At 41.8% G+C, this 143,288-nt stretch overlaps 5 protein-coding genes and 1 non-coding gene across 18 annotated transcripts in view; 3 read left to right on the forward strand and 3 right to left on the reverse strand.

The window, feature by feature from the left end:
* The window catches only part of LOC114041193 (zinc finger protein 665-like), a 17,170-nt gene extending 10,443 nt beyond the window's left edge, over window positions 1–6,727 (forward strand). Inside the window, exons 4-5 of the mRNA XM_027859515.1 lie at window positions 1–92; window positions 3,051–6,727. The exon at window positions 1–92 is cut by the window's left edge and continues 4 nt beyond it. Of these exons, the coding sequence (XP_027715316.1) occupies window positions 1–92; window positions 3,051–5,290 (2,332 nt within the window). The 3' untranslated portion in view covers window positions 5,291–6,727. The remainder of the gene's footprint in view (window positions 93–3,050) is intronic.
* A 17,173-nt stretch (window positions 6,728–23,900) lies between these two features.
* Window positions 23,901–42,848, reverse strand: LOC114041194 (zinc finger protein 260-like). Of its 5 annotated transcripts, none has more exons than XM_027859520.1 (6): window positions 42,816–42,848; window positions 37,625–37,879; window positions 36,610–36,692; window positions 33,652–33,775; window positions 28,931–29,026; window positions 23,901–26,306 (listed from the first exon to the last, which is right to left on the reverse strand). In XM_027859520.1, exons 2-6 carry the CDS (start codon window positions 37,653–37,655, stop codon window positions 24,313–24,315), a joined length of 2,328 nt encoding a protein of 775 aa, XP_027715321.1. In that variant the 5' UTR covers window positions 37,656–37,879; window positions 42,816–42,848; the 3' UTR covers window positions 23,901–24,312. The 5 variants fall into 5 exon arrangements, with proteins under 5 accessions (XP_027715321.1, XP_027715317.1, XP_027715318.1 ...); XM_027859516.1 differs by having other exon boundaries at window positions 33,652–33,778; XM_027859517.1 differs by having other exon boundaries at window positions 33,652–33,778; window positions 37,625–37,886; window positions 42,816–42,828.
* Window positions 42,849–48,224: 5,376 nt separating this feature from the next.
* On the reverse strand, window positions 48,225–62,974 carry LOC114041199 (zinc finger protein OZF-like). 2 transcript variants are annotated; one of them, XM_027859541.1, is made up of 5 exons: window positions 62,678–62,974; window positions 61,591–61,679; window positions 57,201–57,327; window positions 56,584–56,679; window positions 48,225–51,110 (listed from the first exon to the last, which is right to left on the reverse strand). In XM_027859541.1, the coding sequence occupies exons 2-5, from the start codon at window positions 61,636–61,638 to the stop codon at window positions 49,777–49,779; spliced, it is 1,605 nt and encodes a 534-aa protein (XP_027715342.1). In that variant the 5' UTR covers window positions 61,639–61,679; window positions 62,678–62,974; the 3' UTR covers window positions 48,225–49,776. The 2 variants fall into 2 exon arrangements, with proteins under 2 accessions (XP_027715342.1, XP_027715343.1); XM_027859542.1 differs by lacking the exons at window positions 56,584–56,679; window positions 57,201–57,327; window positions 61,591–61,679; window positions 62,678–62,974 and adding an exon at window positions 53,568–53,692.
* Window positions 62,975–64,695: 1,721 nt separating this feature from the next.
* Window positions 64,696–79,548, forward strand: LOC114041201 (zinc finger protein 184-like). 2 transcript variants are annotated; one of them, XM_027859546.1, is made up of 5 exons: window positions 64,696–64,753; window positions 66,111–66,199; window positions 71,957–72,199; window positions 74,548–74,643; window positions 78,111–79,548. In XM_027859546.1, exons 3-5 carry the CDS (start codon window positions 72,166–72,168, stop codon window positions 79,247–79,249), a joined length of 1,269 nt encoding a protein of 422 aa, XP_027715347.1. In that variant the 5' UTR covers window positions 64,696–64,753; window positions 66,111–66,199; window positions 71,957–72,165; the 3' UTR covers window positions 79,250–79,548. The 2 variants fall into 2 exon arrangements, with proteins under 2 accessions (XP_027715347.1, XP_027715348.1); XM_027859547.1 differs by lacking the exon at window positions 66,111–66,199 and having other exon boundaries at window positions 64,703–64,753.
* Window positions 73,893–73,999, reverse strand: LOC114041247. Its single transcript, XR_003568896.1, has one exon. It is a non-coding gene; the product is annotated as a U6 spliceosomal RNA (small nuclear RNA).
* Window positions 79,549–87,931: 8,383 nt separating the features above from the next.
* LOC114041189 (zinc finger protein 420-like) lies at window positions 87,932–119,386 on the forward strand. 7 transcript variants are annotated; one of them, XM_027859506.1, is made up of 6 exons: window positions 87,950–87,988; window positions 88,975–89,205; window positions 89,454–89,524; window positions 98,242–98,368; window positions 99,954–100,049; window positions 116,402–119,386. In XM_027859506.1, the coding sequence occupies exons 3-6, from the start codon at window positions 89,492–89,494 to the stop codon at window positions 118,708–118,710; spliced, it is 2,565 nt and encodes an 854-aa protein (XP_027715307.1). In that variant the 5' UTR covers window positions 87,950–87,988; window positions 88,975–89,205; window positions 89,454–89,491; the 3' UTR covers window positions 118,711–119,386. The 7 variants fall into 7 exon arrangements, with proteins under 7 accessions (XP_027715310.1, XP_027715307.1, XP_027715305.1 ...); XM_027859508.1 differs by lacking the exon at window positions 87,950–87,988 and adding an exon at window positions 88,685–88,762; XM_027859511.1 differs by lacking the exon at window positions 87,950–87,988 and adding an exon at window positions 88,685–88,762 and having other exon boundaries at window positions 88,975–89,033.
* Window positions 119,387–143,288: the final 23,902 nt, after the last annotated feature.

The following is a 143,288-nucleotide window of genomic DNA, read 5'->3' on the forward strand; positions in this document are numbered from 1 at the left end:
GCCAGTTTTTAAACCCCATGTGATATGTCAGCTGGAGCGAGGGGAAGGACCCTGGATATCAGAGACAGACGTCCCACAAGTCATTTGTCCAGGTATGTAACTGAAGACCAGACTGAGATACATTCCCAACAGTAATTGAGCTACTCAGTTGAACACCTTTGAAATGGAAAGGATCTCTTCTCAAAGCAACCTCAGTTGGAAAGCCTGAGGAAACAAAACAAAAGAGAAAAACCATGAAAAAAGCTTTGATCGATCTGCATTCAGATTCCATGGTTCTTTCTCTGGATATGGATAGCCTTTCCCATCATAAGTCTTTTGGAACTCTCTTGTATTGTGTTGCAGGGAAGAGATAAGTCGATCAAAGTTGATTATTATACAACTTTGCTGTTACTGTGTACAGTGTTCTCCTGGTTCTGCTCACTTCACTCAGCATCAGTCCATACAAGTCTTTCCAGGTTTTTCTGAAGTCTGTCTGCTCCTCATTTCTCATAGCATAGTAGTATTCCATTACATTCATATATCACAATTTGTTCAGCCATTCCCCAGTTGATGGGCATTCCCTCAATTACCAACTTTTTTTGTGAAGCATCTCTTAAACGCCTCACTTTGTGCTCCCCAAACAGCAGGGGCATCTATTCTTTTTCCTATTAACAGCCAGATAGTGCAACATTGTCCCTACCTCCAGAGAAGAAGAAATGTTTCAGAGGGCCATAGGGAGATCAGCCCATTATTCAATGGGCAGTGAGGCAGTAAAAGTTGTGAGGGAAGGAAAGATAGAGGGCTAATTAAGCTCGTTGTCTTTCATTTCATTGCTCTTATATGCCTCTCAAATAATGCTGTGATGTACATAAAAGACTTAAAATCATAGTCTCAAGGCCTTAGAATTGTCTAGTACAACCTCCTATCCAGGGCAGAAGTTTTTTATTGTTGTTGTTTGTTTTTGTTTTTTTTAAACATCCCCATCTACCCTCTCGGGATACTTACTTCAAGAGGTGGCAGGGTCATTATTTTGTGAAATAATTCCATTTGGAGACAACACCAATAATAGTATGTTCTTTCTTTATATTGAGCCTAAAGCTGCTTCTGCATAGCTGCAGGGAATAGCCTATCCTCCGTTTGACAGTCATTCAAATAGTCAAAAATAGCCATTGTGTTTTTTCTGTAGTTTTTTCTTCCTTAGCCTAAAACTCCCCATTTGTTTCTCTTGTTATCCATATAGTATCATTTCAAATTTCTTACCATGCTAGTATCATTCCTGTGACTCCACAGCAGTTTATTAATGTCCCCCTCAAAATGTTGTGCCCAGAACTGAATACTGAACTCCAGATGTATTCTGATAGGTGTGTTGTATACTGAGAGCATCTTTTTTTAGTCTGGTCACTTTTCGTCTACAAATTGAGCTCCAAACGATGGTAGATATTTTTTAGTGGCCGCAGAATAACTGTTGGTTTGTATTGACCTTGTATACAATTGAAACCTCCAGATGTTTTGAGTAAGCACAGCTATCCAACTCACTCTGTCCAATCTTATCCTCATACAGTTGATATTTTGAACAATTATATTTATTATTCTATTTTGCCATCTTGTGTTTTCTTCCTCTTCTGTAATGATATTTCAGAAAATGTTGACTCAGACATCTACTATCTACTATAAAACTGTCACCCATACCTTTGAGTCATCAGCCACATTGATGTTCCTTCCATGTTTTCATTCAAAGTTTTGAATACCAAGGTAAACAGGACAGGTGAGAATATGGAACCCTGAGGTACAACAATAGGGAATTTCCTAACAATTGACATCGATCTGTTAACTGAAACACTTTGGATTAAGTCACTGAGACATTTTTGAAGTCACTCTGTGGAATCTAAATTATGAGCCTTTATCTTGTCCTCAGTGATAGTTTGAGAGACTGTCCATTTCCTTTTGGAATTCAAGGTACTTGATGCATGCAGCTTCCTTAGAGAGACATGCAAGGCATAGTGCTTAGACTGTTGGCCTTGGAGTAGGAAAATCTGGGCTCAAATCCCTACTCTCACATTTATGAGATGTGTTGTTATGGCCAAGTCACTCAGTCTCTGTGACCCTCAGTTGCCTCTTCTTAAAGTGGTTAATAATACCTGTAGCACCCATCTAATATGGTGGCTCTGAGGCTTAGATTAAAGAATTTAAGTAATGTACTTTATAAATGTTAAGCTATCAGAGCTTAAAATGGCACTAAGACTTTTTGCTATGCCCTTTAGTAGTGTCAGCTGCTATACACGTTTATTCCTCATCCATTTTAGAAGTTTTATTTAAAAAAGAGCATGTTTGATCTCTCAGTATGCCCTTCAAACCTACTGGATGGGTGACTGGGCAAGTCAGTTTACCTCATAGTGCTTTGTATTATCTTTTTTTTTTTTTTTTAAAGTGAGGCAGTTGGGGTTAAGTGACTTGCCCTAAGTCACACAGCTAGGAAGTATTATGTGTCTGAGGCCGGATTTGAACTCAGGTCTGCCTGACTCCAGGGCCAGTGCTCTATCCACTGCACCACCTAGCTACCCCCTTCATAGTGCTTTGAGTTCTCCACGACTATAATTTGTAGAGAATGGGCCAACTTGAAATAGTAGCCATTTCTTCACACTGGAGCTCACTTTGCCAATCAAATCACAGTTCACATTCCTGTCCAATTGATATCCTAAGAAATTTGTTCATATTTAACTCTTGCTCAGTCTTAGGAACCAACCCTATTTTCTTTTCTTAGCTCTCCCAAAGTGTTTATTAATAGATTCCTGAATTTTCACACAGATGGGCATCAGGCTTAATAATCTAGAGTTTCCAGAATCTGCTTGTATCTCTTTTTGAACATTTAAGTATTTTCCCCAAAATTACTAACAGTTTTTCTCTGAATGGTCTATAAATACTATGAGCGTTGTCAAATCTTTTCCTATCTCCTCACATTTCTTAAACTTTAAGTCCCTCTTAACAGTGTTTATTCTTTGATCATTTTTGTTCACGAGGGGCAGAATTAGAGAAAAGTGAATTTTGATTGCTTTTTTTTTTTTCCTCTCCAGATTCCATTATGCTGAAGACAAGGTGTGAAAACTTGGAGTGGACTTCAAATCTGGTCGGTTCTCTAGGAGAGTCTGCTAAGGAGATAAGCAGCAAGAATAATCCCTTTACTTCCAAGTTGGAAGGAACGTGGGAGTCTGACGTCAGGTCAGAGAAGCAGAAGGGGCACTGGAGCAGACAATCCAAGGAAGTACCAAGAATTCAGAGAAAAACTAATGATGAGTTAAATGTTCACGAATGTAATACGCTTGGGAGGACTTTCAATCGAGTGCCACTCATTTTTCCGCCACAGAGAGTTCCAACGGGAAAAATTCTCCAGAAATATGATACACTTGATAAGAACTTCGAAGAGTTTTCAGACCTAAATAAAGATACTAGAATTCCCTCTTCTATTTGTAAGTATAGTAAATGCAGGAGGCCCTTCACTTACCACTCAGATCTTATTCAGAATCATAGAATGCCTACTACACAGAGATCACATGAATGTCATGAATGTGGGAAATCCTTCACTAACAACTCAGTCCTTAAAAAGCACCTGAAAATCCACACAAGAGAGAAGCCCTGTAAGTGCAATGAATGTGGCAAAGCCTTTAAGCAGAGGCGCTCTGTTTATGAACATCAGAAAATTCATTCTCAGAGGAGAGAGAAACCCTATATGTGTCATGATTGTGGGAAATCCTTCAGTTGTAAGTCTATACTCTGGATTCATCAGGGAATTCATAGCAGAGAGAAACCCTACAAATGTAATGAATGTGGGAAAACCTTCAAGCACAAGTACTTGCTTACTGATCATTTGAGAATTCATTCTGGAGAGAAGCCTTATAATTGTGCTGACTGTGGGAAAACATTTACCCATAGGACATCACTATTTATGCATCAAAAAATTCATGCTGGAGAAAAACCATATAAATGTACTGACTGTGGGAAAGCCTTTGCCTACCGGGCAACACTTATTGATCATCAGAGAATTCACACTGGAGAGAAGCCTTTTAAATGTACTAAATGTGGGAAAACATTCAGCCGGAGATCATCATTTAGTGCTCATCAGAAAATTCATACTGGTGAAAAACCATACAAATGTACTGAATGTGGGAAAGCCTTTGTCCACAAAGGAACATTTACAGAACATCAGATTATTCATACTGCAGAGAAACCTTACAAATGTAATGAATGTGGGAAAACTTTTAGTCGGAAAGGCTATCTTACTGACCATCAGAGAATTCATAGTGGAGAGAAGGTTTTTAAATGTACTGAATGTGGGAAAGCTTTCAGCCTGAGGCCCTCACTTATTATGCATCGAAAGATTCATACTGGAGAAAAACCATACAAATGTACTGACTGTGGGAAAGCCTTTTTCTACAGGGGAGCATTTAATGAACATCAGAGAATTCATAGTGGAGAGAAGCCTTTTAAATGTTCTGAATGTGGGAAAGCCTTTGCCAGCAGGGGAATACTTAGCAAACACCAGAGAATTCATAGTAGAGTAAAACCCTTTATCTGTCATGAATGTGGAAAAAGCTTTAATAAGCAGTGCCATCTTAATAGCCATGAGAAAATTCATATTAGAAAGAAACCTTTTGAACATCCCAAATGTGGGGAAACATTCCGCTATAAGAAATTGCTTACTCTACATGAGAGAAATGATACTGATGAAAAAGATTTAGAGTGTAAGGAGTGTGGCAAAATCTTCAAACAGAGAAGTTATCTTGCTGTTCATCAGATGATTCATACTGGAGAGAAACCTTTTGAATGTACTCAGTGTAAGAAAGCTTTCAGCCATAAGGCAGCTTTTAGTCGGCATAAAAAAATTCATACTGGAGAGAAATCTTTTAAATGTGCACAATGTGGGAAAGCTTTCAGCCTAAGTTCATCTCTTATTCGACATCAGACAGTTCATACTGGAGAGAAGCCTTTTGAATGTACTCAATGTGGGAAAACCTTTGCCCTCAAAAGATACCTTGTTGTACATCAGAGAATTCATACTGGAGAGAAACCTTTTGAATGTACTCAGTGTGGGAAAGCTTTCTGCCACCGTTCAAATCTTGTTATACATGAGGGAATTCATACTGGAAAGAAGCCTTTTAAATGTACTGATTGTGGGAAAACATTCCGCCAAAGCAGGTCTCTTACTATACATCAGAGAATTCATACTGGAGAGAAGCCTTTTGAATGTACTCAATGTGGGAAAGCCTATACTGTCAGAGGAAACCTTACTGTACATCAGAAAACTCATACTGGGTAGAAACTCTATATGTTACGAATTTGGGAAAGCCTTCAGCACTACCTTACTACATTGGAGACATCAGAGAATTCATAATGAAGAGAAACCCTTCAAATGTGCTGAATGTGGAAAATGTCCAACCAGATGAGAACTTAACATCAGAAAATTCGTAGAGGAGAGAAACCTTTTGTGTGTCCTGAATGTGGGAAAGCTTTCAATCATAAGATGTACTTTGCTCTACATACAGCAGCAAAATCCTATAAAAACCATCAGGCAGAGGGAATATCATCCTCTAAGGCAGAGAGCTCACATTGCATTCACATCTACATGGTAATGAACATGGTATATCCATCAGCAACAGCTCAGTCCTTAAGAAACACCAGCTAATTCACAGAGGGGAACCCTGTAATTGTAATAGATGTGGGAAAAGTCTTCCCTTAGTTTTGTCTCAGTCCTTGGGAAGCATCAGAAAATTCATAATTGAGAGCACCCTCCAAAATGAATGTGGGAAAGCCCTCAACTGGAGCTGCCATCTTATTTCTTTATTCTTTCTAGGTGGATTGTCATACATTAAGATAATAATTTGTTTTACCTTCCACTCCACTGTACCGAAATATTGAACATATTTATCATTCTACTTTGAGGGAAGTTAATAATTTGAATAACCAGTATTTCTATGTGATCCATTCTTCTGCCTCTGACAGACCCCATTTCTCAAGGACAGGCAGTTTCTGAAGGATTTGATTGAATGAGAACATTCCCAGCCTCCAAGGCATCTGCTCATGAGCCAATCACGTCCGACTCCACATGACTTCATTTGTGGTTTTCTTGGCAAAGTTGGTGGAGTGGTTTTACCTTTTCCTTCTCTAGCTTATTTTGAAGTGACTTATGCAGGGTCACATGACTAGATGAGCCTTCCTGACTCGAGGCCTAGCATGGTATCCACTACACCGCATAGCTACCCTAAACCTTGCTTTTGTTTACCCCTTAAACAGAAACCAGCTTGAGCTATGGCTGCCCCCAGGGGATGACGCATGCTCTTGGTTTTCCAAATCGAAATTTTGGGTGACCTGGTCTCCTACAGCAAAGGCAATACAGGAGAGAACCTGATTGAGATAGCTTATATTTTTCTAGCCAGGATTACTAGAGGCAACTGGGTCACATAACGAACATTCCTTAAGTTCCTAAGAGGTGTGTAATCAGCCACATCTGAAAGCCATCCCATTTTCCCTAGCTGCAAACTGTTCCTTTCACCTAAAGATTGGTCCTGTCCTCAATTCTCCTCCCCCCTCCATTAATGAAGTAATTGGGAGGAGCTGAGAACTATTAACCCACCTCCTTATTTAAATATCCAGAAGTGATTGCACTGCCTTTACTAGGGAGGTCCAAATGATGTTCAGTCTTTTTTCAGTCATGTCTGACCCTTCATGACTTCATTTGTGGTTTTCTTGGCAAAGAAGCTGGAGTGGTTTTACCATTTCCTACTCTAGCTCATTTTACAGAGGAGGAAACTGAGGCAAGAATGGTTAGGTGACTTTCCCTGGGTCACGCAGCTGTTAAGTATCAGAGGCCAGAGTTGAACTCAAGATGAGCCTTCCTGACTCTGGGCCCAGCACTGTATCCACTCCACCACAGTTACCCTAAGGATGCCCAAATGATGCAGTGTCAGGGCCAATGAGAAGAAAGATGCACCTAGGTTTAAAAGGCCCTGTCTACCTTCACTTTGGGTCTTTAGTCACTGACAGGGGCCACTGACTTAACTTACTGGTTACTGCTAGCCTGACTAGTAAGTTGATCACTCCAGGGCTTTTGACACAGATGGAGAAGGCTAGAGACCTCTTTATTGTTAAGTTCAGAGCCATATTAATAAATGAGATCTTGCTTGGAAGTGGCCTCTGTTTACCCTTTTGTGAAATTACAATTGAGACAAATTCCTGAATTTACGTACGTAAACATTTGTTTTTTTAATATACAGTACTACCCTACCAGCCTTCTTTTACCCATTTGCTAATTTTTTTAAAATAAAGTATAGCCATCCAAAAATGTATTACACTTATCGATTTTATACCAGATACTGGAGAATAATTGGTAGCCAAGAGATTACTTGGCTGAGGAAGAAGGGGCTATAGCACATTTAATGCTTCAGGTCAAGGTGACTCACTCAGAGAAATCTCCAGTCTCAGGTAAAAGTTGATAAGAGCCAGGTGAAAGTATCTTTGGTAAGAAGCACATAGAAACAGTGACAATCCAAAAGGGGAACCCCCCCCCCCCACCAGGTACGCAAGGTACCTTAATATTCCTTTCTAGGTCCTTGGCCTTCTCTTATATATACTGGGCCTAGGCATTTTAAGTTCACTTTATATTACTAATCTCTCAGTTTAAAATCTCTCTTGCGTATAAACTTTAGTTGGCTTAGAAGTACTATCTTGATGTACTTCCAATGCAGGCATGACCTCCACTAGAAGCCATGGCCTACTCCATCCTTCCCTGTGCCGTATCCTGAAGTGGGATGTGTTTCTACCCACATGCACGCTGTTTTCTCTCCTCCCCAGCAGCCTTCTCACACTGGAGGTGCCTCCATCTCTGAAACTCCCTCATCTGATTGGTTAGGTTCTGCCTAGAGCCATTATTTGGGGAGGTGACCAGGATAAACATGCGCATTTCTCTCTTCTACTTTTCACACACCTGACTACTCTACCTTGTGCTTGGGAGCTACCTCATCCTTTCCAACTCTATCTTATCTATTATCTTTCTACATTAGAATTTAAGTTCCTAGAGGATAGGATCTTGGCTTAATAAAAAAATGTATTAGTATTCCCAGTTCTTGGCATAGTTCCTGAATTATAGGAAACACTAAATGCTTCATCTATTTCTGTTTATTATATTTAGCAGTTAAATAACAAAAAGCAAAAAGGGAGGGAGAGAGCTCATTGGATATAAAACAGCCTGGCTGACTACTGTCTTCAGGAGTAGAAATCACTCTTCTGCTTTAAATTCACGGGAATGAGGAAGAAACAACTTTGGAGGAGTCAGGCAGTGAGAGGGTTGCTTACTTCCATAACTAGGAGGCACAGAAGAGGGGAATCCTCTTTCCAAGAGGAAAATTAGGGTACCTCCCCAATTGCAGTTTTCCATTCTTGTTAATATCCCTTTGTGTCTGTCTGTCATTCCCTTCTTTCCCACCACTCACCTCACCCATCATTCTGTTAGACCAATGAAGCAACACTCCCACTGTTGGGGGCAGTAGCAGAGTTGATGGTTTCAGGTACTCCAGAGGGAAAAGCTGGGGACTCAGTGAGACAGCTAGCTTCTACTCTGATAGTGCCAAGATGGTGTACTCCCCACTTCCACAGGTACTCAGCAGCAAATTGCAACTACTGCCTGGAAGTCTTGACTTCTTTCTTCCAAAGATCCTCAGAAAGCTATCCCAGATGTCCAAGTTTCCAAAATATCACTAATTACCAGTCAATGGGATTGCATCTGCTTAAACATCTCTCATCTCCATTGCAGTGCAGGCATTATACAAGCCGCAGTCATCCAAGATCTGAATTCTGGTTTCCATCCATAGCTTCTTCCTTCTTTGGCTTCCTCTTTGTGTTCTGAAGAGGAGCTTTTTTAAATTTTATTTTTAAATCTGACCATTCCTTTTCTATTTATTAACCTCAGATTGGCTGGGAGGAGGGATTGGAGAAAAAGGAGATATCAACCCAGCCTGTAATACTATTGCATTTTTTAAAAATTTTAAACATAAAATAAGAAAAGAAAAAAGAAACAACTTAAATGCTAAAACTAAAATAATACAAAGTAAGAAAAGAATCAAAAAGCATTGCCATGTGCATAGCAGAACATGAGAGAGGATTCAACATATACAGTAATACATTTCCATTTCAAGAAAGCCTCTATAATAAATCCTACCCATTGTGGTAAGAGCTGTCCATCCTTTCTTTGCTTCCTTGTAAGTTTTCTTGTGTTCTCTGCTGGGCACATTTTACTTTGTTCTTTTCCCCCCTTCCTCCCCACCTCCTGAGAAGGCTACAATTAAGCATTGAGATAGATACACACACACACCCCCCCATATAAATACACATATATACTCGCATATATATGTATGTACATATGCACACGCATGCATATATAGACAGACATACACATACATATATAGACATACACACAAAGATATACAGATACACACATATACCCATACAGAGGTACACTTACACACATACTTGGATATAAATAATCATAGTCTTCGACATATACATTCATATGCACATATGTAAGACCGTACTATATTTATTCATCCTCTGTTTCTCTGAGGGTGGATAACTTCTTCCTTCATAAGTTCAAGTCTTTCCATATTTTTCCAAGTCTACCAACTCATTTCCTATACCATAGCAATATTCTCACCTTATACTGTCTAGTTGGTTTTTTTGTTTGTTTGTTTTGCCTTTTGGTGAGGCAATGGGGGTTAAGTGACTTGCCCAGAGTCACACAGCTAGGAAGTGTCATGTGTCTAAGGTTGGATGTCTAGTTGTTTTAGAAGGTGCAAAACAACATTGATAAATATGGCTGACACGTAGTGTAGTTTCCCTATTTTTCTCTTTTGATTAAATCTCTTTTAGCTTTAACTTTGAGGTCATGATTACTACCCCTGTTCCTTTTTCTCTAATAAATTCTGCTCCTGATCTTTATTTTATGTTTGTGCATATCTCTTATTTCCTATCCCTCCTAACTCCTCTACTTCTACCTGCTACCTTGCCCTCCTGTTACTTAACCCACCCTCTTCCAAGGATCCCTCACTTATTCTTCCATTCCCATTAATCTAAACCCCTTTCTATACTCGCCTTTAACCTGTTCCCTCTCCCCTAAAGATCTCTCTCTTATCCTGTCCCCACTCCCTATCCTCTTAGCATTTTGTTCCTTTCTGAATTTAGAAGACTTGTATGTTCTTCTCGATATATGTGTATTGTTCCTTCTGGAACCCATTCCTGATGAAAGTAGGGTTCCAGAACTACCAGCCCTCCTCTTCCCCCATCTAATTCCTCTGTGTTGTTCTTCCTCTGGCACCTCATTTGTATAAGATAATTACTCTTTTTGCCTTTTCCTGAACGGTTTTACTTTTTAAAGTCATATCATACTCAGGTCTACCCCAATCTTTCTTATGAACTACCCAATTACTAATAACAATCTTAGACATACATTTTACATTTTGCATGTATTTTTTTAAAAGCCCAGTTTACTCATTGCCTTCATTATCTGAGTGTGTTAATAAATCACATGATCATGAAGAACAAATTGTCAAATCCTGTGAGTTTAGGGAGTCATAATTGAAGGTGGAACTCTAGCCCCTAGGAAAAAAGGGAGCTTGAGGTATTTGTAGACAAAGGGTTTTTGGTGTAATTTCTAAGGCTGTACTCACACTATCAGGCAATCTCAGGGTTGGCAGTCACCACAAATGCTCTTGCAATGGGGTCATTCATAGGTAGTGAGAGCACCATCCAGTAGCTAAACATGCTACTCATTTACTTACCTGGCTGAGTAATGAAACAGATCTCAAAGCAATGGTTGTTCTTTTTATCAACATGGAGCAAGGGAAAAATAGCTAGGAGTGAGCCGTTAAGGTTGCTACTTAACTGATCTAGTACCAGCCTGTACTGTTTGTTCACTGACCACAGTCTGTACATATGCAAGCTGTTTTAGTCCTCTAGCTTAATTTCATGCTCTTTTGATTTGATTCGTAAACTTGTGGAGTCCAGAGCATTCTAGCCAGCTTTTGTGAGATGAACTCTGTTTCTGGGTTGTCGGGAGCCAAATAACTAAGGACTTTAAACACCCATCAGAGGGGTTTGTTTGATCGTAGAGGGCAGTGGCTTGAGTAGAGGAGTAACGAGGTCAGATCTGTGCTTTCGGAATAGCACGATGGCTGCTGTGTGGAGAATGGATCAGAATGAAGAGAGTGGATGGAGAGGGACCAGTTAGGAGGCTCCTGTAATATTCCAAGTGAGAGGCGATGAGGGCCTGAAGTAGGCTGCTGGCCACATGGGTAGAAGGGAGGGTATCACAGTGGAGTGCGCTGCTGGAGACAACCGGAAACGGCTTGATCAATTTTTAGTGCCAGCATTCTGGCGTCAGAATTTGGCAAATGCTACAAATCAGGGCTTGACTTATTGCTTTGTTAATTATCCAGACCAGGGATCAGCAAAGTACTGCCAAGGGCCCAACCTAGTTGCATAGCGGATTTTATATGGTGCTTAATAACCGTATTTACATTTTAAAATACAATAAAACTTTAAGAACATAAAAATAATCCTCAGCTCACTGGACACACAAAAACAAGGAGTGGTAGGTTGACTCCTGATCTAAACTTAAGAAAGCCATGGCGAAGATGTTAATAATGCAGATTAAATGTGTGTTTTGAGTATTTTTCCCCCACTTGGAGAGCAGTTGTTGACCATTTAACACTCCCGAGGGTATGGATGTAAGTAAGGATTTTAGCCAGGACTTGAAGGAAGCCAGGGAGGCCAGAAGACAGAAGTGAGGAGGGAAAGAATTTGAGGCCTGGGGAGGTGCAACCATGGCAGCCATTGTCACTAGAACCAGAAGTACAGGGGAGGGGATGAGAAGCCTGAAAAAGGATGAGTGGAGGGGTCTAGGTTATGAAGGGCTTTGAACATCACAAAGGATATTCTGTTTGGTTCTCGAGGGGAGAGGGAGCCATTGGAGCTTCTTGGATGGAGGTTGGGGGAGTGACATAGTCAGACTTGCACTGGAGGAGGACCACTTTGAGAGCTGAGTGGGGGATGGACCAGACAGGGCAGAGACTTAAGGCAGGCAGCCCCACCAGTGGGCTGTTGCAAGTGTCCATTTGTGAAGTGACGAGGGTCTGTTCCAGGGTGGTGGCAGTGTCAGAGGAGAGAAGGGGGCGTATTTGAGAGCCGGTACAAAGGTATCAGAGACACGTTGGACAGCTGGTTGCATATGAGTGGGGTAGTGAGAGCGAGTAGGCAATTGAGGCTGACATGTAGTTGGTGAGCCTGGGTGACTGGAAAAATGGTGGTGCCCTTGACAGTAATAGAGAATTTAGGAAGAAGGGAGATTTGGGAAGGAACAATGTGGTTCAGTTGTTTGTGACTTAAGATGCCCTTCAATAAATCTTACTCTTTGGGTATTGAAGGTCTATGCCTCGACTATCTTTCAGTTTTCTCATGTGACCAATGGATTATCACAAAAAAATCAACCCATTTCTAAAGTATTTGATGCTAAATGGTAGGGGAAAGGGAGAAGAAGATTTCTATTACCTCTACTGTTTCTAATAATTCCCTGCATGACACTAAATTTTTTTTAAAAGAAAAAGAAATTTTGCCTATGTTGGTTGATTTTTGTACCTTGCTTCAGTAAAATGTTCTGATAATACTTCTGTACTCATTTTATTTATTTAAAATTATATACTAACCCGACCTCAGACACACAACACTTACTAGTTGTGTGACCCTGGGCAAGTCAGTCACTTAACTCCATTGCCTAACCAAAAAAAAAGAATTACACGCTAGCTTGAATAAGAATTGAACATTTAATTAATAATCATCTTGTTTGGTGCCTTCCAATTTTTATAAACATGTATCCCCCAATCCTTTTTAAATGTGAGAATTTTTTTCCTATATGCTAAGCAGGTACCCGTCTCATAAGGAGAGAGGGAAAGTAATAATAGATAAAAACTTTGAAACGGAGGTTTGAAAATACTCCCTCATTTAAAAATAGGCTTATAATTGAGGAACTTCTTGGGAAAGCAGACATGTATTAACACACTAATGTATCTGTTTTGAGAATTAACTGATAGTAGTAATATTTTTAAAGGATTTTCTCCATTTCCATGCAAAGTTCCAGCTATGGAAATAAAGGCTTCTTCAAAGCAGGTTAGGCCATGGAAATTTAGCAAACAAAACTTACAAAGAACGTCCTTACTCTTGAGGAGTTCATATTCTAATGGGAGAGACAACATGTAAATAATGAGGTACACAGAAAATATATACTGAGTAGATGGGAGGGAAGACACCAACAGCCAAGGTTTCGCTAGACAAGGCCTTCTGCAGAACATGAAATTGGAAAGGAATCTTGAAGGAAGTCAGGGAAGCTACAAGGCAGAGGGGAGGGGGGAGGGCAAGCTTTCTAGATGTGGGGGGCAGCCAGTTCAAAGCCAGTTGAGAGATGGAATAGCATGCCTGTGTGCCTCGCAAGCATGAGCTGAACCATAGAGTGCATGGAGAAGAGGAGGGTGCTTCTTCAGCATTCTGTATGCCTACTTTCTCATCCGTTTCAAATCCATCTGGGAATGATATATGTATACATTGAGGATATCCTTGATGATAATTTGAAAAGAGAACTGGCAGAATTTCACTGACGATATTCTAGAATTGACTGCATAGTCATTTAGTATTTGCTTTGGTAGACCAAAATTCAGCCTTAAAGGTTCCCTTCCAACAAGGTTGCAGATCCTGAGCCTAGCCTATCAGTACCTAAGTACTGAAAGGAAAAGCTCATCAAATTACTCGGAGAAATAGAAAGGAAAGTTTTAATAATTGGGGAACTCCTTGCGCCTCTTTCAGACCTAAACAAGACTAACAAAAAGGAAGTCTAGCCAAAGAAGAAAGTAAGGAGCTGAATAAAATTTTAGAAAAGTTAGCTATAATTCATCTCCAGCATGAGATTAAAAAGGAATATATGTCTTTCTCATCTGTGTACAACACTTTGTCACAAATTGACCTGCTAAAGCAGGAAAAAACTCTTATGAATATGCAAAAAATATAGAAGTATTAATACATCATTTATTGAAGATAGCACAATAGGAAATATATTAAATAAACAGCATTTGGAGAAAGGATTCAAACTGAAAGGTTTGAACTTAAAGGAGGTTAAATAATTTAATCTTAAGGAATTGATGGGCCAGAAAATAAATGAGAGTAACAATAGATAAATTCATCAAAGCAAATAACTATGAGATGACGTACCAAAACTTTTTGAATGTTGCCAAAGCAATCCTTCGGAGGAAATGTTATACTTCTAAACATTTTTCATAAGTCACAAAAAAAAAAAAGAACAGGTCAACGAATTAGGCATACAGCTTTTAAGAAATACAAAAATGCCAAACTCAAGAAGTTAAGAGGGAAAAAAACCTTCCTAGTAAACATAATAATTTTGAAAATTAATGAGAAAGAAAATTGAGATCTGTTGTAAACTCTGTCAGCTAGCATAATGTCATTCCAGAAATTATATTGTGTCTAGCTGCTTTTGTACAATTAGAGGAAATTTGTTATCTACAGTTAGTTATTCCAGCAAGATCTAGGTGGACAATATCAATCAACATGGTCGAGATGGAAGGAGGGGTTGTTACCAGCCCACATTCCAGACTTTCAACTCATCATTTCGTCTCACTGCCATGATGCTGTCAGTCCCTTAACCAGTCACATGATTTTCCCCACCTACCAACTTCTGTTGTTTGTTCCATGCTTATAAAAAGGGGTTGCCACTTCTCTTCGAGGTCTTTGGGCTTCATGAGGAATCCATTGACCCTCTTTATTAGTAAATTCACACTTTACTAATAAACTGATAGTACTTGGAACTTTGTGCTTCAGGAACTTTGTACCCCAATCGACCTTAATTTTATTTGTGACCAGATCCCATCACGGTGTCTTTCTACTGGATATGCCCCATGCCTGCAGTGCATTCGCTCCTTACTTCTACCTCAGAGAGTTGGAAGATATTTTCCTTTACAGAGCAGCTCAAGTACTATCAAGCACGAAACCTTTCCTGATCACCCCAAAGTCAGATGTCCTCCCTAATGATCTTGTATTTAATTACTTTGCATTTACTTACCTTATGATCATGCTGTATGTATTTTTCATGTGCTTGTTGCTTCCCTGATTTGAATATAAGTTCACTGCAAACAGGAATAATTTCATTCTATGTACTTGTGCACTATCCTCAAGATCTTCAGACCTGGATTGGACCACCCAAAGCTACCATAAATAACAATCTTATCTCTTCAAGTAAGGTTAGTGTCCATCCATTCTGAAGAGCAAGGGTTCTGAACATTTTTTGTGAAATGGATCCTTCTAACAGTCTGTTGAAATCATGAACTATGCAGGACAATATTTTTAAATGCATAAGATAGGGGCAGCTAGGTGGCACAGTGGATAGAACACTGGCCCTGGATTCTAAGAGGACTTCAGTTCAAATCCAGCCTCAGACACTTAACACTTACTAGCTGTGTGACCTTGGGCAAGTCACTTAACCCCATTGCCTAGCCAAAAAAAAAAAAGAAGAAAAGAAATGCATAAGATAAATTCATAGGATTACAAAGGAAACCAATTATGTTGAAATAGTTATAGTTGTTTTTTTTTCTTTTAATCACAAGTTCATAGACCCCAGGTTAAGAATTCCTGCTCTAGAGAGCCTGATTCTTTCCTGGCTTAAATGATGAAATGGAGTCTCTGAACTGGGACAGCTGAAGGCTGGGTCCTGGATAGTGGTTTCTTTAAGGTTCAGCCACCCGTAGCCTACCTGAGACAGTTGCAAAGGTGACTCACAGCTAACTATATATACGTATACACACATATATGTATACATATGCATATAGATACGTATTTATGTATGAGACTCAGGATAATGCCCAAGCATTAATTCAGGTGATCCAGAAGGTTGTCTCTCCTTTTTGCCCCATTTCAGTAGAGTGAAACGCTGCCTTTCTTTCTTCCATCCATCTGCCAATTTATAAGCATTTATGCCATGCACTGTACTAGGTGCTAGCCAGAAATATAAAAGCAAAAATTCCTGTCCTCAAAGAGTTTACATTCTATTGGATGGAACAACATATATACATATGAGGTGAATGAAAAGCCTGAAAGACAGAGTTTCTGGGTAATTAATAATCAATTAATTAGGCTAGCAAATAGTCAATAAATTGATAATCAGTGGTTTCTCCTGGTAACCAAAGACAAAACCACAGACATCATCGAATGCTTAAACACCTTTGGAAAAGTGGGTGCCCCTGAAAGGTGAAAATCAACCCTGATTGATGAAAAATTAATGAGGGGATGAACAGATTAATGAGAAGGTGGCCCAAAAGTCTTCAGCTCCTCCTGCTGAGAATGTGACTTGATCTTGAGGGCTTGTAGAAAATCATGGCAAAATTTGATTGCCCAGAAAAGTTCGTCAGTATTGTATGTCAGTTTCATGACGGCATGCTTGCACTCGTTGTGGATAATGGATGATGCTCTCCCTTTTTTCCAGACACCAATGGAATGAAGCAGGACTGTGTGCTTGCTCCCATGCTTTTTAACTTGATGTTTGCCACAGTGTTGTCACATGCTTTTAATGAGGACAAAAATAGCATAAGGGCAGATGCCTCACTGATGGTAAATGATTTAACCTGAAAGGGCTACAAGGCAAGACCAAAGTGGAGGGAGATTGGTGCATGTTTATTGTTGTTGTTGTTTTGTTTTGATGAGGTTGATGCACACAATGCCAGAGCTGGCTCAGTGTTTCGGAGGCTCCAAAAGAAAGTGTGGGAAAGAAGAGGTATTAGACTGCTTACTAAACTGAAGGTCTACAGAGCCATTGGGCTGACCTCATTGTTTTATGCCTATGAAACCTAGACAGTCTACCAGCAACATGCCAGGAAAGAATTGCTTCCACATGAATTGTCCTAGGACGATTCTGAAGATCACCTGGCAAGATAAGGTACTGGACACTGGGGTTTTTCTCAAGCTAAACTGCCAAGCATTCAAACTCACTGCAAGGAGTGCAACTCTGATGGGCTGGCCACATACGTGCATTTGCCTAAAAGACTATTTTACCGAGAACTCACACAAGGCAAGTGCTCCCATGAAGATGAGAAGAAACGACACAAAGACACTCTCAAGATCTCTTTGAGCAATTTTAGACTTGATTGTGTGACATGGGAGACACTGGAAGAGGACCACCCAGCAAGGCATGCCGCCATCAAAGAAGTTGCTGGGCTTTATGAGCAAAGCAGAATTGCAGTAGCTTAAAGGAAACATGAAAAGCACAAATCTAGAGACATCTCCACTCCAAATGTTTATACAGACTATTTGTTCCCAACTGTGGTACAGTTTTCTGAGCTCATATTGCTCTTATCGGCCACAGGCAGACACAACGTACCTTGACTCGGACGTATGTCAGATGTCATTCTGATCCTCTTCGAGAATGAAGAACAACCAATCAATCGACCAGCCAAGGACATGGAAGACAGCACGTGATTTATGGGACTCCACTATGTTGATGATCAGGGTCCCTGAAATGACTGGGAATGGATACTTATGAAAGCTACTCTTTTTTAACCTTTAAGCTTTTCTCCTCACATCTTATCCATTCCTAAGACAAATTCAAAGATGGAGAGGCACGAGAGAAGAAGGGATTTTTTCCAGTGTTTTTTATGACAACCTTGGGCCTGGGCAGTAAGGTGTGAGGTATTTATTTGTGTCTCCAGAACAGCTGATGTCAGTGTATGTAAACCAAGGACAAACTAGACACACTGAGAAAAGCCAGTTTTAGGACTCTACAAGGACGCAAGGAGAAAGCTACCCTATGCCTAAGGGGAACTTCATTAGGGGCACACAAAGGAGATGAAATGGCTTTCAGCAACCAGGAGTTTGGAGCTATTGTCTTGCCACATATTCTTTCTAAGCATGATCCCATTTTGCCTCTCCACTCTAGGTACTTTTGCTAGAGTGTGCCCCAGGTTATACCACCTTAGTAAATACCCATTCTTAATTAAATCCAACTGACCAATATTGATGAATAATCAATGGACACACTGGTCGGGGCTTATATGTGAAAGCACTAGAAAAACACAACAACCCTTCAGGTTTATCCCTAGAACCCTAAGGGGAGATATAGTAGCCACCCTCTGGAGACCTGACTTGCTAATGTGAATGGGAATTGGATTAGTAGCCCCAAAGTGTGTACTAGATTCTTAATGATCACTGTATATCTTTCCAAATGTTTTTGTTTTTTTTTTGGGTGAGGCAATCGGGGTTAAGTGACTTGCCCAAGGTCACACAGCTAGTATGTGTCAAGTTCAGGGCCGGTGCTCTATCCACTGCGCCACCTAGCTGCCCCCCAAATGTTTTTATAAGTTCCTTATTTTTGCACTGTTTCTAATCCCAGGATTAAAAGACCTCTTCATGTTTCTGTGCTCATCCCTGTGAACCACATTTCCAGAGTTTTGTCTTTCATTTAGTTCAAATTGTAGTTAAAATCGTATTTAGTAAATTAATAATGTTAAAACAAAATGTCAAACATGCAATTCCATACAATAATAAAGCAGTATATCAATATGAAAATTAGCAAATAGAGCTACCAAAAAGCAACATATACAGAACCATATAAATGCAAAAAGCAACACTGAACAATATACAGAGACAATTAACATATGAAAAGGCAAACAATATCCATTAAGTCACTGCCACATGCAAATAAGCAATACCATTGTTAATGGCGTAATATATTAATAACCAATAGCATTCACAAGCAGAATGGATTTGGATACTATGAAGTGTACAGTGCATCAGTCATGAGGGAGGAAAATCATACACAGCAAATTTGTTTTTAATATATATCAAAATCTGCACCAGAAAGAAATAATTCCAGAGTAGAAACAAATAAAAATTTCAAAATTAGAATCATAAAGGAAAAAATCCAGAAAAAAACTTTAAAATAAGGATAAACTGAAAACTCAAGAAAAGTTTCAAAAGCATTTCCGTGGTGAGAATCCTTAATGGTGACTTCTATGTAACAAAGGAAGATAGGCTTCTTAAAAAATCAAAATATCTACCCAGATAATAATAGCCAGCACTTATATAGCATTGTAAGGTTTGCAAAGTGCTTTACAAATATTACCTCATTTAGTCCTCACAACCCCCCTAGGAGGCAGATGCTGTTATTATCTCCATTTTACAGATTAGAGAACTGAGGCAGAGAGAAGCTTACTATATGTGAGGCGAAATTTGAATTTAGATCTTCCTGACTACAGGTCACTTGCCCATCCTTTGGGACACCTGTAGATCTACATGTTTTACTTTGTACTTTCCCCTTGTGACACCTGGGGAGCTCTGGTTGGATAAGCAGTACACGTCAGCTTATGTACTGCTACCCTAAAACCTCCAGAAAGGCACTGTCCCCTTGTTATTCAGTGGAGTGTAATGTCCAGTTTGTCCATCTGATAGACAGCAGACAATTTGTTCTCTTCGCGGTGTCTTTGGCATAAGGTGCTGAGCAGTTTTTTTTTTTTTTAAATGTTGGCTATGTTCAATAGGCAGGGGAATAATATAAAATGTTGCTCAAAATTTTTAACAATAAGAAATCTATGGCTCCATCCCCACACCCCATCTGGAATCTCTGTTTTCTGTCAAACATCCCCCATCTTCTTACAACAATCTTGTGACGGCAAAGTTCGTTTATTAAACTTGGTGAAAATGAAAGGAGATTGTTCAGGGCTTCCAGATGGAACACTGCACCCAGAGGTCTTCCTAAACTCTTCCTCGTTGCGCTTTCCATTCTTGGGCATGGCTAGGAACTTTCTGAAGCAAAGCATTTGCCCCATGAGGTCAGTCATAGACTGTGGAGAGAAATGGAACAGGACGTTTGTGAGAATGCCATCTGAGAGATGGAACAGAAACAAGGGAAGTAGGGGGAGGGAAATTTGTCTCCATTCCCTTAGCTCACAGCTTATGATCTTGGTTAATGTCCTCTCTCCTCAGACTGCACCCAGACTGATCCTGGGTTTGGATCAAGTCTGCAGCACTGGCCTTGGCACTGGTCTTCTTTCTCCTGCTTCCAGTTCTGGTCAACACAAACAGAGGCACAGTCCAGGAAACCCTAATCCCAAAGTCTCAGTCTAATCAATGGGGAGCGCTCCCCATTTCTTTTCTTTTGCACGGCAGCCCAGGAGATTGACTTCCAAAGTCAGCTGTCACTTACAAGCATGGTGGGCAGGAAGCCTCTGTCCAACCCCTGTAGTTCTCTGCTCCTGGTGGTTTGCATTACAGACAGGAAGTCTCTCCCAAGAGGAAAGGAAAAGGAAATAGGAAATCCTGTCTGTATGCCCCCACCCAGATCTTATCACTTCTCACATATTCTGTTTGTGCGCTGTAAAGTATATTTGCATTTGTTTTATTGACTGGCATTACTGATGTGATGTTTGCATGCTAATGTATTCTGAAATATAGACCTGTAGTCACTGAATTAGCCTGTCAAATGATGCTTTGCATTGTGTTATATCAATTGCAGGCATTATCCTGTATTTGCTATTCATGGCACTTAAGGTAATTGCCTAGGAGATTGAGATAATCATTTTTGATCTGTTATGTAATGTGTGTTTGTTGCTTCGCTGAATTATTCAAGAAAATTGCAACTGATTTTTCAAGAGACTTCAAAAATTTTTCAATTCCCTGGGCAGAATGTTAACACTCCCCGTGGGCAGGGGGTGAATACCTCATGGGGCAAATGCTTTGAATCATCCCTAAGCACAGAGGTGGGGAACCTGCAGCTTCGAGGCCACATGCAGCCCTCTAGGTCTTCAAGTGTGCCGCTTTGACTGAATCCACACTTCACAGAACAAGTCGCCTTAATAAAAGGATTTGTTCTATAAAACTAGAACAAGGACCTAGAAGGCCGCATGTGGCCTGGAGGATGCAGGTTCCCTGCCCTGGGAAGCACATTGGAATTTGTAGCTCCTAGCCAAGAACTAAAACAGCGGTGAGATTATGTGAGCTGAGGTGGCTTTGGACTGCTTTGAGAGAGGAGGGGAACAAAAGCAGGGAGGCAGTGATGCGGGTCTCCTGGTTTCTCTGGATAAAGATCAATGTCTATTTCTTGGGTGATCATGCAAGGGACAGTGGTGTCTGAGGGGTTTTGGTCTCAAATGTGAGCTTGGGAGTTTGGAGGCCACTTGAGGGCGGGCAGAGCCAGTGCTGATTTTACAGGCAGAGAATCTTCAAATGGAGCCGGAAGCTTTCCTTTCCCCATAGACTGAACCTATTTTGTAATGGCTTGTATCCCAAGTGCCTCCCACAGTGTCTGGTGCACAGTACGTACTTAATAAATGTTTGTTGGTTGATTGACATGGTTGGAGGAAGCTTGTACATCGTATCAACACATCTCAGACAAGAGGCCAAGGAATTTTATTCTACTTCATTTGCTTGATAGCAAAATAAGGAGGAGCTGGACTGTACCATTCACATTTACATCACTACGTTGGGGGTGGAATGATACCTATTACTGTGTAGATACAGATATTGGGGGACTGAGAAAAGATAAGAGAAACTGGACTAAAGGTTTATTTGTGAATTTGGGGAACCTTTAAGTGAAACAAATCATTTTGATTTATAGGCGACGTAGTCTAGGGGAAAAAAACTTTAAAAAAGTATTCCTCTGTCAGGTTATATACCCTCCCCCTAAGTGGCACCCTCTTCCTTCTGCCCTGTCTCTTCTCTGGACACACACACACACACACACACACACACACACACACACACACAGAGACACACACACACAGATACACACACACACACAGGCACACACACTCTTCCTAGGCTAGAAATGTCCAGTTTCTCAGTTGTTTGGCTTCTAGCTCCTGCGATCCCAGGCATGAAGACAGTAAGACTGAATGAACAGACTCCACCATTCCTACAAAACCTTGAGATGCTCTGAGTGAAGAACAGTCATGACACTGAGCCCTCACCTCCAACTGAGCCAGTTGCCCTGAAGCACGGTCCCTAGGGCTCAAGACAACTAAGCACTCGACCTAAAGACCGCTGTGCCCGAGGCTCCCCAGCGGACCCTTGGCAGTGCCCTGGCCCAGCCTTACTTGGGAGGTATGAGTGGGACAAGGAGTGCGAGGCAGATGAGAGGCTGCCCTGATATGAAAGTGTCGTTTCTGAACCCAGCATAAAGTGGCAGAGAAAAAGGCAGTGGGCTGCCCTAGTACCCTTCCCTATATCCAGCCTTCTGCTTCTTTGGGTGTCTCCAATGGCACATCAAATAGAAGAACCTACTGCTTCAGCAGTGACCAGTCTAATGCTTTTGTTTCCAGAAATAGAGGCCAACAATAGGATATACTAAAAAGAATTTGAGCTCTGGCCTTGGAATCAGGAGGCCCTGAGTTCAAATCCAGTTTCAGACACTTGACACTTACTAGCTGTGTGACTCTGGGCAAGTCTCTTAACCCCAACTGCCTCACCAAAAAATCAAAAACACAAACAAATAAAAAGAATGTGATTCCAATGAGCATACAGGTCAGGGTACAGGGTTGGCAAAGGATTTGTAGGAGTAGAGAGGAAACAGCACTAGATTTGGAATCACAATACCAGGGTTGGAGCCCTAGTTTTGCCACTTACTACCTTCTCATCTATAAAGCAAGAGGGGTTGGATTAGAATTCAGCGCTTCTTAAACTATGGGTCACAACCCCATAAGGAGTCGAGAAAAATCTGGCAACAGTAAAAGGCTTCTGAACACAACCACCAAAATTAATTAAAAAGCAAATGCATGATGAATCGGAGGCGTTTCTGGCAGCGCTTGCCTATGATCCATCATACAACTTCACTATAGTCTTGACTCTGAACACAAAGCACGTGCACTTTGCACAGCGCATGCTCTCAGGTCATGCTATGTCAACACATAAACACTGGGGTGGCAAGTGGAAAAAGTTTAAGGAGCCCTGAACTAGATGACCCCTAAGCCCCTCCCAATTCTAATGAACAGAATCCTATGACTTAGAAGAAAAAAAGGAGACCAAGGGTTAATGAATGCTTTGCTTCAGCTGTGGGGCAAAGAACATAAAAATCCTTAGGTAGCCTAGTGGAGAGTCCTCGACTTGGAGTCTGGAAGACCTAGGTTCAAATCCTGACTCAGACACTTAGTAGATGTGTGACCCTGGGCAAGTCACTTAATCTCTTTCAGCCTCAGTTTCCTCATATGTAAAATGGGAATAACAGCACCTGCCTCACACAGTCATAATGAGGGTCAAATTCGGTAACACATAAAAAGTGCTTTGCAAACTTTATGGTGCCATATAAATGCTGGCTATTGTCAGGTCACTGAGGACCAGTGTATTTAGATGAGTAAAGGTTTCTCTGGGTCCATAAAGAACCAAATCTGGTGGCCCTTTTATTCCTCAATGCAGTGAGCTCCCACCCAAGCCATGGCACTTGTATATCATCAGTTTCACCACCAGCCTCCTAAATCTAGTTTATTCTTAGTGTAAGTTACACACAAGGTTCTAGACTTTCATCTTTCAGGCTGGGTTCTCTTGAAATTCCTCAAGTCAATATGACGCATCAAACAGAAATCCAAACATTAAAAGACAATTCTTGTTTCCACCTCACCCCCATTCCATTCTTCATTTCCACTAGTTATCAGTAAGATTAAATGATTTTTTTGAGGTCCTTTCCAACAGTGATACTCAATGATATGTTCCCAGACCCCCAGACAAGATCCAACAGGTCACAATCCAACCCAGGGTCAATTCATTTACATCATGGAGGATCTTAAATAAAGCTTGCTTCATAGTAATCATGTTCCAGTCTCAGACAAAAAAAAAATTGTCATTTTAGGTAATTTCTCTTCCCACTTTTATTCCTTTACTCTAAAATTATGTTGAGCTATTTTGTTAAATAACATCTTAGAGGATTTACTAACAGATTTTTGGGAAAGAATTTCAGGCATTCGTTCAGGCCTTGCCCTAACATACTTGGCTGCACTGACTAATAACACTCTAATATCACCTGATGGCAGGTAACATGGAGGAATAAAAGATATTAAGGTCTTTATCTCACAAAGGACCAAATAATATTGTACCTGGCAACAAAATGACATCTTGACTCTCCAGTACGAAGCATCTGATGTCTGCTAAGTGATGAACTACATGCTATCATTTCTCCTTTTTAAAATCACAATCATAAGGGCATTCTTTCAGTATGGCTTATTTGATAATTACAACATTGCCATCAAACATATTCCTAGTGCTTTAAAGTTTACAAAGATGCTTACAAAGATGCTTCCTCAGAGTTGAGCTGGTGCTAAAGGCTTTCCCACATTCATTACAAGCAAAGGGTTTCTTCCCAGTATGAACCCTCTTATGTTCAGTTAGATGGCAACTTTGACGGAATGCCTTTCCACATTCATTACACTCAAAGGGTTTTTCTCCAGTATGAATTCTCTGATGTCCTCTGAGATTTGAATTGCTGATGAAGGCTTTCCCACATTCATTACATTCATAGGGTTTCTCTCCAGTGTGAATTCTCTGATGATGAATAAAGGAAGTCTTGTGGCTAAAGTGCTTACCACACTCATTACAATGAAAGGGTTTCTCCCCAGTATGAATTTTCTGATGTGCAGTAAGGTGTCCTCTCTGACTGAAGGCTTTCCCACATTCATTACACTCAAATGGTTTCTCTCCAGTATGAATTCTGTTATGATTCCAAAGGCTTGATTTGTTGCTGAAGGCTTTTCCACATTCATTACATTCATAGGGTTTCTCTCCAGTATGAATCCTCTGATGATTAATAAAAGATGTCCTATGGCTGAAGTGTTTACCACATTCATTACATTCAAAAGGTTTCTCTCCAGTATGAATTCTCTGATGTTCCGTAAGTTGCCACTTGTGATTGAAGGCTTTCCCACAAACATTACATTCAAAGGGTTTCTCTCCAGTATGAATTCTCTGATGTTCAATTAGGTGGCAAAACTGGCTGAAAGTTTTACCACATTCATTACATTCAAAGGGTTTCTCTCCAGTATGAATTCTCTCATGTAGAGTAAGGTTGGAATGCTGGCTAAAGGCTTTCCCACATTCATTACATTCAAAAGGTTTCTCTCCAGTATGAACTCTCTGATGCATAGTAAGGCATACCCTATGACTAAAAACTTTCCCACATTCAGTACATTCAAAAGGTTTCTCACCAGTATGAATTCTCTGATGCTGTTTAAGAGCTCCTCTCTGGCTGAAGGTTTTCCCACATTCGTTACACTGATATGGTTTCTCTCCAGTATGAATTCTTTGATGTAAAGTAAGGTAAACTTTACGGCTGAAAGCTTTCCCACATTCAGTGCACCCAAAAGGCTTTTCTCCAGTATGAATTCGCTGATGCTCAGTAAGGGGTCTCCTCTGGTTGAAGGTTTTCCCACATGCATCACATTTATAGGGTTTCTCTCCAGTATGAATCCGTTGATGATTCCGTAGGATTGAGTTGTTGGTAAAGGCTTTTCCACATTGATTACAGATGTAGGGTTTCTCTCCAGTATGAATTCTCTGATGTTCAGTTCGGTGTCCCCTCTGGCTGAAAGCTTTCCCACATTCATTACATTTATAGGGTTTCTCCCCAGTATGAGTTCTTTTATGCAGAGTAAGGCATACCCTCAGGCTAAAAGCTTTCCCACATTCAGTACATGCAAAGGGTTTCTCTCCAGTATGAATTCTTTGATGATCAATAAGGTGTCCCCTCTGGCTGAAGCCTTTCCCACATTCGGTACACTCAAAGGGTTTCTCTCCTGTATGGATTTTACGATACTGAATAAGATCTGAATGGTAACTGAAGGGTTTCCTGCATGTATTATATTTACAAAGCTTCTTCCCTAAGTGGACTCTATTATATTTATTTAGATCAGAAAACTGTTTGAAGCTCTTTTCAAGTGTATCATATTTATGGAAAATTTTTCCTACAGGAACTTTATGTTGTGGAACAAAGACTGACCCTGGGCTAAACCTTTTCACAAATGTATAACATTCCTGAGCACTTAATTCATTAGAAGTTTTTCTGTGAATGACTGTTATTTCCCTGGCCCTCTTGTCCCAGCTGTCCTTCTGCCTCTCCAACCTGACATCAAATTTCCAAGGTTCTCCCAACTTGGAATCCCAGGGACCATTCTTTGTTAATCTCCCCATGCATGATCTTCCCATAGAGATGCCTTGCTTTGAAGTCAAGTTCATGGTTTCACATCTTTGCTTTTGAACAAGAGACTCTGAAAGGGAAAAAAAGCATTAGTTTCTGTGTGCCAGGAGAAAAGGAAAGTGCTTTACACTAAGTTCTTGATTCTCTTTCCTCCAGGAAGAAGAATCAGGATTAACTGAGAGAGACTGGAATAAAAAAAATAGTAAAAAATGAAATTCAAGATGAGTGAGGAGGTATCCCCAGTGCTTACCACTGTGCATGGCATGGAACAGGTCAATCAATCAACCAATCAACATTTATTAAGCACCTACTAGGGTGCCAGGCACTGTATTAAGTGCCAGTAGTTGCCTCATAAGTGCTTGTTGACTTGACTTGTCCTTGAGTTTTTGGGACACTGCTCTCTCTTGGTTCTCCTCATACCTGTCTGGCCACTCCTTAGTCTCTGTTGAAAGATCTTCATCCAAACCACATGTGAGTGTAACCCAAGGCTCTGCTCTGGAATCTCTTCTCTCTTCCTAGTGGCCTCACTGGCTCTCATGGGTTCATTTACCATCTCTGTGCTGCTGACTTCTAGATCTATATGTCTAACCCTAGCCTCTCTTGTACTCCAGGCCCACATTGCCAAATGCATATCAGGAATTTCGAACTGGATGGATTGAACTCATTTTCTTCCTTCCTAAACCTAAGCCTCTTCTAGACTTCTCCATCACTGTTGAGGGCACCCAAGTTGGCCATCTAGGCGTGAACGTGGAGTCCTCACTCTCAGTCACCCCACAGGTCAGACCAAGTCTTGCTGTTTCTACCTCCACATCGTCTCTAGTGCACATTCCCTTCTCTCCACTCACACAGCTACCACCTTAGTTCAGGTGCTCATCCCTTCTCCCCTGAATTATTGTAACAGCCTCCTAACAGGTCTTCCTGTCTTGAGACTCCCCACTATCTAATCCATACCTCAGATGCAAAAATGGCAGCCCTGAAGACAAGGTCGGACTATGTCACTCCCTGGCTCAATAAACTCGTGGCTCCCTATTACTTAGAGGATCATATGTAATCTTCTCTATTTGGAATTTAAGACCCTTCACAACCTGGCTTCCACATACTTGTCCAGCCTTATCATGCAATCCACGGTCTACCTGGTCTTCCTGCTGTTCCTCAAACATGACATTCCAGCTGCTATCTTTGTTCTATGAGAGGCGGTTCCTCACACTGGGAATGCCTTCTCTTCTCACCTCTTCTCCTTAGAATCCTGTTTTCTTCAAAGTTCAAATACCATCTCCTACTCGAAGAAGCTGCTAGCACCTCTCCCCTCCGCCCTCCCCACAACCATTCTGTACATGGCAGGCAGTGTGGACTAGCGGCTAGAGCTGGTCTTGGAATCAAGAAGAATGGAGGTTCAAGTCTTCCTTCTGAGACACATACTGGCCAGGTTACCCAGAAAATGTCATCTGACCTCTCAGGTCTCCAGACAACTCTCTTCAACGGTGAAGGCAAAGTGAGGTATAGATCGGCATTAGTAGGCCTTTCCTCCTTGGAAGTTCCCTATACTAATGATATAATAGGTGCAATTCTTTAAAAAGTGTGTGTGTATACACACATGTACATGTGCATGTAAACCTATACACATATACATGCATGCACACATGCACATGGACATAGATATGGACAGGGAAAGACAAGCTATATATGCATATACCTGTGCATATAAACACACATGCATATACATACATATGTACACATGCACACACACACACGGATGGACATAGAGAGAGACATATCTGGAGACAGAGACGTACTTACATGTTGTCTCTCCAGACAGAACATAAGCTACCTGACAACAGGGACTGTTGTTTTTGACTCTGTATCTCTTGTTCATAGCATGACAGCCGGCTCATGGTATATGCTTCATACATGCTTGTTGATTGATTGGTAATATATATGGTGGACACACTGTGGGGGATTTGGGGGGTGGGGATTGGGTCTCTCTGCCTCTCCAGTGCTCCTGAAAGTACAGCGGCTGCTCACAGGCCCAATCACAATACTGGCTGGCTTTGACCAGTTCTGTTTCTAAGCTGGGTTGGCTTTCCCTTCCTTAAGCAGCCTGGAAGTCCCCTGCTCCCCGTGGCTCACCACATCAGTGCTGGACTGAGTGTGGACGCCAGAACAGCGGTAGTCCTGCTACAGTCAGAATTCCAGAATTCCAGAATTCCATTGCCCCAGGCTCCTCTGGTAGTAGGGAATACAAGAGTGAGCCACCATGCCTGGCCATGCATTGCTACTTCATGGTTACATAGGTGTATAGCTTGTCTCTCCAACAAAACTAAAAATGCTTAAGGGCAGTGAAAGTCTCTCATTCTTTAGAATGCCTCCAAAGGTCTCGGTCAGTGTTACATGCCTAATAGTCAACCAATAAACACTGATCAAATGACTGTACTAGGTAGTAAAAATACAAAGACAAAAAAGAAAAGCAGTCCTTTCTCTCAAGGAACTAAGGTAGTAGAATAACTTCTAGGGAAAAGGATCTGAATTGTTGAAAGGAAAAATGAAGGCACAGGAAGGACTTTGTGTTAGGAAACCTAATCCCTTTTTCACTTAAGTAAAACCCTTTGAGGAGATGCTTCTATTCCATATTGACTTCTGGCTAGCTCAGCCTTGAATCAACAACGAGCCTCGTACACATGGTTCTTACTCGCTCACCTGGACAAGAAACTTGTGGGACCTCGGCCTCTGGCGTCCACGGTCCTTCCCCTCGCTCCAACTGGGATATCACGTCTGGTTTAAAAACGGGAAGCCCTGATGACAGGGGAAAGAAATGAGAAAGGATTGGTAGCAGAAGAGCCATCTCAGATAGTCACGGACTCTCAAAGTAGGAAGGGTCTTTGAAGGGCATCTAGTCCTCTCCATAACTGAGTAAGAATCTCCTCTGCCTTCCCAATTCCAATACTGAAAGATTTAATCTGATCAACACAGACTGTTGATCATGCTTCCAGAGGACCAATGTTGGAGAATTCTGCCCATCTCATGACAGAGAGGTGAAGCTAAAAATTCTAAGAGGTGCATATCAAGCAGAGGGGATAGCAGGTCCCTATGAAACTCCTATGGAACCCTTCTCTGAAACATGTTTTTAAATGAATAAAGTAAAATCTGATCGGGGCAGCTAGGTGGAGCAGTGGATAGAGTGCTGGGCCTGAAGTCAGTAAGACTCATCTTCTTGAGGTCAAATCTGGCCTCAGACACTTATTAGCTATGTGACCCTGGGCAAGTCATTTAACCCTGTTTGCCTCAGTTCCTCATCTGTAAAATGAGCTGGAGAAATGGCAAACCATTCTGGTATCTTTGGCAAGAAGACCCCAGATGGGGTCATGAAGGGTCAGACACGACTGAACAACAACAAAACAGGATTACAAAGGAAAATAATTATATTGAAAGAAAGAGAATTTATTCCCATCCAACTTCATGGACCCCCTGAAATATATTCACAGGATGTCTGCAGATCTCCAAGTAAGAATCCCTGGTCTACATAATAATAGCTTGAACAAGGGTGGTGGCTATGTGAATGGAAAGAAGGCAAAAAATGTAAAACGTGGTGTAGGAGTAGAATCAGTAGGATGTGGAAACTGAGTGTGGGAGGTGAGAAAGAGAAAAAAAGAGGAGGAGGACTCTGAAGTAGTAAACCTGCATGGCTAGAAGGATGATGGTATGCATCAGATAAATAGGAAAGGTTTGAGGAAGAACAGGTGAAGTGGGAAAGGGGATGATTTCCATTTTGGACATATTGTGTTTGAGAAGTCTCCAAGACCTTCAGGTAGAGGCAGCTGACAATGAATGTCTAGAGTTCATAAGAGACAGAAGGATTGGTAATACAGTTCTGGGAGTCATAAGTACAAAGACGGTAACTGAATCCATTGGAGCTTATGTGAACACTAAGGGAGAAAGTATAGCTAGAGAAATGAAAGGGGCCTAGGACAGATCCTTGGGGGAAACTCATAGTGAAGAGGAAGGAAAAAGAAGATAATTTAGTTACGGATCAGTCAGGGAGGTGGCAAGGGAACCAGGAAAACACAGTGACACAAAAGTCATAGGAGGACCGAGTACCCAGCAAAAGTGTCAGAAGCAGAAGAGAAGTCAAGAAGGATGAGGAGTGAGAAGAGGTTAGCAATTAAGAGAGCGTGGTGACCTTGGAGAGTGTGGCCTCGGTAGGGTGGTAGGGACAAAAGACAGTTTGCAAGACGCTGAGGTGAGATGAATGGGAGGTGAGAAGGCAGAAGCAACTTTTTTTTTCCCCAGGAGTTTGGTTATTTAAGAGAGGACAGACATAAGACCATAGCTAGAGGGGATGGCAAGGTCAAATGAGGGAATGATAATGAGAGAGAAAAGGGATGATTAAAGAGGGAATGGATCAAGAATACAAGTCTAGGGGTTAGTCTTGACAAGAAGAAAAGCCATCTCTCCATCAGCAACTGGAGGCAAAGGAAGTGGGGCTGGAGGATGACACAGGAGAAGAGGGAGCTCGCCACAGACAGACTGTCATTTTAGTGAAGGACAAAGGGAGGTCTGCTTAAAGGCAGGTGGAAGAAGGTAGGAGAGAAAATCTGAAAGAATAGGAGGTTTGGCATAGCATCTGTGTTGAGAACAATAAGGTCAACCTAGCAAGAATGAAAGGATTTCCACGAAAGACTTAGGTGAACTGATGCAAAGTGAAGTGAGCAGAAGCAGAACATTGTACCCAGTAACAGCAACATTGTATGATGAACTGTGAATGACTTAGCTACTCTTAGCTAGACAGTGATCAAAGACTATTCCAAGGGACTTATGACAAATGCTATCCACCTTCAGAGAAAAAACTGATGGAGTCTGAATGGTTTTTTTTTTTGAGGGGGAGGGGTCTGTGTTTTCTTTCACAACACCGCTAATAGGAAATGTGTTTTGCATGGCTGAGCAGGTATAATCTATATCAAATTGCTTGCCTTCTCAAGAAGTGAGGAGGGGAGGAAGACAGAGAATTTAGAACTCAAAATTTTAAAGGATGAATGTTTAAAATTGTTTTACATGTAACTGGGAAAAAATATAAAAATATTTTTAAAAAAGGGACTTCATGAAGCAGTGAGGACCCAAATAGTTGTTTGACTTCATTCAAGAGCAGAAAAGGTGGATTGGGTAAACCAAGGCCGGGATTTGACAAAACATGAGAAGAAACAATACAAGAAGGAAATGGATTCACGTATCAAATACAATATAGAGTTGAACTAATTCATTATAGGGTCAAAACTAGGAAGGGCAGAGCAGGGGTGATGAATTGGGAGAGCAGGGAGGAGTGAAGTGACTGAAAGTTAGAGTGCAAAATTGGGAAATGATTAGAAAAAGTAAGGAAGAGGAAAAGATAGGAGGATGGGAGGCTATGGTCAGAGGAAGGAATTGCATTTATTCATTCAATAAACATTTATGAAGTGCCTACTCTGTGCCAGGCACAGTGCTAGGAGTCTGGAATCCAGAGACAAAAAAATAAAAGCTCCCTCAAAGAGCTTACATCCATTAGGAAGAAAAAATATAAAATGTATACAGTGATTTGGGTGGTGGGAGGGACACAATTTCAGAATTCTGGACCAAGAAAGTCAAACATTCCTGAGTGATAGGGATATTTAAGGTATGACCATTCTTATCAGTGACTGAAATGGACTGATGGTGCAGGTCTTGGGAACTTAGGACAATAACGAACTGGGTGTTTGATGGGGCACTCATATGTACACTGAAATCTCCAAGCATGAGAACAGAGTTTAGGGTGAAAAGGAAGATAATAATCCAAGTCCTAAACTCTTTAAGAAAGGAAAGAAGTCTCTAAGTCACTAATTATTAGAGAAATCCAAATGAAAGCAACTCTGAGGTTCTACTTCACACCCACCCGATTTGCAAAATTGACAAAAATGGAAAATGACCGCGCTCCAGGGGCTGTGGAAAACAGATACATTGGTGAACTGCTGATGGACCTATGGATTGGTCCAGCCATTCTGGAAAGCAATTTGGATCTATGCCTAAAAGGTTATTAAACTGGGCATACCCAGTGATACCATTATGAAGTCTATACCCCAAAGAGATCAAAGAAAGAGGAAAAGGACCCATATGCATAAAAGAATTTAAAGCAGCTCTTTTTGTGGTGGCAAAGAATTAGAAACTAAGATGGTGCCTATCAATTGAGGAATGACTACACAGGTTATAGTATATGCATGTCATGGCATGCCATTGTGCCAAAGGAAAGAAATTAGGAAAGGGACACTTTCAGAGGAACCTGGGACAACTGATAGAGTGATGTTAAGAGAATCACGAGAACAATTAAAGGAATGCAACATGAAAAGGCAAACAACTCTGAAAGACTTAGGGATTTTGATTAATGTAATCACCAACTACAATTCCAGAAGACTCATCATTAAACATGTTACTCACCTCTTGATAGAGAGGTGAAGGGCTCAGAGTGCAGAATGAGACATATGGGGGAGGGGGGATGGAATTGGTTTTGTTTGACTACATGTGTTTGTAACAAGATTTTGTTTTTTCTTTCTTTCTCAGTGGAGGTGCGGGAAGTGGGAAGGAGAGAAAACAGTTTCATTGATTGAAAAAAATTAAATTTAATTAAAAAAAAGAAGAGTCTGGCAGGACCTTTTTGTGAGACTCTTTGGAATGCCTACTACCTTCTCTAGAGGTTTGCTAACCATTGCTCTAATAATATGCTTTAGAGTTTTGCCAGGAATCCACATTGGACCCACTGGCCTATCCTTTCCTAACTCTAGTCTCCTCTCTTTTTTGAAAATGAAGATCATAAAGATCAAATGCATTGATCTATATCTATCTATCTATCTATCTATCTATCTATCTATATATATATAACATTTCACAATCCTTAAAGTGCTATGTAAATGCTAGCTATAATTATTATTTTTAATTATTATTATGATTACTCCTTTCAATTCCTGCCAATTCCTCTTTCTTCAAGGAATGCTAAAAAAACAAAAGGAAGTACAAAAGTCCTCTGAAGAACTCTGTGATGGCATCCCAGCAAACATGGGAGAATGGTTAAGGTGACTTTACTCGGAAGGAAAATGAGTTCATCTGATCCACCACCTCTGAAGCTATGGGGACCCTTCGTGTCTTCAAGTATCTGCATTGGGGTTTTAGAGTAGACTCTGACCAGAGGAAACAGAAACTGGAGAAGTGAACCTCAGAACTAGCACAATAAAGACCGACTTGCTGGGAGCAGAGAATAGAAACATTCTATAGGTCAGCCTTAGATAATTTTGGAATGTCCTACATGTATTTTTAAAACTCCTCTGCACGTGAAGCTGAAACTCAGCTGAGGAGCCCAGAGCTCCTCCTGCAGCCTTCCTGCCCAATGGGCAGATTCGGAGTCGAGGAAAGACCGTCCTTACCCAGGGAAGCAAAGTTCTTGTAATTCTCCAGCATCACATCCCTGTAGAGGTCCCTCTGAGCAGGGCCCAGATGTCGCCATTCTTCTCGAGTAAAGTTCACAGCCACATCCTTGAACGTCACTGACTGCTGAAACATCAAGCAATCTTCCTTAGCCAGAGATCTTCCCTGGTGCCTGGCATACAACAGGAGCTTAATAAATGCTTAGTGACTGACTCACTGGCATGGATCACGTAGAAGACAGGAAACTGGCAGAATGAACAGGAATTGGTTTACTCGGTGTTGAAGGTTGGAAAATGTTACGCTCCTTCCAATATTTCTCAAGATCACAGAATTTAAGAGTTAAAAGGAACCTCAAGAGCCCATCTGGCCCAAACAATAGAATCCCCACTGTAATATACACACGTAGAATGAGAGTCCATCCTATAAATTACCTAGAAGCATATAGGGAGTAGAGCAGATAGACAACTGGACTTGGCCTTCAGACACTTACTAGCTGTGTGACCCTGGTCAAGTCATCTAACCTCTCCTGACCTTAGTTTCTTCATCTGTAAAATGGGAATGATAATGGCACTATCCTCACAGGGTTGTTATGAGGACCAAATGCAAATACTTTGCCAACTTTAAAGTACAATATAAATGTTAGCAATTATTGTCATCCAGCCTCTACTCGAAGTCTGAGGAGGAGAAGGGAAAACTTATCACCTCTCCAGACACATCGAATCCGTAGGAAATTCTTCCTGACTCTGGCTTTGCCCATTTGGGCCACATGGAACAAGTCTAACCACCCTGCCCCCCCCCCCCACATGCCAGCCCTTTAAATCCTTGGAGGCAGCTCTCACTTCCCCTTTGAATGTTCTTTCCTCCAGGTTAAACACGGCCAGCTCCTCTAACTGATCCTCCTGAGACAAATGGGCTCCAGGCCTTCGATCATTCTAGCTGCCTTCCTCTGGACGCTCTCCACCTTACCAATGTCATTTTTAAACTGTGGCCCCCAGAACTGAACACAAGACTCCAAAGGCAGAGCATTAGGAGACTCTTTTCATGGCAGCCCAAGACGGCATTCGCTTTTTTACTGTCACATCCCACTGCTGACTCACACTGAGCTTGTGGTCTACTAAAACCCCCGGCTATTTTTAAGACAAACTGCTGCCTGTCCGTGTCTCTCCCATCTGATATCTGTGAAATTGCTTCTTCTGTGTCCAAGGGCAAGATTTTACGTTTCTTTCTCTTGAATTTCACCTTATTAGATTTGGCCCATGCCCTAGTCTGGGAGATCCTTTTGGATAACCAACACTTTTCCTATGTTATGTTTTCCAGTCCCTCTCACCATCCTGGTCACCCTCCTCTGGCCATGTTTCACCCGGTCAGTGGCTTCCCTAGAATGTGGCACCAAGAACTATAGCTGGTTCTCCAGCCTTGGTCAGACCAGGATAGAGTGGAGGGGGACCATAGGAAGATGGTAGTGTAGTAGATACAGAACTGATAGAGGGAGTTGGTTTATGCCAGTGAAACCACAGGGCCAACCCCATCCCTTCATCTTGACTTTGTGCAATAACATGTTACACAGAATGTAAGCTCCTTAAGGGCAGGGTCTGTTCATTTTTGTCTCTGTGTCCCCAGCCCTCAGCATAGTACCAGGCACATAGTGAAACACAGAAAAATAAATGTTAACATGAGTAGAAAAGTGGAAACATCTATACGAAGTAATGCGCCTACTATGTGCCAGGGGCTGTGCTAAACCCTTTACAGATATGATCTCATTTTCTCCTCACAACAACCTGGAAGCTAGGCGCTATTATTGTGCCCATTTTCCAGATGAGGGGTTAAGTGACTTGTCCCAAGTCACATAGCTAATAAGCGTCAGAAGCTGAATTGGAACTCAGGTCTTCCTGATGCTTGGGTCCATTCCTCTAGCCACTGGGTCACCTAGACACTTAACATAAACATAAGATCAAAAGGACTGGAACTGGAATTAAGAATTAATTGCTTTTTCACTGTTGTTTTTAACTATAAAGCTAATTAAACATAAACTGAGAGAAGGGGGAGGGAGAGAGACACCTCCTCAAAGAGCACACTGCTTTGCGCAGTGGAGAGGTCGGGGCCACGTGCGCAGAAGGCCGTCTCCTCCCTTCATCTCCGCTGCAGTGAGGTGCACTCCCCGGTCTGGTTGTTCAGCTGTTACTGGTGACGGTGACAAATGGGAAGTTAATGGAGAGTACAAATGAAAATGCATTAATAAAATGGTTTTCAATATTGCTTGAAGGAGCTTATTGTTAAGTTTCTCAGACCACAGCACTTTGCTCAGTACTGAGTGGACGGCAGGTTTAATCAGTGAGACCACCGTGGGTAGAGAGGTGAACAAGGGTCCAAGAGGAGCGAGAAGCCTTACCTTGAGAGGAATATGTGGTGGTGAAAGAACATTGAACTGAGAGTAAGAGATCCTAGTTTTGGTCCACATTCTCTCACTGGTGAAACTGGGAAAGACAGTTCACTCGTGGCTGAAGCCTCTCATGTGCATCATCTAGGAGAATGTGAGGGCCATGAAAGCAGGGGCTGTCTCACTTTTCTATTTGTGCCCCTTGAGTTTGGCCCAATGACGTGGCACAGAAAGCATTCAATTTCATTCATTCTTAGGCTCAGTTTCCTCGTAGGATCAAGTACTCTAAAAACCCTTAAAGTCCTGTATAAATGTCAGTTATTATTTTTATTATTCTCATTATTCTACGTCAGATGAGAATTCTGCACCGGGTGATTGCTAATGTCCCTTCCAGCATGAATGCTCTATGAACTCCATGACCTTGACACCACCCATCAGAATAGACTAAGTCTTCTGGGAGAGGAGCAGGCCTTAGGTTTCTGAATGTGACTTGACTGGATGTGACTCAGAGCACGAAGAGGGAAGGAAATGCTCCTGAGAACAGAGTTGGCATTTCAGGAAAGTGAAAGCTCCAACTCACCTGGGATCTGGTTGTCAGAAGTCTAGAGGTCACGCCTTGTTCCTCCTCTTCCTCTATGCTCCTTTCTCGGGACAGGGCAGGGTCTTGAGGAGGCAGAGATATATGCAGGGAGAGAAAGAGCTCATGACGGAGACCAGTAGTGACAGGCAACTTCCAAACTGAGTGCGGTGGGCTCTCCAGATAGCACTCAGCTACCAATTGCTAGGTTTTGTTCATTTGTCTGATTTTTCAGGTATTATTGGTAAAATATTTGATATTTGATAAAAATCACTGGCCTGGACTGACAATAACAAAAAATCCATCACTCCCCATACCCTTGTGAGAAAAAGAAAGGAAAGCTGTGGGCTGGATGATTGTGTAGTTAAGAGACACGGAATTAGTTGAATGAGCAGACCCAAAGAGCTGACCTTAACAGAGCCTGGCTCCAGAGTGGTGCCACAGCTACAGGGCTCTGTCCTGGATTTATTCAGCATTTTTATCAGCGGCGAAATTTCCCAAGTTGGGAGTGATAGCTAACAATATAAATGTATTCAATATTTACCCCATACAAGGCACAATACTAAGTCTGGTGGTTTAAAAAAAAAATAAGAGTCTGCCCTGAAGGAGCTTACGTTCTATTTAACATGTCGTTGCACAAAATCAAGATGAAGGGATGGGGTTGGCCCTGTGGTTTCACTGGCATAAGCAAACTCCCTCTATCCGTTCTGGATCTACTACACTACCATCTTCCTGTGGTCCCCCTCCACTCTATCCTGGTCTGACCAAGGCTGGAGAACCAGCTGTAGTTCTTGGTGCCACATTCTAGGGAAGCCACTGACCGGGTGAAACATGGCCAGAGGAGGGTGACCAGGATGGTGAGAGGGACTGGAAAACACAACATAGGAAAACTATTGGAAGGAACCCATTTCTTGCCCTGCCCTTTGAGGTTTACTTTGATATCTCCTTCACAATGGCAGTTGTCCATGCCCCCTCCAACCCTGTACCAACCTGTGCCCCCGAGTTCCTTGATTCTCACCTTTCTCAAGCATTTGGGTCAAATTTTCCATGGTCGCCTTTGCCTTGTTTCCTAAGTGCTCTGGAGTTAGTACAAAGGCCAGATGGTGAAATGGTACCGGTCCAGTATTAGCTGCTATCAGACTGGCTGCCTTTCATCAGCCCTGAAGGTGCAGCGAGAGGTCTCAGGAGCTGGGTCTCCTCATACAGTGGATTTCTGCTCCCCAAGGATGCAGCCCGTCCCTATCTGGGGCCCCCAGGATCCTCTTTCACCTTCCTGTAGACTCAAAAGAAAGGTCATTTCAGTTGGAACAGTCACTCTGGGCCCAGCTCTCTGCCTCCTTAGCAGGGAACTCTTCTTATAAGAAACAATGCACGACAGGGTCTGAAGCTGGACTTATAATCAGGAAGGCCTGGGTTCAAATCCTGCATACTAGCTGTACACCCTGTACAAGTCCCTTAACCTTTCTGAGCCTCAGTTTCCTCATCTAAAACTGGGATGAGAGGCAGTATGGCAGAGAGGTTAGACAGAGAGTCTCAGGGTCAGGATGTCCCAAGTTCAAATCCTGGCTGCCACATATTGGCTGTGTGACCGTGGACAAGTCACTGAAACTCGAATCTTCCGAGACCTCGCAAAGATCACAGTGGCTGCTGCTGATCTGTACTGGTAGAGGAGTTTCCTCACCTGAGAACTCCTTATATCAGTGAAATCACAACCTGGTTCCTCCTCATCCACCCAAAGGGAAATAAGAGTATCTGCCTCACAAGAGGTGTTGTGAGGATGGAGTGAGATAACATGGAACGGGCTTCACATCCCTTAAAGGCCCCGTAAATGTCGGTTCTGATCATCGCTGCCCTGGGCAGTCAGCAGCAAGCCGCTGGGAGGGCCGCCATCGCCCAGGTCCCCGCAGACAGCCAGATGCCTTGGATGAACAGCGGAGGACGTGATCACTCCGGTCATCCCACAGACAGTTAAGGTGCCCCCAGCTGGCGTGAGGCTGTTGTAGAAAAAGGATAAATGGGAGAGTGTAAGCTTTTGAGGGCAGACGCTGCTCCACTCACATCTTTGTGCCCCCCGTACCTGGAACATATCTGCGTCACAAGAACCTGTGAGTCTGTGGGTGTGGGTGAGTCCCTCTCCTTATCAGATTGCAGCCTGCCTCTGATTTTCGGTCCTCCAGAGCTGCTTGAAGCTCAGAGACAAGAAGTGACCTGCCCATGGCTGAACTCAGACCTTCCTAATTCCAAGTCCAGCACACCATTAGTACCCTCAGCTCCCTACCGCCCTAGGCCAGCCCCTTTCCCCATCTCTCCTACTAGAATGTAAGCTCCTTGGGGGCAGGAAATGTTTCACTTTTGTCTCTTTATCCCCAGTGCCTAGCACAGTGATTGGCACAAAGTAGGTGCTTAAGAAATGCCTCAGATGGCAAGGTGGCACAATCGCTTGATGCCCGGCTCTGGGTCCAGAGTTTCCCCTACCGCGTCATTCCCTACCTTCTACCTTCAGACACCCCTGTCCTCGTCCCCTCTCCCCTCACCCTCCTCCACTCCCCTGAGCTCTCCAGTCTCTCCTCTGCCCAATTTTCACCCTCCCCCTCACCACTGCCTCCTTCCCAGGGGCTGACTGCCACCTCCAGCCCCACCATGGTCCAGGTTCCTGGCACCCATCCTCCAGAGCCCTTTGGGTGCCAATCCCAACCTCCCTGCAGGACTCCTCCCTCTCCTCTGCTGCTCCACAGCGTGTGACGACATGGGACTGAGCCCCACCCCTCCAACCTTTTCCTCCTCTTTTTGTATATCTCGGTATAGAAAGGTTCGCACTTCTATTGAGACAGAAAGGGAGACAGAGAGGAAGGTGAAGGGAGAAAGGGAAAAAAGAAGACAGATACACTTGGAAGGATGTACATTGTCGCTCTAACAATATAATAAACATGGTCCCTTCTCCCTTGCCGGGTCCTCCCGCACCCCTGACCCTTCCCTGTTCTAGAATTTAGTCAAAAAGACTCAACAGAGCCCCTGGAGTGGGCTGTGGTTCAGACACAGGACTTAAGTCTCTCAACTATTTCCAATTCAATTCCATAAGCAATTATGAAACTTGTGGTACACAGTAAGCACTTAATAAATACTTCTTTTCTGAGTGACTGATCCGACAGTGTGAAGAGCAGACAGTCTGGGTTCAGATCCCACCCACGCTAGTCACTTTTCCAAGTCCACGTCTACAGCCTCACGTGTCTACTATGTGCCAGGCACAATGCTGGGGGCACCAAGACAACACTAAAATAACCCCTGCCCTCTAGAAGCTCGATTCTACTGAAACGGCATCAGAGGCGGCCCGTAAGGAGAGCCTTCCAAAAGGCAGGAGCCCAGACGATGTGTGAGGGTGGGCGTGGCGAGTCTGGGTTCTGTGGGGCGAACAAGGACCTCCTCCTTTTCATCTCAGAAGCCAGGGTCATCACCCCGGCTCTCTCCCCCTTCATCCAGTCTCTGAAGAGGAGGTGGCCCTTCTGCTTGCCAAGGCCAACCCCTCTACGAGTGACCTTGATCTCATCGCCTCCCATCTCCCCGCAGTTTACCTCTACTGTCATCCTCCCTCCCTCTAACCATCGATCTCAAGCCACTAGCCAGCATTTAGTAAGCACTTACTACATGCCAAGAACCATGCTAAGCACAGGGATATTCGGAAAGGCGAAAAACAGACCAGACCCTGCCATCAAGGGGTCTGACTCCTTTCTTCAGCTGCTGATCTGAATAGCTCCCAAGGCTTCAAGGATCATTTGTAGGTATATGATTCCTGGATCCGGTCCTAATCTCTCTCCTGAGCTCCAGAAATACACCCAAGTCTCTCTTATCCCTCACCCTCCCCAGATCCCATCATATCTGCCAGCTATCATCCTACAACTCTCCTCTCTATCTGGTGCCTCTGCTTTCTCTCCTCTCACTTCCTCATCAGCCTTCTTCGATCAGGCATCCAACCTCATTGCTGAACCAAAACTGCTCTCTCCAAAGTTACCAGTGGCCTCTCAACTGCCCTGTCTACTGGCCTTTTCCCAGTATGCATTGTTGCTGACCTCTGCTGCACGGGAGACGCTGGTTTCCCCTGTTCGTTTCCCCTGTACTCTGTTCTCTGGGTTCTCCTGGCACTGCTCTCTCCTTTTTTCTACCTATCCGGCTTTTTTCCACCTTCTCAGTGGAGCCTCATCTTATACTCAATAACTGTGGGTGCCCCCAAGACTGTTGTTCATCCACTTCTCTTTTTTCTTTATACTATCTCATCGGATCTGATCAGCTCCTGCGGGTTCATTGATCACTTTTAGGTACAATCCTAATATCTCTCCTAACTTCTCCTAACATCTCTCTCCCACAATACCAACTTTAAGCACCTCAAAATCAACAAGCCCAAAACAAAACTCAGTATCTTTCCCCCACAAACTTTCCCTTCTTCTGAACTTGCCTATTCCTGTCGAGGGCTGGCAGCCTCAGTAGACCTCTAGGTCTCACTCACACTCACCCCACATATCCAATCACTTGCCAAATCTTGTCTTTTTCATTTCCACATCATCTCTAGGCTTCTCTCCACTTGCCTGGCCAGCACCCTAGTGCGGGTCCCTCATCATGTCTTGCCCAAATTACTGCAACAGCCTCCTAACTGGCCTCCCTGCCTCCAGCTTCTACCTACTCCTCCACACAGTCACCAAAGTCATTTTCCTAAACAGCAGGTTTGACTACGTCACTCCCTTAAAGTGGCTCCCTGTTGCCTTCAGATCAAGTAAAAACTCCTCCATTTGGCATTCCCCTTCTCACCTCTCTAGCGGTCTTACATCCCACTCGTCCGCTCTATGACCCAGCCACACTGGTCCGATATTTCATCTCCTTTCTCCATGGCTTCCCAGCCTCCCTGTCCCATGGCTGGAAAGCCCTTCCTCTACCCCCCAGAACCAGGATTTCAAGACTCGGCAAAGCGGGCGGTCAAGCTGCTAAGAGCTTTCCAATTCTAGGCTTACCTCACATCTATTTTCTGCTAACTGTAATTCCTTCTGAGCTACTATCTATGTAACTGCCACTTACAATCTGGAGTCATCTTAAAAGAAAAGATAAAATTCCATACCAGAGTAAAACAAAAGGTACGCAGCTTAAAGGTGCGTTGTTATTGTTTTTCTTTTTTTTTTTTTTTTTACAAAACAGAGCAATAGTGATGCTCTTAATACTTAATTTTTTCCATTTTTTCACATTTTCATTTAAAGTTTTGAGTTCCAAATTCTCTCTCTCCCTCCCTCTCCCCTCTCTGAGTCGTAATTCTTTTAAGGAACAAAAATCAAATTTCTCTCTCCAACCTGACTCCCCCCACTAAAAAAGGAAAAACAAAACCCCTTCTATTCCAAACAAAGGCGTAGTCAAGCGCAACAAACTCGCCCGCGGGCCACGCCCCCCAATGTGTGTCTCTTAAGGCCGCCCCCCCACCCGGGCAGCCTTCCCTCTGCCTCCATTTCCACTCCTCCCAAAGAAGGCCGTCCTGCCTGCCCGGCCTCAGTCTCCCTGAAACGTCCTGGGTCTCCTACTCGCTCAGTTGAGTCTCTGATCCAAGGGGGCCGCGCCAGAGGCCAGGGAGTTCAAGGCCAGTGTGCAGCAAGGCTGCATGACCCTGGACCAGTCACTGCACCTGTCTGCCTCAGTGTCCTCCCGGGGTTGCTGTGAGGACAGTGACCAGAACCCTCCAGTTCTATATAAACGTCATCGTGGTTCCCGCGCCTCGGGGTCTCATCTGCGCGGGTGGGTGATTTCCAGCCGGAAATCAAGGACCCCCCGCTGAGGCTCGCGGAGAAATGCTGCGGGGAAGCCCGGCGCGGTGACGTCACAGGCTTAAGCAGCGGCGGGACTTGAACCCGGGATCTGACTCTTACTCCACCTGTCTGTCTGTCTCCCCCTGTTCCGCGGGACTTTGCAGGTGCTGTTATTATCACCATTTTACAGACGGGGAAACTGAGGGAGGAGGCAAGAGTCAGGGGTGGTATTCGAACCTCATCTCCCGCGCTCCGCTCGCGGTGCCAGGCTCCCACCCCGCCCCCGCCCCGCCCCGCCTCAGGGGCCCGGGCCCCTGCCCCTCCCCCAGCCCTGGGGCACACACCCTCGCGCCCCCTCGTAGCACACGCACACTCACATACTTACGCCGCGCACACGCGCACTGCGCCCTCAGCCCCATCCCCCCTCTCGCTCACCTGCACCGCCGAGCCGCCCCGAGAACAAAGGCCCGAACTGTCTGGCCTCTGGGAAGCGCGCCTGCGCACCCCACCGACCAGGAACTACAACTCCCAGAACCCAGCGGGGCTGAGCGAGCGTGTAAGCCTGAAGGTGTTGGACGAGCCTCCGAGCCTATACCTTCTGGGAAACGGAGTCTTTTGCCACCGAGCCCGTCAAGAGGGGAAGTCAGTGGACATCCACGAGCCCTTCCTGGGACTTCATTTCCCAGAAGTCCCAGCGGCACCGTCTGACCTGAGTCCCAGCCTTCAGGCCTATTACTCTCTTCTTAACCCTTTGCGGTCCGGCCTCCAAACTCATGACTCAACTCCACCCAGTTCGTTACCACCGACGGCCTTCTAAAGGCCTGTTCTCAGGCTTCATCCTTTCAGTCACCCTCCTCCTTGATACTCTCTAGGTTTCCGTGGCCCTCTCCTTGTTCTCCTCGTGCATATCTAGCGGCTCCTTCCCTTATTTCTCATGAGTGAGGCAGATAGGTGCTGCAATACATATAGCCCATTGGGGTCAGGAAGACCCGAGTTCAAATCCTGCATCCGATACCGGCCAAGTCACTTAAGGTCTCTGAGACCGTTTTCTCATCTGCAGAATGAAGGTGTTGGATATGATGGCCTCCAAGACTCTTCTGGCTCGCCATTCCTACCTCCCCACCCCCACCCCCGCCTGGGTCTGCTGGCCGTCTCCATGCAGATGTCTCCAAGGCATCCCAAACGGAGCATGCCCCAGATGGAACCCTCTTCCTTTCTCCTTCGACCCAACCACTGCGTCCCTGCAGAGCACCACTATCCTTCCGCTCACCCAGGTGTGCAACCTGGTTTACGACCTGGAGAGAAGTGAGGAATGGTGGTTTTAAAAATTCCTCACCATATGGCTGGAACACTGGAACCACTCGTGGAACATCCACATGTGTTCTCCATCACTCCAAAGCACTCCCGTGCCACATCACCAGGACTCTCCAGCAGGCTTTTTCACATGGGAAATTTTGTCAGCAATGTTGTTCATGTATGAGAAAACGCTCTGAATCACTGTTGATTGGAGAAAGGCAAATTAAAGCAACTCTGAGGTACCTGTCAGATAGGTTAATATGACAGAAAAGGAAAATGATAAATGTTGGAAGAGGCGTGGGAAAATGGGGACACTAATGCATTGTTGGTGGAACTGTGAACTGATCCAACCATTCTGGAGAGGAATTTTGAACTATGCCCAAAGGGCCAATTATCCTGACTTATCACTGGACTTCAATGACCCTCGAAGAGACAGTGAGGCTGACGACTTTGTGCCACTGCCTCATTTAAATCCAATTCATGCAGAGGTCAAGACATCACCCCATGATGAAGGACAAATGACAACAACCATGACTAGGTCTGTATTCCAAAGATTTTTTTTTTTTTAAAGAAAAAGGACCCATTTGTACAAAAATATTTATAGCAGCTCTTTTTGTGGTGGCAGAGAACTGGAAATTGAGGGAATGCCCATCAAGTGGGGAATGGCTGAACAAGTTGTGGTATAAATGTAAATCAACTGTGCTACAAGAAATAATGAGCAGGATGATTTTAGAAAAACCTGGAAAGCCTTACACTAGCCAACGCAAACAGAAGTGAGCAGAACCGGGAGAACATTGTACACAGTAACAGCAGTATCGTAGGATGATAAACTGTGAATGACAGCTGTTCTCAGCAATACAATGATCCAAGACAATTCCCAGGGACTCATGATGAAAAATGCTATCCACCTCCAGAGAAAGAATTGACGGAATCTGAGTGCAGATCGGAGTGTACTATTGTTAACTTTATGTTTGTGTGTGTGTGTTGGGGGGGGTTGGTCTACGTTTTCCTTCACAGCATGACTAATATGGAAATACGTTTTGCATGATTGCACATGTATAACCTATATCAAATTGCTTATTGTCTGAAGACAAGGGAGAAGAGGGGCAGCTAGGTGTCGCAGTGGATAGAGCACAGACCCCTGAAGTCAGGAGGACCTGAATTCAAATCTGGCCTCAGACCAAACATTTGACACTAGCTGTGTGACCCTGGGCAAGTCACCCCAATTGCCTAAAAAGAGTAAGAGAGAGAGAGAGAGAGAGAGAGAGGAGGAGAAAAGGAGGGAGAGAATTTGAAACTCAAAATTTTTAAAAATGAATGTTAAAATTTTTTACATGTAATTGGGAAAAAATAAAAATTTTTTTAAAATGATGTTTTTGCTCATAAGGTCTAGGTTCACTGGCCATTCCTGTTATACATACGATACAATTTTTTCTCATCAGTCCTCCGGTAATAGTTGTTGTCTTTCATACTCAAAGAAGACCAAAACAATATCACTATGTTGGGGTCAACGAACAATGTGTCCAACTGTGGCCGGTCAGACCAATACAAGCTCAGAATGTTCTACTACAGGTTGGGCACAAATAGTCCGTGTGAACATTTGGGATGGAAATATCTCTAAATTTGTGCTTCTCACGTTTCTTTTGAGCTAGTGCAATTCCACTTTGCCCATAGAAGACAGTGCTTTTTGTGATGCAGGTGGTCCGTGCTGGGCGATCCTGTGCCAGTGTCTCCCATGTCTCACAATCAGTTCCAGCGTTCTTCAAAGAGACCTTGAGAGGGTCCTTGTACTGCTTCTTCTGACCTCCTTCTGAGTGCTTGCCTTGTGTGAGTTTTCCATAAAAGAGTCTTTTAGGCAAATAAACATTTGGCATTCCATCAACGTGGCAAGCCCATCAGAGTTGCACTCTCTGCAGTAGAGTTTGAATGCTTGGCAGTTTAGCTTGAGAAAGGACCTCAGTGTCCTACACTTTATCTTGCCAGGTGATCTTTAGACTCTTCCTGAGACAATTCAGATGGAAGGGATTCAGTTTCCTGGCATGGCACTGGTAGACTGTCCAGGTTTCACAGACATACAACAATGAAATCAGCACAATGGCTCTGTAGACCTTCAGTGTGGTAGGCAGCCCAATACCTCTTCTCTCCCACGCTTTCCTTCAAAACCTCTCAAACACTGAGCTAGCTCTGGCAATGTGTGGGTCAACCTCGTCATCTATGTGTACATCCCTGCAAAGTATACTGCCAAGGTATTCACAATTTTTCCATCTGCTGTAACCAATGTATGGATGGTGTGGTGCTGGCTGCTGGAGATCCTGTGTTTTCTTAGTGTTAATTGTTAGGCCAAATTAGCTCAAGCAGCAAATGATCAATCCATACTTTGTTGCATCTCAGCCTCAGAGGCTACATCGAACGCACAATCATCTGCAAGCAAAAGTTGTGCACCAACTCTCCCTCCACTTTAGTCTTGGCTGGTAGCCTTTTCAAGTTAAATAATTTACTGTCAGTGCAGTAGCCGACCTTGATCTCATTTTCATCCTCATTGAAGGTATCCAACAACATGGCTGAAAGCATCATGCTACAAAGCATGGGGGCAAGCACACAGCCCTGTTTCACTCCATTGGTGACTGGGAGATCTCAAGAGCACCGTTCATCTTCCAGAACGCTTGCAAGCATGCTGTGGTGAAATTGGCATACAATATTGATGAACTTCTCCAGGCAAACAAATTTTGCCATCATCTTCCACAAGCCCTCCTGACTGACAGTATCAAAGGTCTTGCTCAGATCAATGAACCTTGTGTACAGACCTCTGTTCTGCACCTGGCATTTCTCCTGGAGTTTTTGGGCAGCAAACACCATATGGACTGTTCCTCGGCCATTTCTGAAGCCACACTGGCTTTTGGGTAGATGACCATCTTCCAGATGAAGGATCAGTCTATTAAGGAGGACTCTGACAAGAATCTTGCCACCAATGACTAAGAGAGTGGAGCCCCTCACCCCCACTCCCCCATTGTCATAAGACAACCTATTTCCTTTTCCTTTATAGAGATGGACGATGGAGGCATCCTTGTACTCCTGAGGGATAACCTCTTCTTGCCATATAGTCCAGAAAAGTCAGCTTTTGTATGAATAGTGGATTCCCTACCTTGTGAATCTCAGCTGAAACAGAATCAGCCCTAGGTGCTTTGCCACAGGAGTGGAGCCTAATGGCATTCAAATCCTCTTCTTCAGTTGGAAGTTTGGCTCGAGAGCCAACATGAGGTAAAAGGTCAGTGGCTTCAGCATTGGCTGATGAGTCTTTTGAGAACACTACGGAAGTGTTCAGCCTTTCTCTCCAGGATCATGCTGTTATCACTGATCGATATGGCTTCAGCAGCATTGAGTACGTAGAGATACACCATAGGTCTTTGGCCCATAGCCTTCAGGACATCATAAAAGTGCTTTGGATTGCTACCTATTGGTGTAAAACTATATTTGATTTGCCTTCCTACTGAGCCAAGACTCCTGCATCTCTCTAAGCTTGCTTGAACTTTACTTCTGATGGAGTTAAATTGTGCCTTCTTAGAGACAGACTAACTATCCTGCTGGTAAACCCTATGGAGCTGGGTTTTTTTTGGTTTGTTTGTTTAGCAGCTTGTGAGCCACTGAGAGTCTCTCCACCTCCCTGCCCCCCCCAATCAATTTAAGGGATTTCTCTAATAATTAAATTATTCCTTATTAAAAGAACTTAAAGGCAAAAATCTATTTTAACTGCCAACAGGAAGTTTTTCTAGCTAGCTGGCAAAAAGAGGCATTAGCAGTTGTATTGTAGAATCTTTCTAGTCTCTTATTTAGCAAAGTGAAAGCAAAGAAAATGGAGGGGAAAACATGAACATAGGCTTTGAATTAAAATCATGGCCATAATTTTTATAAATTCATTTAATTGCTCCAGAGTTTATAAATGTAAACAGATTAGTTATAAAACAGTTCCTCTCTGCCCAACTGGGGATCTTCCTTTAATGGAAAGAATTTAGGGGGCAAATCAAGACAGACTCATCAATCTGCCGCTTAGCCTTACTGCAGGCTTGGAGTGTTTGAGTGTGGACCACGAAGGGAATCCAACCTCCCATGGCTGGGGCCCATGAAGGAACCAAGGGCAAAAAATCATCAGGGTATGCACTTCTTCTTGGGTCCCTTGAAGGGGCCAGCCTAAAGAAATGGGGATCCGTGCTTCACCATTCCATCTAGGTTCGCCATAATGCAGGGTCCAAAACTGTCCTTTCTACCAAAAAAACCACTGAGACAGAGTGCCGAGCCATTAACCCTCTATTAAAAGGACTGGACCCCTTCAGTGAATAGGATCTCAGATCTTCCTCATGATCTGAGCAGACCGCTTCCTCCTGAGCCTTAGTTTTATAGTGCTTGATACCCACACGATACAGAAGAGACACAGTAAAATACAGAGAAAGTTACTTAACTTCTGTTTGCCTAATCCACTGGAGAAAGAAAGTACAGACTACTCTAGTATCTCTGCCCAAAAAAAACCCATATGGTGTCATGAAGAGTCAGACATGACTGAACAACAATTTAATTAAACATCATCCTACTGTACGACATTTTACATTCCAGTTATAATGGGGCACTTATAATGAAAATTTCCCAACAGATACATTTTGTATTAATGACAACACTATCAGGGCATGTTGCAAATAATGAAATTACTGAGTCAAAGGACGTAATTACATTTATAAATTTTTACTACATGTTGATTGCCCGCCATAAAAAAAGATTCAGCAATAGGCCTGTTTTCCCACAAGCCTGCCAGCATTGCTTTTATTTTTTTGCCAACTTGGTAGTAATAAGGAATTATCAATATTGTTTTGAATTCTTTAGCGATTATTAACTTTTCCCATTTCAAAAACCGCCTCTTCATATTCTTTGACCATTATCCACTACTTCTGCATTCTAGATGTCAATTTTTTACATGTCATATTTGTCAATTTTCCTAGTCTTTCTTTATTTTATCTGTGGAATGGAAAAAAAAATTATCTCATCTCCACAACTAAGACCAGTGCCTTATTTCATTTTTTTCCTTCTGGGTAGTAATTTTCTGGAACTCATTGTAATACTCCCTTCAATGATTTCTTTTATTTCAGTCATTACAGTTTTATATTTGTCCTAATATGGATCCTATATATTTCTAGATAAGTTAACTACCAAATAGTTAATGGATTTTGTTATCATAAATGGTGTGTGTGTGTGTGTGTGTATTTTCCCCACACACATTCTTGATCTCCACTACTAGAAAACAGGAGTTAAGAATACCAAGGGTTAATCTGCTATCTTGTAACCTTGCTGATTCCACATAGTGTCTCTATTATCTTTTAGTTGAAATAGTTGGATGTCTTACATATGCCATTTGCAAAGCATGCTATTTTGACCTCTTCATTTTCAAGTTAATTCCCCTAACCTATTTTTAACCTGTCTACTTAAACCTGCTACAACTTCCAATATGTCAGATGAAGGTGGCTAGAATCAGGTTTCTTGTTTTGTAGCTGCTCTTATCACATGTGCTTCTTGTTGGCGTAAGCTAGCTCTTGGATTAAAATATTTCAATGGACCTGTACGTGTTAATTTCCCCAGTGTATCTGGGTCCAAAAATACTTAATAAAATATGAATTAATAGCACATAGCAACATACTAAAATTACTAACAAGTGGAAGGAATTACTGGTAAGGTATGGATTGGCTTAGGCCACCTCTGAGATCTTTTGCAACTCTCAGACATTGAAAAATGTCAAGTGGTTCACTATCAGAAAGGGATATGGTTTTATAAGTGAAAATAAAATTGAGGAAACTGTATTACCATCTGCCTTGTTGCTTCATCCTAAGAACCACTGGGGTTTTCCATCTGACTTACACCTGAAACTTCCTAGATATGTTTGTCTCCCCCATTAGAATATAAGCTCCTTGAGGGCAGGGATTGTCTCGATTTTCTATTTGTAACCTCCTTCCCCTTCATCAACAGTGTTTTACACACAGAAAGGGCTTACTGTTTTTTCACTCATTCACACACTTATTCATATCAAATAAGGCAATAACTACAGTGGATATCTCTTTCCCCATCAAGTACAGTCAGTGGTTTTCTCTAAGAGATGAATTCTCTGATGTAGACGAAGGTAAGACTTTCGACTGAAAGCTTTCCCACACTTGTTGCATTCAAAGGGCTTCACTGTAGCATGAATTTTCTCATGTTCAGTAAGATTTCCCCTCTGGCTGAAGGATTTCCCACACTCATTACATTTAAAGGGTTTCTCTCCAGTATGAATTCTTTGATGTTTAGTAAGGTGTCCCCTCTGGCTGAAGGATTTCCCACATTCATTACACTCAAAGGGTTTCTCTCCCGTATGAATTCTCTTATGATCAATAAGGTGTCCACTCCGGCTATAGGATTTCCCGCATTCATTACATCCAAAGGGTTTCTCTCCAGTGTGAATTCTCTGATGTAGAGTAAGGCAAAAGTTGTTGCTAAGAGACTTTCCACATTCACGGCATTCAAAGGGTTTCTCCCCAGTATGAATTCTCTTATGCTCAGTAAGCTGTCCGCTCCAGCAGAAGGACTTCCCACATTCATGACATTCAAAGGGTTTTTCTCCAGTATGAACTCTCTTATGTTCAGTAAGGTGTCCACTCCGGCTAAAGGATTTTCCACATTCATTACATACAAAAGGCTTCTCTCCAGTATGGATTCTCTTATGTTCAATAAGATGTGCACTACGACTAAAAGACTTCCCACATTCATGACATTCAAAGGGTTTTTCTCCAGTATGAGTTCTCTTATGCTCAGTGAGGTTTCCTCTCTGGCTGAAGGCTTTCCCACATTCACTGCAAGGAAAGGGTTTCTCGGCAGTATGAAATTTCTTATTATTTGTAAAGGATGAGGTGTTTCTAAAGACTTTCTGACATTTATTACCATTAGATGTTTTTTCCTCAACATATTTTCCATGATATTGATTAAGACCTGAATGATAACAGAATGACTTCCTACATTGATTATATTTGCAAATCTTCTCAAAAATAATTCCATGATGCTTAATTTGGTCTGAATATTGTTTAAAGTTTTCTACAGGTTTATCACATTCATACAGACTTCCTTCTGTATTAACTCCCTGTTGGACAAAAAGGATTGGTCCCAGGCTGAAGTTTGTTTCAAATGTATTATGTTCATTGACATTAATCTTAGTAGAACCTTTTCTGGGGGTGACTGTCACTTGATAGGACTGCCTTTCCTGGTAACACTTTTCTTGATTTAATTTGAAATTACATTCCCAGATTTCTCCTAGCTTAGACATCCAGGAACCATTATTCCGGAGTCCTTCCTCAAAGGGCTCTCCCACAGAAATGCTCTGCGTTGAAGGTGACGCCATGGTTTCACAACTAATCTCCCGACTAATGGACTCTGAAAGAAAAAAAAAAGGTCAATATTAATTTTTCGTTTTGCTGAGAGAAAGGAAACTACTTTACAGTAAATTTTAGATTCTATCTCTTCTAAAAAGGAAAATGATTAACACGGAAAGTACAGAACAAACACTGGTGAGAATAAAACAAAATTCCAGATATGTGAGAAGATAGTAAACAGTACCTAGATGCTTTAAATAAGTATTAGTATCCAAGACAAAATCAATCACACTTAAAAGGAGCTGAAAGAACATATTGATGCCATCAAAGCACCATTGTTGTTAATCTTTGGGAAAATGACAAAATTTACAGTAAGGAGAAAGAAGTTGATTCAGGAAACTGAAGACAAGTAAGCCTAATGCCAATCTTTAACAAAATTTTGACAAAATTCATTAGCAAACTCACACACACACACGTATACATATATATATGTGTGTGTGTGTATATATATATATGTATATATATATATATATATGTATACACACATTTTTTTAAACATGCTAAAGATTCAATAACAATAAACCCTCCATAAAGATCCTCATTTTCCTAAATGATTAGATTTCTAAACCGGCTGATTATGTAGCTATCATTTATTTAAATTTCAGGCAGGTTTTTTACATAGTCTTTCAATGTGACTTTTTGGACAAGACAAAAAACAAAACCAAACCCCAATTACTGTGTTAGATAACAGTACAAGTAGGTAGTGAGCTTCAGCACCTTATCCTTACAAAGAGTCCTAGATAATGGACTAATGTCAACTGAGTTGGAAGTCCACCACTGTGATTCTTCAGGGCTTCATACATGGCCCTGTCCTATTCAACATATTCATCAACAATTTCAATGAAAACATAAAAGCTTCCTTTATGAATTGTGTAGATGACACAAAACTGTATTATGTGTTCAGTTATGGGTATGCAACGCTTTAGGAAGGGTATTGATCAACTACGTCATATCTACAGGAATGCTATAAAAACCACATCCTAGGAGTAGTTCAAAGAAATGGCCATGTCTCGCTTTAAGAAGACTTAGGAGAGAGAGATTATTTTCAATTATTTAAAAATCTGCCATGTGATTAGACTTGTGATTTGTACCTATGGTGGAAAATTAGGACCAATCTTTTCAGTCCCACAGTAAGGCCCACACAGTGAAAAAAAAAAAGTCACGATGTACATAACAACATATACCATCATGCCTGGTCAATGAAGAAGGAATAAAGAGCACAAGGCCACTGACCCAAAGCAATGCTTCAGGCACACAAACTGTACAAGCCAAACAGGAATTTTGCTGATGCCTATTACTTCCCTTTGGACTTCGGAATTCTGTGCCAACTTTCCTGAACTTACCATTTCATCCTCCAGATCCTGACTTTGGATCTGGCACTCACTCGTTTGACTGTGCTCAGCTTCCGCTGAAGTCTCTCCCCACTGGTGGCTGGACCAGGCCATTTTTCCTCAGAGGGAATCTTTCCTCTAGGTCTCCTATGACGGACTGCCTTAATCTCCAGGAGATTAGCCCAAGAGATTCTAACAGTATTATCAAGTTGGAACTCCAACAATTCTCTCCCCCTACCCATCACTCAGACAACAACCTGAGACACCTCCTGCCCCTGTAAACATCCTAGGCTGGAGGCTCCAAAGACCTTGCTGCTATATAAAAAACTGAAGCTGATCTCCCCAAACTATGCTATCAAAGAAGCATTTGCAGCCTTGTAGGAATCCAATGGGCTGCTCTAAAAACAGCCTGTACAGGCACATGGCTTATCCAGGCACCTCAATGATACCCCAAAGAGGCTATTCCAAGGCTTCTAGTCATCTATGCCCATTCTTGGGGACTCCCTAGAGCCTGGGTTGAAATGACTTTCCTTGCTACGTCATGCTGTATGAGATGAGGCAGCGTCTGGTAAAAGGGAAGTAAAAGTCCTGCTCTCTCTGCCCTTGTCAGATCTAGAAGCTGAGTGTGGATCTGGGTGCCATATTTCAAGAAGGACACTGACAAGCCGGGACACGTCCAGAGGACGGTGATGAGAATGATCAAAAGACACACAAAGCTTAATCCAGAGGAATGGGGATACCTCCCCTAAAGAGGAGAAAATCCCAAGAGGAACACGACAGCTGTTTTCAAGGGTCTTAAAGGCTGTCACCTGGAAGAGGGATTGGCTTGTTTTGCTTGATCCCAGGTTGCAGATCTAGGCACAAAGGGTAGAAGTTACAAAGAGGAAATGTAAGCCATGAAGGATCAATACTGTCGAAAGCATCAGCAAGGCTTCAAAAGACTCAAATTGGAGAAAAGAACCTTGTTTAGGTAGAAGACAAGCAGACGGCAACACGTTGAGTCATTTTAGTCACATCTGACTCTTCGTGACCCCACTTAGGATTTTCTTGGCAAAGATAACAGAGCGGTTTGCCATTTCCTTCTCCAGCTCATGAGGAACTGAAGCAAACGGGGTTAAGTGACTTACCCGGGGTCACAAAGCTAGTAAGTGTCTGAGGCCAAATCTGCATTCAGGCAGTAATCTTCCTGGTTCCCAGCACCAGCGCTTTATGCACCATGGCGCCACCCAGCGGCATACTATGGGGAAAAGTCCTAGACTTGGGATTAGAAAAACTCAATTCAAAAGGAGTTAACGTAGTCATCACAAAGGTTTTAAACAAAAATGGATCGAGAAAGGAGAAAACTGCCTGGATACAGCCCCCAAGCTAGATGCCACAGAGAATATCTACAGCAAAAAAAAAAGAGTGGTGAGATACCCAAAAGTTCATAGGAGACAAAATTTTTTTTAAATGAGCAAGTGGTAAAAATCCATGGCCTCAAACACCTATACACAAATGCCCAAAGTTAAGAAAATAAGGAAGAACTAGAGGTCTGAAGGAGGCAAATTTGGTCTCATGGGTGTTCCGAGACTAAGTGGGGATAAAAGCCATGACAACTATTACACTGGGTGGGTAGAAATTATTAAAAAGAGAAAGCACGGTGCAGTCGTCACAGAGCCAGATTTAGAGTCCTGGCTCAGACACTTATGACCTGTATGACCCCGCGTAAATCACTTAACCTCCCTGGGCCTCAGTTTCCCCATCTGTCAAACAAGAAGGTTAGAATAGATGGCCACCAAAAGGTCCCTCCCAGCTCTAAATAGATGAGCCCACCATAGGTAAAGGGAGGGTAGAATAACAATGCACGTCAATGAGGTAGGTGAGAAAGTAAAGGATGAAGAAGACAGGCGTGCAGCGCACATCTGAACGAAGATCGATACCGAGATGAACAGAAACAGTCTTCTTCTTAGAGTGGACTACAGACCACCCAGACCCAAAGAGCAAACAGATGAGGAGACTGCGGGACAACCCACACACCTGGCAGCGAGGCCTTGAATTATCCGACATCGGCGGGAGCTTTGTCTGCCAGAAACACAGCGGACAATAACTTCCTGATTTGGCATAATGATAATTTCACCCTTCCAAAGCTGAGGAACCAACATGGAATAATTCCATTACAGACAGAATTCTCATTAACAGGAAAGAACTTCTTGTTTGTGTGGAAATGACGGGAACTTTGAAGGGGGCGGGAGATGTGACCGCTCCCCTCAGAGTTTGTGACAAAGAAAGAGAAGACCACCAAGTCTGACTAAAACCCTGTTTTTGGACAGCAAGTTTCTAAGGATTCAGGGGAAAGGATGGATAAGATCCCAGGGCCTAAATCTGACGGGGAAATCAGCCTATGAGAGACGGTAGATGTTCAAGAATGAAATTCTGAAGACAAAAAGGGTAACAATTCCAACAAGGAAAAATGAGGATTATTTTTAAATAACCTGTTTAGACCTATTTAGATGAATAGGAAACTCACAAACCAACTTAAGACTTAAAAAAAAAAATGTAGAGAAGACACAAGCAAGGTCAGGTAACAAAGGACGAACATACTATAAAAGCACAGCACAGTCTCATCAAAATGCTGTGAGGAATGCTCAAGCTCTGAGACAGCCGGATCTGGTCAGAGAAGCCTAGCACAATGAAAAACAGGGTAGGTTTTTTGATGAACCCCTACTGGTTCAATACCATCTACTGGTAGAAGGAATAAGATTGCTGCTGGGGCAGGAGACCGACAAGAGAGAGAGAGATGGCCAAGTTGCTCAAGGCTTATTTTATCTTCACTTTTTTCTGAGAAGGCAAATCTTCTTTTATCAAAAACGATAAAATAAAAAGACACAGAAAATAAATGCCTTCCACTGTCTCTGGTACTGTCAAATGATACTAGAAGCTTACATGGTTTTACCAATCCTAATGCACTAAATAAGATGTTTGTATATCAGCTTAGGGGCCCTCCACCCTCTGGCCAAACTGGATTACCTGTCATCCAGACCACCTGGCCTTACCATCTTTCCTGCTGCTGACCTTTGCAGATGCTTCAGCATTGCCATCTGCCCTGCCGCCAACCCCTCTAGACCCGTAGGCATTGACGCCTGCCCTGCTGCTGACCCCTACAGGACACCAGGCCATCACTGTAGTTCAGTTCTCTTGTATACCATCTCCCCAAAAAGAATGTGAACTCTTTTACAACAGGGCCTACATGGCTTATTTGTACCTTCAGTTTACTACAGTGCTTTGCCTACATTAAGTCCTTACAAATGTTTTCATTTATTTGTTCATTCATTCATTCATTCACTCATTCTTGTGAGATGTTACAGAGAGCCTCTGTTTGGGTACTATTGAAGAAATGACTCCTGAGAAATGGTCCCTGTCACATCTAAGGTTCTGTGACCGCAGGGAAAACACTTTACAAACCGTAAAATGCTTAATTTGTACAATCTATTAATACTATTATGGAAATCAAAGATGACTTGAAGGAACATTCTGAAACTGGAAGCCAGATTGCAAGATTTTAACATCAGAATGGGATTTGAAGAAATGGAGAAGGCTACTACAGATTATATATTTGAAGAGTCTGACAACATAAAGAATGAAACAAATTGGAAGGCAGATTAAAAAACAAAACAAAACCCGGCAACGTCAAGCAAAGGTAGGAGCGCGCGCGCGCGCACACACACAATATATATACATACATATATTTATATAACATATATATGAATATATATATGTTCAAAGTACATATTGAAAACCAAATTATTAAGTAAAATACATTTGTGAAAGCAGAAGGAAAGGAAAATTTGGCAAGTTTAAGGATGTACTTATGGGACAGGGTAGGAAAGAATGGGATCCGGAATAAAAAGGAAAGAGTTACCAGTAAGTGCACAGGACTAGGAATAACAATCCTTACACTCAAGTCCCAGCAACCCCCTTATGGCCCGTTTCCACGTCGAAACACTGGGGAGGTGCACACGATGCCATCTAAGGCCCCTTCTGGATCCACATTCTGCCAGTATATGAGTAAGTTCTTGATGGCAGACTGAGGCCTGGGGAGAGCCCCCAATCCACTCTTAAGTCCTGAACTTCAAAGCTCCTTGTCATGACTCCTAACAGCCTTACCTGGACAGGCTTCTCTTGGGACTTTTCTTTCCAGCATCCATGGTATGACTCCTCTCTCCAAATGGGAGATCACCTCTGGTTTGGAAACTGGAAGCCCTGCTCATCAGGAAAGAAGTGGGAAAGTGCATTGACCAGGCCATCTCCACATTCAATCCTAGTGCCCTGCCTCTTCAGGAACTAAAAGAAAAGGTCCAGAGAGGGCTGGAGAGGACCTCATAAAATAATCAAGAAACAAGTAAAGCTGGATCATAGGGAATTTGTCCTCAAAGACCTAATCCTTGATATGAAGATGGGAATCTTTCATGCCTCTAATTTCTTGCTCTAGGGCCTTAGTAAGGAACCTTTGACCTGGAGGAACAAAGAATGGGAAATGCAGCCTTGGGGACGTTACCATAAAGCTCCTAATTATTCAGTTATATAAAACAAAGACCTTTCACCTAGAAACACAGGAGCAGAAACAACTTCTTTTAGTCCAAAATGGTTTGGGGATTGCCCCAGATTATAGCCCAAAGTCAGCTAAATATTTGAGATACTACCACGGCCACAGCCTCTAGCCAAGTGAATATGCAAAGCCTTGCCAATGCACAGATTCTGAGACAGAGAAAAGTGGACCTCACCCAAGGACACCAGGTTCCTGTAGTTCTCCAGCATCACATCCCTGTACAATTGCCTCTGGGCAGGGTTCAGTTGTCCCCACTCTTCCTGGGTAAAGTCCACAGCCACATCTTTGAATGTCACTGATTCCTGAAACAACAAACACATTCCTGTTCATCCAACGATCCTCTCTCACAGGCATCTTGGGAAGACCAGAAGTCAGCCAGTTGTATGTGGTATGGTTTCCACAATTGTCAGGGTTCTGAATATTTCTAGTCAAATACCTCCTGAAGGTCAATGTATTTAATGTGGTCTCAGACTTGCTAGTATGTTGATGATTCTGCTCTATTAATGGCACCCTATCCACGGGCACCCCAAGGGAGTCCTATGTTTTCCATTAATTTGAATGCTTAGAGCTACACCTCTACTAATTTGCAAAGTGCTGTCTTCCCAAAGCCATAACTCCTCAGAAGGATCCCCAAGTCCTTTCATGGTAACAAAAGTCCCAAGCAAATAGGAAGCTGGAATCTGTTACTTCAACACATGAAGGAGATAACTGCATAGACCACAAGACCATAAAGACCACAAGATAAAATCAACCTAACTAAGGGGCTTAGCCCAAGAAGGTCCAAACCAGAAAGGCTGGCCCCATATGTGTGCCGGAGTGTTCACAGCAGCACTTTTTTGTAGTAGCATGCAAACAAAGTGGGTGCCTATTAACTGGGGAATGGCTGAACAAGCTATGGCCTGTGGACAACATGGAATTTTACTCTATGTTGAGAAATAATATGAGGAATTCAGAAAGAACACAGGAGGATTTGTAAAAGACAGATAGATGCAGAGTCATGAGAGCATTATATCAGTGATGACGGCAACAAATGAAAAGAACAAAAGAATGCAGCTGAACTCTGAGTAACTGTAACAACTGGTCCTGGTTCTAGAGAAGGGATGAGACAAAGCCCTCTCCTCCTAACAGATGGAAAACACTGTGAGATGCAGGCTAGGGAGCGGTCCTTTCGACTTCTCTTCTTTACAAGGAGGAGTCCAAAGTTACAAGGAGGGGCTAGATCTCCAAATGACTGTCACATAAAAACAACAGGAATCAACAAAACTTACTTCTAAAAAGACTGCACAGATAGGGCAGCATAGTTCCTGGAGGGATTGAAAGCCTGCCCAGAGAGCAAGAGCCAGATAGTGGGGGCATCCAGGGTTGGGTTTGGTAGGATGTGAGAGGCAAAGGGAGAAAGGACTCAAGATAGAGGATCGTATAGTCAGACTGGTTCATATTGCAGTAGAGATAGGGAAAGGAAGAGAATACAGCCAGTGGGGGAGGTGGTGGCCTGGGCGAGAATGAGAGAGTGGGAAATGGAGATTATGGGAAGGGGCTGTAAGGCTAAGGGAAAGATGGAGAGACAAATGGTTACGACCCGATCAAGAAATCTGCCACCAGTACTGGAGATCCTTTGTGGGTGATGTAGGATCAGAGAAGGGAGGGTCTCTGTGTGTGGGTACAGGGCAGTGGAGGAGGAGGTCAGGGAAGGGAGTCGACTGAGGAACAGAGAAGTCAGGGCACAGATGTGCATGCTCACACTCCCCAGTATGAGGGCAGGAGCAGAGAGAAGCTGTCAGCCAAGCAAGGAAGAGAACGTCCCGGTTTTCCCTTCTAACATCCACCAGGATCTGGATTGAGGAGGTACACACCTTGTATGTATCTGGTTCTTTACATGCTGTCTGTTCATTAGACTGGGAACTCCTTGAGAAGCATTTCTGCCTTTCTTGGTAGGCCTACTACTTAGCACAGTGCCTGGCCCACAGTAGGGCACTTAATAAATGCCTGTCGTTTGCTTTAATGATTGACTGATTGCACCCTTGGACCCACGGATCACATGCCTAGCCTTATACTTCAAGGAGGTCAATGACAGAAAGTTACTGATACCAAATGACTCATAGCAGCACTTTGTGTGGTAAAACCATAAAGTCTGTCGGTTGAGGAATTAATGAACTATCTTTGGTTCAGGAATGTAATGGAATTTTATTTTGCCATTAGGAATAATGAATACACTAGTTCACAGAAACGTGGGAAGATGAGAATGGACTGATATAAAATGAGGAAATTAGAACGAGGAAGACAATGTAAAGATTGCAATATGTAACTGAAGGTAGAACACCAGAAATCAGATCAAATGTAATAATGCTAGCTCAAAATTGGTTCAAAATAACCAAAGTTGGGAGACAGCCTGGTGCTGCTGAAAGAGTGTTCAACGTAAAAGTCAGAGGACTTGGGTCAAGTCCTGGCTGTGCACCCTTGGACAAGTCACTTGGTTTCTCTGGGTCTCAGTTTCTTCAAATGTAAAATGAGAAGGAAGTTGGCCTGGTTGAACCACTAAGGTCCCATACACCTCTAAATCGATGATCCCATGATTCTCCCTCTTGGGAGAAAAGTGGCAAACTACAGATGAGGAGCACGACTACATCTGCTATCACTCACAGTTACTCTTGTGGGAAAGATACTACAGAGGCAGAATTAGGAAATGCTTGTGATTAAAGCAAACTGCATTAGTGACACCTTTTCTGAAGAATGCTTGAGATGTTCCAGCTAAAACCTTCCCCTTTAAACCTTTATACTCTTCCCAATTTAGTTTTCTTTTCCCCAAGCCCCAAGGCCACTCCCAGCCCCATCACATTCCTTTAATGAGCAATGCACACCCAATACCCTCCTTCACGGAATTCCCTCCTTGTTGTTATTCAATCATGTCTGACTCTTGGTGACCCCATTTGGGGTTTCTCACTAAAGATACTGGAGTGGTTTGCTATTTCCTTCTCCAGCTCGTTTTACAAAGGAGAAAACTGAGGCAAACAGGGTTAAGTGAATTGCCCAGGGTCACACATCTAGTAAGGGTCTGAGGCCAGATTTGAATTCAGGAAGATGAGTCTCCCCGACTCCAGGCCTGGCGCTCTACCCACTATGGCACCTCCTGCCCATTCCTTCCTTAACTCATTACAATTTAGCTCCAGAGCTAATGCCCTAGATACTTCAACTCACCCCATTACTGCTCCTTCCATACCTCGTCTCGTACTTCTACCCAGAACAAGCACTTCTGCTCCTAAAATGTGTGGGCTAAGGATCTATTCCAGGGGTGGGAACCTGTGGTCTTGAAGCCACGTGTGGCCTTCTAGATCCTTAAATGCGACCTTTTGACCAAATCCAAATTTTGGCCTTCTGGGTCCTTAAGTGCAGCCTGTTGTCTGAATCCAAATTTTAGTCTCAAGGCTGCAGGTTCCCCACTCCTGAATTCTACTCTTTGCAGAAGCGGAAATGAATAACCCAGTAGTATTCTCCATGGCTTTCCACAATCTAGGTTCACCCCACCTAATGCATCTTCTACTACCACTACTGAATATGAGTTATTTGCTAAGCCAGTGCAGTCTAGACACAGATAACGTGTTAACTCATGTCTAACTCAAATTATGCATCCTTCATGAATCCTTTCCTGTGCAAACAAGCATGGATATCTTCCTTTTCTGAATACCTCTGCCAACTCAACTTGGTGCTTTAAAAAAGGAGGAGTAAAGGGAAAGAAAGACATATTACCCCGAGGGAGAGATAGAGGACAGCATGTACCAGGCAGATCGGGCTGCCACAAGCACCTTGGCCACCATCTCCCCTCAGACACTGGTGGAGCCAGCCTAGCACCCTGAGCCCAAGACCTTAGGAAAAGCAATGCTTCCAACCCAGTGTCCTCAGCAATCATCCTGCAGCCTGGTCGCTGCTCCTTCAGGGGCTATAGCCCCAGCTGCTGAAGACCCAGAAGAAAGAGTTCTTGCTACAAAAGTCTTGGCACTATCATATGGTTCAACATCACAAACCGAGAAAGATTTTATCAGTAGAAATTATATTAAAGGAAGAAGCATTAGCTTCTAAGGACCTTGACACCTTGCCAGCTGACTTGAAGCTAAAACTTAGGTGTATAGTCTACCCCATTAGGATGTGAGCTCCCTGAGAGCCAAGGACTGTTTTACTTCTCTATTCTTATTTACTGCTTTGCACATAGTAAGAGCCTCTTAATAGATGCTCATTCATTCATTCCACTTGGTACTATCTTTCTAGTGAAACTGAACATTTCTTGTCCAAAAAGACGGTCACTTATCCATCTTTTGGATGGCCCCGATACCCATCTCAGCAATGAGCATGCAGCAGATCAGAATGCCTCTGTGAATTAGCTAGGGTCAGGGAGAATGAACACTAGACAAGTAGAAAGCATGGCACCAGTCTCTTGGGTTACAGCAACTGAGAAATGAAGGTGTCCTTTTTTGAGAATCTAGCTATCATTTAAAGAAAGAAGAAACTCAAAAAAGAACTTAGCTTTGAAAAACTGAAAAAAAAAAAAAAAGGAAGAAGAAACTCCAACTCACCTGGCATATGGCTGTTAGAATCATAGGGACCATTCCTTTCTCCTCCATACTTCTTTCTTTTGGAAAAACAAACCTTTTAAAAGGCAGACCTGTGAAACAGAAAGGAAGCTTTAGAATGACCAGACATGCGAACAGACTCATACATTTAGAGCTGGCAGGGGCCTTAGAGACCTTCTATTACAACTCCCTCATTTACAGATGAGGAAACTGAGGTCCAGAGAGATAAAATGACTTGCCCGAGATCACAGCGATTATAAGTAACCAAGGCAAGATTCCAGTCTAGGTACTCTGACTCCAATGTAGTCCTTTGAAATGATCACACTTCAAACTTCTAGAGGAAAGAGTGAAAAGATCACAGATGTTCAATTAGAAGGAACCACAGGAAAAATCCTCATGTTATATATCAGGACTCTGAGGTCTGAAGACTCAAAATCATACAGACAGTATGCAGAATGGCCAGGCTTCAAATACAGAGCTTCCACACATGCGCCGTGCAGCCTGTGGGAATCCTGATACCCTCCCACTCCCAGGATGAAAGAACAGGGTTATAATTTTGCTACTTGGATAGACTGAAGACAGACAAATTCCTGAAGGGCATCCACAGACCACCAACATCTGGCCCTCCTTTTCCTCTGGGGCAGAGGTTCAGCCCAAGATCCAGAAGCAGGGAGTGGGCCTGGGACCAGGCTTAACTGCCAGGAGGAATCTTCCTTCCCTCCCATCCATCCATCCCTCCATCCCATCCAGGAGGAGGGACTTTGAAATATGGAGTCTGAACGGGGGGTGTTGCAGGAAGAAAGAGAAGAAAAAAACGAGAATGGGGAAGAGGAAAAAGAGGGAAAGAGGAGCGGGGGAAGGAGAGTGAGAAGGGGAAGTAAAGTGTGTTAAAGATGGGCTCCTCTGACCTGCTTCCGTTTCCTCTGGGGCAGGAGGTGGTGCAGGGGCGAGAGCGCTGGACTAGGAGTCAAGATGACCTGAGTTCAAATCCAGCCTCAGACACTTACTAGCTGTGTGACCCTGAGCATGTCACTCAGCCCCGACCCGCCTGTTTCCTCAGCTGCAAAATGGGGCTAATATTAGCACCTACCTCCTGGGTTGCTGTGAGTCCCGAAGGAGGGGATGCTGGTAGAGAGCTATGCCAATGCTAGTTATTATTCAGAGGAGGAGGCGGAGGGGGAGGGGGAGGGGAGAGCCAGGGGCCGGTGTCTGCCTCTCTCTGTGTCCCCAGAGCCCAGCACTGCGCCTGGCTTATGGCAGTGCCAAATCAACGTTCTCTGACTGACTGACTGACTGACAAGGGAGAGGAGAAGAGAAGTGGCGCAGAAGGGGCGGAAGGCCGGCCGGGTGCCCGGGGTCCTGGGGACACGCCACACACTCCCGCGGCCCCAGGGCGCCCGCGTGGGCAGACCACCGGGACCTAAGGAACAAACGGAAGACTACGAAGAGGAAACGGAAATCCCGCCCAGGGCATGCGTGTTTCCGGGAACATTCACACCACCTTTGGCCTAGTCCGGCGTCAGTTTCTATGGCAACTGGCCGGTTCCCACCCCCTGGGCGGACCAGAGCTCTGTGCAGTGGCTTCTGGGAAACGTAGTCCCTGCACCCACAGCCGCTGCTGCGCATGCCCGGGAAAGCGCCTAGGCAACCGCTCAGTTGAAAAGCGTGACTTGCATCCAAGAGAGGCAAGTAGAAGGGTGCCAGGATGAGAAATCGGGGAACGCGAGTTCGAATGCCACCTCTTCTGCTTGCACGCGTCGTGACGTCGGGAGAGTCCCTTTGATCTCTGGGCCTCAGTTCTCCCTTTTGTAAAATTAGGAGTTTGGGACTCGATGCTCTGAGAGGATCCCGTGAAAGTCTGGCTTTTGCGGCCCTGAAGTGAGGAGGACCTGAGTTCAAATCCGACCTGAGACCAAACACTTGACACTTACTAGCTGTGTGACCCTGGGCAAGTCACTTAACCCCAATTGCCAAAAACAAAAAACAAACAAACAAACAAAAAAAGAAAGTCTGGCTTGGGTGGAAGGGGCAGATGAGAGGGTACCTCGGGAAAGCGGCCTTAAAGCGAGAGTAGGATTTTGGTGGAGGTATAGCTTCTTCCCTTACCAGTTGGACCTCAGGTCCCCGCCACATTTTCCGTTTTGTGTTTCTTTCCCTAGAGGCATGTCACTGAACCGCAGTTTTAAGAGTTTTCAGCCTTCACTTCTTTCGTTGTGAGCTGCCCAGTGGGAGGTGATTCCTGCCGCTACAACACTCCTCAGAGGAGAAGGTAGCCAAAGACGAGAGGATTCCGGAACCAAAGAGAAGAAACAGGATCCTAAGTGGCCAGAAGATCTACACCTCAGGAGTGGCTCCGTTTCTTGATAAAAGTAATATATGTGTGCAGCAGTGCCACAAAGTGGCTTACCTGTGTCTTATATTGTGATGGGCAATTGTTTATTTTCTAAATTCGTGCTTATCAGTCATCTGAATTTTGAGTATTTCTTTTGTGGTGGAAATAAATAGCTGTCCTATGCTTGGTACCCATTTTTGTACGAGTACTTTTCTAGAAGGAAATTTGTTAATTCCTTTTTTGGGCAGATCTTAAACATGCGCCATACCAATGCTCGGTTTAGATATTTTCCTAGGAACTCCAGGAGGGGGAACCTAATACACCAGAGCTGGAGAAATGCACGACTTGTTTCTTTTAGCGACCAGGTTCCTCCAGGAACGAACCAGGGCCCTGGCTTCTGGAGCCGAACTGTCCCCTGTTGGGAGTGGGAGTGATTTACAACTAGGTGAAAAGGGATTGGAGAATTAATAATTGTGGGATTCAGAAGGGGCCTCTTGAAGACTGATCTCCCAAACCCAATCAGTCCGCACCATAATGCGCCCAGGGAAGGAATCCCTCCTCAGGAGCTTTCTCCCGTTTTGCAGAACGCGTCCCTCACTTAGCCAGGTTTCCAGATCTGGGCATGCGCAGAAGCTACTCTAGGACTCAGAACTACCTTTCCCAGAAGAGTTTGGGGAGATCGCTTCTTGGATCGATTTTGAGCCTCCTCGCTTGCCGTGGCAACAAGGTTAAGCCAGCCCGAGCTGGGAATCAGGGCCGGAAACGTCTACAGGCGGGACTTCCGTCTGCTCCATGGTGTTCTTCCTCTCGAGTGTGGCCGCCTCCACCAGTCAGGTATATGTCCCTGCAACGCCCCTGGGGCATCCTGTCTCCGCCCTCCCAAGCTGAGGTTCAGGCTCCTTCCTCTCGCCCCTCAGCTCTTTCTCATTGCCAGCCTTCCCTCCTGCGCATGCCCAGAACAGGAGACACAGGCTGCCTCGGCCCTGGGCCAGTCCCTGTGGGGGTGCGCGAGTGGCCCCGAAAAGGACAGAGATGTCCGGGTACTTCTGACCTGCCTCACCGGCACCTCCCTCTTCCCCGCCCCCCAACCTGTTCCTGCATCAGTTTCTTGGGTTTGGTCCTGGCCTTGGGACTGGAAGGAAAAAAGTACACTTCGCAGCGGCTTCTGGGAAATGTAGTACTGAGGCCCTCGGAGGCTCCTGCGCATGCTCAGGAAAGGGAGCTTCCTCCCCTCCCCCTCTGGAGAAGAGAGGCTGGATGTGGAGGCAGGAGCAGGGATCGAATCCCAGTCGTTCTGTGTGACCTGATGTCTTGCCCTCTCCAGACCACAGTTTCCAACTCTCTGTGAAATAATAGTCTCTTCTTTTCACAGGCAACTGGGAAATAAGAAAAACAGGAAATGGGGTATAGAAATCTATCCTGCCCTACAGGAATATAGAAGGGGAAGGGGATAAGAGAAGGGGGGGAGAGATAGAAGAGAGGGCAGACTAGGGGAAGGAGTATTCAGAATGCATGCCGTCTTGGGGTGGGGGGAGGGATGAGATGGGGAGAAAATTTGGAACTCAAAGTCTTGTGGAAGTGAATGTTGAAAACTGAAAGTAAATAAATTTAAATTTAAAATAATAATAATAATAAAAGAAATAATGATCTCATCCCTCTAGGGCAGTGAAATCGTAGCTTGGGTAGGAAAGGGAAATCGAGGCACGAGCAGAATTCCAGGAACATCCCTGAGGATGGGCCAACCCCAAGCTGCTAGGTGCTCCCCTTTTTCTTTGGTAGGAGGGTCTTCCCTAGGACTAATCTCCATTCCTTGTGTCAGAGATTTTGGTCTCTCCATTCCTCCCCGCTTCAGGTGTGGGACATTCAGGTACCCCTGGATGCTGCCCCAAGGACTTTGGCCCTTTCCCTTCCCATGAGACCAGCAGGACAAGAGGTTCCCCATCTTATTCTCCTAAACTTGGCCTTTTTGAGTGGTAATCTGTTGATTATCTCCAGTTATCTTGTATATGTCTTGTTTGTAATATTTGAGTGTTATATCTTGGGGAACAGAGACTGTCTTTTTAACTTTCTTTGTACCCCCAGCAGTTAGCACAGTGCCTATTTGATTTTTATGTGGAGGTGTGGGGACTTCTAATTTTGTCCCTTATCATGGAAATACTAGTCACCATCCTGTTTCCTCTCTTCTTCCCAGCTCTTTTTTCTGAGGATTCTGTACTTTTACAGAAGGCGCTGATTCAGGGGGAGAAAATGGGTCCTGTGATCCCACCAGCCAGGCGCCTGGTGAGTTGGATTTTCTTCCTTGCAGAAATAATAGCTAGGTTGTTGCTTCCAGTATGGACGCATCTCTTTCTCACATCCCCGAATCCCAAGACACTGGAGCCTTTATGATGGGTCGGATGCACCCCCATCCTCTGGCGTTTCTTCCTTCTAATGACAACTAAGATGTTTTCTCAGGAATTTAGTCCTCCTCTCTGCTCAGCTCTGAGCTAGATTCTCTGACTTCTCTCTGTCAAAGAGACCTCAGGCTCCACCAACTGTTTAGTATGTGTTAATCATGCATTTTCTGTCAGTTTTAAAGTATCAAAATGAGAAGTGCAGGCATTAAGTACTTCCGAGAAGTTCAGAAAAATAGTTTGATGTAAATAAAAATAATTTAAAATCAGGCACTTGACAGTCAACAATAAACACGAACATTTCCGTATATGCAGGATAGAAAAAAGAGACTTGCTTATGGAATCACGAATCAGCTATGTACAGCCGTATTTGTTTGTTTGTTTGTTTAAAGACTACATCAGTTTTGACATGCCAGTACCATGCCAGAGTTCTTGAAGAAAATACATGTTGAGTTGGCCCTTGGACTAGATAGGATGTGGTTAGTTTGTGGGGGCTGGTGAACATATCTTTGGTGGGAAATAATCCAACCAGCCTAGACTGACTACAATAGGCAGATCATGGGAAGGGTTTATTAGGAGATGAATTGGGGGTGGTAGGTGGGGATGCAGATTGTATCAAGTCATGAGTCAGTCATGGGGCAGCTAGGTGGTACAATGGATAGATCACTGGACCTGGAGTCGGTAAGATCTAAGTTCAAATCTGGCCTCAGACGCTAACTAGCAATGTGACCCTGGGCCAGTCATTTAACCCCTGTTTGCCTCAGTTTCTTCATCTGTAAAATGAAGATAATAATATCACCTACCTCCCAGGGTTGTTGTAAGGATCAAATGAGATTTTAATTGTAAAATACTTAGCACAGTGCCTGGCATGTAGTAAGCACTGTATAAATGTTAGTAATTATTATAATTGTTATTTCTTCTTGATAAGAGCAGATGGGAAGCAGAAACACCTCATCTGGTGGAAAGGATGAGAGGCAAAATTTTAGGGGTAGGGACGATGCTGAGACAAGGGTAGACGTGGCACCTCCATGTAAAGGAGGTAAATTTGTTGCTCTGTGTAGGATAAGAAAAGGAATGAAGTGCTGGAGATGTGACTCCACACTGCTTATTCTCCCGGGAAGTGGGGAGGGTGGGAACGAGTTAGATATTTGAGGAGAGAGGGGTTGAAATGAAAGGTGCAGGGGGTTGAGGCAGAGGGAGCGTGCCCCAGCAGAGATCTGGCATGAGAGGCCCTTGGGCTTCTGCCTCTGCCACCTGCCTACTTCTGCCCTGTGACATTGGGCAAGTTAAGTTCCCTGGGCCTCGTTTTCATCTTCTGTTGAATTAGACCATACTGGATGACTTCTAGAAACCCCTTCAACTCTTAACTCTACTTCTGTGATCCTTTGAAATGTGAATTTAATAGTGTGTGTTTTTTTGTATTTTTGGTTTTTGTTTTACCATTAAGTGAAAATAGAAGTTGGGTATTACTTGGTAAATAAACATTTATTAAGTACCTACTATAAGCCAAACACTGGGGATACAATACAGAAGTGAAACATTCCTTGCCCTCTAGGAGCTTAGCCTCTAGCCAGGGGAGACAGCATGTTTGTGTTGCTTTATATATGAAACAGATAAAGGTGATTTTTAGGAAGAGGGCACAGTCCCCTGGGAGGGATCAGGAAAGGCTTCATGTAGTGGGTGGCATTTGAACTGACCCTTGAATGAAACTGAGAATTCCCCAGTATTGGGTGGGAAAGGAGGCCGTTCCAGGCACGAGAGGACAGCCAGTGCAAAAGCACAGAACTGGGAGGAGGGGGGGTCATGAATGAGGAGCTGTTGAACTGAACCATAGAATGTGAAAGGGGGAGCAGTGTGTTATAAGGCCAGAAGGGGAGGTTGAGGCCAGATTTGAGAGGGATTTAGAGGCAGTGGGGAAATACTGGGACTTGGAAATGACCTCGTTAGACGTGTACTTGATAGCCCTTCAAGCAGTTAAATGAAGAAAGGATTAGAGGGAGGAGAGATGACGTAATGAGACTAGCAGGCTATGTAAGAGGTGATGGGGGACTAAGCATGGGGGTAACTCTGTATAAAGAGAAGGGGGCGGGATAGGAGGTGTAGAGGGGAGCACAGTAGAATTTGGCATCTGGGTGAGGTGGGGATGGGATAGATTTGAAGATGACTGCAAGGGTGAGAACTTAGGTGATTGCCCTGGAAGGATGGTCGTGATCCCCAGGAATGCTCATAATAGAGATGAGTTCATCCAGGGCTGGCGTGGATAAGGAATAACGAGTTCCTATTTAAATATGTAGAGTTTGAGCGGACTCTTGGACGTCCTGCTTGAAGTGTCCAATAGGCAGTTGGTGATATAGGGGCTCGAAGCACGGGAGAAAAACTAGGGCTGGGTGTGTAGATTTGGGAGTCATTTGCATAGAGATGATGATTAAACTCTTGTAGAAAGATGAGGAAAGGGCCTTGGAGCCCATAGAAGGAGTGTAAATATCGAAGTAAAAGTTCAGAGTGTAGTGATGGCACAGTGGTTAAGCTGAACCATTCGGTGTTGTGTTTGGGGATAAATTCTGCTGGAATCACTATTATTAGCTATGTCAAGCAGCTGCTCAGAGGATGCTTGTCTCATATAGAAAGTTCTCTACTAGCTAAGTCCTCTTTTGCCACAAGAAGTCTAGGGTTTAAATACCCTCCTAAAGTCCTGTTTCCAGAGAATTCTAGGTAATTACCTCTAAGCTTGCTTTAGTATTGCAAACTGAAGAACAAAACAAAATAGAGAAAGGAGAAAAAGTCCTGTCTCTTCCAGGATCAAATATAAAACCCTCTGGTGTTCAAAGCCCTCATAACCAGGCCCTTTCCAAGTTCTTACACCTCTGAGACCCTCCAGTCTTACAGATTTCCCCCTTGGCCCCATCTCTGCAATCCAGGGCTCTGGCCTCCCTATCACTCCTCAGGTAAGACTCTCTTGTCTTCTTATCTACTCTAGACATTTTCCATGTCTGGAATCTCTGGCTTTTTTCAAGTCCCAGCTAAGTTCCCACCATGTACAGTAAGCCTTTCCTGATTCCTTCCTTCCCTTCTCACATTTATGTGTGTGTGTGTGTGTGTGTGTGCGTGCGCGTGTGCGCACATGCACATGCATGTATGTATATATACACATGTATACAGACAACATATGTGTGCTGCATGTATATATGCACGTGTGTGGAGGTGTGTACGTGCATGTGTGTGTATATATCTATATGTATATATAGATATATACACACATATACATCTCGATCTTTATCTTTTTATATATAATTTTTGCATATAGTCTTCCCCACTAGACTATGAACCCTTTGAAAGAAGACACTGTCTTTTGTCTTTCTTTGTGTCACAGTGGATAGTGCACTGGGTCAAGAGTCAGGAAGACCTGTGTTCAAAGCCGGCCTTAGGTATGTAAATAGCTGTGTTACCCTGGGCAAGTCACTTAACCTCTGTTTGTCTCAGTTTCCTCAACTATAAAATGGGTATAATAACAGCCCTACCTTTCAGGGTTGTTCTGAGAGTCAAATGAGAAAATATTTGTAAAGTATCTAGTACAATACCTGGCACATAGTAGGTACTATATAAATGCTTATTCTCTTCCTTGCACTTAGCACAGTATTCAACACATAGTAGATTCTTAATAAATATTTGTTGACTGACTGATTGAAAACCAGCCAAAAATATATTTGTGATATTAGATCTTGGCCGTCAAAATGTAGCTTCAAAGACTCCAGGATGAGATGAAGTGTTGCTAATTATAGAGATCCTCAACAATAGGAAATTGTGAAAACAGGCCTGATTTTATCTTGTCACATAAAAAAGAAGCCTCCTTTATAACAAATATGTGGAGTCAGGAAAAATGCAAGCACATATTGGCTGTTTTAGAAACATATGTCTCATTCTCAATGAATGAAAGACGCAAGAGAACCATGAAGAGATAAACAGGAAAGAGAAATCAAAAGGCACTTATTAAGGTTGAACTGTTTACATTCCTGCAAGGAAAGATGATATTTGTAACTCATGAGACCTTTGTCAGTATTAGGGTAGTTGGAGGGAAAAAATTATATATATATATATATACATACATACATGTATGGAGAGAGAGAGAGAGAGATAGGTAGATAGAGGGCACAGGGTGAGTTGAAGATGAAGGGGTGATATATGGAGAATAAAATTAAGGGGTGAGAGGATTATACTGGGAGAAGGAGAAAGGGAGAGGCAGAATGGGGGTAAATTATCTCACATAAAACAGACAAGAAAAGGCTTCCAAGAAGCCTTTCAAGAAAAACCCTTCCAAGAAAAATTTCCACAGTGGAGTGGAAATGGGGGAAAGTGAGAGGGAATGGGTGAATCTTATTCTCATTGGATTTGGCTTAAGGAGGGAATAACATACACACTCAGTTGGGTATGGAAATATATCTTACCCTACAGGAAAACAGGGGGGGAAGGGGACAAGAGATCAGGGAGATGATAGAGGGGAGGGCAGATTGGGGGAGGGGATAATCAGAAGCAAACACTTCAAAGGAAGGACAGGGTCAAAAGAGAGAATAGGATAAACGGCAGGATAGGATGAAGGGAAATATACTTAGTTTTTCACAACAGGACTACTATGGAAGGGTTTTGCATGACTATACATGTATAACCCATGTCAAGTTGCTTGCCTTCTCAATGAGGGTGGGTGGTGAGGGAGGAAGGGAGAAAATTTGGAACCCAAAGTTTTAAAAACATGTTAAAAAAAATTGTTTTCACATGCAACTGGGAAATAAGATATACAGGAAATGGGGTATAGAAATCTGTCCTGCCCTACAGGAAAATTGAAGGGGAAAGGGATAAGAGAAAGGGATGGGGAGAGACAGAAGGGAAGGCAGACTAGGGGAAAGGGCATTCAGAATGCATGCCATCTTAGGTTGGGGGAAGGATGAGATGGGGAGACAATTTGGAGCTCAAAATCTTGTGGAAGTGAATGTTGAAAACTGGAAATAAATAAATTAAGGAAGAAGAAAACGAAAACTGCAAGCACACATTGGCTGTTTTAGAAACATGTCTCATTCTGTACCTTTAGCCCATCACTTCTCTGTTAGGAGGTGGATAGCATAACATATTATCTATCCTCCAGAGTCATGATTAGTCACTGGAATTCCAAAGTCTTTCAGAGTTTATCTTTACAGTCTTGTTCTGCTCATTTCATTCTGCATCAGCTCATACAAGTCTTCTTAAATTTCTCTGAAACCAACCCTTCTGTCATGTGTAGGGGCTCATTAATGTTGCATAACATTTATACACCATAATTTGTTCTGCCTTTCTCCTGGAAAAATAGACATACTTGAAGCAGATAAACACGGAAACTGCGTCATGCTTAAAGGCAACATCTACAATGAAATAATATCAATATTTTACTTCTATGCACTAATGATATAGCATTTATTTAAACATAACACAAAAGAAAAATGAATCAAATTACAGGGAAACATATACAACAAAACCATTCAGTTCATTTTGATCAAAAGTGGTAGTCCAAGTGAGAGGCCTAATCATTTCAGCTAAGCATCAAGACCTTCCTGAATGTGAATATACTTACAAGTTTGAGACTTCAATATTTTAAAAATATTTGTTTTGGAATTCTCAGAGCCTTGAACACTGTAAGAATTGCTCTTCTTGTCACCGGCCAACTTCTTGCCTCCTCCAAGGAGTTCTGCATAAGCGGTCATCCCTGGTTGAGCAGGATTGTGTTGGGTGTTTCAGGAGTCAGTGACATTCAAGGATGTGGCAGTGGACTTCACTGAGGAAGAGTGGCAGCACTTGGGCCCTGCTCAGAGAGACTTATACAAAGAAGTGATGCTGGACAATTATAGGAATCTTGTCTCCCTGGGTAAGAACAACTTTCCTCTGCTGTGATTTAGGATTTTCGCATAGAGATGAGGGAGGGAGGAGGGATTGGAATTCTCAATTCCTGGAGCCTGTGGGGAGTTTCTGTAATACTTGGCTGTCTCATTGGTATGCAGTGATATTCAGTAGTGCATGTAATACAGGCGATCTCTAGGCCCTTTGAGATCAGGTGACTAGGTGTTTCTGCTCCTGTTCCCAGGTGCTTTCTTTTTTACACCTGGAAATCATAGCTTTATAGTTCTGTCCCTGTAGCTGCAACTTTCTCGTTCACTATTTCATTCAATGAGAAGTTTTTTTCCTAAAGCACCAGGGCAGATTCCTGAAGATATGAAATGTTCTCATGTCTTTATTATCTTTAAATGAGTTTTTATTGATATAATTTGGGGTTTTTTTGAATCATCATAATTTCATGCAGTATCCTTCCCACTACCCCTTCTAGAGAGCCATCCCATATAACAAGTAATATTTTTATTTGTTTTTATTTATTCTTTTTTTTTTTTCGTAAGGCAATTGGGGTTAAGTGACTTGCCCAGGGACACACAGCTAGTAAGTGTCAAGTGTCTGGTCTAAGACCACATTTGAACTCAGGTCCTCCTGACTCCAGGGCCAGTGCTCTATCCACTGTGCCACCTAGCTGCCCCCCAAAAATAATATTTTTAAAGACAGAAAAAAAAGAGGAAAAAATCAGTATAATTGATCAATACATTGAAAAAAATCTAAAAATCTGTGCAATGTATAACACTTGTGGGCCTTCCCCACCTCTGCAGAGGGGTGGGATGGGAGTGTCTTCCACACTCTCCTTTTAAGACAGACTTATTTGTTCTATGTAATTTTGCAACAATTTTGATGTTTTTATGGTGGTTGTTTCTGTTAACATTGTTGGAGGCGTTGTGTGTGTTGCTGTCTTGTACATTGCTATCTTGTACATTGCTGTCTTGGCTCTGCTTACTTTACTCTGCATCAGTTCATGTAGATCTTTCCATATATCTCTGTGTTCCTCACATCCATTATTTATTATAGCACAGTAAAATTCCATTATATTCACAGACCATCATTTGTTTAGCCATTCCCCAATCAATGGGCATCTATTTTGTCTTCAATTCTTAGCTATCACAAAAAGTGGTGCTGTAAAACTTTTGGTGTATGTGAAAACTTTGTTTTTATCAATGATCTCCTTGGAGTATAAGCCTCAAGGTATTGGAATCTCTGGGTCAAAGAATATGGACTTAAAAAAAAATTATATATTTTTTCAAATAACGTGTAAAAACAATTTTTAACATTCATTTTAAAAAATTTTGAGTTTCAAATTCTCTCTCTTCCTTTCACACTCCCCCGCCTCCTCCTTGAGAAGGCAAACAATGTGATATAGATTATACATGTACAGTCATGAAAAACATATTTCTGTATTAGCAATGTTGTAAAAAAACAAAAACAAACCACAGATCCCCCCAAAAAATATCCCAAGAAAAATAAAGTAAAAAAATTGTGTGCTTTGATCTACATTCAGACTCCATTAGTTCTTTTCTGAGAAGGTGGGTTTAGCGTTTTTTTCATCATGAGTCCTTTGAATTATCTTGGATCATTTTATCGCTGAAAATAGCTAAGTCATTCACAGTTGATCATTGTACAGTATTGCTGTTACTGGACACCGTGTTCTCCTGGTTCTGCTCACTTCACAAAATATGGAATATTTCATGAATTTGCCCGTCATCTTTGTGCAGGGGCCATGCTAATCTTCTCAGTATTATTTCAGTTTTAATGTATGTGCTGCCAACGAGAGCATGTTCTCATTCCTCTATCATGGATTAAGTCACTTAAACCATTTTTCTTTTTGATTCCAAATTCACTTTATAACACATTTCCCAAATCTGCATGGAACATAATCCTATAGAGGTCCTTTCTATAATCTACTGGGCCTTCCTGGTCCATTTTTTCCCTGGTGTGGAAAAAACCAATATTTAAAATAACAACTTACATCCATACAGAGCAGTAAGGTCCAGAAAACACTGCATGTATTACCTTGTTTGGTCCTTGCAAGTGATTAGTACAGTGCCTGGCACATAGTAGGAGCTTTTTAAATGTTTATTGATTAATTGAATTGATTCATTACAAGAATCCTGTGAGTAAGTAGTGTTTTTATCCTCGCATTTAGATGAGCAAACAGAGGCTTTGAGAGGGGCACTGAACTAGCTTATTGTCAAGTGAGATTTGAACCTAGCTCTTTGCTGCTTTGTGGGTCCACATTCTTCCTGCTTTGACACCATGCCTCTCCTGGGAAAAGGGTAGACTTGAATTCTGAAGTAACTTTGCCACATCTTTTCCCATGAGCAGGGCTTCTGATTTCCAAACCAGATGTGATCTTCCAATTGGAGAGAGGAGAAGCCCCATGGGTGCTGGAGGGTAAAGACTCTGGATTCACATGTGTGGGTGAGTAGGTGAAAACCAGGCAGATGGAAGGCCCGGCTGAGGGCAGCATCTCTTCTGAAATGTTGTACTGAGAGGTCTCCCCAAAGTCTCCCAGACTCATCCTGCCCTGAGCTTCTCTCCAATGAGCTTCCTCATATACACACATTCATCCTCACTTCAAGTAACCAGAGTCACAGAACATTACATGAGCATAGAGCCTGAGATGTCATAAGGTCCAACCCTGGAGTTAAGAGCTAAATAAACAGAGGCCCAAAGAGAATTGGCCCACTCAGAATCCCAAAGCTGACAAATGGAAGGATTGTGCTTTGAACTGCAGGTCATGCCGCCATGCTCCATGACACCACTAACTGTATTTCCCTTCTGTGCTTACATCCAGACTCAGAGAATGTTGTTCCTGCTTACAAACAATAGGCCCTCTCTCTGTGCCAGAAAGCCCCTTCTTTCCTGCCACCCCCTGGAATTTTCCTCCTGCTCCTAAATCTTATTCTCTCTTTCTCACTTCATGTTTTCTGTTCCTTTTGCTTTCAGATACATATGTGTAGCATTCACATATCTATATCTGTCTAGATCTCTAGATCTCTATATCTAGATCTATATTTCTATCTGTATCCATATATCCATGTCTCTCTAGATAGATGGATTTAGAGCTCTAGATAAAGAGATCTATAGGAATCCTAAAATCTTGGCTATTTCACCATTTGGTTTCTTACCTTACCTTTGTTGATAAATTCCTCAGATACATCATTCATATTCATCCCTCTTCCAACTTAAAATCCTGTAGTTTGAATTTTTTTGTGTTAATCTATGGAAAATGCCTTTAAAGATCACCTTTGATTGTGTGACACTAATAGTAATAGCCTACATGTATGAAGCCCCTGAAATTTAGAAGGCCTTCAAAAAACCCTAACCATGCATTGGGAAGGCATCTCCTGTCACTTCCTTTGTGCAACCAAGATTAATTTTCTCCTTGGAGCTTATTGTGGTCTAGGGTGTCAGATTTTGATCTAAATCCCACTGCTGGGTTGAAACAGCATCTTCGACAGCATTTGCTACAATAAACTACAAGTAAGATGATCTTTGATAGGGATAAGTATAACATTTTGCCCTTGGATTAAACAAAATCAGCTTCACAAGTACAGGTTATGGGATGGGTAGGGAGCGGTTCCCCTGAAAGTGACATGGGAGTTGTACCATGCTGTACCGTCCAGTAGGAGAAAACAGTGTGAAGTGTCAGCCAAGAAGGCCAAGGTGCCCTTGAGCTCCATTTAAAAAGATATTGTAGGGGCAGCTAGGTGCCATAGTAAATAGAGCACTGGCCCTGAAGTCAGGAGGACCTGAGTTCGAATCCGGCCTCAGACCAAACACTTGACACTTACTAGCTATGTGACCCTGGGCAAGTTACTTAACCCCAATTGCCTAAAAAAAAAAAAAATTAAAAAATAAAGTTAAAAGATATTGTGTCCAGGAACACAAGGATGTGATAGTCTCACTGAATCGTACCCTTGTCAGACCACATTGAAGTACTGTATTCAGTTCTGACCATAGCTTTTTAGAAAGGACATTAATAAGCAAATTTCCTGTAAGATCTATGGACAGAGGAAGAGTTTATGACCAAACAAGAGATAGAAAGGTTCATGGGAGGTAAAATGGAAAATTTTGATTACATAAAATTAAAAAGTTTTTGCACAAACAAAACCAGTGCAGCCAAAATGAGAAGAAAAGCAGGAAACTGGAGGAATATCTTTGTAGCCAGTTTGTCTGATAAAGGTCTCGTTTCTCAGCTATGTAGGCAACTGCCCCAAATTTATGAGAATAAGAACCATTTCCCAATTGATAAAGGATCAAGGGATATGAATAGACATTTTTCAGAGGAAGAAATCAAAGCTATCTATAGTCTTGAAAAAATGCTCTAAATAACCAATAATTAGAGACATGCAAATTAAAACAACTCTGAGGTACCACCTCATGCTCAACAGATTGACTGATATGACAGAAAAGGATGACAAATGCTGGAGAGGATGTGGAAAAATAGGGACAGTAGTACACTGTGGGTGTAAGCTGTGAGCTAGTCCAACCATTCTGTAAAGCAATTTGGAACTGAGCCCCAAAAGCTATTAAACTGCGTACCCTTTGACCCAGCAAACCACTACTAGGTCTCTACCCCAAAAAGATCAAAGAAAAAGAGAAGGTACCCAAATGTACAACAATACTTATAGCAGATTTTTTTGTGGTGGCAAAGAATTGGAAACTGAGGAGGAGATGGCCATCAACTGGGGAAGAGTTGAACAAGTTATGGTTTATGAATGTGATAGAATACTGTGATTTCAGAAAAACACAGGGAGACATGAACTGATACAAAGCGAATTGAGTTGAATTGTGAAGATAGTCAACTGTGAAAGACTTGGTAACTGATAAACGCAGTGACTTGGCACATTTCCGAAGGATTCATGATGAAAAGTGCTGTCCGTCTCCGGAGAGAGAGCTGATGGACTTAGTGCAGATCTAAGTACATGTTTGTTTTTCTTTTTCTCATTTTTTCCCTCAAAACATGGCTAATGTGAACATTGGCTTTACATTACTTCATATTCTACTTGGTTTTGTATTTCTTGGCTTCTCAATTAGGGGGAGGGGAAGAGAGAATCTGGGCTGAAAATAAAATAAAATTGAATGAAAAGTAAACAGACAGAAATGGAATTGGGTGGCCACTTCGAGCAAAAGGTGGTGACAACTTGTCAGCTCTGTTGTAGAGGGCATCCTTTTACAGCAATGGTGAGACTAGCTGGTCCTGGGATTCCTTTTAACTTTGAAACTTTACCATGCGTAGTGAGGAGATTCAATAACTTTCAATAGCTTATCTTCTCATGTTGTCTTTGGGGTCATTAGGTCATTATAATCAGTTTCAGTTGTGACATCATCATCGTCATCATTATTGACTTTTGTTATCTTTGCCAAACATAGGATTGAGGTAGAACATCAGAATTATTTTGATTTGTCTCCTTTATTAATATTTTGGAGCAAGATTGTTATTGATCTCGTGATGGATTTTACTGATCAGCATTTTCTTTTCTAGCTACTTACAAGTTATCTATCTGTTTGTTAAGACTGTAGAACTTTGCTAAAAATAAGCACCGTGGTTACCAGTCTCTAGTTTGTGGGATCAAACTTTCCTCCATTTTTGAAAATTGCATTATTTTCCTAAAAATGATTAATTTTTACCTGCCATCTACAATTATTTCATAATCCACTTAGTACTCGATACCTAAAACCCTTTAAAGCAGCTAGGTGCTCTGTTGTTGTTTCATTATGTATCTCAAGCATCAAATTATACCTCGCATTATATTTGTTCTCTCTAGCATGTCACTCATTTTTCTTCTGAGTAGAAACAGACTCTAGAATGTCCTCTATGACAGTTTACTTTCTGCCAGCACAGAGAATAGTGGAGATTGACCCTTTTTTATTTCTTTCAGGGTTCCTTAGTCCAGAGACCCTGTATGAATCAGCGGAGTCAACTCCGGAACAAGGCATTTCTCTGGAAAAGTCATCTGAAAAGAAACTTAAGACAGGTGGTCCCTGGGATAACAAAGTAGAAGAAGCCTGGGAATGTGATATTAGATCAGAGCAACTGAAGTCTAACCAGGAAAGACAATCCAGGCAACAGACAACTGTACACAAAAAAAGTTGGGCTAAGTTTAATTCTAATGAATCTTGTATATTTGGAAGTTTCAGTTTGGTATCAAACCTCATTCCGCAACAGGAAATTCATAAAGTTAAAAGGTTTCAGAAATGTGGCACATACGGAAAGAATTTCAAAAAGCGTATAGATCCAAGCAAATATGATAGGCTCTTTTCCAGGAAGAAGCCATGCAGGAAGTCACGAAGTTACTCCTCAGACTTTATTCAGCCTCATAGAAAACATACTAAAGAAAAAACATATGAATGTGGGAAAGTCTCGAGGAATAGTAAATCTTACAAAAATTGTCAGAGAATTCATATTGTACAGAAAACCTTTGAATGTTATGAATGTGGGAAATCTTTTAGCTGTTGGAACTACATTACTATACACCAGAGAATTCATACTGGAGAGAAGCCCTTTAAATGCAAGGAATGTGGTGAATCTTTTACCTGGTATAGACAGCTTACTGAACATAAGAGAATTCATATTGGAGCAAAGAAGCCCTTTGAATGTAATCAGTGTGGTAAAGCCTTCAGTTTAAGTTCTGACCTTACTCGACATGAGAAAATTCACACTGGAGAGAAACCCTTTGAATGTTATGCATGTGGGGAATCTTTTACCTGGCCTTCACAACTTACTGAACATAAGAGAATTCATACTGGAGCGAAGAAACCTTTTGAATGTAATCAGTGTGGGAAAGCTTTCAGTCGAAGTGCACACCTTATTGTACACCAGAGAACTCATACTGGAGAAAAACCCTTTGACTGTTATGCATGTGGGAAATCTTTCAATCGTAGTGAGAACCTTACTCGACATGAGAGAATTCATACTGGAGAGAAACCCTTTGAGTGCAAACAATGTGGGAAAAACTTCAGTTGCAGAAGCTACGTTAAAATACATCAGAGAATTCACACTGGAGAGAAACCTTTTTAATGTAATGAATGTAGGGGATCCTTTATCTGGCATACTTAATTTACTGAACAGGATAGAGTTCATTTGCAGATAACCCATTTAATTGTAGTAAATGTGAGAAATCTTTTAGCTACAGGACACAGCTTATTGTAAGTAAAGATTTGCACTGAATATTAAACTTTTGAATGTAATCAATGTGGAAAGGTTTTCAGCTGCTATTATTGCTTTGCTTGACTTGAGAGTATTCATATAAATGAGAATAAGATCATAGATTTAGGCCTGGAAGCAACCTTAGAGTAGGGTCATGGATCCTTTTGGAAATCTGGTGAAGCCTATGAATCCTTTCTCAGAATAATGTTTTAAATATATAAAATGAAATATATAAGATTACAAGGAAACTAACTATATTGATATACAGTTAGCAAAACGTTTTTTCAAAAATTCATGGACCCAGGTTTAGAGTCTCTGCTTTGCAGACAAATCTAGTCCAAACACTTTATTTTATAGATGATGAAACGGAGGCCCAGAGAAGGGAAATGAGCTATTTGAGGTGACACATGTAGTAAGTGACAGAGATAGGATCTGAACAAAGCCTCTCTGACTCCCAGTCCAATGCTTTTTCTCCCTCCTGTGCTGAGTCCATCTATTATAATTTGCACCTGGACAGTTAACTCCTCTGCAGCATCACTGATAAGTGGCCATCTCTCCTTTGCATGAAAACTTTCATTGAAAAGAGAACCCATCATTTCATTTGGCAGTCCTTTCCAATTTTGGACATTTCTATTGGAAAATTTTTCTGTATTTCAAGCTTTAATACCTTTCTGCAGAGTTCATTACTTCTATGATGTGCAAATAAACTGTGACAGCAAAATGATTTTGTTGACATGCAACAAACCTTGAGATGTTTTTTGTTTTTTTTTACATTTCTAAAATTTAAGAAATATGCAGCATATCCTCCTTTTGCCACAGTCATTTGTTTGATGTGATTTGGCATTGCAGTTACAAGATTTCAACACATTCTTTTTCTTCTTTGTTTTTTTTTTGTTTTTTTTTTTGGGTGAGGCAGTTGGGGTTAAGTGATTTGCCCTAGGGTCACACAACTAGTAAATGTCAAGGATCTGGTCTGAGGTCAGATTTGAACTCAGGTCCTCCTAACTCCAGGGCCTGTGCTCTATCCATTGTGCCACCTCGCTGTCCCCAAAACCATTCTTTTTCATACCTGTAACAAATAGTTTATTTTTCCAAGTCTAGCTTTATTGTAGCCCATAGTTTTAAATTGGGTTTAAGTCATATGAGTTCCCAGATCATTTGAAGCAGGTTTATCTCCATCTCTTGGAGAAATTTTATTAATCTCATGATGTTTAGCATCGTGCAAGTTGGAGTTGCAGTATTCAATCTCCATTTGGGATTTTTTAAATTCTGGAACTGTTCTACTTCTCAGTATATCAGTATACTTAGCAGGGTTCATCAATCCCTTGGTAAGGTAAAACTTCCAGGTGCTCAAGAAATCATTAAGATGTTGGTACCTCCCAGGTTTACCTGGACTTCTTCAGAAAATGGTTTTGGCAAGTTGTGGTATATGAATGTAATGAAATACTGTTGTTCTATAAGAAAAGAAGAGCAGGTGGACTTCAGAAAAACCTGGAAAGACTTATATGAACTGGTGCTGAGTGAAGTGAGCAGAACCAAGAGAACATTGTACACAGTAACAGAAACATTGTGCGATGATCAACTGTGTTAGACTTAGCAATACAATGATGCAAGACAATTCCGAGGGACTCATAATGGAAAATGCCATCCACGTCCAAAGAAAGAACTGTGGAGTCTGAATGCAGATCGAAGCATACTATTTTCAATTTTTTTTGTTTTTTCTTTCTCATGGTTTTTCCCTTTTGTTCTGATTCTTCTTTCACAACATGACTAATGTGGAAATATGTTTAACATGATTGTACGTGTATAACCTGTGTCAGATTGCTTACTGTCTTGCAGAAGGGGGAGGGAAGGGAGAGAGGGGAAAAAATTAGGAACTCAAAATCTTACACAAATGAATGTTGAAAACTATCTTTACATATAATTGGGGGTAAAATACTATTAAGTGCAAAAGAAAAAATGGTTTTGTGATAGCCACGAATGAAAAGGTAATTTTTTCCAGTAAAAATGATGATTTAGGGGCAGCTAGGTGGCGCGGTGGATAGAACACAGGTCCTGAAATCAAGAGGACCTGAGTTCAAATCCGACCTCAGACCAAACACTTGACACTTACTAGCTGTGTGATCCTGGGCAAGTCACTTAACCCCAATTGCCTGAAAAAAAAAATTTTTTTCATTATTCACGTTTTTATGAAAACAAACAATTTTTTCTTCAGAGCACCAGTTAGCACCTGAGTTATTTTTCAAGTGATCTTTGTGCTGTTCTGACTTCAAGAAGTCAGCGCCATCCTGTAGAGTAATCAACAACTCTTTTAATTACCAGGCCCCTCTGAAGGACTTGCTTATTTTTTGAGGATTAATTAGATTTCTTTATAGCGATAGTTTGTCAGTTCTTGGCACTAATTTTCATTTTCTTTTTTTTGCTGCCTTTTTGCATACAAAGATGAGTATTGCTTAAGAACAGTACATAGTAACTTTGCCCATGGTTTCTAGTAGCAAATCTAAAATAATTAGCATTTTGCCTCTTAATTCAGTTACATAAATTGGAAGGTGATTACCATTTTCTAAAACAATAATAATTTATAAACATCTTTTTATGTATTTTTTTCCAGGCAAGTGGGGTTAAGTGACTTGCCCAGGGTCACACAGCTAGTAAGTATCAGGTATTTGGTCTGAGGCTGGATTTGAACTCAGGTCTTCCTGATGTCAGGGTCAGTGCTCTATCCACTGCACCACCTAGCTGCCCCTTATAAACATCTTTTTAAAAAATCTGTTAGAGCCTATATCAGGTTTACCTTTCATCACTGAATCTTTGCGTAAAGTAAAATGGTTGTTTTCTGGATGCCAGCTAAATGTGTTTCATTTTATTCCAGGTTTACGAAGCCATCATTAAAACATGGTTTTAACCCAGCTATACAATTTAAGATAAAATGTAAGAATTTTAAGAATTTTCTTTGTCTTTACTCATTCAAATCAGGAACTCTTTCAGGGTCCTTGTAGGCCTTCCTGTCATTCCTTTCTTCAGATATAGAATCTCATCTTATTTGTCATCAGTCCTGCTGTATCCAAATGAGCCCATTTAGAATGGGTGACAGATTCCTTCAGGAATGCCACCACTATCCAACCTTCTCCAGATCTCCTTCTTCCCAATATTAATATCACCAAGTTGATAATCTATGCCCTGTCTTGTATAATGTTCAAAGAGAGAAATTCTCCACCTGTGGTCCCGTTTCACAAAGTTTTGTCCACAGCCAGGATGAATTGGTAAAAACTCAGATGGTGCCTGACCCCAAAGCTAAGTCCATGGCACCAGTTAATGTTACAGCATTTATTATGACCTACGGGTTAAAAACATGTGGGCGTAACAGAGAGCATCAGCTAGTACGAGCCTCCCCTCTGTGCCTATATTATCGACTTCCTATCGTTTTTTTCACTCTTCACTGTAACAACATCTCTTGGTTTGCTTTTTTTTTTTACTTCCCATGGGCATATTTTCACAAAGTGGAGCCAAACCAGTAAGATTAAGTGGTGAGTTTAGAGTCGCTGCCGGGATGATGGTTGCACATATAGTTGCTTCACATCTTGTGATTTTCATTTTCAACTAAACTTTTCACTTCAGTGAAATTGTTCATTTTCTTTTGGTTTTGGGTGATCTTTGACACGCTTGATTTCCCCACAGAAAAACCAGTGCTGTCTCTCTTAACAGTTACTTAAGAGTGCTCTTTAAGAACTATAACCACTGCATGTTCCTTTGGAGAAATAGCTGTTCTTAAAATCCACAGAATCAACACATCAAAAGAGCAATGAAATGTGTATATGAGGCATGAAATCCAGCACTCAGCTGGCAGAGAACCAACTCAGGATAGGGAATTAAGCTCTTATCTGGTTTTAGCCAGTCGAGGTCAGATGTTCTGAGTCAGCCACTGTACTTCTGGGTGCTTGGGCCAAATTGGAGTGGGTGGCAGCAGCTGGAGAAATGGCATTCTTTTTCCACATGAAAGCTCAGCACTTACCTGAAAGCTGCTAGCAAGTCTCCCATAAGCCTTTTCTTCTCTAGGCTGTTCAACCTCACCTTCCCTACCAGTTTTTGGACACACTCCAGGGTGTCTGAGTTATTCCTGAATCATGATACTGGCAGCTGAATGCAATACTTTAGATGTGGTCTTTGCACAGCAAAGCACTACTGTCACCTCTCATTCTCTGTACTTTTGCTTCTCACTGCATTATAAGATAGCATAACTTTTTGGGCTTCAGTGTCCTTCCTCTGGCCCCTTCTCCCTTCCCCCTCTAGCTTTATGTGATGATGGAGGACACTTTGAGAAATTCCTTCGCATGTATCCCATTTAGCTCCATGGATGCTAAGGAACTTTATTTACCTTTTGGCCACCTTGCTGCATTAGAGACAAACATCTTGTTTCTCCTTATACCATCATCAGTTCATCTCTTCCCTGTACTGCTTTTAACAAGCTTTGATAAATTATCGGCTGAATGGTTAATGTTAGATTCTAGAGAACCTTCAGAGAAGCGCTGCTTGTCTTTGAGTGGAGAGGGTTTGAAAGCATTGCTTTCAGGAAACATTCATCAGGTGCTTGTTTGCAGAACGCTGTAAGGCAGGAAAGACGATACACGTTTTAGCTAAGATGTAATTCCTGCCCTCATGTTACAGTTGCGTAAAGTGATTAGGTACCATATAGATAAGCGTTCTTAAGGAAATCTGACGTCATCTGTATGGATACTATCTCCTCTTTTCACAGATCCTTTCAAACCCAGTAGAATGTCTCCTAGTAGAAGGCCTTGGAAGTGGCTAGGTGGCTCAGCAGATAAAGAGCTGGGTCTGGAGTCAGGAACACCTGAGTTCAAATCCGGCCTTGGACACTTACTAACTGAACCCTGGGCAAGTCACTTAATATCTATTTTCTTAATGCACCGGAGAAGGAAATGGCAAACAATTCCTGTATCTTTGTGAAGAAAACCCCATGGACAGTATTGGCAAGCTGTGGTCCGCAGGGTCACAAAGTCAGACATGAGTGGATGAGAAGGCCTCCAAAAGCTTCTGTGTTGAAAAATGTCATCTCCCTACCGCCATTCTGGTGATGACCTCTTGAACTTAGCGAGGCTCGTCCACAGACAGCAAATAAATATATAGTTTAATTGGTAAACCTAGGAATTCCGTTGGATTGCTATGCTTCATCATTTTTGTGATTCTTTGAAAGTCTCTGGTTCTCCAGTATATCTGGCCTTTTATCTATTCCTCAGATACGGCAGTCAGTCGGCCCTCTGAGTCCCTTTCTGCAGGCTCTTCTTTGTGTCTGGAATGTACTCTGCTTTGCCTCTACTGCTCATAATTCCCATCCTTCTTTAGCTCCTAGGTTGGGTGCCACCCCTCCACCAGGCCTTTGCTGCCTCTTCAGGCGTTAATGCTATCTACCTCTTAAAATGTGCATCGCCTTGTATACCATCTGTATTTTCTTGTCCATGGACATGTTGTATTCCTTCAGTAGACTCTAAGTTCCTCAAAGCTGACAGTGACTAATTTTTTGTCTTTGCATCCCCAGCACTTAGCACAGTGCCTGGGACATAGTAGGCTTTAAACAAATGTCTGTTGACTTAAATTATGTTCTGGTGATTTTTTATTCTTACTGCTAATAAAAATAAGAATAACTCCTATCTAGACTCCTGAGAAAAATGATTAGCAGTTTGGTAAAAAAGAAAAAAAAAGGAAATAGCAGAGCATGTTGGACTTTATTCCACAATAAATCCCATTGGGTCAGTAATCAAAATTAAAAGAAAGATCAAACCACAAAATTTTTAATTTTTTAAAATTTTTTTTATTTTCAGGCAATTGGGGTTAAGTGACTTGCCCAGGGTCACACAGTTAGTGTCAAGTGTTTGCTCTGAGGTCACATTTGAACTCAGGTGCTCCTGAGTTCAGGGCTGGTGCTCTATCCACTGTGCCACCTAGCTGCCCCCCACAAAACTATTTTTTTTAAAAAAAGAATATTTTATTTTTTGTAATTATGGGCAGGATAAAAATTATTAAACATGTGGGACTTAAAAGAAATAAGACAACAGATTAATTCCACAATTTAAAAATGAATAGCAAGTTGTTAGTGTGCTCTTTCCCTTCTCAAATTACCCTTTATTTATCTGTTCCACTTGTGTCTCTCCAGGGGAAGGTAAGCTCCATGAGGACAGAGAACTTTTCATTTTTGCCATTGTGACCATAGTACCTAGCACAGTACCCTGTACATGAGTTTAATTTTTGTATTCTTTCTAACCCATTGACTATCCAGCCACATGGTACAGTGGAAACAATATTTGATTTCGAGTCAGAATTGGGGTAAAATTTTCAATTTAGGTTCAATGTCAAGGAAAAACTTCCTCATAATTTGGTTTGCCTCAAGATATGGTGGGTGCCTTTTTCTTGGAGATCTTTTTTTTTAATAGTATTTTATTTTTTTCCCAAGTATATGTAAAGACAATTTTTAGCATTCATTTTTACAAGATTTTGAGTGCTGAATTTTTCTCCCTCCTTCTCTCCTCTCCACTTTTCCTAAAATGGTAAGCAATTTGATAGAGATTATATATGTACAATCATGTAAAACATTTCCATATTAGTCACAGTTTTGAAAGAAGAAACAGACCAAAAGGAAAAAAACCAAGAAACTAAAGTAAGTGAAAATAGTACATTTTGATCTGCATTCAGAATCCATCAGTTCTTTATCTGGACGTGGATAGCATTTTCCATCCTTAGTCCATTGTAATTGTCTTGGATCATGGTGTTGCTAAGTCATTCGTAGCTGATTATCACACAATGTTGCTGTTACTGTGTACAATGTACTCCTGGGTCTGCTCGTTTCACATTTCACTTTGCATCAGTTCAGGCAAGCCTTTCCAGGTTTTTCTGAAATCTGCCTGCTTATTTCTTTCTTGGAGATCTCTAAGGAGCACCCGGAAGATCACTTGTAGGGTTGTGTTAGAATGGATTCCTTTATGGGCTGGATTGTAAAGATGATTGCTGAGGTGCCTCCCAACTCTCAGATTCTGTGGTTTAAATCTTGTCTTAACACCTTTATGGCCTTGGGCAGGTGGCTCGAGCTCTTTGGACCGCAGGTTCAACAGAGCTGGATTGATTGGAGTCTGAAGTTCTTTTACCTCTACATCTTTGACTCCATGATCCTTTCAGCTTTTGGATAACAGTTAATGTGTGCCATCTGGGAATTCTTCCAAGTCATTGGTAAAAAATGTTGAGTGGCACAAGCCTAAGGACATGCCCTTTGTGGACACTGGAGAATTCCCTTTAGGTTGACACAATCATGAGCACTGTGAATCCACCTTGGAGAAAGGGTTACTTGCTCTAACTTTGTGGCCACACTAAATTCCTTGATGAAAAATGAAAGGGCGTCTTTACTCAGCCCCGAAATAAGCAGCCCTTCAGCAATGGCTTTTAAAGATGCAGGAGTCTGGTATTGCCCCTCTGGTGGGGCTCCCAGAAGGGGCAGGGAACACTGACTGGGTGAGACCATGGGGCAGCTGTCAAGATGAACCTAGATCCCGGGACAGACTGAACAGAGGATACTCATGACTTCTTAGCCAGGTCACTGCAGGTGACCCTGACCGATGAGGAGGATCGGCGATCTGGGTTCCGTGGCTCTGATGTTCCTGGTGCCACTCTTGTCCATCAGCATCAGGAAATGCACTGTGAACTGCCTTGGCGTCACCCCCTGCACGTTTACAAGGACTTTTGTGATATTTGATGTTAATCTTCTTTTCTCTTTACCACTTGGACCAGACTGCTCCGTTTCAGTGGATACCAGGCTTCTCCCATCACTATTATTTATTCATTAACAAGGCTCAGATTAAAGGTGGGCTGGGGGGGATCCAATGTGGCAGATCATCCATTTCAGGTGCCAGGGGTATCAAGGAAGAGCTCTTGTCCTCACGGAGCTCACATTCTAGGGACCTCCTGCAGCGCAGGATTATAGTGGTCGAGCTGGGAGGGGGCCCCCCCGCATTCCACAGATGAGGAGGTGCTGAAGGTCACTGCGGTCCACAGCCACCTTGCCAAGCTGCCCCTTTGTCACACATAATAGCTATCACGTGTGGAGTGCTTTAAGGTCCGCAAGATGCTTTACATAGGCTATCTCATTTGACCCTCACAAAGTCCCTGTGATCCCCATTTTAGAGGTGAAGAAACTGAGGCAGGGAGAAGTTAAATGACACGCCAATCAGGGTCCAGTGTGGTATCACGTACGAACAGGAAATGCACAGATAGATATAAAGTGACTCGTGGGGGCCCGAGCACCAGGCAGCCGTCCCAACGTCCAGTCTTCTTCCCCTGGAGTTCCCTCTCCCCAGGATCTGCCCTTATCCTGTGCCCTGGGCTGGCAGGTGTAGGCATGCGCCAAGGTGCTCTTGGCCTCTGGACTACGTTTCCCAGAAGGCCTTGGGGAGGTGGTCTTTGTTCTGGCCGGGGACCTAACGGTACCATAGGAAATGTCGGCGGCACCGGCCGGAAATGTCAGAGCCGGGCCCGGAAGTGCCCTCGGAAGGACTTCCGCCTCCTAGCTGTCTTTCTCCCTCAGGCTTGAGGCCCGAGGGCGTCTGGCAGGTGAGTGTCAGGGCAGCTCCCGGGTGTCCTGCCCCCGCCCTCCCCCGGCGGCCGGGGGCGGGGCTGGCTGAGGCCCCGCCCCCCCCCCCGCTCTGCGCTTCCCCGCCCCTTTCCCCCCCTCCTCCTCTTCCTCTTCGCCTTTCTCTTTCCCTTTGCTCCTTGCCTCTGGCGTCTGGTTGCACATCCCACCGAAACCGCCCTCTGCGGAGTTATTCAGGGTCCTGTCCTCATTCCCCTCTGCAGCCCGGGACGTGGCTGGGCCTCCTCCCCCCCCCCCCCCCCCCACCTCCCCGGGCTCCCGGGCCCCCCCCCCCCCCCCGCCCGGCTCTCCTCCTCCAGATCACGCCCTCTGACCCTGGGTGACCCCGGGGCTCTGTCCTGGGCCCTCCGACCCTCGCTGTGCACCCATTCCCCGGGTGACCCGTGGGTTTAACGACCATCCAGATCCGTGCCGATGATTCTCTGCTTGGTCACCGGCCTCCCTTCTCAGGCTGGACACCTGGAGCCCCGCGTGCCCACGACAGAGCTGCCGCCTTTCCCCCAGCCCCCCGGGCTCACGGTCGAGTTCAGGGGCCCCTGGGTCCCCAAGGGCGGCCGTTTGACCGGATCCAGCCTTCACAGCCATCCCCTGCCCCCTCCACGCCTGCACAGCCGGGCTGCGGCTGTTACCCTTGCAGCATCCCTCATCCATGCCCTCTTCTCCCCCGTGGTCCGGCGGCCACCCTGGTCCGGCCCTGGTCGCCTCTCGCCCCTGCACTCCTGCGATGGTCACTGGTGAGTCTTTCTGCCTCGGGTCCCTTCGAAGTCCATTCCACCCCGTGCGCTGCCCGGTGCGTTGGTAAGAACTCTGGATCTGGGAGGCCTGGATGCCAATCCTGGCTCTGCCGTGTGCCGCCTGTGCCTTGGACAAACGGCATGATTCCTCCGGGCCTTGGTTTGGTCATCTATAAAACAGGGGGTGCCGTGATCTCTTAAATCTCTCCTAGGCCTTACTCCCGGATCCTGTGACCTCCTTGCCTGTAGAAGCGTGCAGATGTGTTTGGAGGTCAGAAGGAATGTTTCTCAGGAATCCACTCTTTGGTTATTGGAGTGTGAAATTCAGCCTCTCCTGTGGCCCTTTTCCTTTATGCTGGGAGCAGGGGGCACGCTGGTGGCCGTTTATTTTTCCTAGTCCAGGGATGGGGAGCCTGCGGCGTTGACACCACATGTGGCCCCAGGTGAGGCCTTTTGACTGAGTCCGAGTTTTACAGAACAAATCTTTTTATGAAGGGGATTTGTTCTGTGAAGTTTGGATTCGATCAAAGGGCTGCACTTGAGGACCCAGGGGGCCACGTGTGGCCTCAAGGCTGCAGGTTCCCCACCCCTGATCTAGTCTCAAATCCTTTCATGGAGTTGGGGGTGGGGGTTTCTAATTTTGTCTGGGGTCAAGGAAATGCAGGCTCCTCTCATGTTTTCTCCTTCCCAGCTCTGCCTTCTGAGGATTCTGCACTTACCCAAAACAGAATGGCTCCTGTGATGCCAACATCTAGGTGTCAGGTGAGTTAGTTTTTTCAGCTTAATAGTATTTTTTTCCAATTACATGTAAAGAGAGTTTTCAACATTTACTTTTATAGGATTTTGAGTTCCAAATTTTTCTCCCTTTCTCCCTTCGCTCTCCGCTCCCCAAGACAGCAAGCAATTTGATATGTTATACATGTAGAATCATGTTAAACATATTTCCACATTAGTCATAGTGTGAAAGAAGAATCAGAAAAAAAGGGCAACTACAGGAAAGAAAAAAGCAACAAAAAAAGTGAACATAGTATGCTTTGATCTGCATTCAGACTCTTTAGTTCTTCCTCTGGATGTGGTCAGCATTTTCCATCTCAAGTCCCTTGAGCAGGGCAGCAAGGTGGGGCCAAATAGAATACGGGCCCTGGAGTTCAGAGGACCCGAGTTCAAATGTGGCCTCAGACAACTGACACTAGCTGTGTGACCCTGAGCAAGTCACTTCACCCCAGTTGCCTCACAAAACAAAACAAAAAAAACATGTCCCTTGAAATTGGCTTGGATCATCAAATTGCTGAGAAGAGATAAGTCTGTCATAGTTGATGGTTGCACACTGTTGCTGTTACTGTGTACAATGTACCCTTGGTTTTGCTCACTTCACTCAGCATCAGACCCTACAAGTCTTTCCAGGTTCTCCAGAAATCTACCTGCTTATCATTTCCTATAGCACAATAGTATTCCATTACATTCATATTCCACAACTTGTTCAGCCATTCCCCAATCGATGGGCATCCCCTCAGTTACCAATTCTTTGCCACCACCAAAAGAGCTGATATAAACATTTTTGTACACGTGGGTCCTTCTCCCATTTGCATGAGCTCTCTGGGATATAGTCCTAGAAGTGCTATTGCTGGTTCAAAGAGTATGCCCATCTTTATAGCCCTTTGGCGTAGTTCCAAATTGCTCTCCAAAATGGTTGGATCGTTTCACAATGAGTTGGATTTTCTTTGTTGAAATAATATTCAGTTTTTTGGAGTATGGACAATTCTCTCACCACTCCCATCTACCTTCTAGAGACTGGAACCTTAAGGAATGTTGTATGTTTTTTCCCTCTGGCCCCTGCCCATTTATTTCCTCAGGAGTTCATATATCCCAACTATATACTTGTTACCGGAGAGATCAAAGGAAAAGATCTGTATATACAAAAATATGTATAGGAGCTCTTTTTGTGGTGGCAAAAAATTGGAAACTGAGGGGATACTCATCAATTAGGTAATGGTTGGACAAGTTATAATAAATGAATGTGATAGAATACCATTGTGCTGTAAACAATTATTTAGGGGATAGTTTTGGAAAAACTTGAAAAGGCTTATATGAACTGATTCAAAGTGAAGTGAGTAGATTGAGAATACCTTACACGGTAACAGCAATATTATAAAGATAATCAGCTGTGAAAGACTTAGGAACTCTGATCAGTCCAGTAATCCACCACGGCTCCAAAGGACTCATGATGTTAAATGCTGTCCACCTCCAGATAGAGAACTGATGGACTCAGAGTACTGATTGAAGCATGTTTTGTTTTTTCCTTTATTTTTCTTGCTTTTTTTTCCTGGAACATGCCTAATGCAAAAATGTGTTTTGCATAACTTTGTATATATAACAGGTATCATATTTCTTGCTTTTTTCCTTTCTTTTTTTTTTTTGGCAGTTGGGGGTAAGTGACTTGCCCAGGGTCACACAGCTAGTAAGTGTCAAGTGTTTGGTCTGAGGTCAGATTTGAACTCAGGTCTTCCTGACTTCAGGGCTGGTACTCTATCCACTGCACCACCTAGCTGCCCTTTTGCTTTCTTAATGGATGAAAAATGAAAGATGGAGGGAGGCTGAGAACTTGGAACTTAAAAATAACATTTTTTAAAAATCCTACATACTCAGTACTGAACAAGCTGCCATGAGTAGTTAAAAAGACTCTTAATTGACAATCTTGTCTATCGCAGATATTTCTGTCTCCTTGAGAGGCAAGACCAACTATTTAATATATCTTATTCATGCATTTTCTAGTGTTCTTTTTTAAGTACCAAGTTGAGTAGGTGCAGACTATGAGAACTGAGTATTTTAGAGATTCAGAGAAGGAAGATGTTGATCTGGGATTAGGAAATCAAGGAAGACTTCTTAAAGGAGGTACATATTGAGTTGGCCCTTAAAATAGGTAGGATTTGGTTAGTTGGGGAGAGAGAATTAACATGTCATTTGTGGAAATCGGTAAAGAGTCTGGATTGCGTGTGGTAGGCAGATCATGATAGGTTGATAGGAGAAAGGGATGAGTTGGGGTGGATGTTTTCTGAGAATGAGTCTAGAACAACACTAAAATCACTTCCAGTTTTATAACAAGCCAACCTTTTTGTTATTTTGGACTTGATAGAGATCAATAAATATGAACATTTCCATATACAAAGAACCCAAAAAGAGGATTGCATACAGACCCTAAATTTCCATGATCTATAGCTTATATTTTTAATTCTATCATTAGTTTCAAAGCTGCTGTCAACAGAATGTTAAATGCATTCCAGACTGGACAAGCCCCTAACCTGAGGATGGCTGGAGCCAAATCAAAACAAGCCAAACCCTGGTATGTTAGGAATCAAGAAGCTAATTAATTAGTTTCAGAATGAGGAAAACACTTGCACGTGGAAGCCCCTCCCCCTTCCTGAGATTAGGGTACAGACAGTACTTATGTACATAAGCGGGCTGGACGATGACATAATTGTTCTTGGGTCCTAAGTAGCTGTTCCCATGGTAGCCTCACCTGTGAACAATGCAGATGATCCTGGTTCTGTGAGAACAGTGTCCAAGTGGATAGTCTCATAGCGGAGGACAGTGCCTGGTTCGGTTCACTTCCCTGTTGTAAGGAACAGGGATTGTGAGCAAGTCAAGCATGGTGATGGACGGCTTTCAGGTCCCTCGGTGAATGCCTAGTGCTTCGTCAAAGAAATACACTTTGCTAGAAGGTGAGATCATCCAGAGTGCTAAGAACTGTTGTTATGCCAAGCTCAGGGCACAGCCTGTTTGCTGTGCCTTAGTCTGGGAAACAGGGTGCCTCTAAAATATTTTCTTAATTAATTTATTTTGATTTATCAACAATCACTTCCATAAGCTTTTGAGTTTAAAATTTTTCTCCCCCTCTTTCCCCATCACCCTGCTCAAGATGGCACACAATCTGATATAGGCTATACATGTACATTCCTATTAAACTTATTTTCACATTAGTGATGTTGTAAGGAAGAATTAAAACCAATTGGAGGAACCACCAGAAAGAGGAAACAAAACTCAACTGAAGAAAAAAAAATAGCAAATAGTGTGCTTCGATCTGCATTCAAACTCCATTGTTCTTTGTTTGGATGTGGATAGCGTTTTCCATCATGAGGCCTCTGGAGATGTCTTAGATCCTTGTATTGCCGGAAAGGTCAAGTTTATCAACATTACTCATCACACAACGTGGCTGTTATTGTGTACAACATTCTCCTGGTTCTGCTCACTTCACTCAGCATCAGATCATACACGTGTTTCCAGGTTTTTCTGAAGTCAGCCTGTTCATCATTTCATGTAGCATAATAGTATTCCATTACATTCATATTCCACAACTTGTTCAGCCATTCCCCAATTGATGGGCAGCCTCTCAATTTCTAATTCTTTGTCACCACAAAAAGGGCTGCTATACTTTTGGTACATGTGGGTCCTTTTCCCATTTGTATGATCTCTTTGGGATATAGCCCTCGAAGTGCTTACTGCTGGGTCAAAGGGTATGCACGTTTTTATAGCCCTTTGGGAATAGTTCCAAATTGCTCTCCAAAATGGTTGGATCATTTCACAACTCCACCAACAATGCATTAGTGTTCCAGTTTTCCCACATCTTCTGCAGCATTTATCATTTTCTTGTTTTGTCATCTTGGCCAATCTGATAGGTGTGATGTGGTACCTCAGAGTCGTTTTGATTTGCATTTCTCTAATCAATAGTGATTTAGAGCATTTTTTCATGTGACTATAGATGGCTTTAATTTCTTCATTTGAGAGCTGCCTGTTCATATCCTTTGACCATTTATCAATTGGGGAAGGACTTGTATTCTTTTAAATTTGACTTGATTCTCTATATATTTTAGAAATGAGGCCTTTATCAGAGAGACTGGTTGTAAAAATTCATTCCCAATTTTCTCCCTTCCTTCTAATCTTAGTTGCATTGGCTTTGTTTGTGCAAAAACTTTTCAATTTAATGTAATTAAAGTTATCCATTTTGCTTTTTGTGATGTTCTCTATTTCCCGTTTGGTCATGAATTCTTCTGTTCTCCATAAATCTGATAGGTAAGCTATTCCTTGCTCTCCCAGTTTGCTTACAGTATCAGCCTTTATATCTAAATCATGAACCCATTTTGACTTTATTTTGGTATATGGTGTGAGATTTTAATCAGTGCCTAGTTTCTGCCATACTCTTTTCCAGTTTTACCAGCAGTTTTTTTTTTTCAAAGAGTAGGTTCTTATCCCAGAAGCTGGGGTCTTTGGGTTTATCAAATAATAGATTACTATAGTCATTGACTACTGCGTCTTGCATACTTAACCTGTTCCACTGATCTACCACTCTATTTCTTAGCCAATACCAAGCAGTTTTGATGATTGCTGCTTAATAATACAATTTAAGATCTGAAATGGCTAGTCCACTTTCGCCTGCATTTCTTTTCATTAGTTCCCTTGATATTCTGGACCTTTTTGTTCTTCCAAATGAGTCTTGTTATTATTTTTTCTAACCTCCAAAATATTTTCACACTGCCTTTTTGTCTTCTAAACTTTCCTGTTCTCTTCTGTGAGTAAGCTGATTTCTAGGAAAGATTGTTTCATTCGTCAGACTTGTAATCCCAGTGCCTGGCCCATAGTAGTCGCTTAATAAATACTTGTCTGTTGAATTTTTTAAAAATGCTACAAGTCTCTTTTCTTTTTTTTTTTTGTCCATGCTATGACTAACTCCACACTCTGCAAGATCACTGCCCCCAATCTAAAAAAAAAGTCCATGTAACAGATAAGTATAGTCAAACAAAACAAATCCACGTATTGGCCATGTCAGAAAACGTATCTTAATTTACATCTCCTGTTCCCACCTCTCTTTCAGGCACTGGAAAGCATTCTTAGTCATTGGTCCTCTAATATCATAGTTAGGCATTGCATTGATCAGAGAGTTCTTAAGTCTTTCAAATTTGTCTTTCTTTACATTGTGGTAGTTGTATAGGTGGTCCTGCTTCTGCTCACTGCACTCTGCATCAGTCCGTACAAGTCTTCCCAGGTCTCTCAGAATCCATTTCTTTCCTTGCTCCTCATATGGAACAAGACTTCACTATGTTCATATACCGTAATTCATTCATTCACTCTCCAGTGGATGGATATCCACTTTGCCTCCCGTTTTCTTGCTGCAACAAAAAGTGTTGCTGTAAATATTTTTTGTTCATTTGGGTCCTTTTTCTCTTTCTTCAATCTCTTTGAGTTATGTGACTGATAGGGAATGAATGAAGAAAAATGAATTTATTAAGGACTTGCTATGTTCCAAACACTATGGTAAGTGCCAGGGATTCAAAAAGAAAAAGTGCGACAGTCTTTGCTCTCAGGAAACTCTTACTCTGATTGGGAGAGACAAGTAAAAGAAAGTTCCATTGCAGAGTGAATGGCAAGGCCTGGAAGTCTTAGGGGCTTATCAGCAGGCAAATGGCAAGGCCCAGGGCTCCGTAGATCATCATTTGGTTGAGTGACAGTGCCGTTGTTCTGGAGGACATAGGGCACTGGCTGATGGTAAGGCCTGTGGTCCTTTGTCTCACTGAAAGGGGGAAAATGATGGGGGATGCAGGGAAAGCAGTTCTTAGGGGAAGTTTTATATCTCTAAATGCTTACATAAATAAAATAGAAAAAGAGGAGATCAATGAATTGGGCATACAACTAAAAAACTAGAAAAAGAACAAATTAAAAACCCTCAATTAAACACCAAATTAGAAATATTGAAAACCAAAGGAAAAATTAATAAAATTTAAGAAAACTATTGAACTAATAAATAAAACAGCTGGTTTTATGAAAAATCCAATAAAATAGATAAACCTTTGGTTAATTTAATTAAAAAAAAGAAAGAAGAAAACCAAATTACTAGTATCAAGAATGAAAAGGGTGAAGCTACCACCAAGGAAGAGGAAATTAAAGCAATAATTAGGAATTATTTTGCCCAACTATATGCCAACAAATTTGACAATCTTAGTGAAATGGATACATATTTACAAAAATATAAATTGCCCAGATTAACAGAAGAGGAAGTAAAATACTTAAATAACCCCATCTCAGAAAAAGAAATTGAACAAACCATTGATCAGCTCCCTAGGAAAAAATCTCGAGGGCCAGGTGGATTTACATGCGAATTCTATCAAACATTTAAAGAACAATGAATTCCAATACTATATAGACTCTTTGGGAAAATAGGTGAAGAAGGAGTCTTAGCAAATTCTTTTTATGATACAAATATGGTGCTGATACCTAAACCAGGAAGAGTCAAAACAGAGAAAGAAAATTATGGACCAATTTCTATAATGAATATAGATGCAAAAATTTTAAACAAAATATTAGCAAATAGGTTACAGCAACTTATCACAAGAATAATACACTATGATCAGGTAGGATTTATACCAGGATTGCAGGACTGGTTCAATATTAGGAAAACTATCAGCATAATTGAGCATATCAGCACCAAAACTAACAGAAACCACATGATCATCTCAGTAGATGTAAAAAAAGCTTTTGACAAAATACAACACCCATTCCTATTAAAAACACTAGAAAACATAGGTATAAATGGAGTCTTCCTTAAAATAATAAATAGCATCTATCGAAAACCTTCAGCAAGCATAATATGTAATGGGGACAAGCTAGAAGCATTTCCAGTAACATCAGGGGTGAAACAAGGAAGTCCATTATCACCACTGTTATTCAATATCGTACTGGAAATGTTAACTGTAGCAATAAGAGAAGAAAAAGAAGTTGAAGGTATTAGAATAGGCAAAGAAGACACAAAGCTATCACTCTTTGCAGATGACATGGATACCTAGAGAATCAAGCAAAAAACTACTTGAAATAATAAACAACTTTAGCAAAGTTGCAGGCTCTAAAATAAACCCACATAAATCACTGGCATTTCTATATATTCCAATAAAGGAGGAGAAAGTCATATGAACATCAGAGCACCCCAGATGTATTCTGGGAAGCCCAGAGTTGGGAGAATGTTGGCAAATTAAAAAGGTAGTAAGGGGAAAGGGTGCGAGGTAGTTCTTGCCTCCACACCATTCCATCAGGGAAGGTTCTGATGAGTCAGATGACATGCACGTTTTAGTGACTTCTGGGATATTATTCCTTTCCATATGGCTTGACTAAAACATAGCTGTACCAACGGTGTGTTAGTGTGTGTGTCTGTGCACAGCCCCTCAACAAGTATCATTTTCTGCTTTTATTGCCCTTGTCAGTCTGAAGGGAATGAGGTAGAATGTCAGTTATTTTAATTTTCATTCCTTCTGTTTTTGGCGACTTGGAGCATTTAAGAAATATAAGTACTGATAGCTTGAATTTCTTCCCTTGAGAACTTCTTGTTCATATCCTTCAACTATTTATCTGTTGGACTTAAGAATGATTCCTGGGCCTTGCCGTTTGCCCCGCTGATGAACCCTTAGGACTTTCAGGCCTTGTCATTCACCCTGCAGTGGAACTTTGTTTAGTGGTCGCCTCCCCCAATCAGAGTGAGGGCTCCTTGAGAGCAGAGACTGTCTCGCTGTTTCTATTTGCACCCCCAGCACTTAGCACAATGCTTAGAACGTCATTCCCTAGAAGAGACGTATCCTTTGTTACTACATATTTTTGTCAATTCTGTGTGTATCTTGGCTAGCAGGCTTTCACTCCTCTCCCTGCCTCTGCTGACCTCTGGGTTGATTGCCTGCATCTACCCTGGCTCCCTTGGTCTGACCTGTCTTCTCAACTTTCCCGACGGGCACGTTACCTGACTTGTGTTGTGTCATAACTCCCACCTGCTTCTTGTGCTTATGACCGTCTTGTCCAGTTTGGACCGCATGATGGCCTTCCATTTATTTTCAGTCTTCTTTATCTTTGGCCTTTCTCAGATCCTTTTCGGGGTTTCTGTGAGAAAGGTGGGCTCCTCTACATTGCGCTTCCTCCTTTTAAGCTCCTCCTGGGTAGGGCACATCTGTCTGGATTGAGTGGAGCCAAATGACTTTATTAGAGGTGAGTATCAGGACACAAGGCTAAGAGCACGTGAGTACAAGAGGATGTGACTTGTTTTAGGCCTGCTTGGTGACCCAGAACTCTTTTTGTTTGTTTGTTTGTTGGTTTTGGCGAGGCAGTTGGGGTTAAGTGACTTGTCCAGAGTCACACAGCTAGTGAGTGTTATGTGTCTGAGGTCGGATTTGAGCTCAAGTCCTCCTGACTCCAGGGCTGGTGCTCTATCCACTGCGCCACCTAGCTGCCCTTCAGAATGTACTCTTGACATTGAATGATGAAACAAAACTACCTTAGATGTAAATTCAATCCAGTACAAATTTTGGCCCATAGTAGGCGTTTCTGAGGTATTTGATTAGGAATAATGAGAGTCCTGAATGTTGTGAGCACCATTCCTTCTCAACCAGACTAACTTTCTGTTTTCCCCAAGGATATCTTTATAAGAGATCACTTCTGGTCTGTTGGATTTTTAGGAAACATTGACTTTCAAGGATGTGGCGGTGGACTTCACCAGGGAAGAGTGGGGGCACCTGGGCCCTGCTCAGAGGGACTTATACAAGGAAGTGATGCTCGACAATTACAGGAACCTGGTGTCCCTGGGTAAGGACAACTTTTCTCCGTAATTCAGAATTCTACCCCCCTCACCTGACGCTAGGGTTTAGGAGGAGGTGTATGTGCTCACACATGGCAGTCTTTCTTGTCTCAATTTCTAGAGCCCTGGGTGTTTCTGAAGTACTCTGCTAACTCTGATGTTCTGTGAAGTCTAAGCATCTATTTAATATAGTACGTAATACAGATTCCTGAATCCTTCTAGGATCAAGACAAAGGGTGTTTCTGTTCTTTGTTTCCTGGAGAAAGACTTTTGCTTCATACTACTAGAAACTGGCAGCTTCATGGTCCTGTCCCATCTTCACCCTCCCCACTCTTCCACCAGCTTCAAGCATTTTCCCCCAAATGACCAAGGCAGATAACTGAAAATACGAAAGATTCTCATCCCAAATGGGGATGATGATAAGAGTGCCTGCCCACTAGGGTTGTGAGGATCAGAGACTGTATTTGTAAAGAGCTTAGCCCAGAGTGCTTGGCCCAGAGTAGGTGCCATAGAACTACTTGTTCCCTCTCTTCTCCGCCCCCACCCCCATTTCTCTCTCAGGTCAGGTCTTGTGAGCACATTTTCCTTTGGAGACCCTCTCCACTCTGTCACACATAATCAGTCAGTGAGCACTAATTACGTGATGGCTATGGAATGGGTTCTGTCCAGGTAAGGGCTGGTTTTGGAAAGACCAAAACAGTCCCTGCTCTCTGGGAGCTTCTCTTCTAAGAGGATAGACAGCATGCAGATAAGCAGATATCTACAAGATTCATAGAAGATGAAAGATAACCTTAGAGGGGAAGGCTTCAGCTGCTGTGGGAATGTGGATAGGCCTCCTAGCAAAGGTAGCATTCCAGTTGAGCTGAAGGAAGCCAGGGATTCTAAGATGTAGGGCTGAGGAGTGAGGGCATTCTAGGCATGGCCAGTCAGCAGACATTTATTAAGTACCTACTATGTGCCAGGCACTGTGCTAAGTGCTGGGGATGCAAAAAGAGGCAAAAGACAGGCCCTGCCCTCAAGGAGCTTGCAGTCTAATGGGGGAGACAACTTTTAAACACATATGAACAGACCGGCTATATACAGGATAAATAGGAAATAGTTAACAGAGGAGAGGCAGTAGAATTAAGTGGGGTTGGAATGGGGGTGGGGGAGACAGAAAGTCAGTGCCTTGATACATAGCTAGAATACACAGATAATACTACAAAGATCCTTTCTATATGTGACCTGCTGGGTCTTCTTAGTCCACCTTCTCCTTGACATGGAAAAATACTAATAGTTATGCCAGCAGACATTTTTGTGAAATTCTAAAGTTTGGAAAGCATTCTATGTATTCCTTATCCCATTTGGTCCTCACAGCCACCCTGTAGGGTAGGTTGTAGAAGTACTTTTATCCTTATTCTCCAAGTGAGGAAACTGAATCCCAAAGAGATTAAGTGATTTGTGAAATCTTAATCACTTGTGAAAGTGATTAAGTGAAATCATATAGCTAAGAAGTGTTAGGTGAAATTTGAACCAAGGTCTCTCAGAAGAGGCTGGGCTTGAATTCTGGAATAACTGTCCAGTGTACTTTTTCACATCTCACTCCATAAACAGGACTTCAGGTGTCTAAACCAGATGTGATCTTCCAGTTGGAAAGAGGAGAATCACCATGCATGTTGGAGGGCAAGGACTCCAGTGATCCCTGTCCAGGTGAGTGAGTGAAAAACAGGAGGATGGGAGTCACAGCTGAGCTGTTCATTTTGGAGGGACAGTCCGTGTGCAGTATTGCATCAGTCAATCAACATTATTAAGGACCTACTGTGTGCCGTGCTGTGCTAAGCCAATGACTCTATTAGTCATCAAGAATCAGGCAAAAAAAAAATCAAAAGAATAAAAAAATAGAAGAAAATGTGAAATATCTCATTGGAAAAACAACTGACCTGGAAAATAGATCTAGGAGAGATAATTTAAGAATTATTGGACTACCTGAAAGCCATGATTGAAAAAAGAGCCTAGACTGCATCTTTCAAGAAATTATCAGGGAAAACTGCCCTGATGTCCTAGAACCAGAGGCGGAGTAGTCATTAAAGAATCCACCGATCACCTTCTGAAAGAGATCCCAACATTAAAACTCCAAGGAATATTGTAGCCAAATTCCTGAATTACCAGGTCAAGGAGAAAATACTGCAAGCAGCCAGAAAGAAATAATTCAAATATCAAGAAGTCACAGTTAGGATTACACAAGACTTAGCAGCTTCTACATTAAAGGATAAGAAGGCTTAGAATATGGTATTCTGGGGAAGGGAGCATTGTTTGAACCTTTTTCTCATCAGATTTGGCTCAAAGAGGGAATAACATACACACTCAGTTGGGTATAGAAATCTATCTTACCAGGGAGCTAGATGGCACAGTGGATAGAGCACCAGCCCTGGATTCAGGAAGACCTGAATTCAAATCTGGCTGCAGACACTTGACATTTACTAGCTGTGTGACCCTGGGCAAGTCACTTCACCCCATTGCCTTGGAAAAAAAAGAAAGAAATCTATCTTACTCTATAGGGAAGTAGAGGCGAAACGGGAAAGAAAAGGGAAGGGGGCTATAGAAGGGAGGGCAGATTGAGGGAGGTGGTGGTCAAAAGCAAAACATTGGTGAGGAGGGAAAGGGTGAAAGGAGAGAAAAGTATAAACCAGGAAAAATAGGATGGAGAGAAAGACACAGTTAGTAGTCATAACTGTGAATGTGAATGGGACAAACTGTCCCATAAAACAGAAGTGGATAGCAAAGTAGATTAAAAACCTGAATCCTACAATATGTTATTTACAAGAAACACATTTGAAGCAAAGAGATGCACACAGGGTAAAGGTAAAAGGCTGAAGCAGAATATATTATGCTTCAGCTAAAGTTAAAAAAAGAAACGAAAACCAAAATGGGTAACAATCCTGATCTCAGACAAAGCAAAAGCAAATACAGATCTAATTAAAAGAGATAAGGAAGAAAACTACATCTTACTAAAAGGAACCATAGCCAGGGCTTCTTAAACTTTTTTCCACTTGTGATTCCTTTAGTGTTTCTTAGACAATGAAGTAATATCAATACTAAATATGTATGCACCAAGTGGTATAGCATCCAAATTCTTAGAGGTGAAGTTAAGTGAGTTACAAGAAGAAATAGACAGCAAAACTATGCTAGTGTGGGAACTCAACCCCTGCCTCAAAACTAGATAAATCTAACCATAAAATAAACAAGAAAGAAGTTAAGGAGGTGAATAGGATTTTAGAAAAATTAGAGCATAAAAACCTCGATCCAATGCAGAAAGACAGAAATACTAAATGTACCTTTTTCAGATCACAATGCAATAAGAATTACGTGTAATAAAAGGCCGTAGAAGGATGGACTAAAAATTTATTGGAAACTAAATAATCCAATCCTAAAGAATGAGTGGGTCAAACAACAAATCATTGAAACAATCAATAATTTCATCAGAGAATGATAATAAGGAAACAACATGCCAAAACTTATCAGATGGAACCAAAACAGGTCTTAGGGGAAATTTTGTATCTCTACATGCTTACATGAATAAAATAGAGAAAAAGGAGATCAGTGAATTGGGCATGCAACTAAAATAGCTAGAAAAAGAGTGAAATCCCTAAATAAATGCCAAATTAGAAATTCTGAAAATCAAAGGAAAGATTAATAAAGTTGAAATTGAGAAAACTATTGAACTAATCAATAAAACTAACAGCTGGTTTTATGGAAAAAAATTAGTAAAATAAATAAACCTTTGTTTAATTTGATAAAAAAAAGAAAGAAGAAAACCAAATTACCAGTATTAAAAATGAGAAGGGTGAATTCATCAGCAATGAAGAGGAAATTAAAACAATAATTAGGAATTATTTTGCTCAATTGTATGCCAATAAATCTGACAACATAAGTGAAATATTTACAGAAATACAAATTGCCCAGATTAACAGAAGAGGAAATAAAATACTTTAACCCCATTTCAGAAAAAGAATTTGAACAAGCCGTCAATGAATTCCCTAAGAAAAATCTCCAGGGCCAGATGGATTTACAAGTGAATTCTACCAAACATTTAAAGCACAATTAATTCCAATACTATAGAAACTATTTGGAAAAATACGTGAAGAAGGAGTCTTATCAAATTCTCTTTATGATACAAATATGGTGCTAATCCTTACTAAACCAGGAAGAGTCAAAACAAAGAAAAAAAATTATAGACCAATTTCCCTAATGAATATTGTTTCAGAAATTTTAAATAAAAATGTTAACAAAGAGATTACAGCAATTATCATGAAGATACTATGACCAGGTGAGATTTATATCAGGAAGGCAAGACTGGTTCAATATTAGGAAAACGTATCAATCCGCATAATTGACCATGTCAATAACAAAACTAACAGAAATCATGATTATCTCAATAGATGCCGAAAAAGCTTTTGACAAAGTACAGCAGCCATTCCTATTAAAAACACTAGAGAGCATAGGAAGAAATGGAACTTTTCTTAAAATGATAAGTACCATTTATCTAAAACCATTAGCAAACATTATATGTAATGGGGATAAGCTAGAAGCTTAGAGAAGAATTTATGACCAAATAAGAGATAGAGAACGTTATGAAATGCAAAGTGGATAATTCTGATTACATTAAATTAAAAAGTTTTTTCCACAAACAAAGCCAGTGCAAGCAAGATTAGAAAGAAAGCAGAAAGCTGGGAAACAATTTTTACTGCCAGTGTTTCTGATAAAGGCTTCATTTCTAATATATATAGAGAACTGAGTCAAATCTCTGAGAAAACAAGTCATTCCTCAGTTGATAAATGGTCAAAGGATATGAACAGGCAGTTATCAGATGAAGAAATTAAAGCTATGTATAGTCATGAAAAAATGCTCTAAATCACTTTTGGTCAGAGAAATGCAAATGAAAACAACTCTGAGCTATCACCTCACATCTATCAGATTGACTAATGTGACAAAAAAGGAAAATGATAAATGTTGGAGATGTGGGGAACTTGGAACAGTAATGCATCATTGGCCAAGTTGTGAACTGATCCAACCATTCTGGAGAGCAGTTTGAAACTCTGCCCAAAGGGAAACCAAACTGGGCATACCCTTTGATCCAGCAATACTACTACCAGGCCTATATCCCAAAGAGATCATTAAAAAGGGAAAAGGACCCACATGTACAAAAATATTTATAGCAACTCTTTTTGTGGTGGCAAAGAATTGAAAATTATGGGGATGGTCATCCATTGGAGAACGGCTGAACAAATTGTGGTATGTGAAGAGAATGGAATACTATTGTGCTATAAGAAATGGTGAACAGGTGGATTTCAGAAAAACCTGGAAAGACTTGTATGGACTGATGCTGAGTGAAGTGAGCAGAACCGGGAGAACGTTGTACACAATAACAGCAACGCTGTGCAATGCTCAGCTTCGATAGACTTAACTCTTCTCAGTAATACAACGTTCTAAGACGATCCCAGAAGACTCATGATGGGAAATGCTGTCCACATCTAGAGAGAGAACTGTGGAGTCTGAATGCAGGCGGGAGCGTACTGTTTTCTCTCTTTTTTTGTCTTTGTTTTTTCTTTGTTGTGGTTTTTCCCTTTAATTCTGATTCTTCCTTCACAACATGACGAACATGGACGTATGTTTAATATGATTGTACATGCATGGCCTGTATCACATTACTTGCCATTTTGGGGAGAGGGAAAGGGCAAGAGGAAGAAGAAAATTGGAACTCAAAACCTTATAAAAGTGAATGTTGAAAACTATCTTTACGTGTAATTGGAAAAAATAAAATGCTATTAAGTGGGGGAGAAAGGGAAAAAAAAAAGAAGAGATGGAGTTTCTTGTTTGGGGAACAGCCAAGCCAGTGTCACTGGATCAGGGTCACTCAAGGTCATCCTTCAGAAGTCTTCAGAGTCTGCCTGGCCCAGGAGAAACCTTATCGCTGTCCCCCATGAGCTTCCCCATCTACACCTTTGTTAGCTTTAAAATTACATAGAATGGTTCATTGTTAGGTCTATACTGGGCCTTAGGTACCATCTGGTTCAACTGCCAAGTTTTATGTACTTGGAGCCTGAGGACCAGAGAGCTGATGTGGATCTCCCCCAAGGTCCCCAAGCTATTAAGGGTCAGAATTGTGATCTGGATCTCCTGCTCTTCTGTACCTCCCTTACTAACCTTGCTATGTATATCCAATCTGAAACAAAGTTGTGTTTCTACTGTCTTAATCAAAGTGTTCTACTTCTACTCTAGACCCCCTTCTATCTTGCCTCCTTGAATTTTCCTGCCTCTCTTGAACCCTGCTTAGTCTCTCTTCACATTTTCCTTTCGTTCTTTCATCTATGTATGTGTCTGACACACAGATATATCATCCCCCCCCAAGTCTTTGTTGTTTCATTTACCTTCAAACTTGTTACCATTCTTTATTGCCAAAAGCACACCACCCGTGCTCATCCCTTTCCTATTTTAAGATTCTGCAGTGTGGCCTCTTTTAGGATAACTATTGAAGATGCTTTTAAAAATTATTTATTTTAAACACTTTTTTTCATTTTTATTTAAATTCTCTCTAGCCTTCCCACATCCCCTGAGAAGGCAAGCAAAATAATATCAGTTAATTATACATGTGAAATCTTGCAAAAATATCTTCATATTGGCCATATCACAAAAAAGCAAGAAAAGAAAAGAAAGGAAAGCTAGCAAGAAAATCATGCTTCGATTTGTTCATGAATTTCCGAGATCATCAGTTCTCTCTCTGAAGGTGGATAGCGTTTTTTCATCATGAGTCATTTGGAATTGTCTCACATCATTATATTGATCAGAGTAGCCAAGTTCTTCACAGTTGATCATCTTTACAACATTGCTGTTACTATGCACAATGATCTCCCAGTTCTTCTTGCTTCACTTTGTGAAAATGCTTTTTTACAGTCATCTTTGATTTGTGAAGCAAATAGAGCCTAAATGTATAAAACCTTTCGCAGTTTAAAAGGTCTTTATTTTTCCTCCAAAATCTCACAGTGGCAAAGTTGGAAGGGTTTTCAGACAGCAACTGTCTATTTTTATAACATCTCATAAGTAGTAGTGCAGTCTTCATGTGAAGGCTCGTTATAGTGAGAAATCCATTACTGCATGAGTGACTATTGTACCGTCAGAATAGTTCAGTTTGTTGGATAGTTCTTTCTTGTATGAGGCTAAAATATTCCTGCCTGCATTCGCCTTGGATTTATTCTTGCTTTTTCCCTTGAGAACCATAGAGAACAAGTTTAATCCATTAAAAAAATTTAAATGTTCTAATAAAACAATATTGAACATCAGTAGAAAAAAACTACATTTACTAGGTAACTATATTTAAATTACATAATTTCAAGGCAAAAAATATTACATTTTCCACTTACTTCTTTGTCCCCATCAGGATTCCTTATCTAGTCCTTTTTATATGATTGTAATTAGTATTCTCTATTTCTGATAGATTTTCTCTTTCCAGATTTCTCTATATTCTCCACATTTGTCCTTAATAATTGCATTATAGTATGCTGTTACATTTATATGCCACCCTTATTATTTTTGTATTCCCCCAATTGTTGAACATTTACATTTCCTTCGATTTTTTTTTTCTTTTCAATCAATCAACAAACATTTATTAAGTGACTACTGAGCTGCTACTACGTACCTGGAACTGTGTACAGGGGATACATATACCAAAAGAGAAGGTCCCTGTCTTCAAGGAGCTTACAGTCTAATGGGGGAAGACAAAACACAAAAGGAAGCTGAAAAGGGGGTGAATGTGTGTGGAATAGGTACCAATTGGGGCCATGGTGGAGAAGTCAAAGACATTCCAAAGTAGCTCAGCCAAGTGAGAAATGAGATGTCTGAGCTGGGCTCTCTCCTTAAGTGAAGGTTTGGAGTTCATCCATTCAAGAATTCTTTCCAGTGTTGTAGATAGCAACTCCTACGTGCTTTGCTTGTGTCTCTTGTCCATGTTCTCCCAAAAGTTCACCATATGGGATCCATCTAATATGCTGGAAACATTTCTTAATTTCTCTCAGCATTTTGAGGGTATGTGTGGAGAACTCTGGCTGTCAATCTCTCACCCCTTGCTCTTGTCATGTGACCAGTCCATCTTCTCTCCCAGTCACACAATTTCTTTTTTTTTAAAGTGATAAAACTGGAATTTTATTTTTTTAACAGTAAAATAGATAAACAACAAGCTAGTACGATTATAAGAAAAGAAAGAAAAGAAGCAAATTACCAGTATGAAAAAGGGAAAAGGAAATATTTTTATAGCAAATGGAGAAGTAAATTACATTATTAGAAACTATTTTGGCCAATTATGTGCCAATAAAATTGACATTTTAAATGATCAGATGATTATCACAAAAATACAAAATGCAAAAATTGACAGAAGAAATAGAGAATTTAAATTACCCAATCTCAGGACAAGGAGCTCAAAAAGTCTTAGAGAAAGTAATCTCAGCACTAGAAAGATTTCCAAGCAAATTCTTTCAAACATTCAAAGAACAATTGATTCCAATATGATGTAAATGGTTTGCAAAAATAATAAAAGAAAGGATTTTATCAAATTCCTTCTAAGACACTAATTTGATTTTCATACCTAAATGACAGAGAGACAAAACAGAGAAAGAAAATTTTAGAACAGTATTCTTAATGAATGTTAATTCAAACTTTTAAAGTAAAATGATAGCAAAGTGCCTCCACCTACATATCAAAAAGATGTGTGACACAATGATCAAGTTGGATGTATACCAAAAAACATAGGATGGTAGCATAACCAGAAATTACATGGTTATATCACTAGATACAGAAAGACTTTTAACAAAATTCAACACCCATTTCTGTTAAACAAACCCTAATAAGCAAAGGAAACAATGTGAAATTAAGAAATCACTGTGGTGAATAGTATCTGTCTAAAACCAAGAGGAATCACAGTAAGTAATAGAAATAAATGAAATAATGTCAAAGGTAAAACAAAGAGGTCCATTATCACCATGTCATTTGATATATTGCTAGAAATGCTGTCTACAGCAATAAGACAAGAAAAAGAAATTGAGTGAATAGGTATAGGCAAAAAGGAAAAAAAAAGATTGCTTTTTTTTTTTAGTTTTCAACATTCACTTTTATAAGATTTTGAATTCCAAATTTTTTCCTTCCTCCCTTCCACCTCCCCACGATGGCAAGCAATCTGCTATAGGCTATACATGTACAATCATATTAAACACATTTCCACGTTAGTCATGTTGTGAAAGAAGAAGCAAAACAAAAGGGAAAAACCAAGAGAAAGGAAAAAAAAAGAAAATAGTACGTTTCGATCTGCATTCAGACTCCGTAGTTCTTTCTCTGGATGTAGATAGCATTTCCCATCATGAGTCTTTTAGAATTGTCTTAGATCATTGTATTGCTGAGAAGAGCTAAGTCTATCAAAGTTGGTCAGCGCACAATGTTGCTGTTACTGTGTACACTGTTGTCCTGGTTTTGCTCACTTCACTCGGCATCAGTTCATGTAAGTCTTTCCAGGTTTTTCTGAAATCTACCTGCTCATCATTATATTACAGTAGGAAGTTTTCAATTATAATTTCTTAAAATATAGTATCCAGATTTTTGAAAAAGTCATGCTTTTCAGGAAGCCCAGTGATTCTTCAATTATCTCTCCTTGACCTATTTTCCAGGTCAGTTATTTTTTGTAGCAGATTATCTTTTGTTTTCTTCTACTTTTTCAGTTTTTTGATATTGATCTAATATTTCCTTTTTTAATAATATTTTATTTTCCCCAATTACATGTAAAAACAATTTTTGACATTCAGTTTTTTTTTTTAATTTTAAGTTCCAAATTCTCTCCTTCCTTTCCTCACCGTCCTGCCCCTTTTTATGTCTCTCTTGAGTCTTGTATTTGAAGATCAAATTTTCTGTTGAGCTCTGGTCTTTTCATCAGGAAGGTTTGGAAGTTCCCTATTTCCTTGAAGGTCCAACTCCTCCCCTGAAAGATTATGCTCATTTTTTGCTGGGTAGTTGATTCTTGGTTGTAATCCAAGTTCCTTTGCCTTACAGAATATCATATTCCATGCCCTACAATCTTTTAATGTAGAAGCTGCAAGGTTCTGTGTAATCCTGACCGTGGTTCCATGATATTAAAGTTGTTTCTGGCTGCTTACAGTATTTTCTCTTTGACTTGGTAATTTTGGAATTTGGCTACTATATTCCTTGGTGTTTTCAATTTGGGATCTCTTTATTCTTTCTATGGCAATTTTGCCCTCTGTTTCTAGGATCTCAAGGTAGTTTTCCTTGATGATTTTTTGAAAGATGCTGTCCAGGCTCTTTTTTTATCATGGTTTTCAGGGAGACCAATAATTTTTAAATTGTCTCTCCTGGATTTGTTTTCCAGGTCAGTTATTTTACCAATGAGGTATTTTACATTTTCATCTGTTTTTTCATTCTTTTGTTTCTGTTTGACTGATTCTCACTCTCTCATAGAATTATTAGCTTCCACTTGTCCAGTTCTAATTTTTAATGAATTGTTTTCTTCTGTTAGATTTTGTGCCTCCTTTTCCATTTGGCCTATTTTACTTTGTAAGGAGTTCTTCTCATTCTCTATTTGGCCAGTTCTGCTTTTTAAGGAGTTATTTCTTCAGTATGCTTTTCTTCCATTTGACCAATTATATTTTTTAGGGACTTGTTTTCTACACTTAATTTTTGTCCTTCCTTTTCCGAGCTATTGACTGTGTCTTGTGCACCTCTCATTTTTTTCCCCAATTTTTCTTCTACCTCTCTTACTTGACTTTTAAAATTCTTCTTGAGCTCTTCCAAGAAGGCTTGTAGGGCTTGAGCCCAGTTCATACTCTCTTTTGAGGTTTCTGGTGCGGGTATATTGATAATATTGTCCTTCTCTGAATTTCTGCCTTGATCTTCCCTGTCCCCATAATAAGAATCTATGGTCATTGTATGTTTCTTTTTGCTCATGGTGTTTGCTTATTTCCTGACTTAAAAAAAAAAAAATTGAGCTCTCCTGCTGAAGAGCACGGGCCCTGACCCAAGCTTCTTGTGCTGGGAGCTCAGGGCCTAGTCACTGGCTTTGCGTGCTGGGGCCTCAGGTGCTGGCAGTTGGAGGCTGTAGGGTTCTGGCAGCTTACCTGGTGTCAGGCTGGAATCAGCAACACAGGAGCTCCAGAGGTAGGGGTGGGGAATCTGGCTCCTGGAAGACGGCTACTCATCACCTACTCAGCCGGGCCTCGTGCTCCTTTGGCTCCTACTCACTCAGGTTTTGCACAGGGATGTTTTGCTGCTGCAGGATGTCTCTCAGCCTGGAGTTGTGCTTCCCAGAGTTTTGCTGAAGCACTAGGAGACTTGGCTGCCAGAGAACACGGTGGCACGTGGTGGTTTTCCAAGCTGGTTTTCACTGGTTCCCCTGCCCTTACTGAGACACTCAGGGGTCCTGGTGTTGGTACTTGCCTGCCCCATCACCCTGGGGTTTAGGATCTCCCCCTGGTATGCTGAGGTGGGGCTTTCCACTAGCTTGCTTCCTGTTCTGTACTGCTCTTCCTCCCCCAGAGCGAGAGGGGCCTTTCCTGTTAATCCCCCAAGCATCCTGGGCTACGAGACTATTGCATCCTGCCTTTCTGCTGGTTCAGCTGCTGCAGGGTTTTTCCTGGGGTAATATTTTCTGGGCTTTCCGAGGTGAATAAGGGAGGGTGAGAGTGACTTACTTCTTACTCTGCCGTATTGGCTCCTGGAAGCAGAACTTCATTTACTTCAATTTTTTTTTTTTTTTACAATTCCTCATGATACTACTTACTGTTAACATTTCTGAAAAGTGAGTTCTTTTTTTTTCCTCTCCAGTGCACATTCAGAGTTTATTCAATAAGTCCATTTCTTCTTCCACCCATTAGCCTTATTAATATTTGAAGATAGTCATCATGCAAGCATTCTTTTCTCTTTTGGGTAATAAATCCCTAATTCCTTGATTTAAGCTTCTCATGCCATAATCCTCTAGTCCCTGGACCATCCTGGTCATCCATTTCTGGATATATTGTCAATGCCTTTCTTCAAATGTGGCTCCCTACCTCACACGTAGTCTAACTAGGGCAGAGTAAGAAGAACTACCAACAGTTTCCTTTACCGGGACAGCATGCTGGGGAGTAGGATAGTGTCGTCTTTTGGTTGCCATGTTATACTCTTGACTCACTGAACCATCCCCCCGCCCCCTCCCTCCCATTGTTTTCACAAGAGCTATGTTCTAGCTAGCTTTCTTTCCTCCATCCTGCACTTTTGAAGAACATCCAGCCTTTTGGAATTGGGATTTTTGGATCTAGGGAGGTTGCACATTTGCAAGGTGTGTGAAGGTAATTGCAGCCTTAACCATAGGAGAATGTTTCAAGAGTTACAGAATCTCACTTGAGGACCCCTGGCTGTGGTGAACTATCCTAGAGTACCAAAAAACTTACAGATAGGTGTGATTGTTGAAACAGTGAAATAGTGAAATCTATGGAAGAGCTGAGCAGTGGTGGAAGTTTCATGATGACATCTGGCTACGTGAGTAGCCACATCTCTTGCCACACCATAATTTAGTTATAGGTTGGATAGTTCTAGTTTTATGTGGCCTACTGATCTTCCTGTATCTGTACCTAACCTTGTTGATAGCATAAATTCACCACAGCAGCTCCACTCAACATGCTAGAGGTCATCTTCACATTCTCTTGATGTTACAGTAGTCCCAAATGAACATGTGATACGTCTGTTAATTATCGTCAGTCTCACTGAAGCCCCTCTATTTTTCTAGTGACTTATTTCTGTTGGTTTTTTATAAACTTTATAGATTTTCTCTTCTCCCAGGATAGTTTACAAATGAGATTTTAGGCAGGAAAAGTTTATCTCTGGATTCACTCCTTCCCATCTGTCTGGGCTAGGGTTCCTTTCAAGCCTAGGCAGAGTTTTTGGGTTTCTGTAAATCATATTTGTTTGTATCAATACAGGACCTTTTTGGGGAGCTCTGTGGATTGAAGCAAGCTGAGCTTCAACAGTGCTTTGGTCCTTTCCTTTGAACCTGTCTTAATGGTTCTTTGTATCAAGGTGATGGTTTGTTTTAGTCACTATATATCTACTATAAGAGCATATTGATTTCTTGTAAATGTGTGCCTTTACCTCACTTTCAAATTTCTTGAGCTGAAATATCTTATGTTCAAGTTATTTATCTTGTTATTAAGTCTCCCTTTAGTTTCTATTTCACATCTCTTTCGTATTCTCTGAATTCCAATTATTTTCAGTAATACTCTTGTCATCTTGTTTTAGTTTTTGATAGGAAGTTGCCATTGATTTCTAGACACTGATTTCATTGGCATCCATCTCCTCTAAACCAAATTGTAATTCTTGAGTATACATGGTGTATGTGGCAATCTGACCCATATTGATAATGGCAAAACAATTCTACTTTTCTGATTTCGTTTTGATGAAGGAGTTCTTGTATCAAATTGCACATGACAAATGACAGCATGTGACAAATAGGAATTACGTAGCTTAAAAGTACAAAGGATATTATTAGAGAAATGAGTCACTGGAAAAATAGAGGGGCTTCAGTGAGACTGAAGATAATTAACAGACGTATCACTTGTTCATTTGGGACTACTGTAACATCAAGAGAATGTGAAGATGACTTCTAGCATGTTGAATGGACCTGCTGTGGTGAATTTAGATGAGCACCTGAATGTGAGTCCTTCAGGAAGGGCAGGTTTGAATAGGTTTAAAAAAACATCGCAGAGTGTGAGTTAGGTGGGATCACAGTGGCCATCTGGTCCAACCCATACACAAAATAATAACTAATATTTACATAGTACTTATTATGTACCAGGCACTGTGCTAAGTACTTTACGGTTGTCATCTTATTTGATCCTCACAACAACCCTGTGAAGTAGGGGCTATTACTACCCCTCTTTTACAGATGAGGAAATTGAGACAAACAGGTAAAGTGATTTACCCAGGGTCATACAGTTTGTAAGTGTCTGAGGCCAGATTTGAATCCAGGCCTTCCTGACTCCAGGGCTGATGCTCTATCCGCTGTACCATCTAGCTACCTCAAGGAATTCACAAAAATCACAATTAGGAGGTCATGCCATATGAAGATCAGTTGAATTAACTGGAGAAGAGAAGATTCAGGAGGGATAGAAAAGCTGTCTTCAAGTTCTTGAAAGCCCGTCATGTGGAAAAAAAGATTAGAATTATTCTACTTGGTACCAGAAAGCAGAAATAGGAAAGACCCAATTAAGAAGTCCGCCCTGGGCTCAGCACTCTATCCACTGTGCCATCCTGGCAGCCCCAAAGGAAAGATCCTACTGGAACATATATGCAATACATGGTTGTCCATGAAGACCTTGAAGGAGGACTAACCCACTACTTTTGCAGGCAGCCCATTCCATTTCTGGACAGTTCTTATTGTTAGGAGTTTTTCCTGCCATCAAGTCCAAATCTCTTTGCGATGCCATCTCTTATTTCTAGTTCTTCCCTCTGGGGCTCAGTGAGTAAATCTAATCCCTTCTCCATATAACACTCCTTTAGATACTTGAAAACAACTATTATGTTACCAGTGAGTCTTATCTTCTCCCAGATAAACATATCCAGTTCTTTCAACAGCCCTCATATGTCACGGACTCCAGGCTCTTTGCCATTCTGATTCCTCTCCTCTTATTAATCACTCTCTAGCTTATTAATCTTCATCTTTGGAGTGAGTGCTTACATTGATGAGATTGGAGAGCTATTAAAGTGTCCTTTGTTTAGTTGATGTGGGTGAAACCCTAGAGTTGCTTTTATTTGAATTTCTCTTCTTAGTAACTTATAGCATTTTTCCCATATGATTGTTCATTTATATTTCTGTTTCTGAAATGTCTTTCTACACATCCTTTGACAGTTTATCTATTGGGAAATAACTCTTGGACTAATACTTATGTCAATTCTCTGTAAATCTTTGCTGTATGAATTTTATAGGGGGTGTATTTTAGAGAGATTTTTTTCCTACTTATTATTTTCTTCCTTATTCTGGATGTATTGATTTTGTTCACACACACACAAAAAAAACCAAACCTGTTTAATCTTACATAATCACAGTTGTCTTTTTTGCCTTTGGTTATCTTTTCTTTTTCTTTTGGTTAGTAATTCTCCCCAAACGCTGGATCTGGGAAGTGTCTCCTTTGCTTTTTTTTTTTTTTTTAATGCTCTTTTGCCTCTAGGTCCCTTTTCTACTTTGAGATTATTGTGGTGTATGGTATCGTGAGTATGGCCCAAATCTCCTGATGGTCTTACATCCTGTACCACAATAACATCCAAAGAAGAAGAAATTTAATAGATTTAAAGGTAAAGTCTTATGTTTATACTTTTTAAAAAAAAATTCAGCCTAATGAGCTTAAGATATGGAAGGTATGGAAAAGATGTGGAAACTTGAGTGAACTCTGCAGAAATCCATATCTGACAATAGTGCAAAATGGCTGCAAAGAAAGTTAAGTAGCCTTAGACTGCAATAATCAAGATACGGTGTCCAGCAATGGGGTACGTAGCTCTCGCAATTGAGTGCCAGGCCTAGAGATACTCATGTTTGTGAGTTCAACTTTGACCTCAGACACTTCTACTGTATGACCCTGAAAAAGTCGCTTAAACCTTTTTGTCTCATCTGTTAAATGAGCTAAAGAAGGAAAAGGCAAACCAGTCTAGTACCTTTGCTGAGAGAATCTGAAATTGGGGTCATGAAGAGTTGGACACAACTGAAAAATGACTAAACAACAAGAGTGTCCAGGAACACAAGGGGGTGACAGCCCCATTGCACTGATCCCTTCTTTCAGTCTCCAGCCTTCTTGACCTCTCTGTAACATTCAGTCTCCTTGATTGCTTATTCTTCCTGGATACTCCCCCCTCTGGATTTTCATGACCTCATGCAGTCTTGGTTCTTCTCCTCCCCATCTGGCCACTGCTCTGTCTCGTTTCCTGGCTCTTCATCCAAGTCACATCTCCTCACCATGAGCATACCCCTTGGACCCTCTTTGATCTATATAATCTCTCTCTTGGTGATCTCATCAATTCTAATGGGCTTAAATGATCATTTCTATGCAGATGAGTTTCATATCTTTTCATCCAGCCCTCATCTTTCTCCTGAGCTTCAGTCCCATATCACCAACTTCTTGGGCTTATTGAATTGGAGGTCCCTTAGGCATCTCAAACGCAACATATCTAAAACAGAACTCATTAAATTTCCCCAGACCCCTTCTCCCTTCTGTGCAGTGTGCATTCATCCTCCCAGCCACCTGGGTTTTCAGCTTTGATGTCATCCACCACTGCACACACTCCTCCTAAATATCCAGTCTGTTGTGAAGTCTGTCATTTCTATCTAGCTTCACAACATCTCCCCTCTATGTCCTTTTGTCTCCACTCATAGACACCGCTCTAGTTCAGGCCTTCATGAAACACTTGAGGAGACTATTGTAATGGGCTTTTAATTGACTTCCCTGCCTCCTGTGTCTCCCCACTACAATCAATCCTTCACACAACTGCCAAAGTGATCTTCCTAAATCACAGATCTGATGTGTCACCTCTTTCTCCACACCCCCAATGAATAAACTCCAGTGGCTCCCTGTTACTTCCAGGATCAAATATAAAGTCCGCTGGCATTTAGAGCTCTTGCCAACCTGACCTCTTCTCATCTTTTCAGTCTTCTTATGCTCTGCTCCTTTTTCTGTACTCTAAAATCAAGTCATCCTGCCCTATTTGCTTTTCCTTGAACATGGCACTCCTTCTCCTGTATCCATTACCTTTTCACTGACTAGCTCTCATACCTGGAGTACTCTCTCTCTCTCTTCTCTGTCTTCTTGTTTCCCTGGCTTCCTGCAAGTCTCAGCTCAAGTTTTACCTTCTGTAAAGGCTTTTCTCATTCCCTCCCCTCCCCCCAGCCATTAAGGTTTTGCTTTCTAAGGTAACTTTCAAGCCTTCCATCGACTTATTTATTTGTTATCTTCCCCATGAGAAGGTAAGGCTCTTGTGGTTGGGGAATATTTTTGTCTTACTTTGATTCCCCAGTGCTTAATGGTGCCTGGAATTAAGTAAGCACTTAATAAATGTTTATTGGCTGACTGATATAATTCCTCTGAATAGACTAGTTTATCGGTGTCCCTTTTTTATGTGGTTTTTAAACTTGCATTCAAAAATCCAAATGTGGTTTGACTGGTAGAACTTGCAGTAACACAATTACTTTCTGGGAACTGAACAATAGACCTACTGCTAAGGTTTTAGTGGCCACAACGTATGATTACCTTATGTTGAGATTGTAGTCAGCTTATTGTCATGGAGGTTGTCGAAATGTTGAAAAGGCCAAATACAGAGACGAGACACAACATAAGAAACCTCCAGTCATGTTAATTTGACAAGACTGAATGAGGTGTTTGAAGTGGCTACAAATCCATCAGTCATAATCCATGTCATACTGATATTTCTCCATATCTAAAAGGATATCTTGGAAGACTTTAACCTGTTGTTGTGTGTTAGGAATCCAGACATACTCTTAGCTCAAACTCATGCACTCTGAGGTTCTAGCTTTCTTAAATTTTCCATACTAGCTTTTAAGGGTTAAGAATTTGCCATTATGGATATCATATCTCTTCATGATTCCAATCATTAGAGATCACAGATGATTCCCTTGGGAATCAGTCTTTAGTTTCCGAATTAAACTTTTGTAAATTTAATAATCTTTATTAAGATCTGTTAATATAATTTCTCTGTCATCTAGAGGTACTTTGAGTGTCCTGGAATGTAATTCGCTTAGTCCTAGTTACTTAAACATATTTAAAACAAAGAAGTACTTGTTTTGTTTTGTTTTGTTTTTTGGTTATCTTATCATATTTGGGGTATTATTGAATTGCACCTTTAAAATATTTATTCTGTCCTTTCCAAATTTTTGATCATTTTCTTTATAAGAGAAAATAAGATCTAGAATTTACATTGTAAAGCAGATTCCTCTCACCCAGCACGTTGGAAACTGACACTTTTTTCCTTTCTTTCAGAGTTCCTTAGTCAGATGTCCAGGCATGAAACAGCAGAGTCAACTGTAAATCCATGTGTTTCTCCCGAAGAGGCATCTAAGGAAAGAGTTAAGACAGATGGTTCCTGGAAATACAAAATGGGAGAAGCCTGTGAACAGGATGTCAGAGTAGAACAAAAGAATTGCAATCAGGACAGACAAGCCAGTCAAGAGACAACTATCCACAGAGAAATTTCTGCTAAGTCTGTGTTTGAAAGTTGTTTCAGTCTGGAGTCAGTCCTTGTTTCACAAGAGGGAGTTCATGCTAGAAAAAGTCTTCAGGAATGTGGTACATATGGAAAGAACGTAAAACAGTATTCAGACCTAGATGAAAGTGACAGAGTCTTTTGCAAGAATAATCTTTGTAATTGTAATATATGCAGCAAGTCATTCAGTTGCCCTTCAGACCTTATTTACTTTAATAAAGAGCATAGTGAAGAAAAAGTATATAAATGTAATGAGTGTGGGAAATTCTTCACCAATGGAAAATCCCATAGAAGTCATCAGAGAATTCATACAGGAGAGAAACCCTTTGAATGTAATCAGTGTGGGAAATCCTTTAGGTGGAAGAGCTATCTTACTGTACATAAGAGAATTCATACTGGAGAGCAACCCTTTGAATGTAATCAATGTGGGAAAGCCTTCAGGCAAAGTTCTCACCTAACTGTACATCAGGTAATTCATACTGGAGAGAAAGCCTTTGAATGTCACCAGTGTGGGAAATTCTTTAGCCTTATTGAGCAGCTTATTGAACACAAGAGAATTCATGCTGGAGAGAAACCCTTTGAATGTAATCAGTGTGGGAAAGCCTTCAGCCAAATTTCTCAACTTACTCGACATGAAAAAATTCATTCTGGAAAGAAACCCTTTGAATGCCAGGAATGTGGGAAATGCTTCATCCGTAGTGAGCAGCTTAGTTCTCATAAGAGAATTCATACTGGAGAGAAGCCATTTGAATGTCATGACTGTGGGAAATACTTCAGCCAGAGAGGGCAGCTTAATACGCATAAAAGAATTCATACTGGTAAGAAGCCTTTTGAATGTAGTCAATGTGGAAAAGCATTTAGCCGAAGCACTTACCTTACTGTACATCAGAGAGTTCATACTAGATCAAAACCCTTTGAATGCCATGAATGTCGAAAATGCTTCTTCAGTAGTGAGCAACTTACTGAACATAAGAGAATTCATATAGAAAAGAAATATTTTGAATGTAATCAGTGTGGGAAAACTTTCAACCGAAGTTCTCACCTTACTGTACATCAAAGAATTCATACTGGAGAGAAACCCTTTAAATGTCACCAATGTGGGAAATCTTTCAGTGATAGTGGGCGGCTCAGTACACACAAAAAAATTCATACTGGAGAGAAACCCTTTGAATGTAATCAATGTGGGAGAGCATTTAGCCGAAATTCTAACCTTAGTGTGCATCAGAGAATTCATACTGGAGAGAAACCCTTTGAATGTCATAAATGTCACAAATTCTTTACCCAGAGCAGGTCCCTTACTGAACACCAGAGAATTCATACTGGAGAGAAACCCTTTGAATGTAATGAATGTGGAAAAACCTTCTGCCGGAGTGGGCAGCTTACTCTGCATAAGAGAGTTCATACTGGAGAAAAGCCCTTTGTATGTCTTGAATGTGGAAAATCCTTCAGCCATAGTTGGATGCTTAGTGCACATAAGAAAATGCATGCTGGAGAAAAACCCTTTAAATGTCTTGAATGTGGGAAATCCTTTAGCTGGAGTGGATCCCTTACTGAACATAAGAGAGTGCATACAGGAGAGAAGCCTTTTGAATGTCATGACTGTGGGAAAGCCTTTAGCCGTAGTGGTCAGCTTACCACACATAAGAGAATTCATACAGGAGAGAAACCCTTTGAATGTCATGACTGTGGCAAAGCTTTTAGCTGTAGTTTTTACCTCACTGTACATCAGAAAATTCATAATGGAGAGAAACCCTTTGTATGTAATGATTGTGGGAAGTCATTTAGCTGGAACAAATCCCTTACTCTACATAAGAGAATCCACACTGGAGAGAAACCTTTTGAATGTAATGAATGTGGGGAATCCTTTACCTGGAAGGGACAGCTTACTGAACACAAGAGAATTCATACTGGAGCAAAGAAACCTTTTGAATGTAATCAATGTGGAAAAGCCTTTAGGCAAAATTCCCACCTTACTGTACATCAGATAATTCATACTGGAGAGAAACCATTTGAATGTCATCAATGTGGGAAATCCTTCAGGCAGAGTTCTCAACTTACTCGACATGAGAAAATCCATATTAGATAGAAATTTTTTTGACTCTGACAAATGTAGGAAATCTTATCTAACACAAACAGCCTTCTGAACTTGATTATTTATATTACTGCAAAGAAATATTTAAGTGTATATAATCAATGGAAAAACCTTCAAAGTTATAAATTTTAATTCTGCAGGAAGAGCTCAGTAGATGGAATATTTTTACATATACTTCTTTCAGAGTGGAAAACAATGAGGACAAGAGAACTCATATTGGAGAGAGAAATTTCAAATGTTATAATGATGGCATTTCTTTTCACGAAGTAGATGTCTTATTGAGCATGAAGAGTATTAATTGATACTTTGGTAAAGAAATACTTTTAAGGCAATGAGTGCGGGAAAGCCTTCACTTACAGTTTTTGTAATCTGCTGCATCAGAGAACTGGAGAAATACCTTTGAACAATGGATGTAGAGAATCCTTTATTTCCTTAAACAATTTACTAAATTTGAGAGAATTCTTTCTGGGTCAAAGAAACTGTTTGAAATCCTTTACATAATCACAGTGTTTTGAAAGTTTGAAGGTACTTCAGTTTCTATCTGCTTGAACCCACATATTTAAGAACGATCTCACTGTGACATACCTGACAAAGTAGTTACCTGATGCGGTCCAGGGGTTAGGAGTCCTGGCACCCCAAAATCATGATACCCGGGTCCTGCCCGAAAGAATTCGACCCAAGCCTTCTTGCAGCCAAAAACAAAGTTTATTGAAGATTCGCCATATTAGCTAGACTCGTAAGGAGCCTGAGCATCTATGGGCTATTGGCTAGACTGTAAAAATCTGAGCCTCTTAATGGAGACAAGATGGAACAATACAGAAAGACTGAGGGAGAGTGACCAAGTAGTCCATGAGGTAATAGAATTCCCAAGGGTAGGAAATGAAGCCTAGGTGGGACCAAGGGTGGGAAGTAGCCTGGGGCCATAGGGAGGCAAGACTATGGAGGGGAGATTGGATGTAGCCACAATGAAAGACCAGTTGATGGGACCATAGCCTCAGGGGAACGCCAGAGATTTGGCCAGGTGGGAAAGTCCAAGGTTTTTCCTTTCTGGGGCTCAGATTACAATCCCATCATTCCCCCGTCAAACAAATAGGAACCCAAATTCTTTTGGGGTAAGGGGCAAAGGTCTCCGCTTCTGAAACTGCTTCCTGCTGACAAGGGGCGAGGAGCTGTCCCTGCCTCAAGGGGTCCCATTTTGTTTAAGGGGTCAGACTTCAGAATAAGGCTGACCCCTGGCTAGGTCCTTAGACTCTGTTGGCTGATATCATCTGGGAGTGGATGGCTCCAACCCTAGAAGGCAAGAATGTTACAAAAGGAGTACAGAGAGGAAGAAGAAGAAGAAAAAAAAACAAAAAAAAATTATGATTTCTCTTCTTTCTATCCACCTGTCAGCTGGAGAGGGCCAGCAGCCCTTCTAAGAGGGCCAGGGGCCTTTCTAAACAACAGCTTCAAATCCTCCAAGGGCTCACAGGTATATTCTGGAGTCTCTGGGAGAGATGACACTGGTTTAATTCTAGAATTATGAGGCCAGCTAGGGAGGCCCTGGAGTTTTACTGCCTTAGGAGTGGTGAGTATGACTCGGTAGGGTCCCTTCCAATTGACATCTGATTGTTCTCCCTTTTGGGTTTTCCATGACTTTAAATAGACCCGATCTCCAGGTTGTACTGGGGCAGGAAGCTCCTTTTCACAGCCAAAAGATTTTGGAAGATGCTTGTCAGCATATTCTGTTAGGGCGTTCCTGACAGCTCCTGAGTTGCAAATTGAGTGATCAAATGCTGTTCTGTGTCTACAAGGATGTCAAGAGGTTAGGAAAGGCCTCCCATACAAAAGCTCAAAGGGGCTAAACTTGATATTTTCCCGAGGTGTGGTAAGGACTCTGAGTAGCCCAATTGGGAAATTCTTAATCCAATCTTCTGGGGGGGGGGGGGTTTCTGTGCACAGCTTAGTAAAGATTCGCTTAAGGGTATGATTCATTTTCTCTACTTTACCAGAGGATTTGGGATTCCAGGCTGAATGGAGATGGTAAGTGATTTTATGTGTCTTTGCCACACCCTGGGTTATCTTTGAAACAAAAGCAGGACCATTATCACTCTGTAAGGAGCTAGGCAACCCAAAATGAGGTATAATTTCCTTTAATAAAAGCTTCCATACCTCCTGAGCCTTTTCCGTTATGCAAGGAGAAGCTTCCACCCAATTAGTAAAGGTGTCAACCAAAACCAAAAGAAATTTGAAACCCCTGCTTAGGGGCATATGTGTAAAGTCTAATTGCCAGTCTTCACCTGGGTAGGTACCCCTCCTTTGAATGGGCTTTAAAAGGGGTGGAGGTTTGACTGCCCCTTCATGGTTTGCCTGGGCACAAGTTGGGCAAGCTCGACAAACTTGTATTGTTGCTCCCAACTTACTGCCAGTAAAAATGGGCTGTATCAGAGATGAGAGCATTCTTCCCCAGGTGTGTGGCCTGGTGTAAGCCAAAAAGAAGCTTCCACTGGCTCCCTTCTGGGATAAGGAGTTGGCCTGAGGATGTCTGAAACCACCCAGAGGAGGAAAGAGAGTATCCCCTTTCTTTAGCAAGAACCTGTTCTTGAGGGCTGTAGAAAGGTGTGAAAGAGTCAGGGAGTTGTGGGAATAAAGGAGCCAATATAGTCAATTGGCGAGCCACATTCTTTGCTGCAGTGCCTGCTAGGCGATTTCCTATGGCCTGATCACTTTCCCCTTTTTGGTGGCCTTTACCAAAGATAACAGCTATCTCAGATGGCTTTTGAACAGCTAGGAAGAGATGTGAAATCTCCTGGGCATGTTTAATAGGGGAATTTTTTTGCTGTCAGATATCCCCTTTCTTTCCAAATTGCTCCATGGGCATGTAGAACATGGAAAGCATATTTCGATTCAGTATAAACATTTACGCTTTTATTTTCCCCTAGCTCTAGGGCTCTAGTGAGTGCTATTAATTCTGCCTTCTGGGCAGAGGTCCCAGGGGGCAGGGGTTTTGCCTCTATAGTTTGGTGGAGGCTAACCACTGCATACCCAGCTCTCCTAACCCGTTGTTCAATGAAACTGGAACCATCTGTGTACCACACTAATTGGGGGTTCAGGAGAGGATAACCTTTTAGATCAGGTCGACTGGCATAAACACAGTCTAAAGTCTCCTCACAATCACGAACTAGAGTATCTGAGAGGGCACTATCTGGAAGGAGAGCTGCCAGGTTGAGGGTACGGCAGACTCGAAGAATTAGGTCAGGGTTATCTAAGAGCAAGGCTTGATATTTGGTGAGCCTGCCACTAGCCAGCCACTGATAGCCCTTTGCTTCCAAGATACTCTGAACCCAGTGGGGAGTCAGGACTTCCAGGGGCTGGCCAAGTGTGAGTTTAGAGGCTTCCTCAGAGTAACTGTAGCAGCCACTGCCCGGAGGCATGTAGGCCATCCAGCAGTTACAGTCTAATTTTTTTGAAAAATAAGCAACTGGTCTAGGATCAGGCCCTAAGAACTAGGTTGGTACTCCCAAAAGCTCCCCTCTCCTTTCATCCACATACAGAGTGAAAGGTTTTTCTAGATTGGGCAGAGCTAATGCTGGTGTGGTGGTCAATTTAGTTTTTAAAGTCTTGAAAGCTTTAGCCTGGTCAGGGCCCCATTCTAGAGGGAGTGAGTCAGGGCTGTGGGTATAGTCATAAAAGGGCTTAGCAATAAGACCAAAATTAGGGATCCAGAGTCTACAAAATCCAGCCACGCCTAGAAAAGTTGTAAGTTGTTTCTTAGTGGCTGGGACAGGGATAGACAGCATTGTCTTTTTCCTCTCTGAAGTTAAGGAGCGAGAGGTGGGTGTTAGTTCATGACCCAGATACTTTACAGACTGGCAGGCTATCTGGACTTTGTTCAAAGGGACCCTATAGCCTCGAGTGCCCAAGAAATTAAGAACCTCTGTGGCAGCGGTCAGAGAAGCCTCCCGAGTGGGGCTACAAATTAGAATATCATCCACATACTGAATCGAGCTACTGTCCTCTAGTTCCAGATCCCTTAAATCCCTCCCCAAAGCCTGACCAAACAAATGAGGGCTGTCCCGAAAACCTTGGGGTAAGACTGTACCAGAAAGGAAAAACTCTGGCCCCGATGGGGTTGGAGTTTGAGCCCCAGAAAGGAAAAACCCTGGACTTTCCCACCTGGCCAAATCTCTGGCGTTCCCCTGAGGCTGTGGTCCCATCAACTGGGCTTTCATTGTGGCTACACCCAATCTCCCCTCGTAGTCTTGCCTCCCTATGGCCCCAGGCTACTTCCCACCCTTGGTCCCACCTAGGCTCGATTTGGTTTTTTTTACAGGAAGGATAGGAGTGTTACATGGGGATTGACAAGGGACAAGGATGTTATACTTAAGGAATTTTTCTATCAATGGTTGTAGCCCCTTCCAGGCCTCAGGCTTAATTGGATATTGGCAGGGATGGGGGGATGCATTAGAATCTCGGAGGAGAACAACGACTGGGGTGGCATGAGTAGCTCGCCCAGGAATTCCTTGACCCCAAACAATTGGCTCAACTGTCTCCCATACCTCCAGAGGAACATGGGGGGGTCTGGTGAACAGAGGGAAAAGGGAGATGGGAGGCTTAACTGGAGAAAATTGGCTCCCCAATTTCACCATCAGGTCCCTTCCCAACAAGTGGGTGGGACAAGAGGAGATAACAAGGAAGGAGTGTTCAAACAACAGATCCTCAGACAAACAGGGGAGAGAGTATGTCTCTCGACATCCCCTAGTACTTCCTTCAATACCCGTGACCTGACGGTCGAGGGGCGAGTAGGGCCAGAGTGCTCAGTTAAAACAGAGAACGTGGCCCCCATGTCTATTATAAATCGGGTAACCTTACCTTCAATCTCGATTTTTGCCCAGGGCTTGGTGAGAGATATGGGGAAAGTGGGAGCACTGCCAAACCCCAGGCCCTCCCTTCATTCTGAGTCCTGAGAAGCCTGGAGGACAGGGTACTGGGAGGCGGCTCTACCACTTCTCCAACTTCGGGGACAGTCCTTCCTCTGATGTCCCTCCTGGTCACATGTTGGGCATGGTCCTAGAGGCGGTCCTGGGGGCTCCCTCCCGGGGTGGGGGGCGCCCTACAGGGGCACTCCTTGGACCAGTGGCCCTCTTTGTGGCATCAAAAGCGGGTTTCCCGACTGCCCAAGGTACCAGGAGCACCCTCGGGTCTTTTCCTGGCCATGACAGCAGCCAAGAATTGGGCATGTTCTCTGTCTCTAGCCCTGTCTCTGCGTTCTTTCTCCTCTGCTGCAACTAGGTGTCTGTTGTTAAAGACTCCAAAGGCTGTCTCCAGTAATTGGGCCTGAGGCATTTGGGGTCCCATCACCAATTTCTGCAGTTTCCTCCTAATATCTGGGGCAGATTGATTAATGAAATGCATACTAAGGACTGTTGCCCCTTCTATAGAGTCGGGATCTAAATTGGTATACTTTTTAATAGCTTCTGCTAGCCTGTCTTGGAAAAGGGCAGGGTTTTCCTTTTCTCCCTGAGTAATTTCCTTAATTTTTTGAAAATTTACTTGCTTTTGAAATGCAGTTCTTAGTCCTTCTAACAGGCAAATTACCATGTGGTCTCTTTTTGCCCTATCCTCACTCCTCTGATAATCCCATCCTGGGTCGGTATGGGAACAGCAGCTGTTCCTGAGGGGTGTTTTGTGGGGTCATCGGTAGCAAAACAATCCCCAAATTTTGGGGCCTGTCCCCAAATTCTCCTCTTCTCTTCAGTGGTACAACAGGTGGAGAAGAGGATATGCAAATCACCCCAGGAAAGCTCAAATTGTAGGGACATGTCCCTAAAGCCCTCAGTAAACTTAGTGGGATCTTCTGAGTATCGACCCAGTTTCTCTTTTACCTGATTGATATCTGAGATGGAGAACGGAACATGCACCCTAATTGTCCCATTAGGGGAGGCAGGAACTTCTATTAGAGGAGAGAGTCCTGAAGGCTTTGTGGGAACAGGGGCTGGGGAGGACACTGGAGGAGGGGGAGATTGGGTGTAGCCACAATGAAAGCCCAGTTGATGGGACCACAGCCTCAGGGGAATGCCAGAGATTTGGCCATGTGGGAAAGTCCAGAGTTTTTCCTTTCTGGGGCTCAGATTCCAACCCCATCAGGGCCAGAATTTTTCCTTTCTGGGGCTCAGATTCCAACCCCATCATACCCATTTTCTGACTTGACTTGTTAATTGTCTTACATCACTAAGGAGGTCTCAGGGGCAGCTCGGTGGTGCAATGGATAGAGCACCGGCACTGGATTCAGGAAGACGTGAGTTCAAATCTGACTTCAGACACTTAACACTCACTAGCTGTGTGACTCTGGGCAAGTCACTTAAGTCCAATTGCCTCACCCAAAAATAAATAAATAAGGATCTCTCCTGTGGAGTAAGAGGGATAATCTGCCACCTTGTTAGATATTCTGTTCCACTTTTACACAGCTCTAATTGTTAGGAAGTTTTCCTAAATTATAAGCTTAAATTTGCTTCTATGCAGCTTCTACCCATTGCCTCTAACTTTACTTTCTGAGGTGAAACAGAATGGATCTATTCCCTTTTCCCCAGGATAGCCCATCAAAGCCTTAGAGACAGTAATTGGTCCCTTTCCTTCTCTTCTCCAGACTAAACATGCCCAAACATGCTCAATCCCTTCAATAGACATGGACCCAGGGCCCTTCATCATCCTTCTTGCCCTTCTTTGGATGCTGTCCAACTGATCAGTCCTTAAACCGTGATACCAAGGACTGAATACAGTGTACTGTATGAGGTCTTATAATGGCAGAGTATAGTGGGATAATCATTTTCCTATTCCTATAAGTCAGCCCAGTATTGTTTTAGCATTGTTTTAAGCTGCCCCATTATACTGCTGACTCATATTGAACTTGTGGTTCACCCAGAACCCCAGATCTTTTTCAGAACAACTAATTTCTAACCATGACTTCCTCATGTTATAAATGCTTGTAAAGTTCGTATTTTTTTTATCCAAGTGCAAGGTTTTATATTTATCCCTAATCAGTTTTATCTTTTTAAATTCATCCCAATGCTTAGGCCTGTTAAGATCCTTTTAAGTCCTGATTCTGTCACCCATAATGTTAGTTTTACTTTCTAGCTTTATCATCTATATGTTTATTAAATTGCCTTTGGCCAGGTCATTGATAAAAATGTTAAATAGGACAAAACCAAGCACAGATCCTTGGAGTACTCCACTGGATACATCCTTATTTATTTATTTTTTGGTGAGGCAATTGGGCTTAAGTACTTGCCCAGAGTCACACAGCTAGTGAGTGTTAGGTGTCTGAAGCTGGATTTGAACTCAAGTCTTCCTGAATCCAGGGCCAGGTAGCTGCCCCTGAGACCTCCTTAATGATGTAAGACAATTAACAACCACACTTTCAATTTAGCTATTCAACCAGTTTCGAATCCATCTATTTATACTAATGTGTAATTGATATCACTCCATCTTTCCCACAAGAATAGTATTAAATACTTTATCAAAAATTTTGCTATGATTTTGGTAAACTATGTGGCAGTCCCCTCATCTACTAGTTTGGTAATGCTTTCAAAAAAGGATTTTTTTTTTTATTATATAACTCCTACATTATCAATTGTTTGATCTTAAGTATCACTGATAAGTGGTCATCCAGTCTCTGCTCAAAGACCTCCAGTGAAGGAAAACCCTATCAAAGGCAGTCCACTCTTAAGTTTGGACAGCTCTGACTCATAGTTCCACTATTAGTTCTGACTGCTGGTAGTAAACAGGAAAAAAAATAATGTAATACCTACATGAAAGCTCTACAAATACTTAAACTGACTTCACATCCTCTCTAAGCTTTTTCTTCAGGGTATACATTCCCTGGTGTGTCACCTAGCCTTTTTACGGCATGTTATCTAACCTTGCCACCCTCATCACTTGCTGTTGGCCACACTCTAGGTTGTCTTAAATCCTTTCTGAAATGTAACCCCTAGAGCCAAGCACAGTGCTCTAGATGAGGTCTTTTCAGACTAATACAGTGGAACCATCACCGCTCTCATTTTGGATACAATACCTAGCTGCAATTTTGGATAGTATTTACTTTCTTAATGGACGTGCTCCTTTGTGACTCCTCCCTCCCCATTCCCCATGTTCCCGTGGGTACTAAGAGAGACTTGGAGGGATTCCCTTGAGCACGTATCTTTTTATCCTCATGGATATTGAGGGTCTCCCATATTTATATACCTTGTAGAAACCTTGCTCTTTTGAAGGACTTGTTTCTTCTTATTCAAACAATAAGAAAAGTGGTTGGATCAGTTATGTCTTATCTCCATACACTGCTCTTAAGTTTGGTGTGATCAGTATTTTTATAATATCTTCTAGAGAAGTTGCTGAAGTGGGTTGTACAATCCTTGTGGTATGCAAGATGATCCATGGGGATGTGGAGGGAAAATATTGGAACCTCGTTTTATATTTATTTTTTATCTGGCAGCTGTAAAAAATGGAAGTGGCATGTAATACAGTGTAGTTCCTCAGTAACTTGTAGCAGGATTGAGCACCCTCAGAAGATTGAGTAGGTTTGGGCTGTCAGTAGCAGGCTATTTGTGCCACCCATTGTCCCTACTTACCTAGGCAGTTACTCAGGAGGGTTCAGGTAATACCTCTATTACCCCAGCCACTTAAAATGGAGACAGGAGACTGTCCCTACCTACTCCCCAACTGGATCTTGACTTGGGTTCCATGTTCAATACCCTCTTTTTCTCATTTCCATGCCCACAGCCATCTCCCCAGCATAGCCCCCAGGTAAATGCAGGGGTGCACTGCCTAAGGCTACACTGATTGGGACTGCTTTAAGGTGGGTGGTTGGTTCCATACAGCCTCTGCTAGGAAGGCCCGATATAGTATTTTGCTGAGAAGTCTAGACGTTAGGTTAATTTGTAGCAGCAGGATACTAAGGAGTTAGGTTTCTTGGGGTGGGGAGGAGGGGCTAATCAAAGTTTTAGATGTGCCCTGGGGTGTTACACCCTTGTTTTTCCTGGTCCTGTCCTCCCCTTGGTCACTAAGGGCTCAATTTTTGTTTTTCATTCATTTCAGTAGTGTCCACCTCTTCGAGACCCCATTTGGGGTTTTCTTGAAAAAGATACTAGAGTGATTTGCCATTTCCTTCTCCAGCTCATTTTACAGATGAGGAAACTGAGGTAAACGGGGTTAAATGACTTGCCCAGGGTCACACAGCTATTACGTGTTTGAGGCTGGATTTGAACTCAGGTCTTTCTCCCACTGTGCCACCCAGCTGCCAAAGGGCTCACTACCCACCCCCTTTCTCCTCCCTCCACTGTGCCCACTGGAATGAACTCTACCTGCTTAGGAAGTTTTTCCCAGTGACCTTTGTGACAGAGAGAGAAGCCAAGAGTAGCTGTCAAGTGCAGTCATTTCTCTTCCCAAGGAGCTGTCAGTCTTTACTGAGCACCAGCTCTGTGTCAGGCTCTGTGTTAAATGCTAGAGATACAGCGGGAACTGAAGGGGTGGGCCTAGCCATGGGGAATGGTGGTAGAATCCTCAACACTGGTGTGCTTTAAGGTGCGCAGTTTAGAAAGTAAGACTCTCTATGGAGCAGACTTAGAGAAAGGCACATTTTTGGCTTCTCTGGTCCTGCTGGTAAGATCTCTTACAGAGTCTTTTACAAACAAGGTGGAAATGGATGGTCATTCCTTGATGATCTCTTGTTCCTCTTTCTATCATTGCAGATAAAAACTACGGAAGAGAAAGGGGCATACAAAAAGAGATACTTCAGTGAGCATTTAAGCATATGTGTGTCCCCCTGGTCTATAAGTTTTAGGCCCTGGAACTGTGGATAGATAGACAGACAAATGCAAAATGGGGCCCCCCATCAAGGAGTTTACATTTTGCTAGGGGGAAAAATATGTACACACATAGTACATACGAAATTAGTACAAAGTCATTTGGCAGAGGGATCTGGAGGAAGCGTATGAACAATGAGAAGGCCCCCAAAGGCCTCTTGTAGGAGGTGGCACTTCCAGGAACTAGGGACATTTTTTTTTTCTTGAGTAGCAAGGTGGTTGTTTTAGGATTAGGGAAGAAAGCATGAAGGTCATGAGATAGAGAATAAAACTTTATTTTCACCTCTTAATCATCCCTGTTGCCTTTTAGAAATGATGTTTTGTTGGGTTCTGTTAATTATAGTCTGGAGCCTTTCCATTTAAGCTATGACAGCATTTAAAGCGAGGTATTAAAATAAACTGAACTTTGAACTGGACCTTTAAATCACTATATCACAAAGTATTAAATCAAGTTTTTGAAAACTAATAAAGTCTATTCAGTTACATTTGCCTCCCAAAAATACCATCATTAAGAGGGCAAAAGGTGTTTTTGCATTATTAGCAAGTTATTTAAAATACTTTATTTCATATTATTTTAAAATGTATTTCTGTGTCTGTGTGTACATTATGTATGTAATTATTAGTGCAATATTATTTATTTTATGAATGTACATATGTTGGGAGATGCTTGCTCAAATATTTTTTATTGATAAGGCTGTGTGGTCAAAATAGTTTGGAGACCACTTTTAGAGAAACTGAGAACTGATTCTCTTCAGGTGGAGGGATTTTTAAATCATTCCTTCAAAACACATTTATTGAGTATTTATTGTTCAGAAGACCATGCTAGGCATTGGAGGAGATACAAATTTTATATGCTTCAATTCCTACTCTTAAGTTATGATCCACAAATAACCATATTTAATGATATCTGATTTAATCAATGTAGATACTATCTTTTGTGACAGAAACTCTTCCATGACCTTTCTAGAGTTTCTATATTTGTTTTTTTAAATGCATTACCCCTCAGCTATTCTTAGCTAGTGAGGTCTATGGACTTACTGTTCGTCATCAGACTCTTAAACCTCCACATATTTCTGTGATTCTTGGACAGTCTCTGATTCTGCTCTGTTCTGGCTTCATAGGTATTCCCCATACGTAACATTCCATTTCTCCTCTTTGTCTCTGTGTGAGCTGCTACCCTGAATTCTTTCAAGGCAGGGTTCAGGTTCCACTTCCTACATGAGGCCTTTGCTCATCCTTCACTGTTATAGCTTTCTACCTCTTAAAATTATTCAGTATTACCTTGAATATATTTCATATATCCTTGCCTATGTACATGTAATCCTCCAGTTGACTGTAGCTGTGCCTTTGAGGGCACAGACAGTTTTATTTCAATGATCCCCAATGCCTAGCATAGTGTCTTACACAAAAGAAGCTTTTAATAAGTGTTGATTGAATTAAATTGACTTATGTCCTGGTGGTTTTTTGTTCAAAATAATGAGAAGTCTCATTTCAACTGCTGGGTAAAGTGGCCAGTCATGTCATCCAATATGGGACCAGGTTAGCATCTTATGTTATATGCTACTCTGAGATTCGATGATTATTTGTGACTATATGCTCTCTCGAATGGGGCAGCTAGGTGGCATAGTGGATAGAGGGCTGGACCTGCAGTCAGGAAGACTCATTTTCATGAATTCAAATCTAACCTTCAGACACTAACTAGCTGTCTGACCATTAGCAAGTCACTTAATCCTGTTTTGCTCAATTCCTCATCTGCAGAATTGGCTGGAGAAGTAAATGGCAAATCACTTCAGCATCTTTGCCAAGAAAACCCCAAATAAGGTCATGAACAGTTGTGCATGAGCAAACCACAACAAAACTCTCTAGAGTTCCTTCAAGATCTAACTTTTATGGAAACAATTTCCAGACCTTTCTTTTTTAAAATTTTAATGTTTTGCTTTTATTTTCAGTTCTTAAATCTCTTCCTCCCTCCACCCTTTTCCCCACCCATTGAGAAGGCAAGAAATATGATGCCCTTTATACTTATGAAGCCAGACCTACTCTCAATTAAGCATCAACTTTACTTGTCAGAAAGATAGAGAGCTAGGTGTGGTGGCAAGAAAGCAATCTCTGGTACCCTCCAACTGGCTGTCAGGGGCATTAGTGGAACTGAAAGGAATTTATGCACCCCAAACAAAATATTAGGTGGCCCAATTGGTGATGAGTCTCTCCATACTTCACTAGATTCTTCTTCAGACAACAGGCCTTGTCAATTTGTTCATTCATACTCCAAACCCTTTCTAGCTTCTGGAGATTTGCCAAAGTATATATAACATGGGACTAGCCTTGAGGAATCCACAGTCTCCATGCTGTTATAACAGGGTTCAAAGCGAACTATGCTCACTTGCTCATCCCCAAACCATCAAGGGAAGCCCAGGAAGATTTACAAGCCAAAGGCAAAAGCCAAAGGAAAAAGGAGAAGAAACAAAAGTGTATGAAATGTCTCTTCTTTTAGACTCATTTAGAGATTGAGCCATATTTTGGGGTGAGGCCTGTCCAATGTGGGACACATACATATGTTTGTAAGAGGGATTTTGTTTTTCTTGCCTTCTCAATGGGGGGACATGGGGTAGAGAGAATGTGGATCTGAAAATCAAGTAAAATTTAATATTAAAAAACAAGAAACAATAAAACTGATCAACTTTGAGCAGTTCAGCATCAGTGGTTGGAGCACTGATTTGTATTACTACGGTTTTGAATGGTTTGCCTTGGATTTGAACAGCTACCATTTGGTCATTTTGGAGATTACACCCCAGTAATGCTTTTCTATCTATTTATTGGCTGTGGGGGCTACTCCATTCCTTCTAAGGGATTCTTGCCCACAATAGCATATGTAGTGATCATCTGAATTAAATTCACCCGTTTGTGTCCGTTTCAGTTCACCAACACCCATGATGTTGGTGTGTAATCCTTCCATCTCCTCTTTGACCACGTCCAGCTCACTTTGGTCCATAGGTCTCACGTTCCGGGTTCCTATGCAATATTTACCTCTGCAGCGTTAGACTGTTCTTTTGTCACCGGATGCATCCTCAGCAGAGCTTCCTTTTGGCTTTGGTGCAGCTACTTCACTAGTACTGGAGTTACTGGTAGATGTTCTCTGCGTTTCCCTCCTAGTGTATTGGACACCTTCTGACCGGAAGGGCTCATCTTCCAATGTCATCTCTTGTCATTTTTATCAACTCTCCGTCATCACTTGTCTGTCTGTCTTGGGCAGCGTAGCTCATAGTTTCATTGAGTTATGCACACCCCTCGACCATGACAGTGGTGGGCAGTGATCGGGGGAGAACTTGATACACAGTAGGTGCTTAATAAATTGATTGATTGCATATTGTAGGCACTTATTGAATTGCCTATTAAGAAACTGGATTGAACTGTCAGGAAAACTGTATCCTCAGAAAATGTCGTAACAGTAGATGAATGAATGAATGAAAACCATTTATTAAGTGCTGGTTATGTGCCAAACATTGTGCTAAGCACTAGGATACAAATACAAAAGCAAGACAGTCCCTGTCCTCAGTGAGCTTACATTCTTTTAAAATACACAAAATTTTGTTTTCTTTCATTAATCAAACATTTATTTTTTTCTCCCTCACACCTTCTCTATGTTTCTCTACCCTATCGCTTTCACCCCCAGGAAAAGAAGAAAAGAAAAATATAAAACGTTTAACATATATAGCTTACATTCTAGTAAAAGAAGGCAGCACGTATAGGAAAATAAGTTTTGAGATGGCCAGGAAGTGTCATGGTGGCCTGGTTCCAGGCCAGATAATGTGAAAGCTCACAATTTCATTTTGGGTGGGAGGTGAAGGAAGGCCAGAGTATAGGTGGCATGGTTTGGAGATGGCCAGGAAGTAGATAACAAAAACCATATTTCAAAGTATGTCTCCATTTTACCGGTGGCAAGATTGAAGCTGGGCCATTGAGTGATTTGCCAATGGCCAACGGGGAAAGTAAGGGCTATACAAATGAACCCGGGTCAACTGATTAGTAATTAAAATGTAATTTATCAAGCTACTATTACATACCAGTCAATGTACTCTGTACTAGGGATAAAAAGATAGAAATGAAACAGGCCTTGTCCAAAAGCCTCAAGGCAAAGATCTTGAAATGGGGGTTAAATGATAATGTCCGGAAGGGTTTCCTAAAGTATTAAAGCACAGAGAAGAATGACTTAAAGCTGTCCTTCTCTGTCCACAAATATATCAGCATTGTATAAATCAGGCCTGGGAGATGTGTCCTTAGGGGAAAACTACTTAAACATAAATTGAGGGACCAAATTTCATCCTGGACAAGATTGGCCTGGTATTGGCATATATCTTTGTTCTATTACTGAACAAAAGTAAAACATAGTACATTTAAGTATGTGTGTATGTTTGCTAGTGAAAACACAGAGTTTTCATTATCTTACAGATAGCAAACCACTCCAGTATCTCTGCCAAGAAAACCCCAAATGGGGTCACAAAGAGTCAGACACAATAGAAAAATGACTGAACAACAACATAGCAAAGGTGGTGAAGTGGGGGGGCAGTTTGGGGTGCTCTTAGATGCACAGAGGCACCCCAAGATCGTGGGAAAAAGCCCAAATCACGGCATAGATCTGCCTGAATGAATTCAACTCAGATCTTCTTCCAGCCAAAGAAAGTTTATTAAAGATAAGCATATAGGCCAGACTCCAAAGGAACTTAAACATCAGTGATCTAAATAGGGTTCAAGGTGTTCAGGAGATGCTTATAAGAAAGAGCAGCGTGAGGCAGTCTAGAAAGCTCAGCGTCTGAGTAGGGGCTGGGGCTAGGGTGGTCAGGCCAGGTGATGCCCTTAAGACGGGCTGGCATGAGGGGTGTCATGCTTCTAAGCTCGAGAACGCTCAGCATCAGAATGGGGGAAAGGTGAGCCTTAATTACAGAGTGATTGGGGAGGGGCCAAGCAGCTTGGAGTGATGGGAGGAGGGGTCCAAGGAGTGGCCAAGCAGTTTGAGGTGAGGGGAGGAGGGGTCTAGGGAGATCTGGATGGGGGTGGCCAGCAAGCTGGGGCAAAGGGAACACTGGCAGCCTAGCTAGGATCAAGGGTGGGAATGGCCAGGAAGGCAAAACAATGGGAAAGCCAGTTGATGGGGGAGGTGGACCGTTTGGAAAAGGGTCCAGGTGAGAATTTCCGTTTGGAATGTCAGTGATTTGAACAGACAATGAGAATAGATAATGAAGGGAGCTGGGAGGGGAAGTTTGCTTTCAAAGGGAAAGAAAGCAGTTTCTAAAACTTTAAAGGTTTCCTAGGACCGGTAAACAAAAGTGAAGCCAGGTTCTCTTTGTCAAAGAGAGATAAGTGAGTCTACAAGGAATCCAAAAGTTTTAAGGTTTTTCTGGGAATTGTAGGTAAACCTCTTCATTTCCCCCTCAAACAAATAGGAACCCAAATTCTTTTGGGGTAAGGGGCGAAGTTCTCGGCTTCTGAAACTACTTCCTGCTGGCAAGGGGCATAGAGCCATCCCTGCCTCTCTGGGTCCCGTTGGAGGGGTGAAACTTCAAAACCCGGCTGATGCCAGGTTCAGGTACACAGCCTGAGCAGTCATCTGGAAGTTGATGGCTCCGACCCTAGGAGAAAGAAATCTAGCAAGAATATTCAGTAACAAACACAAAAGAGGTATAATTAGTGGGGGAATTAGAATAGGGGCCAAAATAGAAAGAAGCCAGGACTCCCATGAAGAAGATGCCAAAATATGAGCAATGCAGAACTCTGCCTGCCCAGAGTCGTCGTTACACATGCAACAAAATGTAAACATTATTGATAGAAGGATGGGCTGGCTTGCCAAGTACAGACACAGACTTCTTTATCTTGACCCATTCCCCTTCACTCTCTCCCCACAACTGTGTGCTGGAAGATACTTCCTTGCTGTAAGCTGCTGCCTCTCCCCCTCACTCCTATAGCCAGGTGGGGGAAGGTGAACTTGAAGGTGGGAGTGAGGGGGGTGAAACACTCTCTTCCTAATCTGATTTGGGATGAAAGGGGTTAACAGGAAAACTCAGGGTTCTTTGGAATCCCCACACTGAGAAACCCTCTTGACTCAGGGGGAGGCAGTGGGGGAAGGGAGTGACAAGATTGTAAGGAGGTGTTTAAAAAGCTCCTTAATGAAAAAGTATTTCCCTTTCTTAAAAAAAAGCTTACAGTTTATCCTGATGTTAGAAGGAATAATCACTAAACTTTCATGAAGTAAATTAGCTGGAAACCTTAAAGATTGGAATTTATCAAAACCAAGTTGATATAAAACGTCTTTTAAGTATCACAAACTCCCAAAGTGCCATAAAATCAAAATTCTCAATAGTCATAAATTCCTAAGCACCAAAAGGTGTTTACCTTGGGAAATTTCAGTTTTTTTGTTTTTTGTTTTCTAAGTCAAGAAATTGTTTTTCTTACAACACAGGTGATACAATTGTTAACCACATTACACAACACAAGAAACTTTAGAAATATGACCATACCACAAACAATTATCATGTATTTAAAGGTTGACACAGAACCAGTTAATTTCCAATCAAGTGACCTTAAATTTATTTGGATGTGCAAATAAGATCTAGATTCATAATCACTAATGGTAACATTTTAATTTCTAAGACCCAATACTCTTAGCACCTTAAAAGAAAAGACTATTAGCTATAAATGCACCTTTTATTTTTTTGAAGAAAACCAGGGTGCAGGGACCCGCCAAAGAAAACCAGGCACAAAGGTCCACCTACCCGCCTCCCCAAAGTCCCTCGGGGAGGGGAAGGAACAATACAGGGTAAACTAAGGTGCAGGAGAATAAAAGTTTGCTCAAGCAAAGCAAAGTGTCTTTTCCTTAAGTTTTGGATACCAAATTTCTTACTAAGCTTGTCTTAGTTAGAAATCCCCTTTACAAATTATTTTTCTAGGGTACATTGAGGTCAGGTTGTGTTACAATGGAACACTAGACACTTTTCTTTAAGATCTCCTTCCCTGAATTTCCCATCCTAGCAGTCTCCTAGCAGCCTCTCACTTGTCTCGGCATCCCAAGACACTTGAGAGGAAAAAATGTGACCCACCCAGTGCAAGGGTGTCCCCTTATACAAGGGTCAACAGTCCGACTGATCGCCCAGAAGTCAGTGGAGCTTCAGACGCGCTGACAGTGTCTGGGCACTCCAGGGGTCTCAGACAGGGAGACAGTAGGAACAGAAAAGGTCTGGGGAAGAGAACAAAGAAAAGGGCGCTTACCTGTTATCCCAGTGGCCAGGAGAAGGTCAGCAGAGTCCAATTAATATTTGGAAAACGAGAAATCTGGCTACGGTCAGGTCACAAAGACTGTGACCTGGGGATTTTCTGGGAATTATAGGTAAACCTCTTCAGTGGGAAGGACTGCTCGATTTCTCCCTTGAAGAAAACTAATAATAATAGGTCCTGCTCTCTTCAATAGTTCAATGACTTCTCACCAACTCAAAGCAACATGGCACATGGACTGTGAACTGTCCAAAATGGAACAGGAGGAAGAGAGCAATTGGGATTGGCTTTGAAAAGGTGGGCATTGCTTTTGATGGGCCCAAGCATCCCCATGAAACCAATGCATATCTTCTTAGCATCAATATTTTCCTGGTCCTGGGGGATGGCTGTGAGTCATAGAACAGCACAATCTTCAAGGAATTAAGATTATAGGCTGCCTCCAGGGAAATGGAAAGAAACGTGGTAAGCATGAACAAACTGCAACCTCTAAAAGGCAGTGAAGAAATGATGTGTAAAAGACATCAATCCACAAGCATTGATTAAGCCCCAATGATTGATAAGCATTCAGAATACAGATACAAAAGTAAAGCAGTCTGTTCTCAGGAAGCATACTTTCCGCTGGGGGGATATCATCGGAGAGATGTGTGCCTGGAGAAGGAAGTGGGATAATCCTAAGTGAGAACAAGTCATAACAGGCTGGGATGGATACCCCACGTATACCAACAGATTTGACATATTGTCAAGAGATTCAGAGGTAGAACCCCACCATGTTGAGGCACCTCTTCCTGGAAGGTTGACAGGAGATGGACAAGAGCTGCAATGGATGAGAGAACTTGGGTAAACTGCATTTGGTTCCTAAAAAGATTCTTGCTGTCAAGTTTTCTGAGTAAAAGAAATTGCCTTGAGCAGAGCACATGCATGATTCAAGCAAGGAAGTAACTTTTATCTTAACTTTGATTTCTGGTCACTAAGACTCTGCGTGTTTTCTTCTGTGCTGTGTCTCTAAATTAGCCAGTATTTGCTGGGTAGGAGAGCTGAGAAAGAGGGTGAGGTCTTGTAAGACTGCCTCAGGCTCTCTATGTTTAAAGTTTAAAAGGGTAATTGAAGAAGAAAACTTTTAAAAATTTAAAAAAAAATTCTTTCTGTCTTTTGATTGTGACCAAAATCAAGACTCAGACAGAAAAAGGGGAATTTCCCCCCAGTTTATAAAAAGTTTGGAAATTTGAAAGTAGAACCAGAGAAAGGATTTTTCTTTGAGCACTTCCTTAAAGGAAAAATCCCACCCTTTTTGGGTAGTGGGGAATAACAGCCACTTGTCTTTGTCTCTAAATTGATAAGATCTCAGACCAAGCCACACAAAGAATCTACCTTAGTTCAGTGTGGCTGTGTGAACCCAGTTATAACCTGTAAGAGAAATTATTATTAATAATCCCCCCCCCCCACTTTTATCTAAAGTTCTGATTTCAAAGTTTTGTTCTCTTAAAGAACATTACTAATAATGAGATTGGATTCAAATCCCACCCAGGTGGGAAGCCATTGTGCTTTACTCAAGTTTGGGTGGGGATAAATTCTTTGAATAGATTTCTCAGGGCTGGAGGTAACTTAGAAGTAAATGACGTGATCAAAGTTCATTTGAATAGGTTCAGCTCTTCTTCGTAATATTCATCCTCTCATTAATTGTTAACCAATCAGGATTGATTGCCACCCTCAGAAACATCCCTCTTCCAATGGGCATATGAACTGTGGGCCCAGCACCAGGATTGTCTTTAGTCTAAGAGAGAGATGGCCAAATGACTATCAGTTTATTAATTAACATGCTGGCATTATTAATAAAATGATTAAATTACCCAGAAATCATGTTTCATCAAACTTTTTAAATGTCACCCCTGCAAGGATTGATGAGGGAAATTCTATCCTTAATTTTTAGGGTGTAGACCATCATCTCAATTTCTATTAATTATTTAGCCACTTAAGTCACTGGGCAGAAAGGATTTTTTACTCTCTACAAAAAATGAGTTAGAAATTGAATTAGTATTTAATCGTTCCTAGATGTGACATATAAAAAGTTCAAGAGACTTAATTTCTGAGTAATTAATCATTTTCTTAAGTGTGGCTGGTAATTAATAAAAGGATGGTCATTTGGCCAGCTCTCTCTTAGACCAAAGACAACACATAACAGGCCTCTTAAGCTTATATGTCCTTGGAAGAGTGGGTGCTCATGACAGGAGGCAATCAACTCTGATCAGTTAACAATGAGAGAATAAATATTAGAATGACAGGTGGGCTTATTCTAATGAGGGACTGGGGGGGACCTGACTCTGATCACTCAGTCTTGGACAAAGAGACTTATCTCTGCCCAGACTACCCCTGTCTGGGGCGATCTAGACAAAAGGGGGAATCCACTTCCACTGTCTGATTAAAATACAATGGACTGGAGTTCACAAATTTACCTAGACTAGAATTCCTTTACCTTTTCATCAGATCTAAATTTTCCCAGTTGAGTAAGTCTTGCCCAAGATTTCATCTCCTTATCAGCTCTGCACTTCAAAGGCTGTCTGAATAATCTACAGGGGCTGATTTCTGAGTGAAGAAAAAGAAAGAAAGTCCTAATTCAATAACTGGTTATTAATATTAGAGAGAAATAATCATTTCTCTCATAGGTCAGCTTAAGAATTTCTCCATTTTGTTCATCAATCCTTTCCTGGGATATGAAAGCATTTCCAGAAAGGATGCCCAAGTTGGCATGAAATGACTGTAGAACAGATTAAGGGAATTTCTGTCTACATCTTTGAAGGAAAGGAAGCTGTGGATATCTAAGCAATTGTGGATATTTTAAAGGTGTTTCTACTGTGGAAGGAAAGGTCACATTACTCAAGATTGTTCTAAGAGAAAAAAAGAAGTTAAAAATCAAAAGGGGAATGGTTTTAAGGGTTCCCTAAGGAGCAATTATGCAGGGAAAAGGAGAGGTAAGGGCTAGAGATCTCAAAGATAGATTTTTCTTTTAAGTTGAATAACTAATCTTTTTATTGATCCCAGTAGAAATTAAACAATTGCTAACTGAATAACTGAAGCTCAGTGTGAAAAGAAATTTTGTTTTAGCTCAGAAGCTGTTAGAGGGTAAATTTTCTCTTTCTTTTTAGGCTAAAACTTTAATTGGAAAATGATCTTGAATACTAAAAATTTGCAAATTCAGGTTTAATTGGATCCCAAAGCTATAATATGTAGATTATGTTAGATTTGATCTGGGGAACTGTCTTTGCCTGCCCAACGTATCTGACATCAGGACAATGTGTCTAAAACTGCAAAAATGGGGCAGAGCCAAGATGGCAGAGAAAAGGCAGGGACTCACCTGAGTTCTCCCCAAAACCCCTCTGAACACCTTTAAGTAATTCCCTACAATAAATTCTGGAATGGCAAAACCCACAAAAGGATGGGGTGAAATAATTTTCCAGCCAAAGGCAACTGAGAAGGTTGGTGGGAAAGGTCTATTGCACCAGGGTGAGAGTGGAGCACAGTCCAGCACGCCCATCACCGTCACAGACGGAATCAGTGTTAGCAATTGCTGTTTCCAGACCTCTCAGCCCGTAGATGGTAATGGAATCAGACAACAGGTCGGAAGGAGATTACAGAGGTCTCTTTGCTGCCAGTAGGGGCAGGACTCTGTTTCTTTGCCCATACGCTGATTGGGGTCATAACCTGGGTGGAAGTCTCAGGGCAAGGAGAAGCACTAGCATACCAGAGCCTGTGGCTGCTTGTGGCTGCTTACAGACCAGAGCACAGATGAGGAGAGTAATAAATACACTTCTCCTTAGATCATACCACATTGGAAGGACTGAAAACTTACAACTCCCTATAAGGATCTCTGAAAACAGTTGTATAAAACCCCTGAAGCTTGGGACAGTGTGCCCTCCACCCTGGAAGCAGAACCCCATTCTACCAAAGAGTAAAAAGTCAAGAAGTAGGCTGGAAAATGAGCAAAGAACAGAAAAAAAAATTCTGACCGTAGAAGGTTACTATGGTGGCAAGGAAGATCAAAGCACACACTCAGAAGATAAATAAAAACTCTTACACTCAAAGCCTCCAAGAAAAATATGAATTGGTCTCAGGCCACGGAAGAGCTCAAAAAGGATTTTGAAAATCAAGTAAGAGGTAGAAGAAAAATTGTAACTCATAAGAACTTTCTCCTTATTGGGGCAGTTAGAAGGAGTATATCTAGACAGAAGACACAGGAGTGAGCTGAATATAAAAGGACGATATCTAAAAAAAAATTAAGGGATGAGAAAGAGGAATGCATTGGGAGAAAGGGAAAGGGAGAGGTAGAATAGGGTAAATTATCTCACATAAAAGAGGCAATAAGAAGCTTTTACAGGGGAGGAGAATATAGGGGAGCTGTCAGGGAACACGAATCTTAATCGCATCAGAATTGCTTCAAAGGGGGAGTAATATACACACTCAGCTGGGTGTAGAAATCTAACCCCACAGGAAAGTAGGAGGGGAAGAGGATAAGAGAAGGGTAGGGGAGGGGTTGTAGAAGGGAGGACAGATTGGGGAAGATGGTAGTCAGAAGCAAAACACTTTTGAGGAGGGCCAGGGTGACAGGAGAGAGAAAATAGAATAAACTGGGGGAGGGATAGGATGGAGAGAAATATACTTAGTAATCATAACAGTTTCTCTGATAAAGGCCTCATTTCTCAAATATATAGAAAACTGAGTCAAATTTATTTTTAAAAAAACATTCCCCAATTGATAAGTGATCAAAAGATAGGATAAATTTTCAGATGATGTAATCAAAACTAACTATAGTGATATGAAAAAATGCTCTAAATTACTGTTGATTGGACAAATGCAAATTAGAACAATTCTGAGATACTGCCTCATACTGGTTAATATGTTAGAAAAGGAAAACGACAAATGTTGGAGTGGATGTGGGAACATTGGAACATACATATTAATACTTTGTTGTTGGAGTTGTGAACTATCCACTGCACCACCCAGCTGCCCCTGCTCATAATTTCTTATAGCACGATAGTATTCCATCACAATCATATACCAGAACTTATTCAGCCATTCCCCAATTGATGTGCATCCCCTCAATGTCCAATTCTTTGCCACCAGAAAAGAGCTGCTATAAATATTTTTGTACATATAGGCCCTTTCTCTTTTTGTTTTCTATCTTTTTTTAAGATACAAACCTAGTAGTGGTATTGCTAGGTCAAAGGGTATGCATGGTTTTATAGCCCTTTGGGCATAGTTCCAAATTGCTCTACAGAATGGTTGAAACAGTTCACAACTCCAACAACAAAGTATTGATATGTATGTTCCAATGTTCCCACATCCACTCCAACATCTGTCACTTAACACTTACTAACTGTGTGACCTTGGGCAAGTCACTTAACCCCATTGCCTAGCCAAAAAAAAAAAAAAGAAGAAGAAAAAAAAGAAATGATGAGCAGGACACTCTCAGAAAAACCTGGAAAGACTTGCATGAACTTATGCAAAGTGAAACGAGTACAACCAGGAAAACTTGTACATAGTAACAGCAATATCATAAGATAATCAGCTGTAAATGACTTAGCTCTCCTCAGTAATACAATGATCCAAGACAACTTTGAGGGACTTAGGATGAAAAATATTATCTATCCCCAGAGAAAGAAATGATAGTCTGAATACAGATCAAAGTGAACTTTATTTACTTTATTTTTGTTGAGGTTTTTTTTTTGGGGGGGGAGGTCTATGTTTTCTTTTACAATAAGACTAATATGGAAATATATTTTGCATGACTACACATGTATAACCTATATCAAATTGCTTGCTTTCTGAATGAGAGGTGAGGAAGGAGGAATGGAGAGAATTCAGAACTCAAAATTTTAAAACAAATATTAAAAATTGTTTTAACATGTAATTGGGAAAAAATAAAATTCTAAATAATTTTTTTGAAAAAGGAAAAAATAAAACTGCAAAAATGTTGTTTGTCTTTTAAGACACTTTGATCATGGTTGTTTTTTTTTTCAGTCATAGCCTAAATTGCAATCACTTTAGAATTTCAGCAATTTATGTTTAAAATGTATATTACCATTGTAAAAGCTGTTCCTATAAGTAATATTGGTGAGAATCGTGATAGAAATACAGTTCTTTTGATTTGTGAATTATTTAGTATTAACTCTTTCCAGATCCTGAAAAATGAAGAGTAAACAAAGAAGAAAGAAAGTATGATTGTTAATTTGGGAAACTGCTTTGAGTTGATCTCTGCAGGCAACGATCCCTATTGTTAATGTCAAATTCCGGCTTTTTGTAAACTGTTAATGGAGTTGGGAGAATCCAGGACCCCGATCCTGGGCTTCAACAGGTCTCCTAAAAGGTTTTTGTAATTACTAAAAAAAAAAAAATCTTAACGAATTTTTCAAAAAAAAAAGGATTTATCCCACAAACTAGAAATAAGTAGTGCAGGTTCCTTTCTCCTTTTAGAAGAATGAGAGAGGTTTAGAGCTCTTTGATTTAGTAATTAACATCTGGATTGCAGCTAATCGTGCTTTTAATTGTGATAGGTAAATTAATGAAGAAAAAGCAACTGGATTGAAATTTACTTTATAGCGTGGGAAGGTTTAACAGCAGTGAGTGAAGTTGAAATGTACAAGAAAGTCTGTGTGATGTGTTTGAAAGATTTGGAAAGAGGAATAAAAGCTGAGGGGAGACATGGGAGGTAGGTAAGAAGGCACACCCTGCCCACAGCAGGCGGGGGCAGTAAGATAGTGCTCCAAGCCCCTCTGGTCCATGGACGGCGGTTCCCGGTGCCCCGCGTGCTAGCTTCAGATGGGCAAGTTTGCCTTCTGTGTGAGTACAATGAGAGTGAAAAATCTTGTAGCTTGATTTGAAAATCAATAACAGACGGTTATAGAGGGGTAAGAGGCATTCGATAAACGAGGTGTTCCTATGTGTCATAATTGTTGTAGAATGCTGTGACTTTGAAAATCTTTGCTGGTGGACCACATGGAAATAATGAATCCCATCCCATCAAATGCTTTGAATAAATAGTCCTTATGTAAAAATATATAAAGTGATTGAAATGATAAATTAAGGTTCTACATGATACCGTTTGGAAAATAGATCCAGGTGTAACTGGGATTCTCCTGCTCCGGACTACTTTTCCCAGCCCGGAACGCCGCCCGCTTTCTAGTCCCTGGACCGCTCTCGGTCAGTTGCCATGGAAACGATCACCAACGAAGAATGGGAGAGAAGGGGCTAAAGCAGCCGGAGCCGGGGCCCGGGCCACCTGATGGGGACTTGGGAGCCCCGCCGTCCCCTCTCCTCACCTGGTGAGAAAGGCCGCCTCGGCCGGTCCCTCCACCTGTCCCGGGGCTGCCCTGACCATCCGGCTGCCGCCCCTTCACCCGCCTCCCCAGCCTTCTGCCCCTTAGCATGTCGCCCCTTCTGCCCCCTCTTTCTCCTCGTCCCTCTCTTCTCCTCCTCCCTCTT

The sequence above is a fragment of the Vombatus ursinus genome, unplaced genomic scaffold, assembly GCF_900497805.2.
Source record: "Vombatus ursinus unplaced genomic scaffold, bare-nosed wombat genome assembly UNPS02014170.1, whole genome shotgun sequence".
NCBI classification, from domain to species: Eukaryota; Metazoa; Chordata; class Mammalia; order Diprotodontia; family Vombatidae; genus Vombatus; species Vombatus ursinus.

Bases quoted from the DNA above. Each gene is read 5' to 3' on its own strand.
- LOC114041194 (XM_027859516.1), bottom strand. From the start codon at position 37,655: ATGGAAAATTTGACCCAAATGCTTGAGAAAG. The intron at 33,779-36,609 runs GTGAGTTGGAGC...TTGATGTTTCAG, and splicing joins TTCTGACAACCAGATCCCAG to CAGTCAGTGACGTTCAAGGA. The intron at 26,307-28,930 runs GTGAGCGAGTAA...TTTCCCTTTCAG, and splicing joins CCCACAAGTTTCTTGTCCAG to AGTCTCTTGTTCAAAAGCAA.
- LOC114041199 (XM_027859541.1), bottom strand. From the start codon at position 61,638: ATGGAGGAGAAAGGAATGGTCCCTATGATTCTAACAGCCATATGCCAG. The intron at 57,328-61,590 runs GTGAGTTGGAGT...TTGTTGTTTCAG, and splicing joins TTCTAACAGCCATATGCCAG to GAATCAGTGACATTCAAAGA. The intron at 56,680-57,200 runs GTGAGGTCCACT...CCTGATGAGCAG, and splicing joins CAGGAACCTGGTGTCCTTGG to GGCTTCCAGTTTCCAAACCA.
- LOC114041201 (XM_027859546.1), top strand. From the start codon at position 72,166: ATGCTGGACAATTATAGGAATCTTGTCTCCCTGG. The intron at 72,200-74,547 runs GTAAGAACAACT...TCCCATGAGCAG, and splicing joins TAGGAATCTTGTCTCCCTGG to GGCTTCTGATTTCCAAACCA. The intron at 74,644-78,110 runs GTGAGTAGGTGA...TATTTCTTTCAG, and splicing joins CTCTGGATTCACATGTGTGG to GGTTCCTTAGTCCAGAGACC.
- LOC114041189 (XM_027859504.1), top strand. From the start codon at position 88,678: ATGCCCTCTTCTCCCCCGTGGTCCGGCGGCCACCCTGGTCCGGCCCTG. The intron at 88,763-89,453 runs GTGAGTCTTTCT...TCTCCTTCCCAG, and splicing joins CACTCCTGCGATGGTCACTG to CTCTGCCTTCTGAGGATTCT. The intron at 89,525-98,241 runs GTGAGTTAGTTT...TTGGATTTTTAG, and splicing joins TGCCAACATCTAGGTGTCAG to GAAACATTGACTTTCAAGGA.